The sequence below is a fragment of the Rosa chinensis genome, chromosome 4 (assembly GCF_002994745.2).
Source record: "Rosa chinensis cultivar Old Blush chromosome 4, RchiOBHm-V2, whole genome shotgun sequence".
In the NCBI taxonomy this organism is placed as follows: Eukaryota; Viridiplantae; Streptophyta; class Magnoliopsida; order Rosales; family Rosaceae; genus Rosa; species Rosa chinensis.
The window spans coordinates 10829239-10971905 of NC_037091.1; the positions used below are offsets into that span (position 1 = coordinate 10829239).

At 39.9% G+C, this 142667-nt stretch overlaps 12 protein-coding genes and 1 pseudogene across 22 annotated transcripts; 7 read left to right on the forward strand and 6 right to left on the reverse strand.

Annotated features, from left to right (window-relative positions):
- Positions 1-30591: 30591 nt before the first annotated feature.
- Positions 30592-35780, forward strand: LOC112196571. 7 transcript variants are annotated; one of them, XM_024336942.2, is made up of 10 exons: positions 30612-30871; positions 31104-31151; positions 31277-31324; positions 31498-31545; positions 31781-31825; positions 32721-32753; positions 33091-33138; positions 34499-34540; positions 34979-35011; positions 35538-35780. In XM_024336942.2, exons 1-10 carry the CDS (start codon positions 30778-30780, stop codon positions 35588-35590), a joined length of 492 nt encoding a protein of 163 aa, XP_024192710.1. In that variant the 5' UTR covers positions 30612-30777; the 3' UTR covers positions 35591-35780. The 7 variants fall into 7 exon arrangements, with proteins under 7 accessions (XP_040373512.1, XP_040373510.1, XP_040373511.1 ...); XM_040517575.1 differs by lacking the exon at positions 33091-33138 and having other exon boundaries at positions 30605-30871; XM_040517574.1 differs by lacking the exon at positions 31277-31324 and having other exon boundaries at positions 30605-30871.
- Positions 35781-37921: 2141 nt separating this feature from the next.
- LOC112196574 (peroxygenase 2-like) lies at positions 37922-38338 on the forward strand. Its single transcript, XM_024336946.2, has 2 exons — positions 37922-38041; positions 38149-38338. The coding sequence occupies exons 1-2, from the start codon at positions 37941-37943 to the stop codon at positions 38300-38302; spliced, it is 255 nt and encodes an 84-aa protein (XP_024192714.1). The 5' UTR covers positions 37922-37940; the 3' UTR covers positions 38303-38338.
- Positions 38339-38384: 46 nt separating this feature from the next.
- LOC112196570 lies at positions 38385-41224 on the reverse strand (annotated as a pseudogene).
- Positions 41225-50226: 9002 nt separating this feature from the next.
- Positions 50227-55412, forward strand: LOC112196572. Of its 5 annotated transcripts, XM_024336944.2 has the most exons (10): positions 50236-50461; positions 50694-50741; positions 50867-50914; positions 51088-51135; positions 51371-51415; positions 52311-52343; positions 52681-52728; positions 54099-54140; positions 54581-54613; positions 55119-55412. In XM_024336944.2, the coding sequence occupies exons 1-10, from the start codon at positions 50368-50370 to the stop codon at positions 55169-55171; spliced, it is 492 nt and encodes a 163-aa protein (XP_024192712.1). In that variant the 5' UTR covers positions 50236-50367; the 3' UTR covers positions 55172-55412. The 5 variants fall into 5 exon arrangements, with proteins under 5 accessions (XP_040375011.1, XP_040375010.1, XP_040375009.1 ...); XM_040519075.1 differs by lacking the exon at positions 50867-50914 and having other exon boundaries at positions 50229-50461; XM_040519074.1 differs by lacking the exon at positions 52681-52728.
- A 17226-nt stretch (positions 55413-72638) lies between these two features.
- Positions 72639-80232, forward strand: LOC112196573. Its single transcript, XM_024336945.2, has 11 exons — positions 72639-72870; positions 73121-73168; positions 73294-73341; positions 73485-73532; positions 73989-74033; positions 74945-74977; positions 75315-75362; positions 76740-76781; positions 77222-77254; positions 77774-77913; positions 80080-80232. Exons 1-10 carry the CDS (start codon positions 72777-72779, stop codon positions 77824-77826), a joined length of 492 nt encoding a protein of 163 aa, XP_024192713.1. The 5' UTR covers positions 72639-72776; the 3' UTR covers positions 77827-77913; positions 80080-80232.
- Positions 80233-86154: 5922 nt separating this feature from the next.
- Positions 86155-87119, forward strand: LOC112198792 (L10-interacting MYB domain-containing protein-like). The gene is made up of 2 exons (XM_024339898.2): positions 86155-86454; positions 86550-87119. The coding sequence occupies exons 1-2, from the start codon at positions 86155-86157 to the stop codon at positions 87117-87119; spliced, it is 870 nt and encodes a 289-aa protein (XP_024195666.1).
- A 237-nt stretch (positions 87120-87356) lies between these two features.
- Positions 87357-88120, forward strand: LOC121052777. Its single transcript, XM_040518644.1, has 2 exons — positions 87357-87857; positions 87938-88120. The coding sequence occupies exons 1-2, from the start codon at positions 87357-87359 to the stop codon at positions 88118-88120; spliced, it is 684 nt and encodes a 227-aa protein (XP_040374578.1).
- Positions 88121-90218: 2098 nt separating this feature from the next.
- Positions 90219-93742, reverse strand: LOC112198793 (zinc finger BED domain-containing protein RICESLEEPER 2-like). Its single transcript, XM_024339899.2, has 5 exons — positions 93272-93742; positions 90836-93093; positions 90658-90734; positions 90462-90498; positions 90219-90313 (listed from the first exon to the last, which is right to left on the reverse strand). Exons 2-5 carry the CDS (start codon positions 93090-93092, stop codon positions 90219-90221), a joined length of 2466 nt encoding a protein of 821 aa, XP_024195667.1. The 5' UTR covers position 93093; positions 93272-93742.
- Positions 93743-99308: 5566 nt separating this feature from the next.
- On the forward strand, positions 99309-99712 carry LOC112200523 (peroxygenase 2-like). The gene is made up of 2 exons (XM_024341560.2): positions 99309-99430; positions 99538-99712. Exons 1-2 carry the CDS (start codon positions 99330-99332, stop codon positions 99689-99691), a joined length of 255 nt encoding a protein of 84 aa, XP_024197328.1. The 5' UTR covers positions 99309-99329; the 3' UTR covers positions 99692-99712.
- A 155-nt stretch (positions 99713-99867) lies between these two features.
- LOC112200522 (acid phosphatase 1) lies at positions 99868-101123 on the reverse strand. Its single transcript, XM_024341559.2, has 3 exons — positions 100603-101123; positions 100211-100420; positions 99868-100137 (listed from the first exon to the last, which is right to left on the reverse strand). Exons 1-3 carry the CDS (start codon positions 100983-100985, stop codon positions 99960-99962), a joined length of 771 nt encoding a protein of 256 aa, XP_024197327.1. The 5' UTR covers positions 100986-101123; the 3' UTR covers positions 99868-99959.
- Positions 101124-101444: 321 nt separating this feature from the next.
- LOC112198310 (pentatricopeptide repeat-containing protein At4g02750) lies at positions 101445-106213 on the reverse strand. Its single transcript, XM_024339406.2, has 4 exons — positions 102979-106213; positions 102314-102592; positions 101949-101990; positions 101445-101821 (listed from the first exon to the last, which is right to left on the reverse strand). Exon 1 carries the CDS (start codon positions 105240-105242, stop codon positions 103020-103022), a length of 2223 nt encoding a protein of 740 aa, XP_024195174.1. The 5' UTR covers positions 105243-106213; the 3' UTR covers positions 101445-101821; positions 101949-101990; positions 102314-102592; positions 102979-103019.
- Positions 106214-106363: 150 nt separating this feature from the next.
- On the reverse strand, positions 106364-108855 carry LOC112198311 (60S ribosomal protein L23). The gene is made up of 4 exons (XM_024339410.2): positions 108703-108855; positions 108336-108620; positions 106758-106799; positions 106364-106631 (listed from the first exon to the last, which is right to left on the reverse strand). The coding sequence occupies exons 1-4, from the start codon at positions 108713-108715 to the stop codon at positions 106549-106551; spliced, it is 423 nt and encodes a 140-aa protein (XP_024195178.1). The 5' UTR covers positions 108716-108855; the 3' UTR covers positions 106364-106548.
- Positions 108856-130893: 22038 nt separating this feature from the next.
- LOC112198794 (probable inactive histone-lysine N-methyltransferase SUVR1) lies at positions 130894-136947 on the reverse strand. Its single transcript, XM_024339900.2, has 10 exons — positions 136773-136947; positions 135540-135799; positions 135253-135297; positions 134819-135064; positions 134386-134646; positions 132496-134211; positions 132133-132395; positions 131440-131506; positions 131266-131316; positions 130894-131175 (listed from the first exon to the last, which is right to left on the reverse strand). Exons 2-10 carry the CDS (start codon positions 135717-135719, stop codon positions 131071-131073), a joined length of 2934 nt encoding a protein of 977 aa, XP_024195668.2. The 5' UTR covers positions 135720-135799; positions 136773-136947; the 3' UTR covers positions 130894-131070.
- Positions 136948-142667: the final 5720 nt, after the last annotated feature.

Below are 142667 nucleotides of genomic sequence, written 5' to 3' on the forward strand. Positions count from 1 at the left end.
AAGAAACAAATGGTTCAGCAATACACAAGATTTCCGGTTTGTGAACCCGGAGAAACTCTTTCAAAGCATTTTGAGTGGGGTCATTTGAAATACCCCTTAAGTTCCAGTATAGAATCTTCATTGAGAAACTTCTTTATTGCGTGGATGAGATAGGCGTGGCGGTTCTCAGTTTGAGCTGCTTTCCTAGTAGATTTGCGGCGTCCCTTTGACACCACCAGCGTAAACTCTGCTTCCTCTGCCTTTTCAGATTCATCATACCAATTAGAATGAGAAATATGTTCACCCCTATCCTCACATGCAGAAGCTGAACTATCTGAGTCAGTGGAAAAAACAACACCTGCATTTACAGTCAGAGGTTGACGTTGAACAAAAGCATGTTGGGAATCTCTGTCCTTTTCAACAACCACTATGGCGCCAGGACCATAACCCTCCCCAACCATAGAAACCTCCTGAGCGTCACCAATGGGAGCCTCACAATCAGTAGCATCAGTAGTCCTCTAAGCCTCACTAATAGGAACATCACCATTAATAGTGTCGCTAATGATTCCTTGAACATGAAAATTTTCGCTATCAAACAGCGTCTCAAGTCTAGAAATCGGTGATTTACGAACATAAGAAGGACCTGCGCCATTGTCCTGAAGAGTACTTGGAGCACTATCAACAACCTTCTGCTCGGGTTGCTTCTGCACTTGAAAAAGCATCGTGGGAGGTAATAATATGTACTACAGAAAACTCAGGTGGAGGTTACACCATAGATTTTTAGAAACAAAAAAAGATTTTTCATGTTCAACTTGCATGGAACTTCTCTATTAATACAAAAAAAAAAAAAAAAAACCAGATATTATAAGGGGTTTACGTTGTAGTAATTATGTAAAGGTTCGCTAAACCTAGTTCAATGAACATATAGCATGAGTCCATATATCCCCATTTCTGAGCTTTAATCTCTTGTTACCAGGGAGACCAAAGGGAAACTCTGGTGTTGGGTGTGGGGATATATTCTCTCCACCAGTACTGGAGCTACAAGTGCCCACACTTTCAACTTTCTTTTTTATCAGATCTACGAGGTATACTTTCCCCAGTTTGGTGATCATGCCCGCTGTTTTTGTATGCATTTCCTCTGTTTATCTTATTGATCTTCTGTTTAACTCCTCTAGCTCAGCAAGAGCATTCAACAATTTCTAGAGCATGACACTGAAATCAAATTAGTGACCGAAACTGCATAAAGGTGAACCTTTATTATAAATTAAAGACGTGATGAAATGTTCCCTTTTTCACTTCCTTCTGAGAGGATCTTTCTCTTTGATCAGCCTTTATAGAGTCTTGATGATCCAGTATTGTCTCGGAGACCAAACTTAAGCAGATGAATACTACACAATTTCAGGTTATTTTAGAACATATGTTACAGATCCAAACATGTGCACACACCCACACAACACCACACTGTTATATATTATCCCTAATTCAACTTAGCTGACTCTATAGTTCAATTTTTTTGCCTGTTTGTTACCTTCCAAACCTTAGGAGTGTAATGTACAGGTTAAAAATTTCTTTCTCTTCCTGATATATGTCAGCCTACAATGTATGTAAAAAAATCATTAGGAGCTGAAAGAACATTTTGAAACATAAACAGTAGAAAATAAGGATTTGATGTGTATGGAATGATTCGATATATTATTCATCTCCGAGTAAGAGGTATATATAGAGATACAAGTATAATCCTAATAGGAAAGAATCTCCTACAACTATACAGAGTACGTAATCTACACATACAAGGAAAGAAAATATTTACAGAATATTCTACACTCCCCCTCAAGTTGGCGCATAGATGTCAATCATGCCTAACTTGTCAATTGAGTTGTCAAACACTTTCCTTGACACTCCTTTCGTAAGAACATCTGCTAATTGATCTTCTATATACACAAAAGGGAAACGAATGATCTTCCTGTCCAGGTTTTCCTTAATGAAGTGCCGATCTACCTCCACATGCTTAGTCCGGTCATGCTGCACTGGATTATGGGCAATTTAAATAGCAGACGCGCTATCACAGTGCAAGTCCATAGGATTCTTGAGTTTAAGACCCAAATCTTTCAATACGTTACGAATCCATAGCATCTCACAAACGCCATGTGCCATACCTCGAAACTCAGCTTCTGCACTCGACCTAGCAACAACCTTCTGTTTCTTACTGCGCCAAATCACAAGGTTTCCTCCAACAAATGTAAAATACCCAGATGTGGACCGTCAGTCAGTCTTATCACCAGCCCAATCTGCATCTGTGTATCCCACAACTTCCAATTCCCCCTTTTTTTCAAATAACAAACCTCTTCCAGGTGTCATCTTAAGATATTTCAAAATACGATACACTGCATCCATATGCTCTTCACTGGGACAATGCATAAATTGACTAACCACACTCACAGCATAAGCAATATCAGACCTAGTATGAGAAAGGTAAATAAGCCTCCCTACTAGACGTTGGTACCTTCCTTTATCTGTTGGAACCTGATCCGGATAGATGGCAAGGTTGTGGTTCATCTCAATTGGTGTCTCAATAGGTCTGCAGTTAAGCATCCCAATCTCAGCTAACAAATCAAGTATATACTTACGTTGGGATAAAGAAATTCCCTTCTTTGATCTTGCAACTTCAATTCCAAGAAAGTACTTTAATTGCCCAAGGTCCTTCATCTCAAATTCCTTAGAAAGATACTTCTGTAGAGCTTCCATCTCTTTTAGGTCATCCCCTGTGACAATCATATCATCAACATACACTATCAGAGCGGTAATCATCCCCTGACTATGCTTGATGAACAGGGTGTGATCCGAGTTGCTCTGTCTATACCCGAACATCCTCATAGACTTGGAGAATCTTCCAAACCAAGCTCCAGGAGACTGCTTCAAACCATACAAAGACTTCTTCAACTTACAAACCTTGCCAGTATTGCAAGGCATATTTTTAACTCCTGGAGGCATGTCCATATATACTTCTTCCTCTAAGTGTCCATTGAGAAAAGCATTCTTCACATCAAACTGATGTAGAGGCCAATCTTTAGTTGCTGCAAGTGAAATCAGAATTTGAACAGTGTTGATCTTTGCTACAGGGGCAAACGTCTCCTCATAATCAATTCCATAGCGCTGGGTGTATCCTTTGGCAACTAATCTGGCTTTGTACCTGTCAATGCTCCCATATGTTTTAAGTTTTACTGTAAACACCCACAGACATCCAACAATCTTCTTTCCAGCAGGCATAATCACAATATCCCAAGTCGAGTTTTTTTTTAAGGCCTCCAGTTCTTCATTCATCGCTTGAGTCCACTTAGGATCCGCCAAAGCATCCTATACACTACTAGGAATAGATACAGTGGATAATTGATCAACAACAAGTGCATGTGACCCAGACAACCTATGGTTAGACACATAATTAGCTATAGGATACTTAGCTTTGGCTGTGATGTCTGGCTCATATTGTTTCTTAGGAATACCCTTAGTAACTCTCTGTGATTTCCTAGAATCAATATTATCTACCCCAGATGATTTATTCGTAATTAAAGGTACCTGGGGAGGAACATTCTCTGCGGGTTCTTCAGTTGATGATGTAGAGAAGGGAAAAAACTCTGTCGAATGGGAACTCTGAATTATATTTTCTTCACTGGTGATATGCTGGTCAATGGGTACTTCGTCGGCTTCCTTGGGTCGCGTGACAATTTCCTGGCATGTAGTGGCATCTGTTGGCCGGTCATTATGTCGGCTGGAAGGAACAATTGGGCCAACCCCACATCTGTCCTCATAGCAGGTTGAGGACCCCACGGGGCAGTCCTTGCAGTAGGCCACGGGGCCGACACCTCTGTCCTTGCAACAGTTTGGGGACCCGTACACTCCATCTTTTATGTTTCCTATTACCCCAACGTCAACATCAGTCTCTACAGGTCCACCATATACTCCATCTTGTCCGTTCCCAACGTCAACATCAGTCCCTATGGGTCCACCGCCAACTGCTCCATCTTGTCCGTTCCCAATGTCAGTAATGCCAACATCAACGTTAGTTTCGTTCCCAATGTCAGTAATGCCCGTTTCATTCCCAACTCCAAATTTTGATTCCAGAGCTTCTAATTCTTCAAATTCTTCAAATGTAAATAAATCAGGAGGATTTCCTTCACAACCTCTCTCCCCCTGAAGAGAATACTTTGAATCTCCCCCTGAATAATAGGGCTCGGATTCACGAAACGCAACATCAAGAGAGACATGGATAGTGCCAGTAAGAGGATCATAACATCGATAACCCTTCTGAAATTCAGCATAACCAACAAACATACACTTACGGGCACGGGGATCCAGCTTGCTGTGTTGAGGCTTGGAAATATGAACATAGGCTACACATCCAAACACGCGAGGCTCCAGGTTAGGAAATGACGGAAGTGAAAGAAGTTTCTGAAGTTGTTGCTGAGGGTTTTGAAATTCAATTACCCGAGAAGGAGTACCATTAATGAGGTAGGCAGCGGACTTCACAGCCTCTCCCCAATATTCACGAGGTACATGCATGCCAAACAAAGAGGCGCAGACAACTTCAAGTAACTGTCGGTTCTTTCTCTCTGCCAATCCATTCTGTTGAGGAGTATACAAATTTGAAGTTTGATGTCGAATGCCATGGGATTGCATAAACTCTTGCATAGGACCATTAATATACTCTCCGCCATTGTCAGATTGGAATACTCGAATAGCCTGTTGGTACTGTGTAGATACCATCTTGTGAAAGTCTTTGAACATGGAGCACACATCACTCTTGTTCCTTAATAAAGACACCAAAGTCATACGAGTACAATCATCAATAAACGTTACATAATATCGAGCTCCAGAAAGAGAAGGGATCTTGGCAGGACCCCAAACATCAGAATGAATTTTCATAAACGGAATAGGACTTTTATTAAAACTGGGTGAATATGAAATCCGATGACTCTTAGCCAATTCACATACATCACAACGAAAATCTGAATCACTAACAACCGAAAACAAATGAGGTTGCAATTTCTTAAGATAACTAAAAGACAGATGACCTAAACGACGATGCCACAACCATACTATTTCCTTAGCATTCTCCACTCCATTGACCTGATTCACTTGTCCTAACAACTATTGTTCTCCACTTTCTGTCATATCCAAATAGTAGAGTTTCCCCCTTCTAACACCATAACCAAGAATCCGCCGAGTCAGAATGTCTTGAAACACACATAAAGAGGGATAGAAGGTCACAATACATGCTAGTGCTAGAATAATTTGGCCAACAGATAGGAGATTATATGCCAATGAAGGAACAACTAACACAGAATCAAGAGTTAATGTGTCAGAAAGGACAACAGATCCTTCTCCGGTAACCGGAGTTGGAGTACCATCAGCAGTAGAAATAATATTTTGAGAGGAGGGTTTCAACTTTTTCAAGAGGCTAGGATCATTAGTCATATGGTCAGATGCACCTGTATCAATTATCCAAGAACTATTCATAGGTACCTTACCCTTCATACCTGATTGTGCTACATTGGTGGAGGCATTAGATGCTTGCTCTTCCTCTGTAGTAGCCACAGCAGCTCTTCCAAGGTTCTTCCGTGGTTTCTTGGTGAAATCCCACCAATCAGGGCAACCAATTACTTCATAACACCGTTGCTTGCTATGACCCAACTCTCCACAGACTGGACACTTTGTATTTGCATATGAATTTGGTTTACCTGGGAGGTGGCGTTGTGGAGTTGAGAGGCCAAAGGAAGGGCCCTGTTTGCGTTGAACAACCATGACAGAGGGCTCAGAGCCGTGTCCCATTGCTTGCCTCTCAGAGTGCACCTTTCGAACATAAGCATAGCTTTGCTCCAAGTCGAACTTCGGGTCTTTGCGCAGAATCTCACCACGGACTAGATCATACTCGGAATCTAGTCCACTAAGAAACATGTGAACTCGCATCCGTGCCATGGCAGTAGTTTCTTGAATAACTGTAGCCACTGTGTTATTTTGAGAGGCCATACGCTGATCAATTTCTTGAAACATTCCCACCAATTCATTGTAGTAGGTAGGAAGAGTCCGACCATTCTGTTTTGCTCCAAAACACTTCTTGTTTAATTTAAAAATCCTGGTTTCATCAGAATCATCATAGAAGGTTTTCTCAACAGCTTTCCAAACATCTTTGGCTATTGGGAGTCGGATATACCGATTCATGAGTGATGGCTCCATGGAGTCAATAAGCCAACTCTTTACTTTTTCATTGGCTGTGGCCCAAACTTCAAATTCAGCAGAGTTCTCATCTGGTGCAACTCTGGCGCCAGTGACGTAGCCAACTTTTCCTCGTGCTCCAATCCTCATCTTCATCAGAGGTGCCCATATGGTATAGTTGGATTCATTCAAAGCAACTCCAGTAGGAAACGCCGAATTATCTTGAGTGGTGGTATGATAATGATTGATGATTGGAGGCATGTTATGGAGTGTGAGAGTAGCAGCGTCATCTTCCATTAAGCAGAAGTAAAAAACTATACATGACCAGAAGAAAGTATGCTGCAGCAAGCAACCAAAGTCAAAAAGTGCGGCTAGGTCTTTTAGCAAGGCTTGTCAGCTGGTACTAATTAAGTTAAATAAAGGGTGATGTGGGCCAATTTGATGTGGTGGTCAGATGATGCTACAAAAAAAGTGTGTTTGCAGTTTCGAATTTCAAGGTATGGGATGTGGGTGTGATGTGAGTATGGTGATGCGGGCCAATTTGATATGGTGGTCAGATGATGCTACAAAAAAAAAAGTGTTTGCAGTTTCGAATTTCAAGGTATGGGATTCGGATTTCAGCGAAATACAGTGCAAGTTCAAGGGTTTGAACCTGCTCTGATACCAAGTAGAAAATAAGGATTTGATGTGTTTGGAATGATTCGATATATTATTCATCTCTGAGTAAGAGGTATATATAGAGATACAAGTATAATCCTAATAGGAGAGAATCTCCTACAACTATACAGAGTACGTAATCTACACATACAAGGAAAGAAAATATTTATAGAATATTCTACATAAACCAGGGGAAACGAGATTTATGTTTGAATAACTTTTAGGACATGAATAAGGGCATGAGATTGTTTAAGATAAATAAAACATCAATATGACATTTTATACGAAAAAGCACGAGCTGTAATATTTAGCGAAGAAAAGCCTTTCTGATATACACATAAACTACACCAGGCAAGAGTACTTCTGCGATTAGGATATGGAAATGAATGCAGAAGGTAGGATGCATTCGCACTTGTATAGCAGAGCACTAGACAATTGACTTGTAAATTATCTAAAACCCACGTACCTACAGTGCTGGTACATTTCATGATTTTAGTCTTAGATGGAACTGTCCAGTGTTAATTTCCTAAATTCAGGTTTAGCTCTATACATTTTAGAATATTGATCTTCGTCAACAAGTTTGGTCATTAACAAGTCTGAACCAGTTTCAATATCTGTGAATCGATTCTGATCATCAGTCGGTTCCGTGAGCACAAAGATTCAAGGTCAACGGTGTCCCAAGTAATCAAAAGATTCAGAAATCATGCATTGGCTTTAAGCCTTTATCGTTGAAAGCAGATCCAGTGGAAGTGATCACGTGTGTTTCATTTTCCACTATTCTAAGTGAATCTCATGGTCACAACTTTTGGGTCCGATAAGGCATCAATATCAATTTACCATCTTCCAAATTTCAATGAACTAAAATATGGAATGATCAAGGCTTGAGGGCAGCCGCACCAGCCCCTTTCAAAAAAAAAAATATGGAATTGTTTGAGCCCAAAAGTATTTTTGGCAAGATCCTTTAATGGATTTAGCATAGCGAGCCGATACCTGCAGCCCAAAAATAAGCCTGCTTGGGTTTGGGTTACAGCTTCGCTCATTCCGTAATCCATAAGGAAAACGAAACCTTATTGGAGTCAAGTAGCAGAGATTGAATATGAAACTTCAATCAATAATCCTTCTATGGCAAGGAACAGTCGAAACCCTAGTTATAAATACTAGGTTTCAAAGACAGAAGAAGGACACCTCTCTCGAATCAATCAATCCCAGCGATTACAAAGCCTCCTCGGAGCAAACCTTCAACCTCATTGAAACCCGGTGACCGCGCGCCAGTCCTAGTCTCCTCGCGAGCCGACTGTCAGCATCACCAGATCAACCCGGCGACCGTGCTTCCAGTCTTAGTCTGCTCGTGAGCCGACTGCCAGTACTACTGCCACTGATACAACCAGCGAAGCTAAAGTCACGCTTTAGCAAAACCCGTGCTTTCTCCAAACTTCCCAGTGATTGCTCTGCTCAGCCTTCAATGTTGAGTATCGATTCGGTGATGCGAAGAGATCACAACCAAAGTCCTTATCCGTAAGGCAAGAAGTCCTTTCTCGGAAGGCTAGAGAAGAACCTTATGGCAAGGTTGGTGCTCTCCTCGTCCATAACGCTTGAAGAAGAAGTCAGGTCAAGGGACTACCCTGACGACTGCACCCCACGGTGCTGGCACGCCTACGCACACACGCTCAAAAGAGACAGTTTGCAAGCCAACTGGTTTTGGAGCCTAACATTTTGGCACGCCCAGTGGGACCTGTAATAGTGTCTCTTCGTGAACGTAGCCATTGGGAAGTCGAGCGAAAACCCTTACTAAAAGGTTTACGCTAACTGCTTAAGACACAAGACCTCCAGTTACAGATCGCACCCTCGTGCGGATTGTCGTGGTCTTTCTGAAGAACAGGTGACTCAACGATTTTCCAAGGTTCTAAAAAACGCTAGGTGCTAGTCGGGCGGTGTTCCAGGGACTAGCGCTTAGGGGCCTAGGCGGGGACTAGGCGGTTTTTTTTTTCTAATTTTTAAATTATTTTAATGACATATAATAATATAAATGACAATATTTAAAGTCTAAAAATTAATTATAAATATAAAATAGTCAAAATATAGAATAAATTAGGGTTTATGACCACCTAGGCTTCGCCTAGAACCGCCTAGCCCGCCTAGTCCCCGCCTAGCACCACCTAATCCCAGCCTAGCACCACCTAGCACCACCGCCTAGCCCGCCTAGTAGCCCAACGCCTAGGCCAAAATCGGAGCAGTTCCTTGCCGCCTAGCGCCTAGTCGCCGCCTAGGCCGTTTTTTAGAACATTGCGATTTTCTCATCCTGCCCGCTCATCCGACATGTCAACCGAACAGGGAGAAAATCACCCGACCGCTGTTGAGGGTTAGAGTGTCACTACTAATCAGGCCAGCGAGCCTGTTATCACTACCGCTGTATCCAATACAGCGGGGAGTTGAGGAAGAGAGACTTTCATCGCGAAGCCTATTCCAGAAGGAGCGACCTCAGAGGTGAGGTTCGCGATCATCATGGAGAACATTGAAAATCATCGCAAGAAGATAGCCGCTGATTTTGAAAGGGAAACCGCGAAGACGGACCGGCTCATGCGCGAGTTAGACCAACGCATCACCCGACATGCAGAAGATACCCAGCAACAGATCGCACAATCAGAAAGTGCAGTAAGGGCTCATGTCATGGGTGTCGCTAGTGAGCAGAATTAGTGCAAAAAAGAGATCATGGAGGCCATCGTGAACCAGACCAAGCAGACTGCGTCAGATATGGCAGGTCTTCACAAGGATGGCGCTAGCCCCACAACCGAGGTGGCCATGCAGAGAGCCGAGTTGAACCAGGCAAGAGAAGTGCTGAACAAGGCTTTAGGGGACCCTAATGCTCTCCTCGGTTCGCTTGGCCAGCCATCTGGCTCTAGCAAGTACGTGCCGCCTAATCAGCGAGAGAAGGCTAGCAGCAGCACCGCTACACCGGCAGCAACCGTTGGCGCTAAGCCCCAGAAAGGCAAAGAGCAGGCTTTGGTTATCGGTGCCAGCAAAGAAAATGCCACCCCGTCAGGCGGACAGACCACCAAGCTGAAGGAATGGATGGATTTCAAAACTTTTTAATTAGTGCGGAATTAGTTTAACCATTAAACTACTAACTAAACATAAAATTCATTCCTTTAACCCATGATCTTGGCTTATTGTGATATGTATATAAACATAGCATGCATAGTAAGGAAGAACAAAGAAGTAGTTTATGTTCTACTCACCCTTGGAGCGTGATCTCAATCCGATCCAAGTGAACCACCAAAGTTCCTCTCCTTGATCTCTCCTTGTGTGTGTTTCCTCCACCTTGAAGCACCTTGAATTAAGAACTCCTTCTTGTGCTTGTAATCTTCTCCTTGATGTAATAAGTAAAGCCACAAAAAGATATGGCCTCTAAGGATCTTCACCAAGTGAATCAAGAGATGAAGAAAGATGAAAGAAAAGAAGAAATTATGCAAGTGTTCTTCTTTCCTTTAATTTGGTAATGGACCAAGGGAGAACTCTTTCTCTCTCTCTCTCAAATCTGAAAATAATAGTGTGGAGACACACTTATTATTATGTCCATGCTTTTACTTTTATATAATAGGAAATAACTCCAATTACTAAAAGAAAAATATTGGCTTTCATAAAGCCAATATGTTGGCTGGTCCATACATGTTATTGGGCACTAAAAATGTGTCTTGGGCTTTCATTTAAATCTCATTTAGTGAAGCCCAAGTCCACACCAAAAACCCGACAATCGTTTAGGCCCAATAGGTTCGGTTTTACCCGAAAATCCTAATTATGTCCAAATAATAAATCTAATTAATTATTTGGTCATAACCAACTCTTGTTTAATCTTCTTCATATACAATCTCAATGATCCACTTATATGGTGTGCGATCTCTTAGGTTCTAATTAACAAGGTAGTGAAGTTTATAGAAACCATTCTATTTTGTTTACGAATCAAAAACTCCATTTTTGATTCTCCCTTGTTATTAGGATTATAAATGTTTATTAATCCTCGGGGACTTCACAAGTCATGAGTGACGTCTTGCAACATATCATGACTACCCTAGTTAATGTAGAATGACAAAGAACCTATTCAATTGGAATTACAATACAATACGGTCCTTCTCTAACACTATGTTCTAAATCACATCATCGGGGTATGGAATTGATATGTCAATCCCCTAATGTGATTTTCATTCTTATGTGATTCTTAGAATGTGATTAGAAACTCCTTTTTAATCTCATTCAATGCTTTGGCCAAAGACTCATTGAATCACATCTTTGAACATACACCTTATTTACTTAAGGATAGAGATTCCTTATTGTACACTCACATGTCTCCATGACCGAATTGATTATACCAATGAATGCATCTATTATATCCATTAAGGGACACAATATTATTGCATCATTAAGAAATAATCAATTCACTCATAAGACAACTATGGTGTCTCAGGTCAAAGGACTAATTTGTATTATTGCAATTTAGAGTTCAAGTTTGACATGTAAGTAAGACTCCATACAAGAACTCTAATGATCGCGTTCAGTGTACTCTTTAAATTAAGAGCACCCACATACTTGTATTAGTGTCTCCACACAAATGACAAGAGACATATCATCCTCCATATTGAGCATACATAGTATGTGCTAGTCTTTCCGGATTATCAATGTCCAAGTGATAATCCTATGACTAGGAACCTTTTAGGATAAGAGTGTGAAAGAGTAAAGGTCTCACACATCTAACTCTTTAGATTACTTTCTCTTTAACTCATATTCCTTGGACCTTGTTCAATCAAATATCAAATATAAGCAATGAACAATAAACTTGCCCTTTTGATTAATAATAATTACAATAATAATTACATAAAAATGATTGTTTTAGGACACAATTCCTTCACAGGCAGAAGCATCAGACATCGAGGGTTGGTGGAACCGCATCTGGTTCTACCACCTTTGTTCAATATGATAGCGATGGGGCCGAAAACGTATATCAGGAACTGCCAGGAAGCTATTATGGTATTGACCAGGCAGGTAACCCGATTAAGATAACAGCCTTGACAAAAGAGATGCCCATACCAGCATTAACTCTTCAGCAACCAGCTACAACCCACGTTGTACATGTAGGAGAAGGGGTAGGAACTCTGAACCAAGCGGTACCCTTACAGGCTGCTCGCCATACTGTGGCAACACCTCCTCCTCCGCCTCCGGGTCCGGAGTATGTAAGACGTGAAGAGGTTGAGGAGATGATCAGGCTGGCTAACCCCAGAACCCAAGTGGATGGGGTCTACGAGGGACCTTTCCCGCCGCATGTAATGCTCGCACCCTTTCCCAAGGGTTATAAAAATATCATATTTTCTACTTTTTCAGGGGAAGACACAGAGAATGCGGCTACCTATCTGGCCAGGTTTAGGGTACAATGTGGCCAGTACCAGAATGATGACATTCTCAAATGCAGGATCTTTGGCACTTCTCTTTCAGGAGCTGCCTTTAGGTGGTTTTTGAAGCTTAGACCGGGGACCGTAACAGATTGGCCCACGATGGAAACGCTATTCCGAGAAACCTCTGGGGCCATTGAACCTGAGGTTGACTTGGCTTCTCTCACCCAGATGGCCCAACAGCCTATAGAGTCTGCTGTGGCCTATCTTCAGCGCTTCCAAATTCAGAAAGCCAAGCTGAACGTCATACTGCCCGAGAAGGACTTAGTCAAACTGGCGGTCAAAGGTTTGGAACCTCGTCAGCGGAAGAAGCAGCGTGGCAGTATGATCCAATCAATGGGAGACCTCATCACAGAGGTGGGCAGCTTTGAACATCTCCTCAGGGAAACAGATGCAAGGAAGAATGCATCCAAAGGGACATATGTGCCAGGAAAACATCGCACTGTAGCGGCCCTGAGCTACCAGCCGGCCACCTATGACCCTTACTACCATCACCACAGTGATGAAGTGGTTCAGGGTGATGATGAGGAAGAGGAGAATGATATCGCTGCTTACGAGTTGACCGGGAGGAAGAATCCAGCCCTGAAGCAACTGAAGATCTCTAAGGAACCTGTCAAGCTCAAATCGATGGCCTTCACCAAACCTGAGTTCGCGACATATACTTATGATGCCAATAAGGCACACGAGATTCTAGATGAGATGATTGCCGCGAAGATGGTGAAGACCGACTTCGGACCTTTTCCTCTGCCAGACTAGTTGAAAGGGAAGAAGTACTGCAGATTCCACAACCTGTGGAACCACAATACCGCGGACTGTGTGAAGCTCAAAGACCAGATTCAGGTATGGCTTAATAATGGCAGTTTGCAGGTGGAAGCCCCAGTAATGGCGGCAGTGCTCGTAGACTTGAACCCTTTTCCCGACACTGGGATCAACATGGTCGATGTGACTGGGCTAAGCAGAATCAGAGGAAACTGACCTTGGATTTGAGGACCAAGGGGAAAGAAGGAAAATCTGTCGAGGATGAAACCCCTGCAAAGCAGAAGGCTACAACGAATGGAAAAGCCTCACCCGTGATCCTATGCTCGCGATGTAAAGAAGAGTGTGGCATCCAAGTGTCACATGAAGAGGTCGAGCAGACATTTCATTTTGGCTCTCTCCCGCCCATTAAGTGGGCCTCACCATCGCGGAACTATCAGCCTTCTAGCCCAAGAGGAAAAGAGCAAATGGAGTCACCACCATCCCCAAAGGACTCCAACTTATTCAGGAAACTGAAAGCAGCCGCGGTCGATCAGAAACAAGCGGAGAAGGCCACGAATGAACGAAAAGATATTCTAACCAAGCCCTACATCCCACCTGCTCCAGCTGCCACCATCAAGGAAGGAAAGTGGTACACTAGGGAAAAAGGGAAGGCAGTGGAAATAAGCTCTTCCAGGAAAAGAAAACTGCAACGCAGGTTCGGGGAAGCCAAGCGCGCTCTAGAGGCTCTAGATCAGGGCCTGATCAAGCCTTCGCAATTGGTCAAATCACCGGAGCAGTATCAGAAGGAAATGGAGGCACTCGCTACCAAGCCATTAATGGCTCCCCGCAGCCTTCAGAAACAAGCAACAGGGGCAGATAAGCCCAGTGTTTTTTGTAGGATCACTGAAGAAAGGATACCTCCGCCAGCTCGGAACGAGAGTTCACCGACAAGGCGACCTTATGTCAGGCGCAGGTTATTTCGCGAAGAACCAGAAGCTAAACCTTCCATTTTTGAGAGATTAGGGGCAAGGAAAAGACTACCGACACTTTACAGTGGAGGCCAAAAAGGGTCCAGAGTGTAGTGGTCGCCTCCCCCAAGGTAAGCGCAGAAAGGGAACCGAAGCCAGACTCGCCCAAGCAGACACCTGTGGTACAGGAACGCGAGCAGTATGAGGTCAAAGGCCTTACAGAGGAGTCGTTGGTAGATCGGTTGGCTAAGCAGTTCAACACTGACACCCCTGCCAAAGAGCCGAAGCTTAATCTAGATGACGACATGGAGGAGACTGACATGGCTGATACATCTTGCAACATGGTTTAAGTACTTCCCGCGCGGTATGCACTGCCGGTCGCCGCCCAGGAATGCGTCAAAACTGAGGAAACCAGTGCGCAGCCATTGCAGATCACATCAGCGGTCACGACACCTGTAGAAGAAGCGGTCTTGCTCGAGACGGAGGATGATCATAGCAAAGAATTCTTCATGAGCTTCACCAAACCAACACATGCGATGGTCCAACACATGAGACCTCTATATATAACTACAGAAGTTGGTAGCATCAAGGTTAGCAAGATCATAGTAGATACCAGCGCTGCCGTTAATGTCGTCACGACCATAACTATGCACCTGCTCAGAATCAAGAAGGAAAAGATCCAGTCTACGTCCCTCACGCTAAAATACTTCGCGGGGACTATAACAAAGACCCTGGGACTTCTTTTCTTACTCATCAAGGTTGGCCCGGCTGAGGGAGTTTACGCTTTCTTTGTGACAGATTGCTATGCGGCCTATAGTGCTATTCTGGGCCGAGACTGGATCCATGGGAGCTATTGTGTTCCGTCAACTCTTCATCAGGAGCTCGTTATGTGGAACAGGAAAACAGATAAAGCGGAGGTGATCAAAGCGGATCCTCGTCCATTCCCCATTTCCGCGAACTATGTAGATGCCATGTACTATTTGGAGCCTATCACTCCATTACAGGTCGGTGGCATCGACGACAAAGGCCGCCCTACAGGGGTGACGGCCTCTAAATTGGCACAGTGGGGGCTCACGCTGGCGAAAGAAGGCTTGGAAAGGCCTGGCCACGCTGTGCCCAAACCCTTAAGAGATTAATGGATTACAACCTTCCAGAGGAAGGGATAGAGGCCTTCCACTCGCTGTATGAAAGATTATCGTCGTACTTAGTGGGAAAAGAGGCCTATGATCGGATCGCGACTTTAGAGGCCGTGAATGAGACACTCTATGACCAGGAACAAGATGATGAAGTCGATATTCAGCTCGCCCTAGCAGCGTTGGACGATACACCTCCTAAAGTCAGAGATCCTACCGAGAAGGTCAATCTTGGAACAGCAGATGAGCCTATTGAAGTGGTCATCAGCTCATACTTAGAGCCTAGCGAGAAACAGAGGCTCATTGCTCTATTACATGAATTCAAAGATTGCTTTGCGGAGAAGTATGAGGACATGCCTGGCCTGTCACCAGACTTGGTTTGCCATCAACTGCCAACACTCCCGGACAAGAGGCCTGTGAAACAAGAGCCGCAAAGGATGAACTCAGAAACCCAAGTCCTCGTCAAGGAGGAAGTCGAAAAAATGCATAAGTCAGGCATTATCAGGGTAGCCAAATACAATCAGTGGCTGTCTAATATAGTACCTGTTCGCAAGAAGAATGGCAAAATGAGGGTCTACGTAGATTACAGAGACCTGAACGTCGCTACACCTAAAGACGTCTACCCCATGCCGGTCGCGGATATGTTAGTAGATGCCGTAGCAGGACATGAATTATTATCCTTCATGGACGGCACCGCAGGGTATCACCAGATTCCAGTCGCAGAAGAAGACAGACATAAAACCGCATTCCGTTGTCCCGGCTTCACGGGTGTTTTTGAATATGTGGTTATGCCTTTTGGACTGAAAAATGCTGAAGCAACGTATCAGAGAGCCATGAACCTGATCTTCCACGACATATTGGTGAAGATTTTAGAGGTCTACATCGATGATGTGGTGGTGAAGTCTCAGAAGAAGGGTGACCACATCGCTCAAACCGACCTGGTTAAATACATGTTGTCAAGCCCAATTCTGCGAGGCCGGATTGGCAAGTGGTTATTGGCCCTATCTGAATTCTCGCTGCAATATGTTCCCCAGAAAACAGTGAAAGGACAGGCCATCGCAGACTTTCTGGCACATCATCCTGTCTTGGATATCCCGATGGTGCGAGAGTTAGAGATAGCGACCGTCACTACCACCCGACCAGATCTGGCGCGCATTCCAGAGTACGCCATATGGTATCAAGCCACAGTCTCCTTGCAGCCCTGGGTATTGTTTTTTGATGGTTCACGAATTGAAACATTAGCAGGAGCAGGAATTGTTCTGGAGAACCCAGCGGGCGATCGTTTCTCTTACTCTTTCCAACTGGAGTTTAAGTGTACAAATAACCAAGCTGAGTACGAGGCCCTTATTATTGGCCTAGAAGTCTTACTGGAACTGGGGATAAGAGATGTTCAGGTCCGCGGCGACTCCTTACTTGTGATAAATCAGCTTCAAGAGAAATACAGATGTGCAAGCTGTTTGCTCGTCCCCTATTTGAATCGCGCCATTGAGTTACTGGATCAGTTTGATGACGTGGGGTTGAAGTACATCCCTCGCGAGCGCAACTTCGCAGCCAACGAACTCGCTCAACTGGCTACAGGCATTACATTGAAGTACCGGGTTCGCGAGCGCATTCTGAAAGTCGAGCGCCGTACGTTGCCTTCATGGCTCGCACTGCCTGACCCTCCTGATGATCCAGTCGTCGCTGTCCTTGGGCCTTTTGACGTCGATTGGCGCATTCCATTGATCAATTACCTCAAGCAACCAGACCAGACAGCTGACAGGAGGACTCGTTTTCTTGCCTTAAATTACTTCCTCAGGGACGACGAGCTGCGTCGGCGTGGGGAAGATGGCATAGATTTTCGCTGTGTGTATGGCCACGAAGCAAAACAACTAATGCGCGAAGCACATACAAGGGTTTGCGGAGCCCATCAAGCGGGACCCAAGATGCGATGGCTCATCAGCAGACATGGGTATTATTGGCCTAGCATCTGACAGGATGCCAAGACTGTCAGGCACACGGTCCGGTCCAACACATTCCCAATATTCCCATGCAACCTATCATTAAACCTTGGCCTGCTCGAGGCTGGGCATTGGACTTGATTGGGATGATTCACCCCCATTCTTCTCTCCAACATAAGTTCATCATTGTGGCTACTGACTTCTTTACCAAGTGGGTTGAAGCTAAACCTTTGAAGGAGGCATCTGGTACCACCATCCGCCAATTCATCTTTCGTAACATTATCTGCAGGTTTGGTATCCCTGAGGTACTCGTTTCAGACCAGGGGGCAGCATTCATGGGAGGCCCTGTCGAGCAACTCGTCAACGATTTCAGCATCCAGTTCATCCACAGCACTCCATATTATGCTCAGTCCAATGGTCTGGCGGAAGCTAGCGACAAGATTATTATTACCCTGTTAAAGAAGATGCTGGTAGAAAACCCTCGACAGTGGCACGACACTTTGTATGAGACACTCTGGGCTTACCGCACCTCCAAGAGGAATCCCACTGCTACCACACCCTATGCACTAATGTTTGGTCATGACGCAGTTTTACCTTTGGAAATCAACGTTCATTCCATACGTGTGCAAGATCAGCACCACTTGATCGGTGAAGATTATGTCCAGGCGATGTGGCAAGAACACGAAGACTTAAGCGAGCAGCGCTTAGCGGCTTTGGATAATTTAGTAATGGAAAAACAGTGTATCGCCCGCGCCTATGATAAGCGGACATGTGGTCGCAGTTACAAAGAGGAAGACCTTGTTTGGAAAGCTATTTTGCCCTTTGGTGAGAAATTGACTGGTAGCGGTAAGTGGACTCCGCGATGGGAAGGCCCTTTTGTTGTTCACCGCATTTTGGAACGTGGTGCTTTCCACCTCAAGGATTTGGATGGGGAACTTCATCGCAACCCCATAAACGGGCGATTCCTGAAGAAATATTATCTTAGTGTTTGGGAGTTCGAAGATCCACCGGGCCAACCTTCGTCCTAGACTGGGGGGCAACCATAGTATTCGTCAGCTCGCATCATCTCTGTATTTAGGCCTTCAGTTGTGGCCTTAGTCTCATGTGTTTGCTCCGCCTACGAACACTAGGGGGGCAACACTCTATACACTCTGTAACATGAGGCCTTCTTCTCTTGAGGCCTTAGTTCTGATTAATTTCCAGGCCTTACTTTTCATGATGAGGCCTTCTTCTCTTGAGGCCTTACTTTTGATATACACTCTGTAACATGAGGCCTTCTTCTCTTGAGGCATTAGTTCTGATTAATTTCCAGGCCTTCTTTTGAGGCCTTATTTTTGAAGAATTTCCAACTTTTGTTGTATTTTTTCCTTGACAATGCATGTTAAGAAAATTTAAATACATGGTGGCCTGTACATGAGGCCTTATTTTATAACAATATTTCTTACTTGTGCTAAAAAAAACAATCATTCATAGAGTGGCTTTGCGGCCAAAAGCAGTACAAATTGAAACAATTACATTTACAATTACAAGGCCAAAAGTGGGTTGAAGGATTGCAGATCTGCTATGAGTTTCTTGATCTGGTTGCGGCAAGGAAGATGTGGGCAGTACCGCTGGCACTCTTCCTCTCTTCACCCACATCCTCCTTCGATCTGAGTCGCAGCTGCTCTCATTTGTACCGGAGGAAGAGGGAAGGAAATAATCCATCCCAACCCTTCTAGTTGATTATCCTCCGGGATGGAGATGGTCTTTAGAGATAGCGCCGCTCACAACCACATCTACCTCCAGGGGAAAAATAGAAGCCTCGTAGTCAGATCCTGGAGGTAGGCCGCGGAAGAAGAACAGGAGGCCTCAAAGTGGCCTTCCGCCCTTCTCCCTCCTGCTCCACGCAAGCAGTCTGAGAAGAGGGACCCCTCAGAATCCTGTTCTGCCACGTTAGGAGCGCGACGTGTTCTTCAGTCTAACTGAAACCGGTGAATCTCATCCGGATTTCCAGAGACCAAAGACATGCCGCTGGACCTGAGATTAGGCCATAAGATCTTGAGATTAAGCCATAAGACCTAGGGATTTTGAGGCTGAGGGTGAGATCATGAGGAGAAGATTTCAGAAACTGAAGAAAGAGAAGTAAGGATCGTGAAACTATCTCTGGAAAAGCCATGTTTGCTTGTGTTTATCACTTCTCTAAAGTACAGGTATTTATAGGGCCAGTCACAGTGGCCTCAGCAGTGTGATGGACAGTTGAAATATTTTCGACGCCATCAATGAGAGTATCAATGGAATTGAATGCAAAGATCTCAGAAACGAAGGCACTTGAAAACGCGTGGGAAGCGGGGCAGTTTTCAAGGAGATAACTACTCTGTTTCGAGATTATCTATTCAAACCAACTTCAATAGCAATAAAGGTGAACATTGAATTGATTCAAAAGTTGAGCATATAATTGGGCCAAGCAAAGTGGGCTAAATATATTAGATAAATAATAATATTGTTCATACAAACTGGGCCTAATGATAATAGAGGCCTAGAGTTTTCGGCCCGCATGGGTCAGACACAGTAGATGTTCGTCCAAGCGAAAACTGGCGTCTGCAGCAGCTCGCTCTGCTTGTCGGGTCGCTTCGCGAGCTTGGGTGAGACTCTGAGATAATGCTTCAAAGGCCGCAAGGGGTTGCTCCAGTAAGGGTTCCTCATGTTCAAGGCGCGCCGTCACAGCGATCAACTGGGCTGGAAGATCTTGAATTTGGGACCGAAGGTGATTTTGAGTGATTCGCAAGTCCCTAACAAGGATAACCCTGTCCCCCAAGAAGTCGCAAGAGGTGTCAGCTTGTTGAGTGAGACCCCGATAGTGGGCCTGGGCTTGCCTGACTTGCGCAGTCGCGGCTGCTCTTTCATTAATTCGTGGGGGAAGATTCTGTAGCAGCTCGTCTATCTCAGTAAACTCGTTTTCAGTACGGGTCGCTCGCGATAGAGAACCCTTAAGTATTCCAGAGCTCTGGTGGATGCGCCAGGTAGTAAGATGTCGGGGCTCAGAAGACGTTGGAGTCCCTCCCTGGCCTCATCTATAACTCCGGGAGGGGCTACCTCAAGTACTCGAGCAAGCCTTTCCAGTCTGGAAGGAGGCTCAGGCGATGGTACTTCAGCAGCAGCAACATGAGCTTCATGAGGCTCTATAACAGGGGCCGTTTCCAGTTCCGGTTCAGCATTCAACTCTTCTTCCGCTTCAGGAGCATGGGGGGCAGGCTCCTGGATCACCATGCCTTCGCCAGCTGGGCCGGCAGGATCAGTGCCAAGTACTTCGGCAGCAGCGGCCGCTTCCTCAGTAGGACCAGGATTTTGTGGTTAAGGGAGATCATTAGGGTGCACAAAGAATAAAATAAGGATCAAGGCATTATGCTTGTCAAGAGAATGTACCTCTATAGCCGGAGACTCGGGAAGAATGGCCGCTTCACCGGAAATTGGGCCAGGTGCTATCTGTGCTATGGGATGTGCAGCGATTGGTTCCTCAGGCGATGCGTCCAAAGGAGTTGTTCTTTCTTCCGTTTCAGACGAGCTGTCATCTATAACCTGTACCTGGATTAAGGCCAATTGTACGTCGCTCGCGATGCTAGCGGGAGGTGGAGGATTACCGGAACCCATGGGCGCTTGGGCTTGCGAGGCAGATGTGCCTTCACCAGAGGCCGAAGAGCCTTCTCCAGCTTGGCTGATGGACCGACGACGAACCTGCAAGCGAGGACAGTTATAGGAATGCGCGAAATGGGAAGTAAATTCTAATGAGGGTTTCCTGTTCTGTACCAGTCGATCAGTGATTGGTTCATCCTCTGCCCAGGGGTCAGTACGAGGGTCCGAGCGATTGCGCTTGCTAGCCAAGGCAGCGGCAACCTACCAAAATTAAAGGATTAGACTTAGCGTGGGGAGAAAGTGTGGTCCTAAGGGTGAAGGATTCTTACCGTTTGCGAATTATCGTCATCAGAAGAGGAATCTTCAACCTCAGGTTCCGCGATTACTGTCTTCTGCTTTCCAGACTGGCCGGTGGCTGGAGAAGCATTAACTACACGGCTGCCAGAAGGTGGCACATTTCCCTGGTACAACAGAATTTGAGTTAAAAGGAAGAATGAAAGAAGGAATAAAACGTAAACTAAGGTACTTACATCTTGAGGGGGCTCGCGGATTACGATACCAGTCCGGGCCTGCCGCGGGGCTCGCGCCTGTTGTGGAACTGGCTCAGGAGGAGGTGGAGGTTATGCAGTGTTTTCAGGGAAGCGATCAAGTATCTCGATATCAGCAGTGTAGGGACATCTCAATTCCCCAAAAATGGTCGCGAAGAGTTCATCATCGCGCTGGCTCCAACAGTTAACAGAAACTTCTGCCCACCATGCCTCATATTCTTCCTCAGTCCCATCCACAGCATCAATATCTTTAGCCCAATCGGGAAGATCAACCAATGTGAGCATGCTTTGTGCAGGCGCAGGCCCAGAAGGGGGGCCAAATCTACGCCAGGAGGTGTTGTAGTTCCAGGCATCGTACAGTGGGAATGGCACTAGTTGGGCGAGGCCGAACTGGCGATCAAAATGGTTGGGGGTGTAAAGCTCGTAACTAAGTTCCTCGGCAGCGAGTCTGATATCTGAGCAAGAGATCGCGCGGCGAAAGGCCAAGCGCGCGCGATCGCTGTAGCGAGAAGTGCCAGGAAGGAATCCGTTTTCAAGTGGAGGTGGGAATCTTCTACCCAATATTGTGTCGCAGTATGGCATCTCATCCAGGAGATACAGATAGGTAAGGCATTCAGAGTAGGGAGGAGAAGAGTACCTTGCCTCGCGGCTGAACCATTGACCCAAGAGTTCGTCGGCCGGTGGAAGCAACGGAATGTCATCGCGACGGAAGAATGGGAAATAGGTTTGGATCCAGAAGTCCAAGATCCAAAAGGGGCCAGATATGCTAGTCTCAAAGGGATGCATAGTGGCCTGGTACAAAGTGCGATAAAGGGCTCCCAACACCGGTTGCCCGAGTCCGACATTACGGCCGTTGTAGAGGGCCGTTGCCAGCAAAGTCCAAGTACCAGTGGGCTTGCAAGAGGAAGTGCAGAAGATGAATTTACAGAGCCAATACTCCAAGAAAGCGATCCCGCCGGTCGCATTGTGCTCCCGACTATAATATGACAACCACCGTGGGTAGGAGCCACTGTGAGCGCTGCGACCATGCTGGGCCATGGTCGAGGTGAAGGTGACAGAGTCAAATTGACCGTGTAAATAAGGCTCGCCATCGATGGGTAGGCCGGTGATGGCGAGAACATCCAGCAGGGTGATACTCATTTGACTGAATCGAAAGTCAAAAGTGTTTGTGGCGGTATTCCAGAAACAAAGAAAGGCAGCGAGCGGCGAACAATTGCCGCCGCGCGGAAGATTAAAATAGAGATCGATAGTCTGTGTGATACCTGCTGCGTTCCAGCGAGCTAGATCCCGTGTGCGCGTTTCGCAATACCAAGAGAGCTTCACCGCACTGATGGAGGATGGCCAGTGCCCTATCTTTGCTCGATGGTTCTGGGTACCCCAACTTGTGAAATCTCCAGGATTCCTTCGGAGGACCGGGATGGGTTGACGAACAGGCAGGCCAGAGAAGGCGATTGCGTCTGCTGGAATAGAATCCCGCGGCGCAGGGCCCAGTCCGACATGATGATTTGGGAGCCAGAGGAGTAAGGGTCTTTGAATATTAGTGTGGAGATGAATGCAGGCACCGATGTTGGTTCCCCAGGCATGGGCGGCTTTTTCATTCAGTTCCTCTTCTTGGTCGATGATTATCTTCTTTGGAGGAGCCATTTCTGGGTTTCGGCGAAGGAGGTTTTGGCAGTAAGAGGGTTTCTGGGTTTTAGGAACTTAATAGAGTTTCTGATGTGACAGGTATGAAGTGGCTGCGAGTTTAAATAAGAAATTTTGTGAGGGAAACGATACGACAGAAAGGCGTTTTCGCAAGCGAAAGGACGCAACCTGCTTTCGGGGCCTGTGGGGCAATGTTTGAGCCCAAAAGTATTTTTGGCAAGATCCTTTAATGGATTTAGCATAGCGGGCCGATACCTGCGGCCCAAAAATAACCCTGCTTGGGTTTGGGTTACAACTTCACCCATTCCGTAATCCATAACGAAAACGAAACCTTATTGGAGTCAAGTAGCAGAGATTGAATAGGAAACTTCAATCAATAATCTTTCTATGGCAAGGAACAATTGAAACCCTAGTTATAAATACTAGGTTTCAAGGATAGAAGAGGGACACCTCTCTCGAATCAATCAATCCCAGCGATTACAAAGCCTCCTCGGAGCAAACCTTCAACCTCGTTGAAACCCGGTGACCGCGCGTCAGTCCTAGTCTCCTCGCGAGCCGACTGTCAGCATCACCAGATCAACCCGGCGACCGTGCTTCCAGTCCTAGTCTCCTCGCGAGCCGACTGCCAGTACTACTGCCACCGATACAACCAGCGAAGCTAAAGTCACACTTTAGCAAAACCCGTGCTTTCTCCAAACTTCCCAGTGATTGCTCTGCTCAGCCTTCAACGTTGAGTATCGATTCGGTGACGCGAAGAGATCACAACCAAAGTCCTTATCCGTAAGACAAGAAGTCCTTTCTCGGAAGGCTAGAGAAGAACCTTGTGGCGAGATTGGTGCTCTCCTCGTCCACAACGCTTGAAGAAGAAGTCAGGTCAAGGGACTACTCCGACGACTGCACCCCACAGTGCTGGCACGCCTGCGCACACATGCTCAAAAGAGATAGTTTGCAAGCCAACTGGTTTTGGAGCCAAACAGGAATGATCAAAGATAAACACACAAATGGACAATCAAAGCCCGTGGCCACTTCCAAAGCAAGTTGATTAGCAAACATATATGGAACCAAACTAGACACCCACTCCAAGTTTAATGGGAATTTCAGTAATAAAGTTGCTAATAAATTGGGGGAGAGGGAGTATAGTTTACCTGTCTGAGAAATACATCAGCCATCCGAAAGTAAAAAAGCAGTGGAAAACGGTTATCGACTTCGAGTTTCTGAATAATGTTGATTCTTGGGAGGAAGACGAGCCCATCCTTCTATTCTTTTTTCTTTCCACACAAGAAACAATCTTCTAGTACACTAATGGAGTGAAGATATAGGACAAGGGGGGTAAATACATTGGAAATTCATACTATTATGCCCAAGTCAAAGTCACCTATAATTTGATATATCAAATTCAGTAAACTATTAGATTATGAAAAACAAAAATATTAGGGTACTCTAGTTTAACGACGAATTCTATATGCGCACTCCTCCATGTGACTCCCTCTTAGTGAAATCGGAAACAAAGAAGAACAATGCAATTCAGGGTACTCATACTATGTATTCTTAATTAGTGAAATTGGAAACAAAGAAACATCAATGCAATTCAGTGTGTACTCATAGTATTAATTTTCAGTTTAGATGATACCAGTTTAATCTCCAAACGAAACCGATTTCATTTTCTGGGTCACTAGTACTGAGCAACATGGCCTATATTCAATTCAAGGTGATTGTCAAGTCGTAACCCGAAATGACGGATGTTGTGTTTATAGTAGGATAATGCAGCGAGCAACAATGCATTAGTCCCGTACACAAATCTCAACCATGCAAGAGCATATATGGTTGCAACAATCGAAAGCTGTATAGATGGAAAGTAGATATCATAACTCGTTCACAAGTAGATATTAACATAAGACTTCTGTGATAGTCCCCAAGATTGTTGGGAAATGCAATCGTTTTTACATACAGAACTTACAAACCATGAAAAATTAAAATGAAGAGAAACTGCTGCCTCACTGATACTTGAAAAACCATGGTGAAAGGCTTAAACTAATGTGGTCGAAATTATTTCAGAGGCAACTCTTGAGCCCACCGTCTTTGTTGCTGAAATGGATTTTGGATTAGTATCTTTTCAGCGTTTTTCATAATGATTGGGGCGGGCATAAGTTAGCCCATCCATCTAGATAATAATTAGGCAGTCCATCTAGATATATGTTTACGCTTTCTTTTGGATCATGATTTTGTTTTTATGTATAATTTTTCAATGTTTCTCGAAATAATTTGAAGTATTTTTGAGCAAATTCTTTATATTATTTATCAGGCATATGGCTAGTGGAGTAGTGGGACAGTTGATTGTCTAGCTTATGGTGGTAACACTCACACTATCTTTATAACATCAAAAACATTTCGTTAAGGTAACTTTAGTGACAACGATTTCGGGGCCGTCGACCCTAATCGAAGACCAAAGCCCAATTCACGTTGTCCAATGGTACTCCTATGGCCATATCTGAGACCTTATACTCTTTAGGTCTAGTCGAACCTTGTTAAGTTTTAATGACGTTTGAGCAAACCAATATCATGTTGAAACCGCCCAAGAAAAGGGTGTGGGTTTCCAATACATGGCCTCCATGAATAAGGCCAAAAGTGCATACTGGAGAAATTGAGACGTCCGCAAGTGGTCCTGACAAACTAAAATGTTATTATCATTCTCCAAAATCTATTTTTATTCATGATAATCTTTGAAAAAACTATTGGCATCTTTCGAAAAGCTAGTGTTGACGAACTATAAAGCTAATTACTTATAAGTATATTTTTAAGACTTATATTATTAATTAAGCCACTATATATTTTTATTTCTAAGTGTCGTAGAATGACAATAATTTTTCTAAAAAATGACGGTAGGTTTTGATTTGTAAATAGTAGTTTTTAGGCTATTCAAGTAGCTTTTTTATTTATTGGCAGTAGCTTTTCTTGTGATTGGTAGTAGTTTTTCAATTAATAACAATAGCTGTTTTGACAGTGACATTTTCTTGAATAATGGAAATTTAAAATGCAGTAGCTTCTTTGTAAATATTGATATTTCTTATATTTTGATGGTTTTATCAGGGAAAAAAAAGTAGTTCATTTAAGACCCATTTTAGATAAAATTGTTTCTCATAAGCCTCCCTTTTTTTTTTTTTGAATAAAGTCAAATTGACTTGTCATAGATACTAGTGTAGGTATTGGGTTAATTTTGTCATTTTCATTAGAATCTAATTTGGATTGACAATTATCCTGATTGAAAAAGATGTCAAAACACAAAAAAAACCACCATGTTCTTTTTTGTGCGTCCACACGTTGGCTTTTAACTCCTCATTTTCACCCTATCTCATGCCTTTGAAGATTATGGGTGTTTTTCGAAGCTTTCGTATTTTCTGATTTAGCTCATTCCCTAGAGCCCCGAAACTCCATGTGCTAACTGGGTTTTTGTTGAGCTTGGTTTTGGAGCTTCTGGGTGTTTTTCGAAGCTTCGGAATGGTTGGCTTGGTGGGTATGTGGGCAAGTACATGTATTTCGTTTGTTAGTGATCCGAAGGAGATTTGGGATATGGCAGTCGTGATCCGGTGAAGGGAGATGGCTGGCAGAGAATGAAGGGAAAGAAAAAAAAAAAAAAAAAAACGCATGATATGACAGACTAAAATTACTCATTTACCCTTCAATATATATCAGTTGGCTAACGCCGTTATGAAGTTAACGACTCCAAGTACCTATGTTAGGTCAGGGGCGAAACCTCAAGTACCAATGTGATATTATTTAAACTTAAAATATCGAACTTACTAATGGACCAGAAGTCGGACACCATTTGCATTTTTTTTCCCAAAAACAAAAAAGAGTAGACTACCTTAAAAAAATAATAAAATCAGGAAAGATCCATTTTAGTGTCCTGACCATTTTTTTCAATTGTATGATTTTTTTTTTTTTTTGAATCAAACCCAAACCCAGAGGGCGGGTGACAATATATTCATCTAAAGCCAGAATAGGCCGTTACATACCTTTCTGCTGCCATCTACAAACAGACAAGAAGGTAGTGGTAGTACCCACAGTGGTACATAGAATTAGACCTACCCATTAGACATTCATGAACGTAGATATAGCGGATATCCTCCTTTGGTACTACTCCAGAGGCGCTAGAGAAAACATAGAGTGCGCACAAACGCTTAACTTCCTAAAACAAGGAATTATTGTAATTAGACTAACTAAAAACATAGAGATGGACCTAGGACAAAAACCCTAGCCCAAAATACTGCAGTCCAAGTAGCCCAAGAAGAAGGCCCACCCAAGGCCCAACAGGCTGGGCTTGGCGCGACTCCAGCCATCTCCTCCAGACCACCAAACTTCCAGCGCAGCTCCTCCTTGGTGCCTTCTCCATCATGTCCCCGCTGCCCCCGAGTCCGCCACAGTCTGCCACGACCGACCCAACGAACACCCCCCCCCCCCCCCCCCCCGCAACACGAAAACCCGATGAGACTAGGCCGCCACAAGCTTCATCCCACGAACCAGTCTCGATTTCATCATCCCCGATCGACGCCGCCGCCGAATTAGAAGCACGTCGTCGATCCAAGCCTCTACTGACACAAGATCTGCCACCTCCCAGAGATTACCTACCGGAAACACAAAAACGAACCTGCACCTGCCAAAAACTTGAGCAACCCAATCCAAGGCCTACATGAACAGCCCATTCATTCCCCGTCCGGCAGCAAAACCACATGACATCGGCGAGGCCAAGGCCAGTCGAGTTGCCAGGGTCGCCAGCGGACGAGAGGTTAGCATTGGGGCGCGACCGAGTTAGGGTTTTCTCTCAAAGGGAGAGAGAAGGCTTAAGCAAAATTATGTGTTTTTCAATTGTATGATTGAAATGCGCTAGAACGGATCAAATCCAGCAATCCAGCATTACAAATTCTCAAAAAAAAAAAAAGAATCCAGCGTTACAAGACCGTAAAATGGGTCGGCTTAAACATAACCAATGCAATGACTAGGCCCATAAAGGGCAACTTTAAATAAACACTAAAGTTAGGCCCGAAATTGGAAAACCGAACTCACGGCTAGGAATGGGCAAACGGGGGGCGGGGTATCTGAGGGTTTTCCCCGCATTTGTCATGCGGGGGTGGGGGCGGGGTTCCCCATCACAGGTGCAGGGGCGGGGGCGGCGAGGGGGGGGGGACTTATTTCCCCAGTGGGGGTGCAGGGTTTCCCATTACCCATACGGGTTCCCCATTTTATTTTATTTTTTCAACCAGGACATTTTTATAATTTTTCTTATCCTCCATGAGGATCTGACAGTTGGATCTTCGTATAATTGTGAAAAGACCATTAAAAAGGAGATCTGTGAGGATTCGACTGTTGGATCATCGTATAATTTTGTGAGGATGATTCTAAAGGTGATTTGGGAAGATCCAACCGTTGGATCTTCACATAATTTTGAGAGGATGATCCTAAAGGCGATCCGTGAGGATCTGACCGTTGGATCATCGTATAAACTGGTAAAGATGATCCTCTAAGTGATTCGTGAGGATCTGACCGTTGGATCTTAGTATAAATTTGAGATGATGAACCTAAGGGCGATCCGTGAGGATCCGACCGTTGGATCATCGTATAAATCGGTAAAGATGATCCTCTAGGTCATATGTGAGAATCCGACCGTTGGATCGTCGTATAATTGTGATTTGTGAATTATTTTTTGTTAAAAAAGGAAAGGAAAAAAAATCTAAAAAGATAGAAAATAAAAAATAAAAAATAGAAAACCAAAAAAGTTCATATAGAGAAAATGGCAAATGCAGGGGCATGGGCGGGGCGGGGAATCCCTCATTTGAAAATATCCCCAGATGGGGAACGGGACTTGAGGCTAGGGATGGCATTAAAACCCACGGGTACGGGTACCCGCAGGTAATTATCCCTTTTGGGTATTTGTTAATAGGTAATACCCATAGTTTATGGGTATGGGTATGAGTATGGGTAATTACAAAATACCCGTATAAAAATGGGTGGAGTATGGGTATACCCGTGGGTACCCAAATTTTACCCAAATACCCATATAAAATTGTAGACCACACCCAAATTTTTTTTTTTTTAATTGAGAACTATTATTTTTCAACCAACATATGGGACATTTTTATAATTTTCTTATTCTAAAAAAAAAAAAAACAGAACCTATACGGGGGTGTTGCGATGACTTTGTGTGGTCTCGGATGAGGATCTGACCGTTGGATCATCGTATAATTGTGAAAAGTTGGTTCAAAAGGCGATCTATCAGGATCTGATCGTTGGATCATCGTATAATTTTGAGAGGATGATCCTAAGGGCAATCTGTGAGGATCTGACCGTTGGATCATGGTATAATTGTGAAAAAATGATTCCAAAAGGCGATCTGTGAAAATCCAACCGTTGGATCATCGTATAATTGTGAAAAGACGATTCCAAAAGGCGATCCGTGAGAATCCGACTGTTGGATCATCGTATAATTATGAAAAGACAATTTCAAAAGGCGATCCGTGAGAATCCGACCGTTGGATCATCATATAATTGTGAAAAGACGATTCCAAAAGGCGATCCGTGAGAACCCGACTGTTGGATCATCGTATAATTGTGAAAAGACGATTCCAAAAGGCGATCCGTGAGAATCCGACAGTTGGATCATCACATAATTGTGAAAAGACGATTTCAAAAGGCGATCCGTGAGAATCCAACCGTTGGATCATCATATAATTGTGAAAAGACGATTCTAAAAGGCGATCCGTGAGAATCCGACCGTTGGATCATTGTATAATTGTGAAAAGACGATTCTAAAAGGCGATCTGTGAGAATCCGACCGTTGGATCACCATATAATTGCGAAAAGACGATTCAAAAGGCCATCCATGAGGGTGGTTCATTTACGATCCAAATTTTATTATTTTACATTTAATCGTGACATTCTAGCTATTCCTGTATCTACTGTTGCCTCAGAGTCGGCATTTAGTACTGGTGGACGGATTATGAGCCCGCATAGGAACCGACTTCAGTCAAACATAGTGGAGGCTTTAATGTGTGCTCGTGATTGGATGTGGAGTGAGATACGAGATGCTCCTAGCACATTAGAGGATGATGTTGATGAGGAGTCTTGCCATGATATTGATGATGATCTTACTTTACTTCAGAGGATGCAGGGCGACATTGATACACCCAGAGGAAGAGCACACTCTTCACCTTTATTTTAGTATATAGGATTTAGATATTAGAATTCTCATTTTGTATTTTTTTTCTTCTAATCATTGAAGTTATATTTAGAAGATACTAATTCATTTTCATTATCTGAGTCGGTGTTGAAAAATAAATTTTATTTTATTTACTAACTTAACACTAAAGTAGAAATATTCAGATAAAAAAAAAAACAATAATGCAGTGGTAGATGTTTGTAGTAAGTATAAAGAGGAAAAAATATAAATAAATAAAAAAAATTGCCCATATTGAAAACGAGTGAATGTTTGTAGTGGTAGAAAATTAGAAATATTAAGATTAAAGAAAAACAATAAAGTAGTAATAAGTATTGGTAAAATAGTAGCAAATATTTATAAAAAAAAAAAAAAAAAACTGCCCATATTAAAAATAGGTAAATGAGTGGGTATGGGTTTTACCTATTTAGAAATAGGTGGGTAAATACCCACACCTGCTAATTATTTGATGGATATTACCCACGAATTATTATCGGGCGGAGAAATACGTAGTGGGTGATACCCAATGGGTACAAATGTCATCCCTACTTGAAGCGGGGCGGTGGCGGGAATCCCCCTGTTTGCTCATTCATACTCACGGCTAAAGAAAAGATATATAAAAGCATAGGGTTGGCCCCCCAAAACGAAACCAGTCTCGTCGACAAACCCTAAACCCCAAATTCGAAGAAAAGAAAATTCCGCAGGCATGTCTTCCAGAGCCAGGGGTCGAAGGAATCGTGGAATCAAAGTGCTGCAGGCCGAAAAGCCTCTGTTAGTCCAGAAAAAGAATAAGTCTGGGGGTATGCTTTTCCTTGTTCATTGAAAATAGATTGTTCAATTTCGTCTTAGTTACATTCGATCTGAGAACAGCTTCCTAGTTTCTGCGAGGAACATGATCAGAAATTTTCGTTGGGTTGTTTTTGAATAGAAATTCAAGTGTTGTTTATATCTGAGGTGTAATTGTATGCGGATAGCTAAAATCTGTTCCATCTTTGCAATTTAATTTTGTTTTACTTCTTTATTGTGAAACAGGCACCAAGCCAAACCAACCAAAGATAATCCCTTCTCCGCTCAAAAAGGGTATGTGTTATTTAGAGTTTGCGGCTTAAGTAATCTTTCGTTTACTGTACTCATTGTCTGTTTATCAGTGCTTTTTTACTTTATTTTACTTCTTTGTTGTTATTGACAATTGAACTTTGAAACAGGCACCAAGTTGAAAGGACCGAAGATTTCCACTTCTCCTCTCCACAAGGGTATATGTTATTTGTTAGAGTTTGTGACTTAAATAATTTTTGGTTCACTGCACTGGTTTTTTCGGGTTCAGCATCATCGTCCGTTCATATGTTTTTGATTTTATTTTTCTTTATTGTTATTATTATTATAATTTTTTTTATATGTATTATTTGACCATTTCACTTCAAAACAGGCACCAAGTCAGAGGAATCCAAGTTATCCGCTGCACCTTCCCCCTCGGGTACGTTTTGTTTGTTTAGAGTTTGCTCTTATTTTGCTTGGGTACTTGCTGAAGGAAAAAAGTTTTGGCAATAGCAATAATTAATCGATATAGTGTATATTTGGAGTCCACGTAGTGATAAATGTTATTATCACAAGTGCCATGGAGGCACATATAACAAATTCAACACCAGATTGTACTTCTATTTGCTTTCTCTTACATTTTAGTCTTTATCTGACTATGTTAGCATGAACAGGTGACAACATTTGCCATGTCTACAAATATTGGCCCAGAATTCGTGGTAAGATTTTGATTTTTGTTTGTTTGTCAGGATTATTACGTGGGAGTTCCCTTTGGGGCTCAGTGTTATGATTTTCTTTTCTTTAACCAGCCAAGTCATTTTAGTTTTTATGATACTTCTTTAGCTAAATCATTCTGGTTTATCTGGTCAATGCATGATGCCTACATTGATAAACCTGCAGTTAATGTCATGTTCTAAAATCATTTGTCTACTATATGTAGACATTTGCTATTCATATAGTTGGCTCCCTTGGGACGTTAAAGGCTCAAGTTTCAGTTGTGGGTCCAATCTTTCACCATTTGAATGGGGATGAAGTAAGCTAAAAATTGCTAAACACTTAAAAAATCAGTGGGAATTGCAGTTAGTTACCCGATAGTCCTACACCTTTATTATTTCCATCTTAATCAAACTGCCGCCTTGCTTTGCAATTTCTTGCAATCACTGGTATAGAAAACCCATCTCATGTGCAGATGTGGGTTCTAGGCTCAACATAATATAATATAAATAAAACAAACGTTTAGGTAACTCTTTCCCCCAACCCTTCTCCCTTTTATTTTCGTACCTCTCCAACTGTAGAGGTTTTCATTCACCCATTGCATCTGCAGCTTCTCCTTGCCTTTCCGGCTCTTTGATCAATTTGTGATTGAAGACGTTATCTGGTGTCATATTGGTTTGTTCATCATGCATACTCGAGTATATTTTAGGATAATTTTTTTATCCATCTGAGTCGTTAAACTGATTGTTGATTTGATGACACTAATGATGTATTTTTCATTATACTATGTTATGTTTGCTGTACTGGTTTTAAGGTTGGTTATTAATTTTTAGTAAGTTTTTTTTTTTTTTGGTTCTTTTGATTAATTATTTTTCATTTACAAATGCTGCTGTGAAACAGACGGCAAGCCAGTAGAACCAGAGATTTACACAGGTATGTTTGTGTTTTTAGACTTCGGGAATAAACTAATCTTGGAATTGCATAGTCAATTGTGTTTTTTAAGGGAAAACTCATGTTTAATTTGAGAGAACCGAAATACCATGCCGAACAATTTTTGGAGATAACTTCTCTGGCCAAGTCTTGTATATAGTCCACTGATAAAGTATACTATTCTTTGATGGGATTATAGATCATTTTGCATTTCAGCTCATGTTTCACCAGCCAGACGTTTATTTTTTCTCATATTGTACTTTCAGTGCCATGTGATCACAGTTCTGCTTGTTGTTTTGGTTTTGACATTGTTACTTATTCATTTTCTCTTTTGTTTTAGTGTCAGTGCCTGCTGAATTGGACATGGTCAAGCTGGTCATAGCTCCATGTAAGCTTTTAGATTTTGTTCCATGGTTTGTGAGAAATATCATTTGGGAATTTCCTTGCGCTCTCGTGTTGAGGGGAATAATTGTTTCTGTGCTTTCACGTTTTTTATTTTTTAAATTTGGTCTTCTCAAGATACACTTCTCCTTAACCAGCCTATTCATTTTGGTTTTTGTATCAGGTATGTCTGTGGTAGAATAATTATTGTAGTTATATATTTCTTTTCCCGCCGATTTGTTTGTATCTATCTGGTCCATGCATAGACGACTCTTGATATAGTGTATCTGTCGTTGGGTTCATTGATCTTATTTCATTTGAAGTGCTTTATTTATTGTAATTTTATTCAGAGATTCATTCTTTTTTTTTCTTTTGAAACAACATCGATACGTCTGGTACTATCTAGTATAGTCCATATGTTCTTGGTTTTGACATCATAAGAATTTGATATTTATACCTATGAATGGGGTGGCAATGCAGAATAGCAAGTTTATTAGTGGTTGTATGTCCCGCAAGCCTCGTATGGCATGCACATACAGCTACGCACAAATCTATACCTGTTTGGAATTCTCTAACATTTTCTAAAAATTTACACCGTACCATTTTAGCTTGATTGACTTGGGACATGAAGGAATACGTGACGTTTTGTCCAATTTTTCACCCTTACATTGTGCATGTGTGAACAGAGTTAAAGAAGATTAGAAAGGTCAAGATACACTTAAAATATTCGGGGATGGGCAGTATGTCACCTAAAATTCTTGCACTTCCATTTCCATTTCTTTGCAATTTGTAGCAGTCTCCATTGTGTGCTGATGTTGCCAATGTGAACCCCCTTTATTTTAATGCTTTCCAATTGCTATGGCCCACTCTGCTGCCCTGGGAACACTCACCCTTCTCTCTGTTTCTTTATGTTTCCAAGCTTAATCGTTTTGATTCAGCCTCTGCATTTGCAAGTTCTTTGAGTTTGTTGGTCTGTTTGTTATGCTTCTGACTTTTGTTTTTGGTTGTGGTTTTGTGAGTTTGTTGGGCTTCTATTTCTGAAGAATCCTGATTTTCAGTTTTGTTTTGTTTTCTCTTTTTTTTTACAGTTCACAATATTTTTTTTTCCTTTTACTAAAGATAATGTCTCCTTGGGCGACATTTAATAATATGAACTTGCTAGTTTTTGGTTTTGGTCTGTGCATATGATCCTTAGCTGATATACTTGACAAAGGAATACATTATTTAGTGTACTGTAGTTGTTTTTGCAGCTCCTCCTCTTTCATCATACATCTATTTTTCTTTTGTTATGGCATATTCGGTCACTACTGGTTTTTGTGTTTTGACATCATTACTTACTCGTGTTCTTCTTTTGTTACCACAAACAGTTCCTCGTGTTAAGCGTCCCGACTCCGATTTTGTTGATGATGGTAAGATTTTGATTTTTGTTCGAGTGTGTTTTAAGAATATTGAGTTATCTTTTAAGGTGGTGGTGGTTATTTTTTTCTGTGGGGTTGTTGGGTAGATAATCCTAGTTTGAAGTTAAACTTTACCAGTCGAGTCATTTTGGTTTTTAGGTCATATATAGCTGACGTAGAATAGTGTAGTTTATTAAGATAACCTCTCCAGTCAAAACTTTGGTTTGTCTCATCTATGCATCACATAGTCGACAAGCAATGTAGAGTAACTATCTGTTGAAGGAAACATAGATCTTATTGCATTGGCAGGATTGTTTTGACGCAATATTTGATGCATCTACCATCCAATGTCATGTAGGTGCAGTCCTGATGTCTAGGGGTTTGATATCATTTATACATATTTGTGTGTATTAAATATGTAATTGGTATTTTACTATGTGTGTGAAACAGGTAGCGATGTGGAACCCCTACTGTCACTCCCAGGTATGCTTCTGTTTTTTTATTTTCGGTTACTTGGAATTTGCTTGGGTGTTTCTGTTAGAAGGAAAATAAGTTTTTTAGTAGATTACTACACAATCCACCTTATATCTTTGGTGGTATTTCTGCACACCCATGTCTCATTTTTGACAACCTGCAAAACACCTTTACCGTTTGCTTGATTGACTTATGTCAGTCTTACAAGAATTTCCAAATGTGCACCATGTAAATTTAATTAGGGGAGTGAAATTCCATTGGAATTTTACAATCCACTGTTTCATTTTTTGGGTTTTCCAAATGTGTACTATGTAAATTTAGTTAGGGAAGTGAAATTCACATTCCACACTCCATGTTTCTTTTTTCAGTAACTTACTTTTTGTCTTTATGCAAGAATTAACCAAAAAAAGGAAAAGAGTGGATTACAAATTAGAGGGAATTTCATTCTCCTTTAAATGGAATAATAAAGAGTGTCATTTCAATATGGCTAATTGCAATTTATTCCTCGACTGACTTACGCGTGACCATCCTACAGAATTCGAAGATTTTCCTACTTCTTCGCCGGATATATTCTATGGTCCTCCGTGAGCGGTGTGCGGTGATGGTAACCTAGAGTTTGCTATGGCCGTATTTATTCAACTTATCTGTGAGACTAATTTAGTACTGAAGACTATTTTAGTAACTAAAATGTTTGTGAGAAAATTCTGCTAATGGACATATGTAAATGTTGACATGTAATGTAACATGTCGTCTGGAACATCAGTATCCTTGTTTTGGAGTTCGGGATGATTGAGTTATTATTATTATTATTTCTACATGTTTCATATTATTTTACCAATCGGGGGTGGCTTTAGATGTTTCAAACACATGATCTAATGTTCCATTTCCCATTAGTTAATAGTGATGATGATCGCGAGGATCTAATTAGCATATTATGAGATAATATGCTTTAACGGCTTGTCTAGCCAAATTCAAAATTGCAAGTTGTTTCTCTTGTATTTGAATTAGGCCTGAGACGGTTTAGGTTTAAAAAAAAAAGAAAAAAAAAAGTAATCGCAACTGAACTGCAGGAGTTGTTTTCGGGTCGGGTTTGTTAAAATTTAAGGTCGGAACCGATGACAAATCAAACCGTTTTCATTCGGGTCGATTTTGAAACTGCAAAAACAGCCAATTGTCAAAGTGCAAAACTGAAACATATTTCTTCCAAATTGGGCAACTGAAACTCACTGTTTTTGACCATCACAGGGTACAAAAGTGTATAAAACTGAAATTCACCCTTCTCTAGCTCATGAATGCCATCAATTGATCAAAGAATGAGATTAAGCTAAAGCATTGTGCTTATTTGCTACCCTTCTCTAGCAGCATATCTGCCATATCAAGCAATTAGAGACTTACAATATTACACAATTAAGCAGCATATCAAGCAATAATCAAACTGGAAGAACAACAAACTGTCAAACTATGAAACTGAAATAAAATGAGTAGTAGAGTACAGCAGCATTATTAAAGGCTGAAACATAAATGAAATAAAGACAACAAGCATTCAAGTGATTCAACAAGTTCAACAAACAATCAAACAATCAAGTTCTGAAATAACAATGACAAAAAATGCAGCAAACAATCAAACTATCAAACATCTTCTAGACTTCCACAATTCCACTTCCAAGTTACATTCTTGATTCTTCCATAGTTCCAACTTCCAAACACAACCTGCTGCAACCCAAAACAAATAATAAAATTAAAAAACCAGTAAGTTCACCAACTCACCAAGTCCAGAACTGATCAAACTCATCAAAGAATGCAAAGTGAGAAAAAACAACTCAGCAAGTGAGCAAACCTGAGCTTATTTTTTTTTTTTTCACACCCGTAGTCTTTGACACTGATTTAGAAGATTTTGATGCATCACTACTCTTTGAAGGTGTGGAAGACTTTGTAGCCTTTCGGCTTTGTTGAGTGGCATGAGTTTCTTCAACTTCTACCGCTGCACCTATATTGGCCTTCTCCAATCTCTTTTCTCTCTTCTTCTGCTTGTTCTACATAAGTGCAAACAAACAAAGAATAGTTCACATTATTAAAGGTTTGAAGTTGCAAAAAGAAGCTAATCAAGTTATGCAATAACAGTTCACAATATTAAGTAAAAAATGCAAGTTACAATGTTACATACCTTTTTCAACATCCTCGAACCACCCCATTTCCTCAATGGTTGGAATATATTCTAACCCCATTATTGCATCAGATTTGAACCAATTTTGGAGGCAGATTGGGGCTTCAACAGTTCTAGGAGTTAATGAACTCCGATGAGGATCAATTAACCTCTTCCCTGTGTTGAAACTACTCTCACTAGCTACTATTGAAACTTGGATTGCTAAAGCATCCCTTGCCACAGCTTGCAAGTTAGGATACTTTGAACCATTAAGTCTCCACCAATCCAAAATCTTCCAATTTTCATTGTCTTGAGGCTTCCCTAAGGGATCAAGCAAGTATCTATCAACCTCTCCTCCAACCACCACTGCTTGTTCCGCAAGTCTAGCATAGTCTTCTTCCCGGTTAACCCTCCTGTGGGCACACTTGGTGTTGGTCTGCTGCTAGGGCCTTTTCCCACATTTCTTTTCCTCTTTGATGCAGTCTGATCACTATTAGAAGTTGCATACAGATCACATAACTCCAGCACAAGCTGTTTCACTTCATCTGATCTCCTCTTGATCTCTTCCTATGTTGCCAGACCATTGATTGATGAATACATTTGGTTGTTGTTTAATTTTCATATATTGGCACCAGACCCTAACATGCCATATATTTGGGGAGACGATATTGCTTCATAAATTTCAATGGGAATAATAGAACAATCTATACCATTGATGTGTCTCCAACAACAACGATATTGTTATGACACCAACAGAATTTACTTTCCAGGTTTTCGCCAGCCAACATTAAGCTCATGTTTAGCAAGTATGCTCGTACGGTTCCTGACAAGTTCACTCTTGGAGAGCTTTGGGACATGACTGAGGGTAACAGAGTTTCATATGACTTCTTTGGATGGTAGTTATTTTAGGCTTTTTATTTATATTTTTATTTATTATACATTTGTCCGTACCATTTAAGTTTTGGTTCTTCACCGTTACTATGTGTGAGTTTAAATTTCGCAGGATTGCAAGTAAGCTGGAATGGGGACTTCTGTATGTTCTTGCAAGGGATGAGGAGGGATTTCTATCTAAAGAAGCTGTGAGACGCTGCTTTGATGGAGGCTTATTCGGGTACTGTGCCAAGATGAATGCAAGTGCTGAAGCTAAGATGGGCTGAAGAATACTTTGTACTACTTGAATTTATGTATATATTTTTCTGCTTTGAGATGTTAGATCTGTAATAAATCGAGGGATGATCCTTCAGCACAGAAGGGCTGATGGCTGATAACCATCAGTTTCATGTTTCATAGAAATAGAAGACTCTACTCTATGAATTTGCATGTATATTCGAACAATGGCAGTAGGATAAATGAAAATTTACATTTCACTTCAACGAAATTGAATCGGATGAACATCAAAACAGAGGAAGATATAATCAATCCTGGAAGATTCTTCAAGAAACATAGTACAATGGGTTTGGAAGTTTAAACGTCCTTTTGGCTCTTGGAAGTCCCTCAATGCTATTGATCTCCCAATATGCCCCAAACTCTGTATCCACCAACCATCAATTGTTTCCTCACATCAGCTTTGAAATCTTGCACCCCCTTCACTTCATCCTCAGGACCCCTGTACCCAAAAGCAAATCAAGCACAAGATTTGACCTCTCTATATATTATGTGATTGAGTGAGAGAAGAACTGACCTTAAAATGAGACTTGTCCATCCATGAGAGCCAACATGGAGAAGGTTGTATATTGTGGCTGATCTAAGATGCTCCCTCCTTGAAGAAACCAGAATGATCAGCAGCCCTCTGGCTTTGATCTCATTGAACAGTTTGAGTGAGTGATCCAGAGCAGGTGCCTTGCCATGGCTCATCCACTCCTCCAAAGCACTCAGGTTCAACTTCTCACCCCTAGTACCCAATAAAAAGAAAAATGTTTACTAAATCAGCAGCCTTAAGCCCGAAACATACTCTTATCAAACAATCTGATATTTGATGTGTATCAATAATTCAATTCAGCAACAATAATGTAATTATAGGTTTACAAGAATCTAAATCATCTGATCTGACTGTTTTGGATGAAACAAACTTACCCGAAATGATGTCCCTTGTAGTAAGGCACAATAGAGAGCAGTGTATCATCAATGTCAAAAATCCACGCACCTCTACCATCATTCTTCAAAGTACTGCTAGTTCTTAGATACACAATGGACTCCTCAATAGCCCTGTCTGAGTCCACTTTGCACTGAGTCGAAGTAACATATTTTCCAGGGCACCACTTGGAACTCTCTAATGTTGTGCAGCTCAACATTCATCCTCCAGCCCTCACAGTAATTCTTCAAGCTGATCTTCATCCCATTCCTGGTTCTCTGATTCAAAATGTTCCACTCCGACTCTGCTACTGTTAGAGTAACAAAGAAACTCAAACAACAGAAGAAGAGGCATAGATTTCCGCCCATTTTGGCAATAATAATGGACTGATGCCCAAAGATACAAACAGAGGAAGATAGAGTGGGTTTATGTAGCTCTTTGCATACGGAAACTGAACCAAGAAAGTGAGGTCACATGGGTGGTGGAACAAGTTCTAACAATCACATGATGGTCAGGTTGGCAAACGCCTTCATTCCCTTTTTATTTTTGCTCATCTAATGTTATTATTTTCTTTCATCGATAGTCTGTCATACCATTCATTACAACTAGTTTTTAATCATTAGTAGAAAAGACAAGAATAGTTAATCCTCATTATCAATAATCATTCATTACAACAGGTTAGGGAGTTTTGATTAATTATGGAGAAAACACCATGCACTTAAACACTACTAAGTATAAATGCCAATTCATATGAAACAACCATGCCAGAAAATTAAAAAAGAAATCTCAAACCATGGATTATTCAGAGCAAAACATCTTTTCAAATTTTCACAGATATAAGACCCCTTAAACAAAACTGTCAAATTTGGGGGATTCCTATTATCAAACAAAAGAAGGACAACACCAAGATCTGTCTTCTGCAGAGAGATGGAAGATGGTATCCCTTAAACGATAGCATTAGCAGCAGTAGCAATCCTAGGCCACAGATCAGCACACTCCTTCCCAATAGGACCGGTAATTGCAGATCCTAAACAAACAAACAAACAGCAACAAGCAACCAATAAGATAACGTGATTAATCTAGTCAAGTAAAAACTCGAGATTTTTATACATAATGTGGAACGGAAGATAGGATATGCAAGTTAAATTATGACCTGTACCTTTCATTTCTGCCTTCGGATTAACAATAACATCAGCATTATCTGCAAATGAACAGTAGCAAAATTAGTGATGAACAATCAAGTGTAATGAAAGATTATCCATACATTACTGTAAACATCTATGTCACAGACTGAGCAAATCAACCCAACAAGAGGAGTTAACTTGTACAGAAACTTTATACATACAAATATAATCAAGTAATTGCAAACCTAACAAGAGGAGCAAACCAAAGCACTAAAAAAGGACAATATAATCAAGAATTTGCAACCTAACTGAATAAAAGATACTGACCTTCGAAGTACATGAAGACACCGTCCTTTCAGTGCCATGGCTTGCACTGCCTCAAGATGACAGCTGGCAGGACCTTCTTCATCAGATCAGGCTTACCCTTCTTCACAGTGGCCATGACCATGTCACCAACGCAAGCAACTGATTCAGACGACCCTTGATTCCCTTGACTTGGATGATGTACAGGTTCTTAGCTCCTGTATTGTCAGCACAGTTCAGGGTCGCTCACTTGGTTCGCCGCCGGGATCGTGCTCTTGCTTTGCCGCCGGAGTCCTTGCTTCTCAGCCGGGTCGCACCCTTGCTTCGCCACTGGGTCACGCCCTTGCTTCACCTCAGGGTCGCGCACTTGGTTCGTCTCCTGGATCGTGCGCTTGCTTCACCGCCGGAGTCACGAGCTTGCTTCGCCGCCGGGTTTGAGCGCTTGCTTCACCTCTGAGGTGGCGCTCGTGCCCTTGCTTCGTCGCCTAGCTTCACCAGAGCCCTAAATGTTAATTTAGTTTAGACGGTTTAGATTTTGGGATCGCTTTGATTTTGGGAGAAATGGTTTATATTAGTCAGTGACATGTTTCGTAAATTTCTTAATATTTGAGTGTTCTTTCTTTATGATGGGCTAATGGTTATTGACCGCACGGGCTACATGTTTTGAAGTCTGCTATTGGTAAATATATGTAGTTATTTGTAGTTATTGGTAAAAAAAACTCTAATAACAATAGCTGTTTTGACAGTGACATTTTCTTGAATAATGGAAATTTAAAATGCAGTAGCTTCTTTGTAAATATTGTTAAAGTAAAATGACAATTGGAATTGGTCTACTCATTTCATTTCATAGTCTCTTTATATAGGGATAGAATTACAACGGAAATATAAATTACATTAAATACATTGAATGCTAATTGATCTTTAATTGTGCTGATTGATGGTAATCGTTGATTCCTTGATTCCCTGTCTGTCAGTTGCTTTGACGAAGACACATAATCTGTTTTTCCTTTAACACTCCCACTTGTGCCAAGTCAAAGACGAAATGATGCATGAGTTGTTGCCTCACTAAAACCTTGCCAAGTAACAATAAAACCCAGTGGGACAAAAATAAACATTGGTCGAGGGAAAAGAGCACAACGCACCTTTTACATTTGTTGGATGACATGTGTGTGTTAGACTCCCCTTGACGTCTACACCTCCCCCTGATACTTACATTAATAAGGGGAGCTTGGAAAGTCTTCGCATTCCTATGCTTTTCACATGTTTCTCAAATATGGCATTTGGCAATGATTTGGTGAACAAGTCTGCCACATTCTCCTCACACCTTACTTGATTCACTTGAATCTTGAGGAGGGCCTGTTGTTGCTGATTGTAGAACAACTTTGGTGATATGTGTTTTGTGTTATCACCCTTAATATAACCTAGCTTCATCTGTTCGATGCAAGCTTCATTGTGTTCATAAATGTAAATAGGCTCTTCAGTGGTAGAACTCAAACCACTAGTCCCTCGAATATGTTTAATGATAGCTCTTAACCATATACACTCACGAACCGCCTCATGTAGAGCAATGATCTCTGAGTGGTTCGAGGAGGTAGCCACAAGGGTTTCTTGGTTGATCTCCAAGATATCGCCGTGTTCCCAATGGTAAATACATAACCAGTTTGGAAAAGACCTTTATGTGGGTCAGAGAGGTACCCAGTATCAGCAAAACCAACCAAAACGTCATTTGGCGTTTCGATGTAGGGAGTGGTGCTTTCGCCATCAACATTTCCTTTAGGGATTGCAGTTCCATCTGTGGTCCCTCTTGTCTCTCTGTAGGGAAAGAACAGTCCCAAGTTAATGGTTCCTTTTAAGTATCGGAAATTATTCTTGATACCATTCTAGTGACGTTGTGTTGGCGCTGAGCTAAATCTAGCTAACAAGTTCACTGAGAATGCAATGTCTTGTCGAGTACATTGGGCTAAGTACAATAATGCGCCTATTGCACTTAGATAGGGAATTTCAGCTCCCAACATCTCTTTGTCATCTTCCTTTGGACGAAATGGATCTTTCTTTGCATCCAACCTTCGATCAATCATGGGAGTGCTAGCAGGATGCGCTTTGTCCATGTTAAATTGCTTGACTTTTGGACATACGCAGACTGGTGGATTAGTATTCCACAAACTCGGTGTTCTAGTTCAAGGCCTAGATAGAATTGAGTTTTCCCAAGATCCTTCATCTCAAATTCGGATTTCAAGTAGCTCGTGGTTTCTCTTATTTCATCAAGAGTACCTATTATGTTCATATCATCGACATATATAGCTACAATTGCAAATCCGAGACTTGTTTTCTTTATGAATACGCAGGGGCATACTTCATCGTTCTTATATCCTTTTCCAATCAAGTAGTCACTTAGACGGGTATACCACATCCGCCCGGATTGTTTCAATCCGTAAAGTGAGCGTTTCAACCTAATTGCAAACGCGGTTTAGAGTCACTTGACCTGGGTAATGTAAGGCCATCAGGCACTTTCATATATATCTCTGAAGCTAGATCCCATAGAGATATGCAGTAACCACATCCATGAGCTGCATTTCCAGTCCTTCGGAAACTACTAAGCTAACTAAGTAGCGGATAATTATAACGTCCATTACAGGAGAGTATGTCTCCTTGTAGTCAATTCCAGGGCGTTGTGAGAAACCTTGCGCCACAAGGCGAGCCTTGTGTCTCAGAATTTCATTCTTCTCATTACGCTTTCTGACAAAGACCCATTTATGTCCTACAGGCTTTACTCTTAATGGGGTTAGCACTACCGGACCAAATACCTGTCTTTTTGTCAGAGAATCTAATTCTGCCTAGATTGTTTCATTCCATTTAGGCCAATCTGCTCTTTGTTGACATTTTGCAACAGAGCGTGCTTCGATATCATCATGCTCTATGATTCCTTGAGCAACAGTATATATCATCAATGTGTATGGAAGATCTTTCTATCAACTCATACGCACTCTCATAATCCTCTGAGATTTCTTTGTTCTCTGGAATCATTTTTAACATCGGAGCGTCCTCCAGTATTGATTCATGGACATAACTATAATCAGAGACAATCTCATGAGAGGGATTCTATATATTGATGATTGGTTTGTGCCTTACTCACCCTCTTCTTCCTTGGGTGAGTGCCAATCGAACAAAGTGGCCTCCCCCTCTTCCTTGGGGAGCCACGGCCTCAACCACACCTCCACTAAGTGCGGTTGCAGTGCCTCTATCTGCGGCACCGTGCCCCTTGTTGGGGACTTCTAACCTTGCAGGCATATTTGCAGCTGGTATATGTGATCTCGTCACTTTTGCGATATCAGTAAACGCATCAGGCATCGAATCTGCTACGTTCTGAAGATCGATTATTCTTTTCACTTCACTTTCACTTTGTGAAGTGCGAGGATCAAAATGAAACAGAGTGGGGACAAACCACGACAATTCCTATCGTTCCCTTGGAAAATCCTTTTTCCTATCTCCCCCTAACGACGGGAAGACTGTCTCATCAAAGTGATAGTCCGCAAATCTAGCGGTAAAGAGATCGTCTGTCAAGGGTTCCAAATAGCGGATAGTTGTTGGGGATTATCCAACATAAATACTTAATCGTCTCTGAGGACCTATTTTGGTGCGCTGTGGGGGCGCAATAGACACATATACTGCTCAACCAAATATGCGTAAGTGTGAAATGTCAGGCTCATATCCAGTTACCAACTGGTACGCAGAAAATGGTTGGCTAGCTGTGGGTCTGAAATGAATAAGTAAAGCTGCGTGCAATATTGCATAACCCCATGTAGATATAGGCAGGTTGGTGCGCATAACCAATGCCCTAGCCACCATTTGTAGCCTTTCGATGGTGGCTTCTGCGAGACCATTTTGTGCATGCACATGGGGTACAAGATGCTCTACATCGATCCCGATAGACATGCAATAATCATCAAATTCTTTTGATGTAAACTCTAGCGTTATCAAGCCTTATAGACTTGATAAGGTGATCAGGGTGGTGAGCCCTTAAACGTATAATCTGTGCTAGGAGTTTTGCAGCATTTCTTGTGGACAATAAAGCGACATGTGACCAGTTTGTCGAAACATCCACCAGAACCATAAGGTACTTGAATGGTCTGCATTCTGGATGGATAGGTCCACAGACATCTCTTTGTATCCTTTGTAAGAATGGAATGTTTTGTTTTGTATCTTTAGCATAGGAAGGTCTCGATCCTGTTTTTGCTAAAGAGCAGGCTTTGCAAAACGAGTGATGTGTCTTTGAAATAGTCAATGAGGCATAATGGGAGGGAGGTAGTGCTTCTGGTACTTCAGAAGGTTATGGCTGCATTTGAGCAGTACTAGGACCGACAACTAGCAATGTGGCGGACTTTTCTCCCATTTTATTTTTCACTCGAAAGAAGGGATGTCCATATGAGTTCTTTAAAATATGGATGATCATGTTATGACCGGGATGCCTTAGGCTGTCATGTCAAAGCCTGTATGAGTCAGTGTCCCACATTTCATTGTTGGTGACAGTATAAGATTCAATGATCTGAATCATAGTGAGGTACATTCCACTAGATTGACTAATAAGTTTCTCTAAAATGCGTTTCCTTCCACATTCATTAGAGTTAATATCAATGTATTCAGTTCCATTCTCACAGTGTGTTTCTACTGGATAACCGTTGGCACAAATAGCTTTGAAACTTAACAAGGTTCAATTAGCTCTTGGTGCATATAGAGCGTCTGTGACTTAAAATGTTGTGCCATTAGGCAGCAAAAATTTGGCAGTTCCTCGCCCTTTTATTACTTGTGATAATTCAATCATCGTAGTCACAGAGGAATTATAGGCTATTAATTCAATGAATAATTGCCTATTTCTTAATATTGTGTGGGTAGTCCCACTATGAACTAAGCACTCAAGTTCTCCTCCATTCATTCCTACAAATAAATGGGAGGTATTTAGAAAATATAACTCATATTCTTCAGAGTATTTCTATTTGCGTAGAATGTTATTCTTTTCATTCTAATAATTTTTCTCTAGATGTATTGCTTTGCATCTTTATAGTGCTATGTCAAACCATGTAAATATGTGTAGTAAATAAATTTGAATAAATTCAGTACTTCAGAATAAAATTTGAAATTTATTAATAAGCCAACAATAATCAAATCAAGGTCTTTGTTCAGAAATCTAATTCATCAAACCATTTTTTAAGACCAAATAATAGTCTAATTAAAAATGAGGCATTATGTCTGCACATCTGTCTTTGGAAAATAAATAGATAAAGCAGATCGGTCAAAATCTAGTCCATCCATTGACCGACCAAGTTCCTTTTTTCCATTGAAGTCTGCAATTGTAAGGTTGACGTCTAGGTCATGACCTCCTTCTTCCATATAGTGAGCCTCTTATTCTTTATACTCTCTATACCTCTTGTAATTGGCTACTACTCTGTTGTTTGCTTGGCAGTTCTTGTACCAATGCCCAATGAATCCACACCTATAGCATGGTTCATTGTCAACTCTTTCCTTTTGCATCTTGTTTCCACGATCCCCATGTCCCTTTCCACGTGGTGCTTTGTTGCCTCGCATTGGAGTTCTTTCCACCTTTCATTTTTCCATAATTAGCCTCGGGAATTTTCTTTGTCCCAGTGGGCCTGGCATTGTTGTTCAAGAGAACCTCATTATGTCTTTCAGCCACTTGCAGTAGGCTTATTAACTTATTAAAGGTTATGATTCTTTTGTTGTCATACTCCAACTTATACTGGTTCGCTAGTATAAATGCTGAAGTAGGAAAGGTGGTAAGAGTCTTGTAGATCACATCATCCTCTGTGATTTCCCTTCCACAGAAATTGAGACGTGCCTTTAAGCGCAACATGTCCTTGTTGAAGTCATTGATCTTTTTATAATCAACCAAGAGGATTCCATTCCACTGAATAGCCAGTTCTGGGAGTAAAGTATCGTGAATGTTTCCAAAACGTCCCTTAAGAGCATCCCACAGTTCTTTGGGTGTCTTCAACTGAAGGTACTCCCAGCATAGGCTTGGATCAATATGTCGCCTCAGAAACATTAAGACATTTGCTTTCACCTTATTAGATAGTTCATCATCTTCGGGGTCGGTAATGGTGGTAGTGTAGTCTTATGCCACAAAGGCAATTTCCATATCGGAAACCCAATGATGGTACTCAAGTCCTTCTGAGTCCAAGATGTCAAACTCAGGTTGAGTTGGATCAGCCATCTACATAAACAAGAGAGAAGATATAAATTACGCAGTCATAAAGACATCCACGTAAATTATTTTCCAAAAATGTGAATTAGATTTCAAGACCAAGATTCGTAATGGTCACATTTTTTTCTTTCGATGCTATGTGAAAATGCTTTATCATAGTAAGTGTGTGGATAATGCGCATGAATTTTCATTATCATGGCAAAACGGAATTGATATGTTGCATTCTAAAAATAACCATAGCATATATAAAAATAAAGTAAATGGCATGTTCAAATTTCACAAATATACAACAAAATATATGTTACACATAATAAGAGCAATATTATATCATGCGTAAATAAATAAACATAAATAAAATTCGCAGAACATGCTTGAAATTTTACAAAAATATAAAAAGTACAATATATAATCATTCTTAAAGATAATTATATAAAACATAAATAACAAGACATGCTTAAAAAAAATCAATATTATCTAACTAAACATGCTCAAAAGTTCATGATAATAACATAAACAATAAAATATAAAGCATGCTCAAATAAATAATTAAATATACCATAATCTGAAATTAAATAAATAAAAGAGAACATACTTGATTTCGAGAAAATAAAACAACCCTAGCGCACGCGCGTGTTGATGCAGGCGTGCATAGCGATGTATTTGGATTTGAAAAAAAAAAAAAAAAAAAAAACTGGGCTGCTTCCTCTTGCAGGGCCACAATTAGGGCTGTCAATTCCGACACGACCCGATAACACGACTCGAAACCCGCACGAAATAAAGCGGGTTGAACCCGCACGATTAAAAAGCGGGTCAGCCATGGGTCAACCCGCCATGACCCATTTAATAAATGGGTCGGCCACGGGTCAACCCGCCAACACGAAGTGAACCCGTATAACCCGATTATGCTATACTTCATCCTGAAATTTTAGACGTTGGGAGTATTTGATCATAGGATTAGACAATTTGAAATATTTTGCTTTATAATTATTGGATTTAATTATTTATGAATAATATATAATTATTTACATTCTTCGTCTTATGGAGTTTTTAGTGAATTTAATCAATTTATGCATTTTTTTAGTTAAATGGGTCGCATTGTTGACCATTAAATGAGTCATTTTATCAAAAACGACACAACTTATTTATTAAATGGGTTAAGCGGGTTGGAAACGGGTAACCCGTTTAATAAATAGGTTGGGTTTGGGTTTAAATTTTTGACACGATTATTAAATGGGTTGGGTTTGGGTTTGTATCTTGCGACACGACAAATACCTTGACCCGACACGAACCCAACCCGACACGACCCATTGACAGCCCTAGCCACAATGCCTTGTTGTGTTTTTTTTCCTTTGCTTTTATCTCTTTTTTTTTTTTTTTTCCCTCTCTGGGCCGCAGGCCTGCCTTTTTTTTCTTTTGTTTCTACTGGGTTGCGTCACCACTCAAGGCCCATTTGTTTTTTTGTTTTTTTTTTAAATTGGGCCGGAGTTCTTTTTTTATGGGCCGGGTCACTTTTTTTTTCCTCTTGCTAGGCCGGGTCAACCCGCCCTTTTTTTTTTTCCTTCCTCTTCCTCTTTTTGTTTTTTTTTTTTTTCTCTTCTTCCTCTCTTTTTCTCTCTTCCTCCTCTTCTTTCCTCTTCTTTGCGCTGGGCAAGAGGCCGGTGGAGGTGCCGTGTACTCCTGGGACCCGAACGTGCAAGCGGAAGCTTTGAGGATCTGGAGGCTTGCGGAGGTAGCAGCAGCGGTGGTGAGGGGCAGAGGCTGGAGATTTCCGGAATTCGATTTGGAGTAGGTCGGGTCTGGGCACGGTCGTGATCTGAACGACGGAAGAAGAAGGTGATCTTGTCGTTCTTGGACGGTCGTTGATGCAGGGAAGATAACGAACTGGAGGCTGCAGCGTGTGCTGCTGGGTTGATGCGCGCAGGCGGGGGGCTGGGGCTGGCAGCGTCCTGGCCTGCGTAGGCGCGGGGGTCTTGGACGGGGAAGAAGAATTTTTTTGTTGTTGTTGTTGGTGGCGGCAGAAAAAGAAGAAAATGTTGTTTTTTTTTTTTCTTCTAGGGTTATGATTTTTTCGACGGGAAGAAGTAGTTTCTTTGAAAAATTAGGTTTTTTTTTTTTTTTTGGGCTATTGACTCTGAGCTTGCTGATAACGTGTTAAAGTAAAATGACAATTGGAATTGGTCTACTCATTTCATTTCATAGTCCCTTTATATAGGGATAGAATTACAACGGAAATATGAATTACATTAAATACATTGAATGCTAATTGATCTTTAATTGTGCTGATTGATGGTTGATTCCTTGATTCCCTCTCCGTCAGTTGCTTTAACGAAGGCACATAATCTGTTTTTCGTTTAACAAATATTGATATTTATTATATTTTGATGGTTTTATCAGGGAAAAAAAAGTAGTTCATTTAAGACCCATTTTAGATAAAATTGTTTCTCATAAGCCTCCCTTTTTTTTTTGTGTGAGTAAAATCAAATTGACTTGTCATAGATACTAGTGTAGGTATTGGGCTAATTTTGTCATTTTGATTAGAATCTAATTTGGATTGATGATTATCCTGATTGAAAAAGCTGTCAAAACACAAAAAAACCACCATGTTCTTTTTTGTGCGTCCATACGTTGGCTTTTAACTCCTCATTTTCACCCTGTCTCATGCCATTGAAGATTATGGACGTATTTTCTTATTTAGCTCATTCCCTGGAGCCCCGAAACTCCATGTGCTAACTAGGGTTTTTGTTGAGCTTGGTTTTGGAGCTTCTGGGTGTTTTTCGAAGCTTCGAAATGGTTGGCTTGGTGGGTATGTGGGCAAGTACATGTATTTCATTTGTTAGTGATCTGAAGGAGATTTGGGATATGGCAGTCGTGATCCGGTGAAGGGAGATGGTTGGCAGAGAGTGAAGGGAAAAAAAAAAGCATGATATGACAGACTAAAATTACTCATTTACCCTTCAATATATATCAGTTGGCTAACGCCGTTATGAAGTTAACGACTCCAAGTACCTATGTTAGGTCAGGGGCGAAACCTCAAGTACCAATGTGATATTATTTAAACTTAAAATATCGAACTTACTAATGGACCAGAAGTCGGACACCATTTGCATTTTTTTTTGCCAAAAAAAAAAAAAGTAGACAAAATCAGTAAAATGGATCTTTCGTGTCTTGACCATTTTTTTCAATTGTATGATTGAAATGCGCTAGAACGGATCAAATTCAGCAATCCAGCATTACAAATTCTCAACAAAAAAAAAAAAAAAAAGGAATCCAGCGTTACAAGACCGTAAAATGGGTCAGCTTAAACATAACCAATGCAACAACTAGGCCCATAAAGGGGCCCGAAATTGGAAAACTGAATTCCCGGGGGCGGGAATCCCCCGTTTGCTCATTCATACTCACGGCTAAAGAAAAGATATATAAAAGCAAAGGGTTGGCCCCCCAAAACGAAACCAGTCTCGTCGACAAACCCTAAACCCCAAATTTCGAAGAAAAGAAAATTCCGCAGGCATGTCTTCCAGAGCCAGGGGTCGAAGGAATCGTGGAATCAAAGTGCTGCAGGCCGAAAAGCCTCTGTTAGTCCAGAAAAAGAATAAGTCTGGGGGTATGCTTTTCCTTGTTCATTGAAAATAGATTGTTCAATTTCGTCTTAGTTACATTCGATCTGAGAACAGCTTCCTAGTTTCTGCGAGGAACATGATCAGAAATTTTCGTTGGGTTGTTTTTGAATAGAAATTCAAGTGTTGTTTATATCTGAGGTGTAATTGTATGCGGATAGCTAAAATCTGTTCCATCTTTGCAATTTAATTTTGTTTTACTTCTTTATTGTGAAACAGGCACCAAGCCAAACCAACCAAAGATAATCCCTTCTCCGCTCAAAAAGGGTATGTGTTATTTAGAGTTTGCGGCTTAAGTAATCTTTCGTTTACTGTACTCATTGTCTGTTTATCAGTGCTTTTTTACTTTATTTTACTTCTTTGTTGTTATTGACAATTGAACTTTGAAACAGGCACCAAGTTGAAAGGACCGAAGATTTCCACTTCTCCTCTCCACAAGGGTATATGTTATTTGTTAGAGTTTGTGACTTAAATAATTTTTGGTTCACTGCACTGGTTTTTTCGGGTTCAGCATCATCGTCCGTTCATATGTTTTTGATTTTATTTTTCTTTATTGTTATTATTATTATAATTTTTTTTATATGTATTATTTGACCATTTCACTTCAAAACAGGCACCAAGTCAGAGGAATCCAAGTTATCCGCTGCACCTTCCCCCTCGGGTACGTTTTATTTGTTTAGAGTTTGCTCTTATTTTGCTTGGGTACTTGCTGAAGGAAAAAAGTTTTGGCAATAGCAATAATTAATCGATATAGTGTATATTTGGAGTCCACGTAGTGATAAATGTTATTATCACAAGTGCCATGGAGGCACATATAACAAATTCAACACCAGATTGTACTTCTATTTGCTTTCTCTTACATTTTAGTCTTTATCTGACTATGTTAGCATGAACAGGTGACAACATTTGCCATGTCTACAAATATTGGCCCAGAATTCGTGGTAAGATTTTGATTTTTGTTTGTTTGTCAGGATTATTACGTGGGAGTTCCCTTTGGGGCTCAGTGTTATGATTTTCTTTTCTTTAACCAGCCAAGTCATTTTAGTTTTTATGATACTTCTTTAGCTAAATCATTCTGGTTTATCTGGTCAATGCATGATGCCTACATTGATAAACCTGCAGTTAATGTCATGTTCTAAAATCATTTGTCTACTATATGTAGACATTTGCTATTCATATAGTTGGCTCCCTTGGGACGTTAAAGGCTCAAGTTTCAGTTGTGGGTCCAATCTTTCACCATTTGAATGGGGATGAAGTAAGCTAAAAATTGCTAAACACTTAAAAAATCAGTGGGAATTGCAGTTAGTTACCCGATAGTCCTACACCTTTATTATTTCCATCTTAATCAAACTGCCGCCTTGCTTTGCAATTTCTTGCAATCACTGGTATAGAAAACCCATCTCATGTGCAGATGTGGGTTCTAGGCTCAACATAATATAATATAAATAAAACAAACGTTTAGGTAACTCTTTCCCCCAACCCTTCTCCCTTTTATTTTCGTACCTCTCCAACTGTAGAGGTTTTCATTCACCCATTGCATCTGCAGCTTCTCCTTGCCTTTCCGGCTCTTTGACCAATTTGTGATTGAAGACGTTATCTGGTGTCATATTGGTTTGTTCATCATGCATACTCGAGTATATTTTAGGATAATTTTTTTATCCATCTGAGTCGTTAAACTGATTGTTGATTTGATGACACTAATGATGTATTTTTCATTATACTATGTTATGTTTGCTGTACTGGTTTTAAGGTTGGTTATTAATTTTTAGTAAGTTTTTTTTTTTTTTGGTTCTTTTGATTAATTATTTTTCATTTACAAATGCTGCTGTGAAACAGACGGCAAGCCAGTAGAACCAGAGATTTACACAGGTATGTTTGTGTTTTTAGACTTCGCGAATAAACTAATCTTGGAATTGCATAATCAATTGTGTTATTTAAGGGAAAACTCATGTTTAATTTGAGAGAACCGAAATACCAGACCGAACCATTTTTGGAGATAACTTCTCTGGCCAAGTCTTGTATATAGTCCACTGATAAAGTATACTATTCTTTGATGGGATTATAGATCATTTTGCATTTCAGCTCATGTTTCACCAGCCAGACGTTTATTTTTTCTCATATTGTACTTTCAGTGCCATGTGATCACAGTTCTGCTTGTTGTTTTGGTTTTGACATTGTTACTTATTCATTTTCTCTTTTGTTTTAGTGTCAGTGCCTTCTGAATGCGACATGGTCGAGATGGTCATAGCTCCATGTAAGCTTTTAGATTTTGTTCCATGGTTTGTGAGAAATATCATTTGGGAATTTCCTTGTGCTCTCGTGTTGAGGGGAATAATTGTTTCTGTGCTTTCGCGTTTTTTATTTTTTATTTTATTTTTTAAATTTGGTTTTCTCAAGATACACTTCTCCTTAACCAGCCTATTCATTTTGGTTTTTGTATCATGTATGTCTGTAGTAGAATAATTATTGTAGTTATATATTTCTTTTCCCGCCAATTTGTTTGTGTCTATCTGGTCCATGCATAGACGATTCTTGATATAGTGTATCTGTCGTTGGGTTCATTGATCTCATTTCATTTGAAGTGCTTTATTTATTGTAATTTTATTCAGAGATTCATTCTTGTTTTTCTTTTGAAACAACATCGATACGTCTTGTACTATCTAGTATAGTCCATATGTTCTTGGTTTTGACATCATAAGAATTTGATATTTATACCTATGAATGGGGTGGCAATGCAGAATAGCAAGTTTATTAGTGGTTGTATGTCCCGCAAGCCTCGTATGGCATGCACATACAGCTACGCACAAATCTATACCTGTTTGGAATTCTCTAACATTTTCTAAAAATTTACACCGTACCATTTTAGCTTGATTGACTTGGGACATGAAGGAATACGTGACGTTTTGTCCAATTTTTCACCCTTACATTGTGCATGTGTGAACAGAGTTAAAGAAGATTAGAAAGGTCAAGATACACTTAAAATATTCGGGGGATGGGCAGTATGTCACCTAAAATTCTTGCACTTCCATTTCCATTTCTTTGCAATTTGTAGCAGTCTCCATTGTGTGCTGATGTTGCCAATGTGAACCCCCTTTATTTTAATGCAATGGCCCACTCTGCTGCCCTGGGAACACTCACCCTTCTCTCTGTTTCTTTATGTTTCCAAGCCTAATCGTTTTGATTCAGCCTCTGCATTTGCAAGTTCTTTGAGTTTGTTGGTCTATTTGTTATGCTTTTGTTTTTGGTTGTGGTTTTGTGAGTTTGTTGGGCTTCTGTTTCTGAAGAATCCTGATTTTCAGTTTTTTTGTTTTGTTTTGTTTTGTTTTCTCTTTTTTGTGTTTTTTTAAATATTTTTTTTTCCTTTTACTAAAGATAATGTCTCTTTGGGCGACATTTAATAATATGATCGAACTTGCTAGTTTTTGGTTTTGGTCTGTGCATATGATCCTTAGCTGATATACTTGACAAAGGAATACATTATTTAGTGTACTGTAGTTGTTTTTGCAGCTCCTCCTCTTTCATCATACATCTATTTTTCTTTCGTTATGGCATATTCGGTCACTACTGGTTTTTGTGTTTTGACATCATTACTTACTCGTGTTCTTCTTTTGTTACCACAAACAGTTCCTCGTGTTATGCGTCCCGACTCCGATTTTGGTTATGATGGTAAGGTTTTGATTTTTGTTCGAGTGTGTTTTAAGAATGTTTGGAGTTATCTTTTAAGGTGGTGGTGGTTATTTTTTTCTGTGGGGTTGTTGGGCAGATAATCCTAGTTTGAAGTTAAACTTTACCAGTCGGGTCATTTTGGTGTTTAGGTCATATATAGCTGACGTAGAATAGTGTAGTTTATTAAGATAACCTCTCCAGTCAAAACTTTGGTTTGTCTCATCTATGCATCACATAGTCGACAAGCAATGTAGAGTAACTATCTGTTGAAGGAAACATAGATCTTATTGCATTGGCAGGATTGTTTTGACGCAATATTTGATGCATCTACCATCCAATGTCATGTAGGTGCAGTCCTGATGTCTAGGGGTTTGATATCATTTATACATATTTTTGTGTATTAAATATGTAATTGGTATTTTACTATATGTGTGAAACAGGTAGCGATGTAGAACCCCTGCTGTCACTCCCAGGTATGCTTCTGTTTTTTTTATTTTCGGTTACTTGGAATTTGCTTGGGTGTTTCTGTTAGAAGGAAAATAAGTTTTTTAGTAGATTACTACACAATCCACCTCATATCTTTGGTGGTATTTCTGCACACCCATGTCTCATTTTTGACAACCTTCAAAACACCTTTACCGTTTGCTTGATTGACTTATGTCAGTCTTACAAGAATTTCCAAATGTGCACCATGTAAATTTAATTAGGGGAGTGAAATTCCATTTTACAATCCACTGTTTCATTGTTTTGGCTTTCCAAATGTGTACTATGTAAATTTAGTTAGGGAAGTGAAATTCACATTCCACACTCCATGTTTTCTTTTTTCAGTAACTTACTTTTTGTCCTTATGTAAGAATTAACCAAAAAAAGGAAAAGAGTGGATTACAAATTAGAGGGAATTTCATTCTCCTTTAAGTCATTTCAATATGGCTAATTGCAATTTATTCCTCGACTGACTTACGCTTGACCATCTTACAGGAGTCGGAGATTTCGGTCCTCCTTCGCCGGATATAATCTATGATCCTTGGTGAGCGGTGTGCGGTGATGGTAACCTAGAGTTTGCTATGGCCGTATTTTATTCAAGTTATCTGTGAGACTAATTTAGTACTGAAGACTATTTTAGTAACTAAAGTGTTTGTGAGAAAATTCTCCTAATGGACATATGTAAATGTTGACATGTAATGTAACATGTCATCTGGAACATCAGTATCCTTGTTTTGGAGTTCGGGATGATTGAGTTATTATTATTATTATTTATCTGTTAGTCCATAATTGAAGCATGAGTCTACATGTTTCAAACACACGATCTAATGTTCCATTTCCCATTAGTTAATAGTGATGATGATCACAGGGATCTAATTAGCTGGTTAGTTATATATGAGATAATATGCTTTAACGGCTTGTCTAGCCAAATTCAAAATTGTAAGTTGTTTCTCTTGTATTTGAAATAGCCTGGGACGGTTTGGGAAAACAGGAACCGAAACAGAACCGCAGGAGTTGTTTTCAGTTCGGGTTTGTCAAAATTTAAGGTTGAAACTGACAACAATCCTTGGGACAGAAAGAATTCCCTCTATGCCCACTTTAGTCTTACTGAAGACTATTTTAGTAACTAAAATGTTTGTGAGAAAATTCTTCTAATGGACTTATGTAAATGTAGACATGTAATGTAACATGTCATCTGGAACATCAGTATCCTTGTTTTGGAGTTCGGGATGATTGAGTTATTATTATTATTATTATTATTTATCTGTTAGTCCTATTGTAGTATAAATGTCTATATCATGTAATAGGTACTTGAGTGTATAAATGTAGGTATGAAGACTTGTGTGGCATAAAGTATATGGGAAAGCAACAAGCATGACAGCTCTCATAATTGCAGCAACCATGTGGAGTTGCAGCTATGATCATTGAAGCCACTATAATGGACTTCATATCATAGCATTCACACTAGCTTTGTATTCCTATATAAACCCTCCATTGTGAGATGAATAAACACACTTGAATCTCCATTCTCTCTGCAACATTACTCTCTCCCTCTCTCTGTTAATTTATGTTCATTCTACAACACGTTATCAGCACGAGCTCCTAGCTCTTGCTAGCCATACCGTGCGCTGCCCCTGCGCTCGTTCCTGTGCAGATCAGTCTGCTTGCACTCCTCGAAACATCTTGTTCAGGACTTCTAATCAAAATCCTTTCTTCATCAAAGTTGTTCATCTCTGTCTCTTCTATCTGACCTCCAAATTTCAGCCCTGTTGGAGTCCAGTTCAGACCTGTACACTATTCAAAGTGGGAGCTGTTCAGCACTCTAGTTCCTGTGCATATCAGCCTGCTTGCAAGCCGAAAAACTTCTCTTTCCGGACCTCTAATCAAAATTCTTTCTTTATCAAAGTTGTTCATCTCTGTCTCTTCTATCTGACCTCCAAATTTCAGCCCTGTCGGAGTCGTTTTGAGACCTGTACACCATTTGAAGTGGGATCTGTTCAGAAGAGAATTTGCTCCGAATTTCAACAAGTAAGTTTTTGTTGTAGAATGAACATAAATTAACAGAGAGAGGGAGAGAGTAATGTTGCAGAGAGAATGGAGATTCAAGTGTGTTTATTCATCTCACAATGGAGGGTTTATATAGGAATACAAAGATAGTGTGAATGCTATGATATGAAGTCCATTATAGTGGCTTCAATGATCATAGCTGCAACTCCACATGGTTGCAGCAATTATGAGAGCTGCCATGCTTGTAGTGGCTTCAATGATCATAGCTGCAACTCCACATAGTTGCTGCAATTATGAGAGCTGTCATGCTTGTTGCTTTCCCATATACTTTATGCCACACAAGTCTTCATACCTACATTTATACACTCAAGTACCTATCTATACACTCAAGTATCTATTACATGATATAGACATTTATACTACAACACTCCCCCTTAGATATTTCATGTCAATAGTATTGTCTAGGCAGTGCGCTTCTAAGTTCCCACAGGGGTTTTATTACTTGGCAAGGTTTTTAACGAGGCAACTTAGAAGCGCACCGCCTAGACAATACTATTGACATGAAATATCCAAGGGGGAGTGTTGTAGTATAAATGTCTATATCATGTAATAGGTACTTCAGTGTATAGATAGGTACTTGAGTGTATAAATGTAGGTATGAAGACTTGTGTGGCATAAAGTATATGGGAAAGCAACAAGCATGACAGCTCTCATAATTGCAGCAACCATGTGGAGTTGCAGCTATGATCATTGAAGCCACTACAAGCATGGCAGCTCTCATAATTGCACCAACCATGTGGAGTTGCAGCTATGATCATTGAAGCCACTATAATGGACTTCATATCATAGCATTCACACTAGCTTTGTATTCCTATATAAACCATCCATTGTGAGATGAATAAACACATTTGAATCTTCATTCTCTCTGCAACATTACTCTCTCCCTCTCTCTGTTAATTTATGTTCATTCTACAACAAAAACTTACTTGTTGAAATTTGGAGCAAATTTGCTTCTAAACAGATCCCACTTCAAATGGTGTACAGGTCTCAAAACAACTCCGAAAGGCCTGAAATTTGGAGGTCAGATAGAAGAGACAGATATGAACAACTTTGATGAAGAAAGAATTTTTATTAGAGGTCCCGAAAGAGATGTTTCTCGGCTTGCAACCAGGCTGATATGCACAGGAACGAGAGTGCTGAACAGCTCCCAGTTCGAATAGTATACAGGTCTCAAAAGGACTCCAACAGGGCTGAAATTTGGAGGTCAGATATAAGAGACAGAGATGAACAATTTTGATGAAGAAAGGATTTTGATTAGGAGTCATGAACAAGATGTTTCGGGGCGTGCAAGCAGACTGATCTGCACAGGAACGAGCGCAGGGGCAGCGCACGGTATGGCTAGCAAGAGCTAGGAGCTCGTGCTGATAACGTGTTGTAGAATGAACATAAATTAACAGAGAGAGGGAGAGAGTAATGTTGCAGAGAGAATGGAGATTCAAATGTGTTTATTCATCTCACAATGGAGGGTTTATATAGGAATACAAAGCTAGTGTGAATGCTATGATATGAAGTCCATTATAGTGGCTTCAATGATCATAGTTGCAACTCCACATGGTTGCTGCAATTATGAGAGCTGCCATGCTTGTAGTGGCTTCAATGATCATAGTTGCAACTCCACATGGTTGCTGCAATTATGAGAGCTGCCATGCTTGTAGTGGATTCAATGATCATAGTTGCAACTCCACATGGTTGCTGCAATTATGAGAGCTGTCATGCTTGTTGCTTTCCCATATACTTTATGCCACACAAGTCTTCATACCTACATTTATACACTCAAGTACCTATCTATACACTCAAGTACCTATTACATGATATAGACATTTATACTACAATAGTTTTAAAGATTAAAGTTTCCGTTTTTGAGTTTTTATTCCTTTCTCTTCTTTTTCTCGGGGACTTGCAATCAAAAAGCGGAATTATAGGAATTCACGCTAAACGAACTAAGAGCGTTCGTAATCAATGAACTAAGAGTGTTCATAATATTCGGACTAAGAGCGTCCACAAGCATCAATTTATGACCATATTAAACATCATTGTTTCGGTCTAATCTAAATATTCTTGGAAATTGATTTCTTGGTAGCATAGCTCGAAAATCTTATTATTTTAGTTTTCGTGGAAGTTTAAACTCCGAAACTAATATATCTTCTCTTCTTATCTTCAGGATGTCGAATGAACCAAGACTCGACTTTCCCATGCTTGACTCAATAGGCTCGGAATATCATAGCTAGATAACTGACGTTGAGAACTATCTCACTTCAAAAGGGATATTACCCATAATCCAAGCACCTAACCAGGGTCTTGTGTTCCAACGAACACCTACAAAGCATGCTCAAGCACTTATCTTGATGCGACGCCATATGGATAAATCACTCAGATTGGAGTACATGTCGATCAAGGATGCAAGAGACCTTTGGGTAGCGCTAGAAGAGCGCTTTGGCAATATCCAAGATTCCCTCCTCCCTGACTTGAAGGTTCAATGGAGCAATATACGCTTCGCCGACTTTAAGTCTGTTGCTGAATATAATTCAGAAGCTCTTCGCCTCAAATCCATGTTGAGGTTTTGTCAACAACCTCTCACAGAACAAGAGCTAATTGAGAAGACTCTCTCCACCTTCCCTGTCACAGCACTTTTGCTATCAAAGCAATATCGTACTGAAGTCAATGTTGGACGAATTACGAGGTTTAATCAGCTTATCAATGTTATGTCTGTAGCTGAAAAACATGACAACATCCTCGTGAAGAATTCAAGGCCCATTGGAACTAAGAGCGTTCATGAGACGAATTATAATGCACCTAAAAGAGGGCGCAAGGAGCGATACCCTAATAATAGGGGACATGAGGGACGTATGGGTCCATATAACCGCCCCAATAAGGAAGGAAACCGCAACTTTAAAGAGTGCACACATGATGGAAACGCCACACGTGGGAGAGGTGGATATGGCAACACCAGCCGTCGAGGTAGCACCATGGGCCGTGGAGGTAGCACCATGAACCGTGGTAGTACCTCCAACCCTCCTAGGGAATAACCACAACGTGCACGAAGTGCACCTCAAATAAAGGGAGGTAACCACAATGACATGTGTCATCGATGTGGATCGATTGAGCATTGGTTCAAGCAATGCAATGCAAGTGCCCAACTAGCTGCACCCTACAAGGAGTATAGGGACTTGAGGGAGCAAGAAATCTACCTTGCCGAAGAAGAAGATGGTGAAGATGTCAATCTCACCATTGAGGACTTCAAAGCTGAAAATGAAGTGCACAAGGATGCCGCAGACTTTGATTAGAATAGTCCTTTTTATTTTCCAAGAACGGCAATGTGCCTTAGTCAATAAATGATAATTGTATTAACTCTTTCTCATGTGGCGCATCCAAATGAAGTATGATGTCTAGGAAAGTAATTGAGATAGTGGTACTTAAGAGAGCCTCGCTCCACCAACATCTCTCTCTACTTCCCTGGTCATATTTTATTGGAGTTACCAAATGGATTGAGTGACTATAACTTGTCTAAGTTTGATTTTATTTTGGAATAGACTTTGGAAACTTTGATGTAATCATTGGCTATTTTCCTTATTAATAAAGTGTCACATTATTATTCAATGTCATGGACATGTGTTAAATTCCGAACTTTATTATCTTTCAGTATGTTTCCCGGAGAGTTGGAATGCCTTCTTGATAGTGGCACCACACATACTATATTGCGACATAGGCAACTATTTTTATGGATGATTCCTAGTCGATCTTCAGTGACTACGATGGCAGGACCATCAAAATTAATTCATGGTCGAGGACCAGCTCAATTTATGTTGCCAAATGGCACAAATATTAATGTCACCGAAGCTCTATATGCTCCAAGGGCTGGAAGAACCTTATTGAGTTTTAAAGATATAAGAGCCAATGGTTTTCATGTGGAAACACATTGTGTGAATGGACAAGAGTTCCTTTGCATCACCTTTAATGACTACGGAAATAAACGAGTATTAGAGAAACTTATGTGTCGCTCTAGTGGATTGTATGCAACCACTATTAGAGTCATTGAATCCAACCATGTCATGAAAGATAATTTATGGGATTCTGACACATATAGGCTTTGGCACGACCGTTTGGGACATCCAGGTCGTGATATGATGATCCGTATATTAAAGACTTCACACAGACATCCATTCTTCAAAACGAAAAGAAGTACGAACCAAAGATTGGTCCAAGGAGTTGCTTCTAACACCTATCATTCATTTTGCAAAGCTTGCTCTTTAGGAAAAGTAGGATCAAGACCATCCTATGCAAAGGACACTAAAGAAAATGTACCATTCTTGCAAAGAATCCAAGGTGATATTTGTGGACCTATCCAACCAACTTGCGGACCATTTAGATATTTTATGGTGTTGGTTGATGCATCGACACGTTGGTCACATGTCATGCTCTTGTCCACAAGAAATGCTGCATTTGCTAAACTCCTAGCACAAATCATTAAGTTAAGGGCTCACCACCCTGATCATCCTATTAAGTCAATTCGTCTTGACAATGCTGGAGAGTTTACATCAAAATTTTTTGATGATTATTGCATGTCCATTGGGATTGAGGTTGAACACCCTGTCCCTCATATTCACACCCAAAATGGTCTTGCAGAAGCTGCCATTAAAAGACATCAAATGGTTGCTAGAGCATTGGTTATGCACACCAATCTCCCTATTTCTGCTTGGGGCTATGCAGTATTGCATGCAGCTGTGCTTATTCATCTGAGGCCCACTGCCACTCAACCTTTTTCTGCGTCCCAGATGGTGACTGGGTATGAGCCTGATGTCTCACACTTACGCATATTTGGATGTGCAGTACTCTATGTGCCAATTGCGCCGCCACAGCACACCAAAATGGGTCCTCAAAGATGATTAGGCATTTATGTTGGATATGACTCTCCAACCATTATCCGCTACTTAGAACCTTTGACAGGCGATCTATTTACTACTAGATTTGTGGATTGTCACTTTGATGAGACAATCTTCCCGTCGTTAGGGGAGATAAGAACACTAATGTTCAACAGGAACAACAGGAATTGTCGTGGTCTGTCCCCACTTTGTCTCATCTTGATTCCTAAACTGCACAGTCCGAAATTGAAGTGCGGAGAATTCTTGATCTTCAGAATGTAGCAGATTCGATGCCTGATGCGTTTTCTGATATCGCTAAAGTGACAAGATCACATATACCTGCTGCAAACGTGCCTGCAAGGATTGATGTCCCTAAAAATCATGGACATGGCGCCACCCCTAGGGGTATTGGGCACGGCGCCGCCACCACTAATGGTGATGGCAATGTGGCTCAGGCCGGGCTCCCTGCAAGGAAACGAGTGAGGCCCAAAGGTTCGATGGATTCTCGCCCAAGAAAGAAAGCAAGTTTGGCACAAAGAGATCCATTAATCATCGATATAAATAAACCGTCTCATGAAGATATTCCAGATTATGGTTATGTCCAAGAGACATCATTGGGAGACGCTCCAATGTCAAAACCAATTCCAGAGAATAGAGAGATCTCCATGAATTACACTAGTGTACATGAGACGTTAAATAGAGATTCTATTATCCTTGATGATGTGTTTACATACTCTATTGCTCAAAGAATTATAGAACACGATGATATCGAACCTTGCTCCGTTGAAGAATGTCAACGAAGAGCAGATTAGCCTAAATGGAAAGATGCGATCCAGGCTGAATTGGATTCACTAACAAAGAGACAAGTATTTGGGTCTATAACGCTGACACCCCCAAATATAAAGCATGTTGGCCATAAATGGGTTTTTGTTAGAAAGCATAATGAGAAAAATAAGGTTGTTAGATATAAAGCTCGCCTTATGGCGCAAGGTTTCTCACAACGCCCTGGAATCGACTACGAGGAGACATATTCTCCCATAATGGACGTTATAACGTTCCGCTACCTTATCAGTTTGGTAGTTTCCGAAAAACTTGACATGCAGCTTATGGATGTGGTTACAGTATATCTCTATGGGGATCTAGATTCAGAGATATATATGAAGGTTCCAGATGGACTTCAATTACCCAAATCAAGTGGCTCTAAACCACGGAGCGCGTTTTCAATAAGATTAAGACGCTCACTATATGGATTGAAACAATCCGGACGGATGTGGTATAACCATCTAAGTGACTACTTGATTGGGAAGGAATATGTTAACAATGAAATATGCCCATGCGTGTTCATTAAAAGGACAAGTTCTGGATTTGCAATTGTAGCAGTTTATGACGATGACATGAACCTAATTGGAACTCTAGATGAGTTAAAGGAAACTGCTAAATACTTGAAATCCGAATTTGAGATGAAAGATCTTGGGAAAACACGGTTTTGTCTCGGAATAGAACTCGAGCACCGTAGTGATGGGATTATGATCCACCAGTCAGCGTGTACTCAAAAATTACTAAGGCGCTTTAATGAAGATAAAGCAAAGCCTGTAAGTACTCCCATGATCGGCCATAGTCTTGAGCCCGGGGAAGATCCGTTTCGTCCAAAGGATGAGGACGAAGATTTATTAGAGACTGAAATGCCCTATCTAAGTGCAATAGGCTCATTATTGTACTTAGCTCAATGCACAAGACCGGATATCTCATTCGCAGTGAACTTGTTAGCTCGACATAGTTCAGCGCCAACACGCCGTCATTGGGTTGGTGTAAAGACAATCTTTCGATACTTGAGAGGTACGATTGATATGGGATTGTTTTATCCCTACAGAGGGAAAAGAAAAGACGGAAGTATGGAATCAGACCCCACAAGGCAAAACGCCACCTTCCGTAATGTAGACGTCGGCGGCGCCGTCCATGGTGACCGACGTTCTCCTCCTCCCCTCCATCAAAATAACGGTGATGCTTTGATGGGTTTTGCTGATGCAGGATATCTCTCTGATCCTCACAAAGGTTGCCCCCAAACGGGTTATGTTTTTACCACGGAAAGCACCGCGATATCTTGGAGGTCTACAAAACAGACCCTTGTTGCTACTTCCTCAAATCATGCAGAGATTATCACTCTACATGAAGCTGTGCATGAATGCATATGGCTAAGGTCTGTAATTAGACATATTCGAGGAACTTGTGGTTTGAAGTCTACCACAAATGAACCTACATGCATTTATGAGGATAATGCAGCTTGTATTGAGCAAATGAAATTAGGTTTCATCAAAGGCGACAATACCAAGCATATATCGCCTAAATTCTTCTACAGTCAGCAACAACAAGCACTTCTAAATATTGAAGTAAATCAAATCCGATCAGAGGACAATGTAGCGGACTTATTTACTAAGTCGTTACCAAAATCCCCTTTCGAGAAACATGTGAAGAGCATCGGATTGAGAAAGTTATCCGAACTCCCATGATTATATTTTCAGGGGGAGTCGAAATCAGGGGGAGTATCCAGAAACATACTCCACACTCAACGCGGGTTGTGCTCTTTTTCTCCTTCGACCAAGGTTGTTTTTTCCCACAGGGTTTTTATTACTTGGCAAGGTTTTTAACGAGGCAACTTAGAAGCGCACCGCCTAGACAATACTATTGACATGAAATATCCAAGGGGGAGTGTTGTAGTATAAATGTCTATATCATGTAATAGGTACTTCAGTGTATAGATAGGTACTTGAGTGTATAAATGTAGGTATGAAGACTTGTGTGGCATAAAGTATATGGGAAAGCAACAAGCATGACAGCTCTCATAATTGCAGCAACCATGTGGAGTTGCAGCTATGATCATTGAAGCCACTACAAGCATGGCAGCTCTCATAATTGCACCAACCATGTGGAGTTGCAGCTATGATCATTGAAGCCACTATAATGGACTTCATATCATAGCATTCACACTAGCTTTGTATTCCTATATAAACCCTCCATTGTGAGATGAATAAACACACTTGAATCTCCATTCTCTCTGCAACATTACTCTCTCCCTCTCTCTGTTAATTTATGTTCATTCTACAACAAGTCCATAATTGAAGCATGAGTCTACATGTTTCATATTATTTTACCAATCGGGGGTGGCTTTAGATGTTTCAAACACATGATCTAATGTTCCATTTCCCATTAGTTAATAGTGATGATGATTGCGAGGATCTAATTAGCTGGTTAGTTATATATGATATAATATGCTTTAACAGCTTGTCTAGCCAAATTCAAAATAGAAACTTACACTTGTATTTGAATTAGGACTGGGACGGTACGGGTTTAAAAAAAAAAAAAAAAAAAACAGGAATCGAAACTGAACTGCAGGAGTTGTTTTCGGGTCGGGTTTGTCAAAATTTAAGGCTGAAACCGATAACAAACCAAACCGCCTTCATTCGGGTCGGTTTTGAAACTGCAAAAACAGCCAGTTGCCAAAGTGCAAAACTGAAACATATTTCTTCCAAACTGGGCAACTGAAACTCACTGTTTTTGACCATCAAAGAGTACAGAAGTGTATAAAACTGAAATTCACCCTTCTCTAGCTCATGAATGCCATCAATTGATCAAAGAATAAGATTAAGCTAAAGCATTGTGCTTATTTGCTACCCTTCTCTAGCAGCATATCTGCCATATCAAGCAATTACAGACTTACAATATTACACAATTAAGCAGCATATCAAGCAATAATCAAACTGGAAGAACAACAAACTGTCAAACTATGAAACTGAAATAAAATGAGTAGCAGAGTACAGCAGCATTATTAAAGGCTGAAATATAAATGAAATAAAGACAGCAAGCATTCAAGTGATTCAACAAGTTCAACAAACAATCAAACAATCAAGTTCTGAAATAACAATGACAAAAAAAGCAGCAAACAATCAAACTATCAAACATCTTCTAGACTTCCACAATTCCACTTCCAAGTTACATTCTTGATTCTTCCATAGTTCCAACTTCCAAACACAACCTGCTGCAACCCAAAACAAATAATAAAATAAAAAAACCAGTAAGTTCACCAACTCACCAAGTCCAGAACTGATCAAACTCATCAAAGAATGCAAAGTGAGAAACAGCAACTCAGCAAGTGAGCAAACCTGAGCTTATTTTTTTTTTCACACCCCTAGTCTTTGACACTGATTTAGAAGATTTTGATGCATCACTACTCTTTGAAGGTTTGGAAGACTTTGTAGCCTTTCGGCTTTGTTGAGTGGCATGAGTTTCTTCAACTTCTACCGCTGCATCTGCATTGGCCTTCTCCAATCTCTTTCTCTCTTCTTCTGCTTGTTCTACATAAGTGCAAACAAACAAAGAATAGTTCACATAATTAAAGGCTTGAAGTTGCAAAAAGAAGCTAATCAAGTTATACAATAACAGTTCACAATATTAAGTAAAAAATGCAAGTAAGTTACAATGTTACATACCTTTTTCAACATCCTCAAACCACCCCATTTCCTCAATGGTTGGAATATATTCTAACCCCATTATTGCATCAGATTTGAACCAATTTTGGAGGCAGATTGGGGCTTCAACAGTTCTAGGAGTTAATGAACTCCGATGAGGATCAATTACCCTCTTCCCTGTGTTGAAACTACTCTCACTAGCTACTATTGAAACTTGGATTGCTAAAGCATCCCTTGCCACAGCTTGCAAGTTAGGATACTTTGAACCATTAAGTCTCCACCAATCCAAAATCTTCCAATTTTCATTGTCTTGAGGCTTCCCTAAGGGATCAAGCAAGTATCTATCAACCTCTCCTCCAACCACCACTGCCTCACCTTCAAACTGCTTGTTCCGCAAGTCTAGCATAGCAGCCCTCTTCCCGGTTAACCCTCCTGTGGGCACACTTGGTGTTGGTCTGCTGCTAGGGCCTTTTCCCACATTTCTTTTCCTCTTTGATGCAGTTTGATCACTATTAGATGTTGCATACAGATCACATAACTCCAGCACAAGCTGTTTCACTTATCTGATCTCCTCTTAATCTCTTCCTATGTTGCCAGGCCATTGATTGATGAATACATTTGGTTGTTGTTTAATTTTCATATATTGGCACCAGTCCCTAACATGCCATATATTTGGGGAGACGATATTGCTTCATAAATTTCAATGGGAATAATAGAACAATCTATACCATTGATGTGTCTCCAACAACAACGATATTGTTATGACACTAACAGAATTTACTTTCCAGGTTTTCGCCAGCAAACATTGACCTAATGTTTAGCAAGTATGCTCGTACGGTTCCTGACAAGTTCACTCTAGGAGAGCTTTGGGACATGACTGAGGGTAACAGAGTTTCTTATGACTTCTTTCGATGGTAGTCTTTTTATTTAGAGAAAAATTCAGCTACCGTCCCCAAATTATTTTGCCAAGGCCAATTTGATACCCGAACTCTCAAAAGTATCAATGTGATACCCAAAGACCAAAATTGGTATCAACGTGATACTTCCGTCCAAAATTTCTGACAGCGCCGTCTGTTTGCTGACGTGGCAAGCATGTGGGTCCCAAAAAAAGTGAAATGACCAATTTACCCATCTTTTTTTTTTTAGAAAAATTTATCTACCATCCCCAAACTATTTTGCCAAGGCCAATTTGTTACCCGAACTCTCAAAAGTATCAATGTGATACCCAAATACCTAAATTGGTATCAACGTGATACTTTCGTCCAAAATTTTGACGGCACCGTCTGTTTACTAACGTGGCAAGCACGTGGCTCCCAAAAAAAAAGTGAGATGACCAATTTACCCTCTCTTTTTTTGTTAATTCATTTTTTTCCTTTTCTTTTCATTTCTTTTTCTTCCTTCTTCTTCTTCTAGGATTTTCTTCTTCTTCTTCTTAGGGTTTCGCGGCGCCAAGCAGCTTGGGGCTGAAGCTTCCAATCGAACCCGATACTAGTCGAAGAACCTACTGGTGCTGAGATGATCAACGACCCGTCGGCGTAAATTGGGGCCACCGAGTTGTTGAGCGAGACGAGGCTTTCAGCCGGAAGGTATCCTGAGAGAGTGGCCGTCGTGCATGGTAGCAATCTTGGCACCGAATGGGAGGGACTTGAGTGATCAGACAGGGAAAGCCATGGGAGGAGGTGGTTAATCCACAGGAGTGCGAGGGAGATGGATTTGTAGAAGGAATTGGAGATGATCTCGGTGGCGTTAGTGATGGTTTGGGCGGAGGAGAAGGAGAGGAGAGAGAGACAGGAGGAGAGAGGAGAAGAAGAAGAAGAAGAATAGCTAAAATGGCTTCCCTAGAACTGGACAACCTTCCTTTCGGAGACTGTACGTACTCCGCCTCGACGACCACTCTCTCACGGTACCTTTCGGCTAAACGCCTCGTCTCGCTCAACAACTCGGCGGCCCCAATTTACGCCGACGGGTTGTTGATCATCTCAGCACCAGCAGGTTCTTCGACCGGTATCGGGTTCGATTGGGAGCTTCAGCCCCAAGCTGCTTGGTGCCGCGAAACCCTAAGAAGAAGAAGAAGAAAATCCCAGAAGAAGAAGAAGGAAGAAAAAGAAATGAAAAGAAAAGGAAAAAAATGAATTAACAAAAAAAAGAGAGGGTAAATTGGTCATTTCACTTTTTTTGGGGACCCACGTGCTTGCCACGTCAGCAAACATACGGCGCCATCAGAATTTTGGACGTGATACCAATTTAGGTATTTGGGTATCACATTGATACTTTTGAGAGTTCGGGTATCAAATTGGATTTGGCAAAATAGTTTGGGGACGGTAGATGAATTTTTCTATAAAAAAGAAGAAGGGTAAATTGGTCATTTCACTTTTTTGGGGACCCACGTGCTTGCCACGTCAGCAAACAGACAGCGCCATCAGAAATTTTGGACGGAAGTATCACGTTGATACTAATTTAGGTCTTTAGGTATCACATTGATACTTTTGAGAGTTCGGGTATCAAATTGGTCTTGGCAAAATAGTTTGAGGACGGTAGCTGAATTTTTCTCTTTTGACACAAGAAGTGCCACCTCCCAGAGATTACCTACCGGAAACACAAAAACCAACCTGCACCTGCCAAAAACTTGAGCAACCCAATCCAAGGCCTACATGAACAGCCCATTCATTCCCCGTCCGGCAGTAAAACCACATGACATCGGCGAGGCCAAGGCCAGCCGAGTTGCCAGGGTCGCCAGCAGATGAGAGGTTAGCACTGGGGCGCGGCTGAGTTAGGGTTTTCTCTCAAAGGGAGAGAGAAGGCTTAAGCAAAATTATGTGTTTTTCAATTGTATGATTGAAATGCGCTAGAACGGATCAAATCCAGCAATCCAGTATTACAAGTTCTAAAAAAAAAAAAATCCAGCGTTACAAGACCGTAAAATGGGTCAGCTTAAACATAACCAATGCAACGACTAGGCCCATAAAGGGCAACTTTAAATAAACACTAAAGTTGGGCCCGAAATTGGAAAACCGAACTCACGGCTAGGAATGGGCAAACGGGGGCGGGGGCGGGGTACCCGCGGGTTTTCCCCGCATTTGTCAAGTGGGTGTGGGGGCGGGGTTCCCCATCACAGGTGCAGGGGCGGGGGTGGGGACTTGTTTCCCCCGTGGGGTTGCAGGGTTTCCCATTACCCATGCGGGTTACCCATTTTTTTTTTTTTCAACTAGGACATTTTTATAATTTTTCTTATTCCCCATGAGGATCCGACAGTTGGATATTCGTATAATTGTGAAAAGACGATTCAAAAGGAGATCCGTGAGGATTTGACTGTTGGATCGTCGTATAATTTTGTGAGGATGATTCAAAAGGCGATTTGAGAAGATCCAACCGTTGGATCTTCACATAATTTTGAGAGGATGATCCTAAGGGTGATCCGTGAGGATCTGACCGTTGGATCTTCGTGTAATTGTGAAAAGATAATTCAAAAGGCGACCCGTGAGGATCCGACAGTTGGATCGTCATATAATTTTGTGAGGATGATTCTAAGGACGATCCAGGACGATCCAACCGTTGGATCTTCACATAATTTTGAGAGGATGAACCTAAGGGCGATCCGTGAGGATCTGACCGTTGGATCTTAGTATAATTTTGAGATGATGAACCTAAGGGCGATCCGTGAGGATCCGACCGTTGGATCATCGTATAAATCGGTAAAGATGATCCTCTAGGTGATATGTGATAATCTGACCGTTGGATCGTCGTATAATTATGATTTGTGAATTATTTTTTGTCAAAAAAGGAAAGGAAAAAAACCTAAAAAGATAGAAAATAAAAAATAAAAAATTTCAAAATAAAAACCCAAAAAAGTTCATATAGAGAAAATGGCAAATGCGGGGGCGGGGCGGGGAATCCCTCATTTGAAAATATCCCCAGATGGGGACCAGGGGCGTGAGGGAAACTTGAGGCTAGGGATGGCATTAAAACCCACGGGTACGGGTACCCGCGGGTAATTATTTCTTTTTGGTATTTGTTAATAGGTAATACCTAGGGCTGGGCATAAACCGAGCTGGAAGTGCAAAACCGGCCGAACAGCTCAAGAAAACCGGCCCGGGGACTGAACAGGACGGAATACGGTGAAAAAAGTCTGTTTTCTGAACCGGACCAGACTTTTCCGGTTCGGGATCGGGTTCAGTCTTTGAACCGACCAGATTAAAACCGAACCGGCCGTATAATTAAATATTTAATTTGTATTTAAATTTATATATATATATATATAAATTAATACTTTTTTAATGGTTGTGGAGTTTTCATTGGTTGAAATCAGGTTACACATGGAACCTAATGCACCTGATTCCTCTCAATAAAAAAACCCCTAACTCTAAAGTCAAACTTTGAGGCTATCTCTCTCACGTCGCTTTCATCTCTCTCTCTTCTCTCTCACGTCGCTCTCACCTGTCTCATCTCTCTCCTCTCTCATCTCTCTTGTATATCTCTCATCTATCTCAGACTCATACTTGGGACGACGACTTCGACCCTCTCATCTCATATCTCTCAGACTCTCATACTGAGGACGACGACCAATGTTGATCAACGCTGACCAAGGACGACGACCAACGCAGATCAATTCCGCCAACCAACGACTGCTGATCAACCGAAACAGAACCGGGCAGACCTGAAAATTCGGGTCACCCGATTTTTTCAACCTAGCCCATTAAGATTCAGTTTCCGGTCCAAAAATTAAGCCCATTGAAGAATGCAGATCGGATGCGGTTTTGGCCCATAACCGACCCGGGGACCTGCGCCCACCCCTAGTAATACCCATAGTTTATGGGTATGGGTAATTACAAAATATCCGTATAAAAATGGGTGGGGATACCTGTGGGTACCCAAATTTTTCCCAAATACCCATATAAAATTGTAGACCACACCCAATTTTTTTTTTTAATTGAGAACTATTATTTTTCAACCAACATATGGGACATTTTTATAATTTTCTTATTCTAAAAAAAAAAAAACAGAAAACCTATACGGGGATGTTGCGATGACTTTGTGTGGTCTCAGATGAGGATCTGACCGTTGGATCATCGTATAATTGTGAAAAGTTGGTTCAAAAGGCGATCTATCAGGATCTGACTATTGGATCATCGTATAATTTTGAGAGGATGATCCTAAGGGCGATCTGTGAGGATCTGACCGTTGGATCTTCATATAATTTTGGGAGGAGGATCTTAAGGACGATCAGTGAGAATCCGACCGTTGGATCAACGTATAATTGTGAAAAAACGATTCCAAAAGGCGATCCGTGAAGATCTAACCGTTGGATCATCATATAATTGTGAAAAGACGATTCCAAAAGGCTATCCGTGAAAATCCAACCGTTGGATCATCGTATAATTGTGAAAAGACAATTTCAAAAGGCGATCCGTGAGAATCTGACGGTTGGATCATCGTATAATTGTGAAAAGATGATTCCAAAAGGCGATCCGTGAGAACCCGACTGTTGGATCATCATATAATTGCGGAAAGACGATTCCAAAAGGCGATCCGTGAGAATCCGACAGTTGGATCAATCCGACCGTTGGATCATCGTATAATTGCGAAAAGACGATTCCAAAAGGCGATCTGTGAGAATCTGACCGTTGGATCATCGTATAATTGTGAAAAGACGATTCTAAAAGGCGATCCGTGAGAATCCGACCGTTGGATCATCATATGATTGTGAAAAGACGATTCAAAAGGCCATCCATGAGGGTGGTTCATTTATGATCCGAATTTTATTATTTTACATTTAATCGTGACATTCTAGCTATTCATGTATCTACTGTTGCCTCAGAGTCGGCATTTAGTACTGGTGGACGGATTATGAGCCCGCATAGGAACCGACTTCACTCAAACATAGTGGAGGCTTTAATGTGTGCTCGTGATTGGATGTGGAGTGAGATACGAGATGCTCCTAGGACAATAGAGGATGATGTTGATGAGGAGTCTTGCCATGGTATTGATGATGATCTTACTTTACTTCAGAGGATGCAGGGCAACATTGATACACCCAGAGGAAGAGCACACTTTTCACCTTTATTTTAGTATATAGGATTTAGATATTAGAATTCTCATTTTGTATTTTTTTTCTTCTAATCATTGAAGTTATATTTAGAAGATACTTATTCATTTTCATTATCTGAGTCGGTGTTGAAAAATAAATTTAATTTTATTTACTAACTTAACACTAAAGTAGAAATATTCAGATAAAAAAAAAAAAACAATAATGTAGTGGTAGATGTTTGTAGCAAGTATAAAGAAAAAAATTATAAATAAATAAAAAAAATTGCCCATATTGAAAACGAGTGAATGTTTGTAGTGGTAGAAAATTAGAAATATTAAGATTAAAGAAAAACAATAAAGTAGTAATAAGTATTGGTAAAAAAAAAAAAAATAGTAGCAAATATTTAAAAAAAAAAAAAATGCCCATATAAAAAATGGATAAATGGGTGGGTATGGGTTTTACCCATTTAGAAATGGGTGGGTAAATACGCACACCCGCTAATTATTTGATGGATATTACCCGCGAATTATTATTGAGCGGGGAAATACCCAGCCGGTAATACCCAATGGGTACAAATGCCATCCAACTTGAGGCGGGGGCGGGAAATCCCCCGTTTGCTCATTCATACTCACGGCTAAAGAAAAGATATATAAAAGCAAAGGGTTGGCCCCCCAAAACGAAACCAGTCTCGTCGACAAACCCTAAACCCCAAATTCGAAGAAAAGAAAATTCCGCAGGCATGTCTTCCAGAGCCAGGGGTCGAAGGAATCGTGGAATCAAAGTGCTGCAGGCCGAAAAGCCTCTGTTAGTCCAGAAAAAGAATAAGTCTGGGGGTATGCTTTTCCTTGTTCATTGAAAATAGATTGTTCAATTTCGTCTTAGTTACATTCGATCTGAGAACAGCTTCCTAGTTTCTGCAAGGAACATCATCAGAAATTTTCGTTGGGTTGTTTTTGAATAGAAATTCAAGTGTTGTTTATATCTGAGGTGTAATTGTATGCGGATAGCTAAAATCTGTTCCATCTTTGCAATTTAATTTTGTTTTACTTCTTTATTGTGATTGGCAATTCAACTTTGAAACAGGCACCAAGCCAAACCAACCAAAGATAATCCCTTCTCCGCTCAAAAAGGGTATGTGTTATTTAGAGTTTGTGGCTTAAGTAATCTTTCGTTTACTGTACTCATTGTCTGTTTATCAGTGCTTTTTTACTTTATTTTACTTCTTTGTTGTTATTGACAATTGAACTTTGAAACAGGCACCAAGTTGAAAGGACCGAAGATTTCCACATCTCCTCTCCACAAGGGTATATGTTATTTGTCAGGGTTTTCCACTTAAATAATCTTTGGTTTACTGTACTGGTTTGGTTTTGACATCATTGTCTGTTCATCAGAGCTTTTTTATTTGTTTTACTCCTTTATTGTTGTTGACAATTTAATTTTCAAACAGGCACCACGTCGAAAGGACCGAAGATTTCCACTTCTCCTCTCCACAAGGGTATATGTTATTTGTTAGAGTTTGTGACTTAAATAATTTTTGGTTCACTGCACTGGTTTTTTCGGGTTCGGCATCATCTTCCGTTCATATGTTTTTGATTTTATTTTTCTTTATTGTTATTATTATTATAATTTTTTTATATATGTATTATTTGACCATTTCACTTCAAAACAGGCACCAAATCAGAAGAATCCAAGTTATCCGCTGCACCTTCCCCTCGGGTACGTTTTATTTGTTTAGAGTTTGCTCTTATTTTGCTTGGGTACTTGTTGAAGGAAAAAAGTTTTGGCAATAGCAATAATTAATCGATATAGTGTATATTTGGAGTCCACGTAATGATAAATGTTATTATCACAAGTGCCATGGAGGCACATATAACAAATTTAACACCAGATTGTACTTCTATTTGCTTTCTCTTACATTTTAGTCTTTATCTGACTATGTTAGCATGAACAGGTGACAACATTTGCCATGTCTACAAATATTGGCCCAGAATTCGTGGTAAGATTTCGATTTTTGTTTGTTTGTCAGGATTATTACGTGGGAGTTCCCTTTGGGGCTCAGTGTTATGATTTTCTTTCTTTAACCAGCCATGCACCAGCCAAGTCATTTTAGTTTTTATGATACTTCTTTAGCTAAATCATTCTGGTTTATCTGGTCAATGCATGATGCCTACATTGATAAACCTGCAGTTAATGTCATGTTCTAAAATCATTTGTCTACTATATGTAGACATTTGCTATTCATATAGTTGGCTCTCTTGGGACGTTAAAGGCTCAAGTTTCAGTTGTGGGTCCAATCTTTCACCATTTGAATGGGGATGAAGTAAGCTCAAAATTGCTAAACACTTAAAAAATCAGTGGGAATTGCAGTTAGTTACCCGATAGTCCTACACCTTTATTATTTCCATCTTAATCAAACTGCCGCGTTGCTTTGCAATTTCTTGCAATCACTGGTATAGAAAACCCATCTCATGTGCAGATGTGGGTTCTAGGCTCAACATAATATAATATAAATAAAACAAACGTTTAGGTAGCTCTTTCCCCCAACCCTTCTCCCTTTTATTTTCGTACCTCTCCAACTGTAGAGGTTTTCATTCACCCGTTACATCTGCAGCTTCTCCTTGCCTTTCCGACTCTTTGATCAATTTGCGATTGAAGACGTTATCTGGTGTCATATTGGTTTGTTCATGATGCATACTCAAGTATATTTTAGGATAATTTTTTATCCATCTGAGTCGTTAAACTGATTGTTGATTTGATGACACTAATGATGTATTTTTCATTATACTATGTTATGTTTGCTGTACTGGTTTTAAGGTTGGTTATTAATTTTTAGTAAGTTTTTTTTTTTTTTTTTTTTTTGTTCTTTTGATTAATTATTTTTCATTTACAAATGCTGCTGTGAAACAGACGGCAAGGCAGTAGAACCAGAGATTTACACAGGTATGTTTGTGTTTTTAGACTTCGCAAATAAACTAATCTTGGAATTGCATAGTCAATTGTGTTATTTAAGGGAAAACTCATGTTTAATTTGAGAGAACCGAAATACCAGACCGAACAATTTTTGGAGATAACTTCTCTAGCCAAGTCTTGTATATAGTCCACTGATAAAGTATACTATTCTTTGATGGGATTATAGATCATTTTGCATTTCAGCTCATGTTTCACCAGCCAGACGTTTATTTTTTCTCATATTGTACTTTCAGTGCCATGTGATCACAGTTCTGCTTGTAGTTTTGGTTTTGACATTGTTACTTATTCATTTTCTCTTTTGTTTTAGTGTTGGTGCCTTCTGAATGCGACATGGTCGAGATGGTCATAGCTCCATGTAAGCTTTTAGATTTTGTTCCATGTTTTGTGAGAAATATCATTTGGGAATTTCCTTGTGCTCTCGTGTTGAGGGGAATAATTGTTTCTGTGCTTTCGCGTTTTTTATTTTTTATTTTATTTTTTAAATTTGGTTTTCTGAAGATACACTTCTCCTTAACCAGCCTATTCATTTTGGTTTTTGTATCATGTATGTCTGTAGTAGAATAATTATTGTAGTTATATATTTCTTTTCCCGCCAATTTGTTTGTGTCTATCTGGTCCATGCATAGATGACTTGATATAGTGTATCTGTCATTGAGTTCATTGATCTTATTTCATTTGAAGTGCTTTATTTATTGTAATTTTATTCAGAGATTCATTCTTGTTTTTCTTTTGAAACAACATCGATACGTCTGGTACTATCTAGTATTAGTCCATATGGTCTTGGTTTTGACATCATAAGAATTTGATATTTATACCTATGAATGGGGTGGCAATGCAGAATAGCAAGTTTATTAGTGGTTGTATGTCCCGCGAGCCTCGTATGGCATGCACATACAGCTACACACAAATCTATACCTGTTTGGAATTCTCTAACATTTTCTAAAAATTTACACCGTACCCCCACCATTTTAGCTTGATTGACTTGGGACATGAAGGAATACGTGACGTTTTGTCCAATTTTTCACCCTTACATTGTGCATGTGTGAACAGAGTTAAAGAAGATTAGAAAGGTCAAGATATACTTAAAATATTCGGGTGATGGGCAGTATGTCACCTTAAATTCTTGCACTTCCATTTCCATTTCTTTGCAATTTGTAGTAGTCTCCATTGTGTGCTGATGTTGCCAATGTGAACCCCCTTTATTTTAATGCTTTCGAATTGCTATTGCCCACTCTGCTTTCCTGGGAACACTCACCCTTCTCTCTGTTTCTTTATGTTTCCAAGCCTAATCGTTTTGATTCAGCCTCTGCATTTGCAAGTTCTTTGAGTTTGTTGGTCTATTGGTTATGCTTTTGACTATTGTTTTTGGTTGTGGTTTTGTGAGTTTGTTGGGCTTCTATTTCTGAAGAATCCTGATTTTCAGTTTTGTTTTGTTTTGTTTTGTTTTCTCTTTTTTGTGTTTTTTTAAATATTTTTTTTCCTTTTACTAAAGATAATGTCTCCTTGGGCGACATTTAATAATATGAACTTGCTAGTTTTTGGTTTTGGTCTGTGCATATGATCCTTAGCTGATATACTTGACAAAGGAATACATTATTTAGTGTACCGTAGTTGTTTTTGCAGCTCCTCCTCTTTCATCATACATGTATTTTTCTTTTGTTATGGCATATTCGGTCACTACTGGTTTTTGTGTTTTGACATCATTGTGTTCTTCTTTTGTTACCACAAACAGTTCCTGATGTTATTCGTCCCGACTCCGATTTTGGTTATGATGGTAAGATTTTGATTTTTGTTCGAGTGTGTTTTAAGAATATTTGGAGTTATCTTTTAAGGTGGTGGTGGTTATTTTTTTCTGTGGGGTTATTGGGCAGATAATCCTAGTTTGAAGTTAAACCTTACCAGTCGAGTCATTTTGGTTTTTAGGTCATATATAGCTGACGTAAAATAGTGTAGTTTGTTAAGATAACCTCTCCAGTCAAAACTTTGGTTTGTCTCATCTATGCATCACATAGTCGACAAGCAATGTAGAGTAACTATCTGTTGAAGGAAACATAGATCTTATTGCATTGGCAGGATTGTTTTGACGCAATATTTGATGCATCTACCATCCAATGTCATGTAGGTGCAGTCCTGATGTCTAGGGGTTTGATATCATTTATACATATTTGTGTGTATTAAATATGTAATTGGTATTTTACTATATGTGTGAAACAGGTAGCGATGTAGAACCCCTACTGTCACTCCCAGGTATGCTTCTGTTTTTTTATTTTCGGTTACTTGGAATTTGCTTGGGTGTTTCTGTTAGAAGGAAAATAAGTTTTTTTAGTAGATTACTACACAATCCACCTCATATCTTTGGTGGTATTTCTGCACACCCATGTCTCATTTTTGACAACCTTCAAAACACCTTTACCGTTTGCTTGATTGACTTATGTCAGTCTTACAAGAATTTCCAAATGTGCACCATGTAAATTTAATTAGGGGAGTGAAATTCCATTTTACAATCCACTGTTTCATTTTTTGGCTTTCCAAATGTGTACTATGTAAATTTAGTTAGGGAAGTGAAATTCACATTCCACACTCCATGTTTTCTTTTTTCAGTAACTTACTTTTTGTCCTTATGTAAGAATTAACCAATTAAAGGAAGAGTGGATTACAAATTAGAGGGAATTTCATTCTCCTTTAAATGGAATAATAAAGAGTGTCATTTCAATATGGCTAATTGCAATTTATTCCTCGACTGACTTACGCTTGACCATCTTACAGGAGTCGGAGATTTCGGTCCTCCTTCGCCGGATGTAATCTATGATCCTTGGTGAGCGGTGTGCGGTGATGGTAACCTAGAGTTTGCTATGGCCGTATTTTATTCAAGTTATCTGTGAGACTAATTTAGTACTGAAGACTATTTTTTTTTTTTTTAGAATAAGTAACTTTATTCAAATGAAAACGATTACAAAAAATGGGGATGACCGGTGGTGGACAAAGAGTCCCCACTCGCTTCCTTACTACTACCATGAGTTACGGGTCTATCATCAACGACGACATCCATGAGCCAAGAGGGCCCAACCTCTAACCAACTAACATGCCCATTTAATCGGGCTACAGACTTTGCAATCACATGAGCAGCACCATTCGCACTTCTGGGAACATGAAAAATACCTTGAGTACCAACAGAAGCCAATAGTACCCTGACCTTGTCAACCAAAACTCCCTCCGGAGCCAAACAATCATCACTTTCATTTACCAATTGAACGGCCTCTAGGCAATCAGTTTCAACCTTTTCCGGCCTCCATCCATTCTCTACCATTACCTCCAGTCCCATTATTAATGCATGCAACTCAGCTGCACATGGCTGAAGACGCCCATGCAACCGTTCCCCCACAGCAAGCACCAACTCCCCATCACCTCCTCTAATTAACGCACCCACCCCAATTTGTGACTCATTGTCAATAACAGAAGCATCACAATTGAGTTTCAATCCCCCTGGAGATGGTGGAGTCCACCTAGCATTCTCAGGAGCAATAACCCCATTATTCCTCCCACCACTACCCTCTTTCTCTTGCACCGCAAGCAAGCTTGTCCAAATAGAGTAGCATTGGTCATATATGACTGAAGCAGGTCTAGGTTGACCACCATGCACGACCAGATTCCTTTCTTTCCAATTGCTCCATAAAATGATAATTAACAACTTCATCTCATCCATAGTTAAAACTTTTATAGCATGATCAACAAACGAAGAAAAACAATTCAGCGTACCCGGGTCCAATTTCAAATAAAAGCTCGCCCTCTCCAACACCGCAACACAAAGAGAACACGATCGTGTTGCGTGCAAGGGTGTTTCTTCAGATACCTGGCACCTCGGACACATTGAATTATTAGAGATCCGCCGTTGATAAAGAGCCCACATGCACGGCATGAACCCCGTCGAACACCTCCACAGAAAATGGGACATCTTAGGAGGTACTCTAAGCTTCCAAAGAAGGAAGATGACAAAAAAGAAACTGAAATATTCCTTCTCCACCTGTTATCTTCTCCCAAAATTCCTAGGACTTTATTAGTATTGCCTCTCTGTCTTGCAAAGTTATGAAAAATTTAGTATTGCAGTTACCGTGTTGCAACCAATTCACCCTGGATCGCTGGTGCCACATCATCTCTTCCCTCTCCAAAAATTTATCCAACTTTAATTCCACTTCCCGACGTTGCCGCATAATTTCAGCAGAAGGAGAACAACGCTGGAGCTGGTCCAGCTCCTCCCTCATCTCCTTAATAGTCTTTCTAACACTACCAAACTTTTCTCTCTCCCATACTTTCAAATCAGTAGCTACCAAAGCCAAACGTTTACTCACATCCAAGTGCCCCCCCCCCCCCCCCCCCCCTCCTCCAAGTTTGAGTAATAAGCTGCCCACATTCTTCCTCTTTGGACCACATTTCTTCAAAAATAAAACGTCGGGATCTTCGACCAAAACCACCACCCTCACTCATAGGAGCCACATTTTCAATAAGTAGCGGACAATGGTCCGAAGCCATCGTGACAAGATGATGACATGAAAAGCCTCCCCATTTCTGAATTAGCTCCAAGTTCCCAAAACCACGATCAATCCGCTCTTTAACATTAGCTTCACCTGCGACGGTTATCCCAAGTGAACGCATACCCAGTGAAATCAAAGTCATACAACCCACAATCTTCAAGAGCACTTCGGAAATTATCAATCAACCTTGGAGGCCATATAGCATCCCCAGTCTTTTCATGAATAGCAAGAATTTCATTACAGTCCCCACAACACAACCAAGGCCCCTCCCTCTGGCTAGCCAATTGCCTCAATAAATCCCATGATAAATGCCTCCGACTTGCCACCGATTCCCCATAAAATCCCATCACCCTACAAACATAACCATCCTCCCAAGTTACCATCGTATCAATATAGAAGAAGGAAGATGACAAAAAAGAAACTGAAATATTCCTCCTCCACATCAAACACAGACCACCCGAGTAACCCCCCGCCCCCCCAATCCTCATCTCTTGGGACAGAAAGAATTCCCTCTATGCCCACTTTAGTCTTACTGAAGACTATTTTAGTAACTAAAATGTTTGTGAGAAAATTCTTCTAATGGACTTATGTAAATGTAGACATGTAATGTAACATGTCATCTGGAACATCAGTATCCTTGTTTTGGAGTTCGGGATGATTGAGTTATTATTATTATTATTATTTATCTGTTAGTCCTATTGTAGTATAAATGTCTATATCATGTAATAGGTACTTGAGTGTATAAATGTAGGTATGAAGACTTGTGTGGCATAAAGTATATGGGAAAGCAACAAGCATGACAGCTCTCATAATTGCAGCAACCATGTGGAGTTGCAGCTATGATCATTGAAGCCACTACAAGCATGGCAGCTCTCATAATTGCACCAACCATGTGGAGTTGCAGCTATGATCATTGAAGCCACTATAATGGACTTCATATCATAGCATTCACACTAGCTTTGTATTCCTATATAAACCCTCCATTGTGAGATGAATAAACACACTTGAATCTCCATTCTCTCTGCAACATTACTCTCTCCCTCTCTCTGTTAATTTATGTTCATTCTACAACACGTTATCAGCACAAGCAACTAGCTCTTGCTAGCCATACCGTGCGCTGCCCCTGCGCTCGTTCCTGTGCAGATCAGTCTGCTTGCACTCCGCGAAACATCTTCTTCAGGACTTCTAATCAAAATCCTTTCTTCATCAAAATTGTTCATCTCTGTCTCTTCTATCTGACCTCAAAATTTCAGCCCTGTTGGAGTCCTTTTGAGACCTGTATATTATTCTAAGTGGGAGCTGTTCAGCACTCTCGTTCCTGTGCAGATCAGTCTGGTTGCACGCCCCGAAACATCTTGTTCATGACTCCTAATCAAAATACTTTCTTCATCAAAGTTTTTCATCTCTGTCTCTTCTATCTGACCTCCAAATTTCAGCCCTGTCGGAGTCGTTTTGAGACCTGTACACCATTTGAAGTGGGATCTGTTCAGAAGCGAATTTGCTCCGAATTTCAACAAGTAAGTTTTTGTTGTAGAATGAACATAAATTAACAGAGAGAGGGAGAGAGTAATGTTGCAGAGAGAATGGAGATTCAAGTGTGTTTATTCATCTCACAATGGAGGGTTTATATAGGAATACAAAGCTAGTGTGAATGCTATGATATGAAGTCCATTATAGTGGCTTCAATGATCATAGCTGCAACTCCACATGGTTGCAGCAATTATGAGAGCTGCCTTGCTTGTAGTGGCTTCAATGATCATAGCTGCAACTCCACATGGTTGTTGCAATTATGAGAGCTGTCATGCTTGTTGCTTTCCCATATACTTTATGCCACACAAGTCTTCATAGCTATATTTATACACTCAAGTACCTATCTATACACTCAAGTACCTATTACATGATATAGATATTTATACTACAACACTCCCCCTTGGATATTTCATGTCAATTGTATTGTCTAGGCCGTGCGCTTCTAAGTTCCCACAGGGGTTTTATTACTTGGCAAGGTTTTTAACGAGGCAACTTAGAAGCGCACCGCCTAGACAATACTATTAACATGAAATATCCAAGGGGGAGTGTTGTAGTATAAATGTCTATATCATGTAATAGGTACTTGAGTGTATAGATAGGTACTTGAGTGTATAAATGTAGGTATGAAGACTTGTGTGGCATAAAGTATATGGGAAAGCAACAAGCATGACAGCTCTCATAATTGCAGCAACCATGTGGAGTTGCAGCTATGATCATTGAAGCCACTACAAGCATGGCAGCTCTCATAATTGCACCAACCATGTGGAGTTGCAGCTATGATCATTGAAGCCACTATAATGGACTTCATATCATAGCATTCACACTAGCTTTGTATTCCTATATAAACCCTCCATTGTGAGATGAATAAACACATTTGAATCTCCATTCTCTCTGCAACATTACTCTCTCCCTCTCTCTGTTAATTTATGTTCATTCTACAACAAAAACTTACTTGTTGACAACAAAAACTTACTTGTTGAAATTCAGAGCAAATTCGCTTCTAAACAGATCCCACTTCAAATGGTGTACAGGTCTCAAAACAACTCCGACAGGACTGAAATTTGGAGGTCAGATAGAAGAGACAGAGATGAACAACTTTGATGAAGAAAGGATTTTGATTAGGAGTCATGAATAAGATGTTTCGGGGCGTGCAAGCAGACTGATCTGCACAGGAACGAGAGTGCTGAATAGCTCCCACTTCGAATAGTATACAGGTCTCAAAAGGACTCCAACAGGGCTGAAATTTGGAGGTCAGATAGAAGAGACAGAGATGAACAACTTTGATGAAGAAAGGATTTTGATAAAGTGTCACATTATTATTCAATGTCATGGACATGTGTTAAATTCCGAACTTTATTATCTTTCAGTATGTTTCCCGGAGAGTTGGAATGCCTTCTTGATAGTGGCACCACACATACTATATTGCGACATAGGCAACTATTTTTATGGATGACGCCTAGTCGATCTTCAGTGACTACGATGGCAGGACCATCACAATTAATTCATGGTCGAGGACCAACTCAATTTATGTTGCCAAATGGCACAAATATTAATGTCACCGAAGCTAGGCCTGGGCTCGGGTCGGGCCGGGCCCGAAAATTAGTAAAACCGAGACTGAACCCGAAACAATCGGTTCGGGCCGGTTCGGGCTTTTTCAAAACTGAAAACCGATAGAAACCGATCCAAAACGGGTCGGTTCGGTCTTCGGGCTTTTCGGGCCCAAAATCCAGTTTCCTAACTCTGACAAAATATACCGAATTTTTCGATAAGAAGCGAGGTTTAAACCCTCAACCTTCTACACGAAAGCTTTACTCCTAACCACTGAAGCAAGAGAGGCTCTCAACAATCCAAGTGCAAAGTTTATATACTACTACTCTTCTTGTTTTTTTTGGAAGGAGACAAGTCAGACAACTTTTCTTGGTGGTGGGTTTACTTTTCTTTTCTTCTCTCCCTTCCACCCCGTCCTTTCTTTTCTTGTCTTGGTAGCTGCATCAATTTTTATTTTCTTTAATCCTTTGGAAGAGCTTTTCTTTACTTTTCTTTTCTTCTCTCCCTTCCACCCCGGCCTTTCTTTTCTTGTCTTGGTAGCTGCATCAATTTTTATTTTCTTTAATCCTTGGGAAGAGCTTTTCTTTACTTTTCTTTTCTTCTCTCCCTTCCACCCCGTCCTTTCTTTTCTTGTCTTGGTAGCTGCATCAATTTTTATTTTCTTTAACCCTTGGGAAGAGATTTTCTTTACTTTTTTTTCTTCTCTCCCTTCCACCCCGTCCTTTCTTTTCTTGTCTTGGTAGCTGCAACAATTTTTATTTTCTTTAATCCTTGGGAAGTGAGGCAGCAACTGAGCAACGTGGAGAGCAACAACTTTTCTTTTCTTAATCCCAGATATAAGATTATAAACCATCACGTCTCTTTGAAACGAAAAATCTGACCCCTCCTCCTCTTCTCTTCTTCTTCTTCTTGCATATGGGATTTCGATGTGGGCAAAACGGCGAGCCCTCTCCTTTTCAGCTTCAATACTGCTTGTCGTGGCGGTGAGCTAGGGAGTTGCCTTAGGCCAATTTGGAACAAGGTGCTGATTTGCCGTCGACGGGTTGCTGAAGATGCGGGTGCAGTCAACGATCCGAGCTAGCTTCTTTGAGCGGGAGAAGAAGGATTAGGAGGAGGAGGTCGGGTCCAGTCTATGGAGGTTTAGGAGGAGGAGGAGGAGGAGCTGGCTTGGGAGGAGAGTGAGAGAAGCTGAGATGGTTTCGAAAGGCCGAGACAGACAGTGGCAATTGAAACTAAATACGGGTCGGTTCGGGCTTTCGGTCTCTGCATATTTGAGGCCCGAGACCGAACAGAGAAAATATATTCAGGTCGGGCCCTAGACCGAACCGATATTTTCAAAGTCAAAACCGAACCGAATCGGGCTTTTTGACTCAGTTCGGATCGGGTTTTCGGGTCCGGACGCCCACCCCTAACCGAAGCTCTATATGCTCCAAGGGCTGGAAGAACCTTATTGAGTTTTAAAGATATAAGAGCCAATGGTTTTCATGTGGAAACACATTGTGTGAATGGACAAGAGTTCCTTTGCATCACCTTTAATGACTACGGAAATAAACGAGTATTAGAGAAACTTATGTGTCGCTCTAGTGGATTGTATGCAACCACTATTAGAGTCATTGAATCCAACCATGTCATGAAAGATAATTTATGGGATTCTGACACATATAGGCTTTGGCACGACCGTTTGGGACATCCAGGTCGTGATATGATGATCCGTATATTAAAGACTTCACACGGACATCCATTCTTCAAAACGAAAAGAAGTACGAACCAAAGATTGGTCCAAGGAGTTGCTTCTAATACCTATCATTCATTTTGCAAAGCTTGCTCTTTAGGAAAAGTAGGATCAAGACCATCCTATGCAAAGGACACTAAAGAAAATGTACCATTCTTGCAAAGAATCCAAGGTGATATTTGTGGACCTATCCAACCAACTTGCGGACCATTTAGATATTTTATGGTGTTGGTTGATGCATCGACACGTTGGTCACATGTCATGCTCTTGTCCACAAGAAATGCTGCATTTGCTAAACTCCTAGCACAAATCATTAAGTTAAGGGCTCACCACCCTGATCATCCTATTAAGGCTATGTTTGGGGGGGCTTTTTTGCTCCCCTGCTTATAAGCACAAGAGCATCATGCGTTTGGTAATTGAGCTTATTCTCTGGCTTTAAAAAAAGCTGCCCCAGCTTCTGTCTAAAAGCAGAAGCCCACTCCCCCCAGCTTTTAAAAGCCAGAAGCTCGGTCGGGTACTGTAGCGGTAATACTGTTCATTAATGAATTTTTGAAAATCCCGTTTTGTATCCTCCGTTGGCTGAAACAATTACAGCCATCTGCCACCCACCTCGATCAGTCTCTCGATCCCATCTCCCTCTGCTCTCTCTCCCACTCCCATCTCCCTCTGCTCGATCCCATCTCCCTCAAATAACATCACAGAACGCATCCCATCCAATCTCCCTCTGCTCGATCTCCTCTGCTCGATCTCCGCTCGATCTCTGCTCGATCTCCGCTCGATCTCTGCTCGATCTCCGCTCGATCTCCGCTCGATCTCCTCTGCTCGATCTCCCTCTGCTCGATCCCCTCTGCTCGATCTCCCTCTCACAGAACCCATCCAATCACAGAACGCATATCGGCCTCACTTGCATCTGAAATTGAAGCCTCAATCAAGCAATTTTCGAATCAAGCAAGTGAGTCTCTCTCCCTCTGCTTCGCAGAACCCATCCAATCACAGAACACATCTCGGCCTCACTTGCATCTGAAATTGAAGCCTCAATCAAGCAATTTTCGAATCAAGCAAGTCAGTCTCTCTCCCTCTGCTTCGTTCTAATTGTTGTTATAATTGTTAAATTCGTAGTTCTGCTTCGTTCTAATTGTTGTTCTAATTGTTGTTATTTTCGTAGTTCTTGTTATTTTCGTAGTTCTTGTTATAATTGTTGGTTATAACCACTTAACCAGAATAGCAGCCAACCAGAACAAGTCATACTAACATCATCATACTTGAATTTCCACTATATGATTAGTTCAGTCCCTGCCAGATTCTAGAAGGTTACATCAAATATAAACATTTTGGTTTTGTTTTGCTGTGTACATTGGGACTTTAATTACTTTTGAATTTTGTGAGTGTTTTGAGGTGCTAGCTGTATGCAAGTGTTTCTTAATTTTGCTTGAAATCCTTGAATGTCGTTGACTGGCAGAGCTTAAGAATTTAGTTGTGAGTTGTGAATTATGACTATATGAGATAGTTAGCAAAAACCTTAGAAGGAACCAAGAAAAACAGAACAGATGGACGTGGTATTATTACCTTTATTGTTTGTTTCAGCTATACAAATGGTTGGGGCTGTTCAATCTACTTTATTCATTTTCTTATAGCTGCCTTTTTTTCTTTGTATGTTGTTGATGTTTATGTTTATGTTTTCTTATCACTGCTTTAATGCTTTAGTTTCTTGTTATTGCATCTAAAGCTTATCTTCATATCATTGATTATGCATTGGGGTTGGTACTAAAGCTTGGGCTGTAAATTTTTGGCGTTTTTATCTGTGCTAGATGGCTGTTTGGAATGATGGTTTAGTAGATGTCTTTTGTGACTTTTGTATCAAGGAGGTGGATAACAATAATCGTCCACATACTCATTTTAATCCGGAGGGATGGCTGAATATAATCAATAATTTTTCTAAAGAAACGGGCAAAGAATATACTAGAAAACAACTGAAAAATAAATGGGATTCCCTCAAAGATCATTGGAAATTATGGAAAGATTTGAAGGGAAAAGAGACCGGTCTTGGGTGGGATCACAGGCGTCAAACTATAGATGCATCCGATGAGTGGTGGCGCCTCAAGATTGAGGTATGTAAATCAATTTAATTATTTTGGTTAACAATTTTACTTCATTTGAGATACATTGAACATTGTTTGATTTATTTATTTATTTTTTTGTCTAGAAAAACAAGGAATATGGAAAGTTAAAGAAAAAGGGAATTGCACCCGATTTTGAAGACAAGTTGGATAAGATGTTCATGGGTATTTCAGCCACTGGTCAGCATGCATATTCACCATCTTCTGCACTACCTATCCCTAGAAGTCCACAGCAAGGTAACAATGAGGTGAACCTTGAAGGTAGTGGTGACTCTGAGGACAATGATGATTTGGCCCCCACTCTGCCTAAAAGAAAAAGAAATGAGAGAGCTGAGAAAGGTAAAGGAGTAGTACCAAAAAAAGAAAAGGTGGGAGGTGCTGCTCATTTGGCTAAACAAATTAATCGAATGTGTGAGGCAATTGAGAGTAGGAGCACAGGAACTTCCATGATCAATAAAAGTGTAGAAGGTGGAGCCACTACTATTAAGGACGTGATGAAGGATGTCACCTCATTGCCTAGTATCGAGCAGGGTAATAGGTTGTGGTTTTTTGCCACTCGACTGTTTTTAAGTCAAGAGAAGAGAGAGATGTATTTCACTATGGAAGATCCTAACGTGAGGTTGGAGTGGCTGAAATTTGAGATTAACGATAACTAAGCTTATCTTGTCTTTGGTTAAGCTTATGTTATGTTTGAAGTTTGAAGTTTGTTGTTTGTTTCAGCATTGTTTTTAATTATGAGAATTGAATGTGATTACATGTTTTTCATCATGTGGATTATAAAAATGGAATTTGATGAATTTTTTTCATTACTGCTTGTTAATGATTTAGATGTTATTTATCATATTTATATCATATCATATTTACATTTAAATTTGCAGGTTTTGGATTGAAATATGAACAATTCCGAAGTAGATGAAGTGGAGGAGGAGATATTCTTACGAAGTGTGCAATTTAATGCACTGCTCATTCAACATTATTACATGAACTATGTTCATAAAACTCCTTGCATGGTATCTTCTCAAACAGGTAATAAGTGGATAATGGAAGTATTACAAGGGAATGACAGTCGGTGTTACAATGCATTTAGAATGCAAAAGGAAGTATTTTATCGTTTATGTAGTGATTTGGAAGTTCAATTTGGGGTGTTGGGTTCAAACAGAACAAGTCATATTGAAGTTATGGGAATGCTATTGTGGTGCCTAGGACAGGGATGTGGAATTAGGTCAGTAGCAGAACGATTTCAACATTCTAATGAAACCGTTTCTAGATATTTAGGAAAAGCACTAGATCATGTGTGTAGACTAGGTAAACATATAATGAGGCCTTCGGAGAATGAATTTAATGGTGTTGCACCGGAGATCATGAGGGATAATAGATACATGCCTCATTTTAAGGTATTTGTCATGTGTTACTAGTCAATAATTTCACAATTTAGTTACTTCTATTAATTGACAAATAACATCATTATTTACAGGATTGCGTCGGCGCTATCGACGGAGTGCATATTCCCGCTTCTATAGCTCCTGAAAAACAAATACCGTACATTGGTAGAAAAGGAATACCAACACAAAATGTTATGGCGGCATGTAATTTCAATATGCAATTTCAATATGCAATTTATCTATGTATGTGCGGGATGGGAAGGGTCTGCTCATGATACGAGAGTGTTTCTATCGGTACTTCGAGATCCCGAAATGAATTTTCCTAAACCTCCACCAGGTAACTATATTTATTTTTAGATCAAATTTTATGATGCTTTGAATGAAGTTTTGTTAAAATTTGACATTTCTTTATTTTATAGGAAAATATTATGTTGTAGATTCCGGATACCCTCAAATGAATGGATTTTTGGGACCTTACAAAGGTCCAAGACAACATTTTCAACAATACCGTAGGCAAGAACCAAGAAATGAAAAAGAGGTATTTAATCAAGCACACTCTTCTCTTAGAAGCGTTATAGAACGCACATTTGGAGTTTGGAAAAAAAAGTGGAAGATTTTAAGGGACATGATTCATTTGAAAAGCAAGTGAAGATTGTCATTGCTACCATGACACTTCATAATTATATATGGATACATGCACATGGTGATAGACATTTTGTCCGCAGTGAAGAAAGAGAAGGTTATGGGTCAAGTGGTGAGATAGAAATGGATGATGATGTAGAAGAAGAATATCATGGTCACGGTGCACAAGAAATGGAAGCAATAAGAAATAGCATTACTGAAAGTTTGATGAATGCGCGTAATAACGTGAACATTTGATGTGAACTAGAAACTATGATTTATAATAATATAGTCACCATGATTTATAATTATATTGTCCAATATTAATCAAATAGTCACCATGCTTTATAAAAATTCAAAGTTAACAAAAATTAATACGGACATAATAAAGATTAATAATAATAACAAGATCATTTGAACAATATTGTTTTATATACAATTAATTAAGCAAAATAATCTCTCATGTCCAATTCGGTCATTCCACAAATAAAAAGCACAAGCCAGTTTGATTTACCAAACACTTTGCCACTGCTTCTGCCACTGACAGCCCTTATAAAAAGCCAGTTTACCAAACACTCAGCAGCTTTGCTTTTCAGCCACTTATTCTCAGAAATAAGCAGAAGCCAGCTTTTTCTCAAGGAACAGCCATACCAAACATAGCCTAAGTCAATTCGTCTTGACAATGCTGGAGAGTTTACATAAAAAAACTTTTGATGATTATTGCATGTCCATTGGGATTGAGGTTGAACACCCTGTCCCTCATATTCACACCCAAAATGGTCTCGCAGAAGCTGCCATTAAAAGACATCAAATGGTTGCTAGAGCATTGGTTATGCACACCAATCTCCCTATTTCTGCTTGGGGCTATGCAGTATTGCATGCAGCTGTGCTTATTCATCTGAGGCCCACTGCCACTCAACCCTTTTCTGCGTCCCAGATGGTGACTGGGTATGAGACTGATGTCTCACACTTACGCATATTTGGATGTGCAGTCTATCTGCCAATTGCGCCGCCACAGCGCACCAAAATGGGTCCTCAAAGATGATTAGGCATTTATGTTGGATATGACTCTCCAACCATTATCCGCTACTTAGAACCTTTGACAGGCGATCTATTTACTGCTAGATTTGTGGATTGTCACTTTGATGAGACAATCTTCCCGTCGTTAGGGGGAGATAAGAACACTAATGTTCAACAGGATCAACAGGAATTGTCGTGGTCTGTCCCCACTTTGTCTCATCTTGATTCCTAAACTGCACAGTCCGAAATTGAAGTGCGGAGAATTCTTGATCTTCAGAACGTAGCAGATTCGATGCCTGATGCGTTTTCTGATATCGCTAAAGTGACAAGATCACATATACCTGCTGCAAACGTGCCTACAAGGATTGATGTCCCTAAAAATCATGGACATGGCGCCACCCCTAGGGGTATTGGGCACGGCGCCGCCACCACTAATGGTGATGGCAATGTGGCTCAGGCCGGGCTCCCTGCAAGGAAACGAGGGAGGCCCAAAGGTTCGATTAGGGCTGGGCACGGGCCGGGTCTAAAAATAATTTCACTGGGCCCGGGACCGGCCCTTTTTTTCATTGGGGCCGGACCCGGCCCGCTTTGACACAAACAGGGACCGGCCCGGGCCCCGCCCGTTTCATTCTGGACCGGGCTTGCGGGCTTTCGGGCCCAAAAACCTGTATTTTACCATTTCTATATCTACTTTGCTATATATCATTCTGATCAACCTGGTGAAGATTTGAATTAAAACACTATCAAAATCCAAAGTTCAAGCTGCAAATTCGAATATCTAGAATACATAACATCCAAATTCAAGTACTCATCAAGAACAATTAAAGCTACAATTGAAATACAAAGTGTCCAAATTTAAATATGAAGTCCAAATTCAAGTACAAATATGCAATGAAATAGAAATTAGAAAGTCCTAATTCAAATACAGCAACTTAGTAGCCATTCTTCCAGTCTTCAATCCAGCAGTTCACCAACAATGTAGCCATCCATTAATTGGCTTCCACACTTGTCCCTACAACAGGCATCATAAATTGATTTAGATAACAAACCATTCAAGCTGCAACTTTACTCAACTAGCACTACAGACAGCAAGGCAAATGCATCAAGCAAGCAAAGCAGCCAAATGCAACAAGCAAGCAAAAAATAATGCAGCAAGCAATTAATCAAATACCAGCAGCCATCTTCGATTTTTTGGCCCTACAAGCAGCCTTTTTTGCTGATTGTCAGCAGCCTTATCCTTCGCATAGTCTGCCATTTCATTCAAAAACATTAAATTAATACTAAGCTCCATCAAAAAGTGAAAAACAATAGCATATTCGATTTATTAAACATGTAAACATTAAACGCACCATTTTCACACAGCTCATAGAACTCCATCTCCTCAATTGTTAGAAAAAACTCAATACTTTGCACGTTTTCTGATTTGATCCAATTCTGCAAGCATATTAATGCTTCAACAGATTTAGGAGTTGGAGAACTCCTATACGGATCAATTACTCTATTCCCGGTGCTAAAACATGATTCGGAAGCAACGGTTGACACTTGAATAGCAAAAACATCCTTTGCTACTAGCTGGAGATTAGGATACTTGGAGCCATTAAGCTTCCACCATAGTAAGATGCTAAATTCAGCTGCTCTTGGAGGCTTTTCAAAAGGATCCAACAAATACCTATCTACCTCACTCTCCACGACAACTTCACAGCTGTTTTCAAGCTCCCTCTCCCAATCATCAAGCATTTCAGCCATTTTGCCTGTCATATTCTTTGCTGCAGAACTAGTAGTGACACTGCTACTGTTCATAGCCTCTCTTCCTCGATTTTTTTGACCATTTTGAGCAGCAGCCGATGATGCATACAAATCTGTCAAAGACACCAACAACTCCTTCACTTCGGCAGATTTTCTTTTCACACTTTCATTGTCAAATTGCAGGTATTTCACACAATTATGCTCAAGATTCCTAAGTTTGTATCGAGGGTCCAAAACCAAGGCTACAAACAGCAGCTGATTCATATCATCTATGCTATCAATATACTTCCGGAACTTTGTCCCCATCTTCACAGCCATCTCAACCATAAGTTTCTCACCTTCACTTCCATCTTGCATTTCCAGCGTCCTAAATAATGCATTAATCTCTGAATTTACAGCAACAATATCGTGAAATGCGCTATGTGCAGTAGGCTTAGTAGATGCACTAATCCGGAGTGTAACATAATAGAAAACTTTCAGAAACCCCACAAACAACTCAGCCCTCTCCCAATCTTCATCCTTTGGAGGCCCTACCCTCTTCATCGGTTTTCTACGCTTTGCCTCTTCAAGAGCAGCTTCTTCTTGTAATAGTTCCTCATCCTCATCAAAGTAGCTTGTATATTTCACATCTTCTTCTTCTGCCAATCTATCAAATGCCTTCTTTAACTGAATTGCAGTCTCTAACATCAAATATGTAGAGTTCCACCTTGTTGGAACATCAAGAATACACACCTTGGTGCATTCAGGCACTTCTCTTTCAACACACAACTTAAACACATCTAATCTAGAGGAAGAGCTCCTAACATATTTTACCGCATTCCTTATACTAGCTATTGCTCTATCTAGTATAGTCAAACCAGATTTCACAATCAAGTTTAAAATGTGTGCAAGACATCTAACATGCAAATGCTTGCCTCCCAAAACAGGGGGTACAGCCCAATTGGCCATTTTTCTCCTCAAATAATCAATGGCAACCTTATTTGCCGATGCATTATCAACACTCACAGTCAACACTTTATCAATTTTCCATTGAACTAAACACGTTTCAAGCATTTTTCCTATGGCTGTGCCTTGGTGATTGGAAATGACACAAAAGTTCAAAATTCTTTTGTGCATTTTCCACCCACTATCTATGAAATGGGCGGTCAACACCATGTAGTTCACATTTTGTACCGATGTCCATGTATCGGTAGTGAGACAGACCCTATGCTTGCTTAATTCCATTTTCAGCTCCTCTTTTTTTTCATCATACAATTCTAAAAACTTTCTTACAATGGCACGTCTAGATGGGACTGTCCAATGGGGGATAGCTACTTCACAAAAATGCCTAAACCCAGGTTTCTCTATATGACTAAATGGTAGTTCATCAACTACTATCATTTTACATGCAGCTAAAGTACATGCATCTTCAGTCCAAGTTCTAGACACTAGAGTACGGGAAGCCATCCCATCACTAGTTAAAACCTGCTGCCCCTCTATATCAGCCCTACCCGGGTATTTTTTGCATACAATCTCAATGTGCCTTCTTAATGTGCTAGTGCCACTAAAAGAAGAATCTCCAGCAAGGTCAGTTTCACAATACCTGCACTTTGCTCTTACTTCATGTCCGACTTCCTGCTTCTTTCCATCCACAACTTCTATAATTGCCCTATCAAACTTCTCAAAGTGTGCCCAGACATCGGACCTGGCTGTGACCTTCAGTGGCTTCACTGCCTTCTTTTCAGCCCGCTTTCTCTTGCTTTTTGATGGTCTAGGAGGACGAGCAGACGTTGGAGCCGTAGGCGGAGCCTCAGGCGCTCCCGGGTTAGGTTCAGCTGGAGCTTTCGGCGATGGTACGATAGCATTCCCATCGGTGGCCATTCTACAACCAAAACAGGGAGAAGAATTAGAGATTGCCAACAAAAAAAAAAGGAATTTCAGATCAATCATTTTCAGAAATATAACAATATGGTCAAAATCAAATGCAATAACTTTGGATATGTGAACAGAAAGTCAAGAAGTATGATGTTGATCTTGATTCTAGAAAACTAAACTCTTACCCGCTGTTCACCGTAGTTGATTTTGATCACCGATTTTGAACTAATGGTATGATCTTGATCTTGATCTTGATTCTCTTCCTCTCCTTTTTTCGACCTTCTAGACTGTCTATTCACCAAAACCACAAATTAAATGTAGCTGTACCCTCCTAAACAAAACCCTCACTTACACAGATGAATTCACCAAATAACAAAACCTTACCATCCTCCAGTTTATTCAAAATATCCAAAAACAACTATCCTCCTCAAAAACATTTAACAAAAGAAGAAAAAACCCAAAAACAAAAAACACAAAACGATTCAAAACAATCAAGAACGAAACCACAAACCCAATTCTCAGAAATACCTTGCAAACGATTGACTCACAGTCCCCTTGGCACCAAACACAAACCCAGCGAACCGCCTGCAAATCAATAACAAATATAAAACTTCACAAGCGAAAACACAGTAAGAACACAGAGAGATTGAAAGGGGGAGAGAGATACAAAGAGAAAGAGAAAGAAACTGAACAAAGAGAAAGAAACTCACAGCGTGATGTGAAGAGAGAGAGAGCAGTCTCGGCGTGAAGTGATGGAGATCGCGATGCAGGTGAAGTGAGGGAGATGGCGGTGCAGGCGTTGGCGGATATGGCGGCCTCTCTCGGTTCAGATCGGGAAGAACTGTAGAATCACTGTGACAACATTAATCAATAGGAAGCACTAGTTGATGTGGTGGATTGTTGTAAGGAGAAATCACCTGAGCCTGATGGCTTTTGTATGGCTGTTTATCAACGATGATGGGATGTGATGAGGGTTCACTTGATGGAAGTTTTTGATGAACTTTTCAGAAATGGGATTGCAGGCCGAAGAAGGACTGAAGGAGGCGGCTCTTTAGGTTCAGATCGGGTTTGGGAAGAAATGGAGGCTGCGGCCTCTCTTGGTTCAGATCGGGAAGAAGGACTGAAGGAGGCGGCCTCTCTAAGTCTTCAGATCGGGTTTGGGAAGAATGGAGGCTACTGAGAGTCTGAGACTGATTAGTCGTTTAGGTATTTAGTGAGGAATATGATTCAGTGCATTCGATCCTATGTTAAGATTTTGAGCCCTATATTTGGACCAATAATATATGGACATCTGTCTATTTTTAACTAAAACGGGCCTGACGGGTTTTTCAAACTTTGAAAGTGAAGGCCCGGCCCGAACCGTTTTGCTTAAAAAAAAAATAGGGCCCGGCCCGAACGGGTCGGGCTTTGACAGGCCGGTCCGGGTTTGCGGGTTTTCGGGCTTAAACGCCCAGCCCTAGGTTCGATGGATTCTCGCCCAAGAAAGAAAGCAAGTTTGGCACAAAGAGATCCATTAATCATCGATATAAATAAACCGTCTCATGAAGATATTCCGGATTATGGTTATGTCCAAGAGACATCATTGGGGGACGCTCCAATGTCAAAACCAATTCCAGAGAATAGAGAGATCTCTATGAATTACACTAGTGTACATGAGACGTTAAATAGAGATTCTATTATCCTTGATGATGTGTTTACATAATCTATTGCTCAAAGAATTATAGAACACGATGATATCGAACCTCGCTCCGTTGAAGAATGTCAACGAAGAGCAGATTGGCCTAAATGGAAAGATGCGATCCAGGCTGAATTGGATTCACTAACAAAGAGACAAGTATTTGGGTCTATAACGCTGACACTCCCAAATATAAAGCATGTTGGCCATAAATGGGTCTTTGTTAGAAAGCATAATGAGAAAAATAAGGTTGTCAGATATAAAGCTCACCTTATGGTGCAAGGTTTCTCACAACGCCCTGGAATTGACTACGAGGAGACATATTCTCCCATAATGGACGTTATAACGTTCCGCTACCTTATCAGTTTGGTAGTTTCCGAAAAACTTGACATGCAGCTTATGGATGTGGTTACAGCATATCTCTATGGGGATCTAGATTCAGAGATATATATGAAGGTTCCAGATGGACTTCAATTACCCAAATCAAGTGGCTCTAAACCACGGAGCGCGTTTTCAATAAGATTAAGACGCTCACTATATGGATTGAAACAATCCGGACGGATGTGGTATAACCATCTAAGTGACTACTTGATTGGGAAGGAATATGTTAACAATGAAATATGCCCATGCGTGTTCATTAAAAGGACAAGTTCTGGATTTGCAATTGTAGCAGTTTATGACGATGACATGAACCTAATTGGAACTCTAGATGAGTTAAAGGAAACTGTTAAATACTTGAAATCCGAATTTGAGATGAAAGATCTTAGGAAAACACGGTTTTGTCTCGAAATAGAACTCGAGCACCGTAGTGATGGGATTATGATCCACCAGTCAGCGTATACTCAAAAATTACTAAGGCGCTTTAATGAAGATAAAGCAAAGCCTGTAAGTACTCCCATGATCGGCCGTAGTCTTGAGCCTGGGGAAGATCCGTTTCGTCCAAAGGATGAGGACGAAGATTTATTAGAGACTGAAATGCCCTATCTAAGTGCAATAGGCGCATTATTGTACTTAGCACAATGCACAAGACCGGATATCTCATTTGCAGTGAACTTGTTAGCTCGACATAGTTCAGCGCCAACATGCCGTCATTGGGTTGGTGTAAAGACAATCTTTCGATACTTGAGAGGTACGATTGATATGGGATTGTTTTATCCCTACAGAGGGAAAAGAAAAGACGGAAGTATGGAATCAGACCCCACAAGGCAAAACGCGACCTTCCGTAATGTAGACGTCGGCGGCGCCGTCCATGGTGACCGACGTTCTCCTCCTCCCCTCCATCAAAATAACGGTGATGCTTTGATGGGTTTTGCTGATGCAGGATATCTCTCTGATCCTCACAAAGGTCGCTCCCAAACGGGTTATGTTTTTACCATGGAAAGCACCGCGATATCTTGGAGGTCTACAAAACAGACCCTTGTTGCTACTTCCTCAAATCATGCAGAGATTATCACTCTACATGAAGCTGTGCATGAATGCATATGGCTAAGGTCTGTAATTAGACATGTTCGAGGAACTTGTGGTTTGAAGTCTACCACAAATGAACCTACATGCATTTACGAGGATAATGCAGCTTGTATTAAGCAAATGAAATTAGGTTTCATCAAGGGCGACAATACCAAGCATATATCGCCTAAATTCTTCTACAGTCAGCAACAACAAGCACTTCTAAATATTGAAGTAAATCCAATCCGATCAGAGGACAATGTAGCGGACTTATTTACTAAGTCGTTACCAAAATCCCCTTTCGAGAAACATGTGAAGAGCATCGGATTGAGAAAGTTATCCGAACTCCCATGATTATATTTTCAGGGGGAGTCGAAATCAGGGGGAGTATCCAGAAACATACTCCACACTCAACGCGCGTTGTGCTCTTTTTCTCCTTCGACCAAGGTTGTTTTTTCCCACAGGGTTTTTATTACTTGGCAAGGTTTTTAACGAGGCAACTTAGAAGCGCACGGCCTAGACAATACTATTGACATGAAATATCCAAGGGGGAGTGTTGTAGTATAAATGTCTCTATCATGTAATAGGTACTTGAGTGTATAGATAGGTACTTGAGTGTATAAATGTAGGTATGAAGACTTGTGTGGCATAAAGTATATGGGAAAGCAACAAGCATGACAGCTCTCATAATTGCAGCAACCATGTGGAGTTGCAGCTATGATCATTGAAGCCACTACAAGCATGGCAGCTCTCATAATTGCACCAACCATGTGGAGTTGCAGCTATGATCATTGAAGCCACTATAATGGACTTCATATCATAGCATTCACACTAGCTTTGTATTCCTATATAAACCCTCCATTGTGAGATGAATAAACACACTTGAATCTCCATTCTCTCTGCAACATTACTCTCTCCCTCTCTCTGTTAATTTATGTTCATTCTACAACAAGTCCATAATTGAAGCATGAGTCTACATGTTTCATATTATTTTACCAATCGGGGGTGGCTTTAGATGTTTCAAACACATGATCTAATGTTCCATTTCCCATTAGTTAATAGTGATGATGATTACGAGGATCTAATTAGCTGGTTAGTTATATATGAGATAATACGCTTTAACGGCTTGTCTAGCCAAATTCAAAATAGAAACTTACACTTGTATTTGAATTAGGACTGGGACGGTTCGGGTTTTTTTTTAAAAAAAAAAAAAACAGGAATCGAAACTGAACTGCAGGAGTTGTTTTCGGGTCGGGTTTGTCAAAATTTAAGGCTGAAACCGATAACAAACCAAACCGCCTTCATTCGGGTCGGTTTTGAAACTGCAAAAACAGCCAATTGCCAAAGTGCAAAACTGAAACATATTTCTTCCAAACTGGGCAACTGAAACTCACTGTTTTTGACCATCAAAGAGTACAGAAGTGTATAAAACTGAAATTCACCCTTCTCTAGCTCATGAATGCCATCAATTGATCAAAGAATGAGATTAAGCTAAAGCATTGTGCTTATTTGCTACCCTTCTCTAGCAGCATATCTACCATATCAAGCAATTAGAGACTTACAATATTACACAATTAAGCAGCATATCAAGCAATAATCAAACTGGAAGAACAACAAACTGTCAAACTATGAAACTGAAATAAAATGAGTAGCAGAGTACAGCAGCATTATTAAAGGCTGAAATATAAATGAAATAAAGACAGCTAGCATTCAAGTGATTCAACAAGTTCAACAAACAATCAAACAATCAAGTTCTGAAATAACAATGACAAAAAATGCAGCAAACAATCAAACTATCAAACATCTTCTAGACTTCCACAATTCCGCTTCCAAGTTACATTCTTGATTCTTCCATAGTTCCAACTTCCAAACACAACCTGCTGCAACCCAAAAATAATAATAAAATAAAAAAACCAGTAAGTTCACCAACTCACCAAGTCCAGAACTGATCAAACTCATCAAAGAATGCAAAGTGAGAAACAGCAACTCAGCAAGTGAGCAAACCTGAGCTTATTTTTTTTTCACACCCCTAGTCTTTGACACTGATTTAGAAGATTTTGATGCATCACTACTCTTTGAAGGTTTGGAAGACTTTGTAGCCTTTCGGCTTTGTTGAGTGGCATGAGTTTCTTCAACTTCTACCGCTGCACCTGCATTGGCCTTCTCCAATCTCTTTCTCTCTTCTTCTGCTTGTTCTACATAAGTGCAAACAAACAAAGAATAGTTCACATAATTAAAGGCTTGAAGTTGCAAAAAGAAGCTAATCAAGTTATACAATAACAGTTCACAATATTAAGTAAAAAATGCAAGTAAGTTACAATGTTACATACCTTTTTCAACATCCTCGAACCACCCCATTTCCTCAATGGTTGGAATATATTCTAACCCCATTATTGCATCAGATTTGAACCAATTTTGGAGGCAGATTAGGGATTCAACAGTTCTAGGAGTTAATGAACTCCGATGAGGATCAATTACCCTCTTCCCTGTGTTGAAACTACTCTCACTAGCTACTATTGAAACTTGGATTGCTAAAGCGTCCCTTGCCATAGCTTGCAAGTTAGGATACTTTGAACCATTAAGTCTCCACCAATCCAAAATCTTCCAATTTTCATTGTCTTGAGGCTTCCCTAAGGGATCAAGCAAGTATCTATCAACCTCTCCTCCAACCACCACTGCCTCACCTTCAAACTGCTTGTTCCGCAAGTCTAACATAGCAGCCCTCTTCCTGGTTAACCCTCCTGTGGGCACACTGGGTGTTGGTCTGCTGCTAGGGCCTTTTCCACATTTATTTTCCTCTTTGATGCAGTCTGATCACTATTAGAAGTTGCATACAGATCACATAACTCCAGCACAAGCTGTTTCACTTCATCTGATCTCCTCTTAATCTCTTCCTATGTTACCAGACCATTGATTGATGAATACATTTGGTTGTTGTTTAATTTTCATATATTGGCACCAGTCCCTAACATGCCATATATTTGGGGAGACGATATTGCTTCATAAATTTCAATGGGAATAATAGAACAATCTATACCATTGATGTGTCTCCAACAACAACGATATTGTTATGACACTAACAGAATTTACTTTCCAGGTTTTCGCCAGCAAACATTGAGCTCATGTTTAGCAAGTATGCTCGTACGGTTCCTGACAAGTTCACTCTAGGAGAGCTTTGGGACATGACTGAGGGTAACAGAGTTTCATATGACTTCTTTGGATGGTAGTTATTTTAGGCTTTTTATTTATATTTTTATTTATTATACATTTGTCCGTACCATTTAAGTTTTGGTTCTTCACCGTTACTATGTGTGAGTTTAAATTTCGCAGGATTGCAAGTAAGCTGGAATGCGGACTTCTGTATGTTCTTGCAAGGGATGAGGAGGGTTTTCTATCTAAAGAAGCTGTGAGACGCTGCTTTGATGAGGAGGGTTTTCTGTACCGTGCCAAGATGAATGCAAGTGCTGAAGCTAAGATGGGCTGAAGAATACTTTGTACTACTTGAATTTATGTATATATTTTTCTGCTTTGAGATGTTAGAGCTGTAATAAATCGAGGGATGATCCTTCAGCACATAAGGCTGATGACCATCAGTTTCATGTTTCATAGAAATAGAAGACTCTACTTTATGATTTTGCATGTATATTCGAACAATGGCAGTAGGATAAATGAAAATTTACTTTTCACTTCAAGGAAATTAAATCGGATGAACATCAAAACAGAGGAAAATATAATTAATCCTCGAAGATTCTTCAAGAAACATAGTACAATGGGTTCGGGAGTTTGAACGTCCTTTTTGCTCTTGGAAGTCCGTCAATGCTGCTATATTGATCTCCCAATATGCCCCAAACTCTGTATCCACCAACCGTCAATTTTTTCCTCACATCAGCTTTGAAATCTTGCACCCCCTTCACTTCATCCTCAGGACCCCTGTACCCAAAAGCAAATCAAGCACAAGATTTGACCTCTATACATTATGTGAATGAGTGAGAGAAGAAATGACCTTAAAATGAGACTTGTCCACCCATAGAAGCCAACATGGAGAAGGTTGTTTATTGTGGCTGATCTAAGATGCTCCCTCCTTGAAGAAACCAAAATGATATGCAGCCCTCTGGCTTTGATCTCATTGAAGAGTTTGAGCGAGTGTTCCAAAGCAGGTGCCTTGCCATGGCTCATCCACTCCTCCAAAGCAGTCAGGTTCAACTTCTCACCCCTAGTACCCAATAAAAAGAAAAATGTTTACTAAATCAGCAGCCTTAAGCCTGAAACATACTCTTATTAAACAATCTGATATTATATGTGTATCAATAATTCAATTCAGCAACAATAATGTAATTATAGGTTTACAAGAATCTAAATCATCTGTTCTGACTGTTTTGGATGAAACTTACTTACCCGAAATGATGTCCCTTGTAGTAAGGCACAGTAGAGAGCAGTGTATCATCAATGTCAAAAATCCATACATCTCTCCCATCATTCTTCAAAGTACAGCTAGTACTTAGATACACAATGGACTCCTCAATAGCCCTTTCTGAGTCCACCTTGTACTGAGTCGAAGTAACATATTTTCCAACGTATCCTATGCACTCTTCAGGCACCACTTGGAACTCTCTAATGTTGTGCAGCTCTACATTCATCCTCCAGCTCTCACAGTAATTCTTCAAGCTGATCTTCATCCCATTCCTGGTTCTCTGATTCAAAATGTTCCACTTGGACTCTGCTACTGTTAGAGTAACAAAGAAACTCAAAAAACAGAAGTGGCATAGATTTCTGCCCATTTTGGCAATAATAATGGACTAATGTCCAAAGGTACAAATAGACTAATAGAGGGAGATAGAAGGTGGGTTTATGTAGCTCTTGGCACATGGAAATTGAACCAAGAAAGCGAGGTCACATGGGGTTTTGGAACAAGTACTTGACTTGTTCTAACAATCACATGGTCAGGTTGGCAAATGCCTTCATTCCCTTTTTGTTTTTGCTCATCTAATGCTATTATTTTCTTTCATCAATAGTCTGTCATCCCTTTCATTACAACGGGTTTATAATTTTTAGGTAGAAAAGACAAGAATGGTTAATGCTCATTATCAATAATCATTCATTACAGCTGGTTAGGGAGTTTTGATTTATTTTGGCGAAAACACCAAGCACTTGAAGCTGTCAAAGTGACGAGGCACTGTGCTGCAATGCACAGTTGGAGCATTTCACATGCGCCGAAGGGGTATATTTTGAGCCTAGGAAGCCTTTGGGTTCCCCTTGACAAAGTCAACAAAAAAAAAAAAAAAAGCACTTGAAGCACTCCCAAGTTTAATGCCAATTCATATGAACCAACCATGCCAGAAAATTAAAAAAGAACTCTCAATTTGAAGTAGAAAACTAACCATGAAAATATCTAGAGCAAAACAACTTTTCAAGTTTACACAAAATATAAGACCCGTTAAACAAAACTGTCAAATTTGGGGGATGTCTATTATCAAACAAAAAAAAGGACAACCCCAAGATCTGTCTTGTGCAGAGAGATGGAGATGGTAGCACTTAAACGATAGCATTTGCAGCACTGGCAATCCTAGGCCACAGATCAGCACACTCCTCCCAATAAGACCAGTAATTGCAGATCCTAAACAAGCAAACAACAACCAGCAACCAATAAGATAACGTGACAAATCTAGTCAAGTAAAAACTAGATATCTTTAAACAGAATTTGGAAAGAAAGATAGGATATGCAAGTTAAATTTGACCTGTACCTTTCATTTCTCCCTTCGGATTAACAATAACACCAGCATTATCTGCAAATGAACAGTAGAAAAACTAGTGATGAACATTCAAGTGTAATGAAAGATTATCCATACAATAATGTAAGCATCTATGTCAGAGACTGAGCAAATCAACCCAACAAGAGGAGTTAACTTGTACAGACTGAGCAAATCAACCCATACATTACTGTAAGCATCTATGTCACAGACTGAGCAAATCAACCCAACAAGAGGAGTTAACTTGTACAGAAACTTTCTACCTACAAATATAATCAAGTAATTGCAACCTAACAAGAGGAGCAAACCAAAGCACTAAAAAAGGACAATATAATCAAGAATTTGCAACCTATACTGACCTTCGAAGTACATGAAGACACCATCCTTTTGGTGCCATGGCTTGCGCTGCCTCCAAATGACAGCTGGTTTCTTCATCAGATCAGGCTTACCCTTCTTGACAGTGCCTATGACCATGCCCCCAACGCAAGCAGATAGCAACAGATTCGGATGACCCTTGATTCCCTTGACTTAGATGATGTACAGGTTCTTAGCTCCTGTATTGTCAGCACAGTTCACTGTGGCTGCCACTGGCAGACCCAGTGACATCCTGAACTTGTTTCCAGTGGATCCTCCGCGTCCTAAACCATATCAAACCAAAATCAAAATCACATCAAAACACAGTGAACACATTTCATTTATTACATCGCAACTGTTCCAATCAAAGAAACAGATTCAATACAAAAGTGTGGATTACATAGTAACCCATTAACTGAGAAATCAAAGCTTCAAGAACCCATTTCCTTGCATTTTAGAAGCTTATCAGATTAACCAAAGACAGATTCACAACGCAATTTTATTCTAAAATTCCCAGTTTCATAAAATAATATATGCTGGGGTTGCTATCAGATTATGAAAGCAAAAGCTAAATCAACATACCGAACACGCATTTCATCATTGTGTTCATATGATTTCTCAGTAATCAAATGAATACTTTGCACTGGATCATCAAAGATAAAAGCAGTACCATTTATAGACTTATAGTACCCTTAGGTGGTAAACATTTCATCAGTCATAAGATGCCATGAAGGAACTTGTGTTTGTCATCTCTGTGGTTAGAGACTTCAATACACTGCATATCTCTGATGTTCTGGGTTGCACTGGATCATCAAAGAGAAAAGCATGCACCTGATTCCTGACTTCAATCCAACTGCAGCCGGGTTGCTTGTCTGTATCACTTTCCTTCATTAACACCCTGACTCTCTCAACCTCATCCCATCTGCCTGCCTCAGCATGCATGTTCGATAAGAGTACATAATTTGAAGCTTTATCAGGTTCAAGTTCTAAAAGCTTCTCGGTAGCATACTTGCCAAATTGTAAATTTCGGTGTATCCTGGAAGCTCCAAGCAATGCACCCCATATTCTGGCAGTTGCCTTGATCTTCATATCCCTTACCATTTCAAAGGCTTCCTCTAACCTTCCTGCACGGCCAAGCAAGTCAACCATGCAAGCATAGTGTTCGGCTACAGGTTCAATAAGGTGAACTTCAGTCATGCTCTTAAACAGTTTTAATCCCTGATCAACCAGCCCACTGTGACTGCATGCAGACAACACCCCAACAAAGGTCACTTGATCTGGATTCACCCCTTCTGTTAGCATCTCTAGAAAGAGTGCTACTGCCTCTTTACCATATCCATTTAGAGAATACCCAGATATCAAAGAATTCCAAGAAACAATATCGCCATGATTGATATCTTCAAACACAAGATTAGCATTCGCAACCATTCCACATTTAGCATACATAGTAATCAGGGCATTGCTGACAAACAAATCACTTAGATAGCTAGTCTTCACAACCATTTGGTGAAGTTGCCTTCCCAGTCGAAAAGCTGCAAGATTGGCACATGCACTTAGACCACATGAAAAAGTTGACTGATCAAGCCTCTTTCCTTCCTGTCCCATAATCACAATACTCTTCAGTGCATCCAGATATAACCCGTTCTGCACATAACCTGTAATTAGAGAATTCCAAGAAACTATGTTCTTCTCCCCCATCTCCTCAAAGATTTGAAGTGCTTTGTCCATCTCCCCTACTTGAGCATAACCAGTAATCATAGTATTCCAAGAAACTACATCCTTGTTGGTCATGTTTCTGAAAAGAGATAGAGCTTCAACCATTCTGCCACACTGAGCATAGCCTGCAATCATGGTGTTCCAACAAACAACATCACGCGTGGCAATCTGATTGAAGATCTGACTTGCTTCATCCATCCTTCCATTATGAGCATATCCAGATATCATTGCTGTTTGTGCTGCAATGTTCCTGTACGGCATCCGGTTGAGCAACTGCCTTGCTTCGTCAAGCTTGCCAACGCGAACATACCCATTGATCATTGTAGTCCATGACACTGAATCCATCTCCGGCATATCCCTGAATATTTCAGCAGCCTTGTCAATTCGGCGGTCTTGTACATAGGCTGCAAGCATTACATTCCAAGCAACCACATTTCTACTCGGCATCTTCTCAAACAGATCCTCCGCCTGCGCAATCTTCCCATTTTGCGCAAACCCACACAACATTGTCACCCACGAAACAACATTAGGCTCCGGAATCTTCTCAAAAAACTTCCAAGCATTATCCAACTCACCAACCTGAACAAATCCATCCAGCATCAAATTCCACGAAACCACATTCCTCTCCGGCATCTCCTCAAAAAACTTCACCCCAAAACACATCTCCCCATTCTTAGTATACCCCGCTAGCATCGAATTCCAAGAAACTAAATTCTTCACCGGCATTTCATCAAACATTCTCTTCGCATCCTCAAACCTCCTCTTCTTCACATACCCTGCAATCATGGCATTCCAACAAGCCGGGTCCCGCTTATCCGGAAGCAAACTGAACAGCTGTCTGGCTCTCTCAAGCTCGCCGTTGCGTGTGTAGCAAGTAATCATCAAAGTCCAAGAGAAAAGGTCTCTTTGTGGCATGTGAACAAAAAGCCCATAAGCATCCTCCACCATATTACTGTGCAGGTACCCTGCAATCATAGTGTTCCAAGAAACCAAGTTTCTGTGAGACATATTATCGAACAGGTGGCGCGCATGGCCGAGTCTACCATTCTTGGCGCAGGCGGAGATCATGGAGTTGTATGTGACGGTGTTCCTTTGAGTCATTTGCGAGAAAACTTTGACTGCTTCGTCGATTCGGCCTGACTTCCCCAACTGGGTAATCTTGAGATTTTGGATGAATACTTGGCTGCTGCCCTTTTCACCAATTGCTCTGGTCGTCATTGTCTTTTTACTGCATGCACTTGTTGCAACAAGCCACACAGGTGAATCACTTCGCCCAGCACATGTTCAAGCTCAAGTCAGCAATATTGGCATGCCTAACATATAGTGGAAATTCTTATAAAGCAACCCAAGAAGTTGCTCTTGGTTATTACGCATGGGTGTTGGTTGAAGTGGACATTCTTTCTGATTTACCAACATGTTTTTTTTTTATCTTTTTCTATAAAGAAAGAAAATTACAAACAAAACCCCCGAGAACAATCGCCCCCTAAAAAGATCAAACTGGAAGGCATTGCTGGAGGAAAGGAGCAACTGAGAAATCCAAACCGAATGAGAAAGCATAGGAAAGGAAACGCCCTAAAATCCTAGATTAACCAGGTTGTCAGCCAAAAGATTGGCCTCACGCCAAACATGACAGAAGGTGACCGAGGAAAAATGGTGTGTGAGCTCCATAATGTTTTGAAGAGCAAATTTGATTCGCCAAGGGGTAGAGGTTGGAGAGGGTCACTCATTGTTTTGAAGTTCGAATCGACTATGAAAAGTTGCCTTGGAAGTTTACACATTGTGGTTTTTTGGATCTCGACTATGAAAAGTTGCCCCGACTATGAAAAGTTGTGTGACTTTTTGGATCATTCGGTGGACCTCAGTCAATTTCTTCGAAAAAAGAATGAGGTCCTCCTGAGCAGTCACAGGTACAAATCACAACAACAGGAATATAGCAATCCTACTACCAGTGTTCGGAAAATTACACCAAATAGTTCCATTGTTGCCTCTCTAGCACTCCATTGGAAAAAATTGCAACAGGTGAGGTTGTGAATAAATTGCCTACTCATGCTCATTACCAGGCATCTTTAGAACTGATTAGGGACTCTTGATTCATTTTGAAGAAAACACCCAAGAATTAGAAGAACTTCCCCACGTTTAGATATGAACCAACCATGAAAAAAAAATTAAAAAAAATAAATCTTAATTCCAAGTCTACTCCATTCAGATAACTAACCATGCATCTTTAGAACTGATTAGGGACTTTTGATTCATTTTGAAGAAAACACCCAAGAATTAGAAGAACTTCCCCACGTTTAGATATGAACCAACCATGAAAAAAAAATTAAAAAAAATAAATCTTAATTCCAAGTCTACTCCATTCAGATAACTAACCAGAGCAAAACATCTTTTCAAGCTTACACAAAATATAATACCCATGAAACAAAACTCTGTCAAATTTGGGGGATGTCTATTATCAAACAAAAAACGGACAACACCAAAATCTGTCTTGTGCAGAGAGATGGAGACGCCAAGACGGTCTCACTTAAACAATAGCATTAGCAGCACTGGCAATCCTTGGCCATAGATCAGCACACTCCTTCCCAATAGGACCAGTAATTGCAGACCCTAAGAAAACAAAAAGCAACCAATTAGATAGGGTGACTAATCTAGTCTAGTAAAGCCTAAAGATTTTGAAATGGATAAAAGTTCAGAAAGAAAGAAAGATTATGCAAGTTAAATAATGAGCTGTACCTTTCATTTCTCCCTTTGGATTGACAATAACACCAGCATTATCTGCAAATGAAGAACAGAAGCAAAATAAGTAATGAACAATAAGTATAAATGAAAGATTATCCATACAATACAATGCTGCAAGCATCTATGTCAATTTGACAGACTGAGCAAAACAACCCAACGAGAGCTAACTTATACAAATGTATACACCGTTGAGATGCCTAAAGAATATGTTGGGACCAGATGTAACAGATGAGGCATGTAAAGCAAAATCACACCTGTAACGATGGGCACTATCAGTTTTCCAGATTTGTAACCGTATCAACCACCAGATAATGAGGATACTTGACTTAATCTGGTAATCGTCTCGCAATTGAAATAAGCACGACATAAACAAGCATTTTACTGCATAGAAATCTTCCAGACACAATGACAACTGGCATCCTCACTCAACACATGACCATAGGTACAGTTATGGAATGTGCAATGTTTTGGGTACCTAAAGAATATGTTGGGACCAGATGTAACAGATGTGAGCATGTAAAGCAAAATTACACCTGTAACGATGGGCACTATCAATTTTCCAGATTTGTAACCGTATCAACCACAAGAAAATGAGGATACTTGACTTAATCTGGTATCTTATAGCTACTTTACAGTCACTCTAAACAAACAAAAGAAACAAGCATTTGGCCGCATACTAATCAGTCATAACAATAACCATTAAAACAACTATTTCATGCCTAAACAGATATGTCGTGTCCAAATGGAGCAGAGGTGAGCATAAAAGCAGAAGCACTCCTGCAACGATGAACACTATCCTTTTTCCAGACGCGTAACTGCATCAACCACTAGATAAGGAGGATACCTGACTTGTGTCTGGTTACAACAAAATCTTTTCAGCGGTTCAACTTAACACAGCTAGTTGGACAACAAAAACAAAGCACAGACCAGAAACTACATAAAAATTCAAAACATTGTACCTACGGGAAATGTAAAGCCCAAATGGAGCAGATGTGAGCATAAGAGCAAGCACACCTGTAACGATGGGCACTATTATCATTTTTCAAGACTCGTAACCGCATCAACCACAACATAAGGAGGATACCTGACTTATGCCTGGTCATTTCACTCAACCACCGAGACACACCGAACAAAAACCAATAAAGTTTCAATTTTGATCAACCACCACAAAGTGTGTCAAAAGTGAAAGAAGACTCATCTAACCACACGTGTAATGGAAACTAACATGTATCAAATCGCGAAAAGCAAAATTCTATACAGAAGAGAACCCACTCAATTAATATTCTTCGAATATTAATGTAGCTGGTCTCAGGTACATAACTACAATAAAGGAGATATGCACACAATCAACACTGCTGAACCAGCATTGTTTTCTTAGATTATACACAGCTAAAAATCGACAGCTAACAAAGGATTCTAGCTTCAGAATATGCTTATGATCTATACTCTAATCAACCAAATCACATAAAAACACACTCGGCATTTCGGCAAATCAACCAAAGCATTTCGGTAAAAGCTACTACACAGCCAAGTAAAAGCTACTACACAGCCAAGTAAAAGCTACTGACTGACCTTCAAAGTACATGAAGACACCATCCTTTCGGCGCCAGGGCTTGCGCTGCCTGACAATGACAGCCGGGAGGACCTTCTTCCTCAAATCAGGCTTACCCTTCTTGACAGTGGCCATGACCATGTCACCGACGCAAGCAGACGGCAACCGATTCAGACGACCCTTGATTCCCTTCACTGAGATGATGTACAGGTTCTTCGCCCCTGTATTGTCAGCACAGTTCACCGTCGCCGCCACCGGTAGACCCAGTGACATCCTGAACTTGTTCCCAGCCGATCCTCCGCGTCCTACACAAACCCAAACATCAAAATCAAAAATGAAGAGAAGAAGGAGAAGGAGGATAAAGGGAGGAGGAGGAGGGGGACTGACCTCGCTTCGACATTTTGGGGGGGGCTGCTGCTCGAAACGAGAGACTGAGGAGCAATTAGGGTTTTAGAGATACATATATAGACGGCGGCCTAGGGTTTTCAGCGAGGTCGAAGAATGTCAAATTCCAATTCACTCCAGGATTTTTTCTTGAATTTACGGAAGAAGGACTGGGCTTGGTGAGTTTTCGGTGACGCTTCCTTCCAATGTTTTATTGGGGTTTATGAAAACAAACTATCTGAATTGGAATTTGAGGCCCAAATCAAATGCATACTTGGAAGTGTCTCAATGTTATAGTTTTTTTTTTTTTTTGAATCAAACTCAATGTTATAGTTAATCGCAATTTACTTTTCAAAATTATAGGGAAAAAATATATATAATATATATATGTCATTTTTAAACCACCTAATATAGTAAGGTTGGTCCCAACTCTCACCATCTTGTGGCCAGCAGTTTTGTGGGGTCTTCGGGTTTGTGCGCCTAAGACGGGAGATTAGTTTAGCTTTGTTGGGATACTCTCGTGAACCTTGGTCCGAATACTGATTGGGTGAGTCCGTTACTAACTCGCTAACATAATCGAGGTAGCTTGCTACCTCACTCCCTATAAAAAAAAGTGTCATTTTAAAATTTATGTGATTAATTAAGTCACCATATATTTTTATCCCTCATAAAGCCACTAAAAAATAATAAAAGAAATAATAATATTTACAAAAATACCTCCTCATTTTTTTTCATTATTTATGAAAATGCCACTATATCAAAACAGTCATCGTCGTTAATTGAAAAGCTATTAGCAATGAATGAAAAAGTTACTGTCAAATAACCAAAAAGCTATTGTTAATGAACCAAAAAGCCACTCTCATTATTTATGAAAGTTATTGTCATTCGTTAGATAAATCATTTCCATCATTCAAAAAGCTACTGCCCCACAATGAAGAATTGTTGCCGACAAACTGAAATGTTACTATCATTCTCCAAAATACCTAACATCATTCACAATATTTTTCTCCTATATTCAGATTATTTGTGCATTGTCTGCCCATTGGAACACTGGTCATCTAACTATGCATCAATTTCGAAGCAGCAGTGACTGTTTTGGAATTTGTAAGACTGCATAGCTAGATGTAAAACCTTAGCAACTTTGACTATAATAATGATTTATTATGTTTTATTTATAGTTATACGCAGCTGAATCCACAACATTCATCTTAGTTTCAATTAGTAGCATCAAACTTATTCAGGTCTAATTCTAATACCCAATTCTCCTGGTTGAATTGCCTGAAGATTTTCAAGTTTTGTTAAACATTATTTTCTTGGGGTTTTTCAATACCGTTTTCTCATGTGTAGCTTATGTACAAACGCTCCGAGAAGTTCATAAAGATGCTGAGATCAAGCGAATGAGGCCAGCATAAGGATCACATTTTGCTAAATTGAGAGCAAGGCTTCTGTTTTGAGATTGCTTTCATTGATTTATGAAATAAAATAAGCTTTCAATGTAAGAAGATTTCTCTTGTTAGCAGCTAGCTTAGGAAAGGAAAATGCTTGAGACACCAAATATTTATACCAAAATTGAGTACCAAATGATGTGGCATACACCATTTCATCAATATCATTCCATAAATTTCAATGACATGGATTTATTTATTTTCAATTTAAAAATAGAATGTTTTTGAGAAAATATTTTGTATATTATCAAAATCCTAATGTTTTACAAAAATCAAAGCAATTACAAATAAAATTACACTGCTTCTCGTGAAGAGCAACCAATATTATTCATTGGCTTTCATCTTGCTCAAATGGGGAAAAGGATGACAAATAAAACGGACAGGGAGACCATTGATTCTTATCCAATTCTTTATTTAAAGTCTATTATCCATCAGCATTTTCAATTTACGGACAAGCTAGTTGACCTCATCCCTGCTCAGTTCTATTTATCCAATAACGACCGGAATAAGCCATGGTTTCAAGGCCTCAGCAACCTTGCAAAAACTTTAGGTAAGAAAGAAATAAAGAAAGACATTAAGAAAGCTCGCATAGATCAATTCAAAACTCAAACATCAAAGACCCAGTTATAATCTTTCATGTGGGAATTGCTTTTTTTCTAATATATATTTTGATCTAGGTATCAAGGTTGCAGAGAGCCAAATTGGTAGAACAACTGCATCTATTCCCTTTCTAAATTAATTTGGTATTTTGTTTAATTGAGACTTTTAATTAATATAAGTTTTCTTAATTCTTAAAAAAACATGAAATTTATTTATATCCAACAAGGAAATCCATATCAATAGAAATCCCAAATTAAGAAACTGATGATATGACATGTGTCATGTGTTAGCTAAATAGCCACCCTCAAGTATAAGGGCCAATTTATAGTGTAGGGGATTATGAGTAGGGGATATCGTACCCAAGGGATTGGAAAACCCACTCTAGCTAAGGAAAACCTAAAGTATGCTAGATGAATATGCAAATGTACAAGTCATAAACAAGGGCTCACAAGTGAACCAAAGTTCATGATCAATATATGCAAGATGGTGAGTGGTTTGATTTTTTGGCTTTGGAGATGGTGTAAACTCAAATTAACACACAATAAAAACTTGAAATGTAAACTAAGCTATGCTAAACTAGATGTGATAGATTGGATGGAAGTTAGAGATTTAGGTTGTTCACCATAGCCTCCCTTGCATGCATTGATGTTCAAACTATAAGTAAAACAATCCCAAGTATCCAATTACCCTCTTAGAAGGCCTAAACTCCTTTGATTTTATCAATTCCCACTGGATAAGTGCAAAACTAACTACCCAAGAACAAGTTATATTACCGGATAAGTATCAATTCCTTGCTCCTAGATGCATAAAGGTTTGAGTTTAGATAATCAAGCAAGCAAACCAATCCTAGGTCTAGGCGATTTTAACTCACTACCCTCACATACACACCTGGTGTGCTATCATGCTATTAATGTTTAAAGCTAGCTACTCTCTAAACATTGTTTATGTAATGACAAATGCAAAGTATTGAAATACAAGCATCCACTTCTTGAATTAGCATGTGAAGATGATCATGGAAAATGCATCAAATAAGACTTAAACATCAATTCATTACAAGTTTGGTTAGGGCTTTCAACCCTAGCCCCAACAAATTAACTACTCACTCATAATCAAATACATAAGCTTCAACATGTTTATGAATATCAAACTAAAAAGTAGGGATAGAGAAGGGATTAGTGATAATCAAGTTAAGGATGGTGTAAATGAACTCATGAAAGCATTGACATGGTGAAAATGGTAATGGTGATGATGATTCCTCAAGGCTAGACTCCTCTCCTTCTTCTTTAAAGGTTGATGATGGAATATGAGATGTAGAGATGATCGAGTGGTGAAATGGTGGAGTGATGAAGCTTTTTGTCTATGAAATGGAATGGGTTGATGGAAAAGATGATGAAGGTTGTGGTGATGGTAATGGAGGTTATGAATTGATGGTAGTGATGATGGAGGTTTTTTGGAGGAGATGATAGTGGATTGTGTAGAGAATATAGAGAGAAAAAGATATTATGGAGTGGTATGGGTGGTGTCTTAAGAGTGCGATGAAGGGATGCTTATATAGAGAAGAGAAAGAGGAGTAAAATGATGAATGGAAGCAAAAGGAGCAGCTCAAGCATTGAAAGAAGCTTGGAGGTGGAGTATGAGAGTGGTAATATATCCTAAAATTAAGGGAAATGATTATGGAAGAGATGGAGAAAAAGAGGGAAATAATGATGAGCTATCAGAGTGTAGAGTAGAAAAAGATGCCTAACGAGAAGAGAGGAGCAGCTAATCTCTTTATTGTGCATGGGAAAACATGAAAATGAAGAGTGTTGGGGTGGTTTTGGGTCACCAAAGTCAATTTGGCAACCAAAGGAGAGAATATGCATAGGGATGCCTATTATCCAAAAGATAATATGATGGACTAATCTTGTTATAATCTTGTAGGATTCTTCTAGGGATCTCCTTGATAATTTCAGCATCATAAACCTTCCAAAAATGCTCAAGAAATCCGTCCAAAGAAGGTTCTAGGCCAAACTGCCATGTTTTGACTTTGTTTTCTGCTTCTGAAGCTTCCTTCAATTGAATCTCCATCGAGACATCAGAATTAGCCTTGAACTTCTTCATACCAAATGTTCCTTGATAACTGTAGATCATCCTGATAAAATTTTAGAGCTTAATTCGCTGTGGTTTGACCAGAAATGCTACCGGAATCGGTACAGGTCCGGTGTTACCAGTTTTTCATCTTTTAGTCAGAAACTTGTACTGATCTTTTGAAGACCTTACACTCTGAACTAGCTCTTTACTCTTCATAAGAAATGATTCTTAGGATGTCTAGAATGGATCTGAAAATTTTCAACTCATTTAGAGTTTGTTTGATCAGGCTGTCACCCCTTATTTCTTGTCTAGCTCACTTTCTCCTAGCCAGAGTAAGAAAATGTGCTAAAGTTGACTTTTTAGTGCATTTCCATTCTTCTCCATCATTTCCTAACATGATAAGGAAAACATAATAAATAAATAAATATATATATATATAGAGAGAGAGAGATATTCTCAGGTGCGGACGTCCGTGCCTAATCCTTAGGTACGGAGGTCCGCAACCAAGAACCCTTGTGTGTGTGTGTGTATAAACATAAACACAAAGGTTAAGCAAAAATACAAGTTAGAGAAATAATGAAATTGGATTAGTCAACATTAAATTGGACTTTAGAACAAGTAATTTCCATGTTTTAGGGGATAAATATATATATATATATATATATATATATGAATTATGATCCAACAAATACCCCCAAACTTGAACTTTGCTTGTCCTCAAGCAAAGTAACCCAAATCCGACACTACAACAACTATCTAATCCTTCCAACAATTTCCTCAAAGAACACAATATAAATAGGACATGGAAATCAAGTTAAGTCTTAAAGCTTCATGGATCATGGATCAAATGCTTGCGTTTTGAAATGTGTAGCATGTCTTTAATTTGTCATTTCAACGTACTGACATTGAGAATGCATGTCAAATCATGTTAAACATAAACTCACAAGATATTCACTCTATTTTTCACACAAATGTTTAGGGGTTAACTATTCTACACTCAAAACAATCTTATGCAATATCGCCATATGCTTGCTCTTCAATCTTATCTCCACTTATCAACAAAATCACATCTTGGATGAAGGGCTTTTATTGGATGCAATGAGGCTTAGGGTGAGGGGTTAAAGAAATGAAATGGAATGGAATAACAATTTTCAAGCAACTTAATAAGCAACCATCTTTTTGAGATTAAAAACTTAAGAACTAAAGATGCTCAAACTTTTCACTTTCTCAAACCACTCCCCCAAACTTAAACAAAAACTAATTATTGAATTGAAATAACATTATTTTGAGATTTTTTTTTTGTTTTTGTTTTTGTTTTTTCACTAAAAAGAAGTAAAATTGCAAAACGAAGAACACCACTACACTTATTCTTTCTCGAGTATCCCCAAACTTGTTTCTTTTAGCATCATGACATAAACAATCTCGTATTGCTCATTAAGAAAACTTGAAAGGGTAAGGCAAGTGTTTAAGTTAAGGGTAGACATTTATGGTATGAAGAATTGAAAGGCTAACATAAAGGCTCAAATGGCAATCTAAGGATATTCAATCTTTTTGGGACATACTCATTTGGCCATGGTGGATTCCTAATTGCCTAAATCATTTTCAAGATGTAAAATTGAGACAGAGTTTCGAAAGATATGAAGCAAGTTCTAGAGATGCAAAGCAAATAAGATGTTCACTCATGAAGAAATAAGTGCTTAGAACTATGCATGCACTTCAATTAAGCTCAAGTACTCACAACATGACATGTAATAGCTCCCACAAGTCTCACTATGCTTCTCTAACTCAATATATTGATATGACAAATATGGATAAAAATGAAATCAAACACTTGATCCATAATGATTTATTTTGAAAAATAAAGTTCATGAGACCCAACCATGCTTTCTAGCCCATATTTATATTAAGCTCAAGTTCATCATTGGTATTGGAAGGAACCTAAAAAAAATACAAAAAGTACTAGAAACGAAAAGACTAATTTTTTTTTTGAATATTGAACACTAGCACACAATATTAAACACTAACACACATTCCCCCCACACTTGAACTTAACATTGTCCCCAATGTTACAAAGTATTTTCTTGAAAGCAATTTCAATGAAAAAGTCTAAGCATGGAGAAGAAGAGCTAACACACATTTATACACAAAGCATACAAACAAACTAATAACTAATTAAGAAATAATAAATTTAATGCAAAAGAAGGTTTAAATTTGCTCCCCCTGGTATGTGATGACCTGGTTTTCTGTTATTTAAATTTGGTAATTAATAATGGACCAGTTGTACGAATATTTGTTATTGTACTTTATTCGTAGGTTGTATGTGAAGTGGAATAGTTTTTGTACGTATAATTATTCGAATTTCACAGTTTAGGGGGTCGTGTGAAGTTTGACTTTTTATATGTTGAGATTCTCGGAAAACTTCCTTCATGAAAGTTGTAGAGCGCGTCGATACAAGTTCGTGGACATGCGGAACGCGTCAATCGGAGTTCGTATGAGGAAGTTATGGCTAATGGAAGAAGTTTCCATTTTAGTATATATAGGGAAAATCTGAAATTATTTTCATTTTTCCCTTTCCTTTTCCGGAAGCTCTTTCTTCTCTCTCGGTCGACTCCTTCAGAAATGAAACTTTCAGACTGACCCGACCCGGACCCGGTCGATCTGACCCGGCTTTTTCGGCGATCTCCGGCGACCTCTAGCCTTGAAACCTGCACAGAACGACTCGTCTCCTCCTTCTGGTCGTCTCTGTGGCATCCTCTTGTGACAAAAACCACCGTGCACGGCGCAGCAAGGCGGTGCAGCTTGGAGTTTTCGAACCCGACCGGAAAACACAGTTCCGGCGACGTCAAGGCTTCAAGTTTCCTTCTTTGGCTTCGTGGTGGTCGTTTGAGTCGATCTATGGTGTTTGTTTCGATCGATTTACGTGGAAATCGGTTCAACTCAGTTGGGATTACTGTTCAAAGTTTGTGAGGTAGTTTTCGATCCCTTAAGCTTGTTTTCTGACTTCGATCCAGTTATGAAAGTTCACAAGCATGCTTAGATGAAGCTTTTTGATGTTGGGAGTTTTGTGAAATATTGAGTTTTGGCCGGCGGCGGTGCGCCACCACCTGTGGTGGCGTTCCGGCCATGTATGGGACTGTTTGTGGTATTATATATGTTCTAGTCGTTGATACGAGCGTTTCGATATATAATATGCAAATTTTGGAGTTCGTATGAAATTGTTATGATTTTTACAGTTTCATACCGATCGATTTATTTGATCCGTGAGGATTCGAGCGTCCGATCGACTTGTGGTTTGGTCACATCGATTGTGGGCGTATTCCGGAGACTTTGGGAGGTCTCGAATGTGGTTTTGCCCTGGTTGGCGCCACTTTGGGGTTTTAGTTCAAAACAGGGGGTTTCGAACTTAAATCAAATGTGAATCGTCACTAAATTGGAAACGTATGTGAATAGGTGCTTGACGAAGTACAGTGGGCGATTATTTGTGAATTGGAGGCTTTGTGTTTTGTTGAAGACGCAGCAGGAGTTCGAGGTGAGTAATCTCACAAGGTTCTTTATGAACAGAATTACCATTATCATTTTGGCCTTAATTATTTAACTGCAAACTATAGTTGGTACTAGTAGGCATTCCTGAGCGAATGTCTACATATATATATATTTACGTGAAATGTATATATCATTATGGATGATTGTGATGAATAATAATATGCATGATGATGTTCATATTATTGTTGAATGTGGCTTTTCAGGAAACAATATTGTGGAAAAAGATGTTTTCTATTGTTTGAAAAGTATTGAGCTTGATGTTACATTTTTGAGTCAAGCGTGACTCATTTTAAATGTATTGGTCCTTGTACCAAGAGTCACAGATGGTGAGCAGGGGTTAGGAAAGCCGAAGCTAGATGTTGTAACGTTTTTAGGTCGGTTGCGACTTATTTAACGTTTAGCTTTAAGACCAGATAGGGTCTAAGAAGATTTCATATCACAGATGGTGATAGGTTGCAGACGGTGACCTTGACGTTTGATTTCATGACCAGACGGGGTCTGAAGATCATGTGTCACAGATGGTGACAGGGCACAGATGGTGATAGAGCACAGATGGTGACCTAAATGTTGATTTGAGACCAGACGGGGTCTGAAACCACATGTCACAGATGATGACAGGTCATAGATGGTGACCAAGGCAGGAAATAGGTAATCACGTCCGTAGTCGGACGAGTGGTTACGATTTCAATAGGGCGACAGTCTGTCTGCCATTATAGATTATGGGAGTAACGGTCGAGGTTGCTGGAGACTTATAAGTATGTAGTTAAAGGAGAATTCCTTGAGTATTCTTCTTTTATTGTCTAGATGAGACTTGAATTGCTTCTTGATGGTTAAGTTAGCAAATAGAACATTGTCACAGCGGTGATTTATGTTTCCCTTTAGATGGAAAGGTTTTGGAGTGTTAGAAGGAATCATGGTTGCATGGTTTCCTTTAGCTAATGTGTGTGAGTTGTTGATTGATGTTCATGAGTTACTCATACGAGCTTTCATAAGCTTACCGGGTTTTCTTGTGTGGAAACCCGGTGCACCATTCTTTTGGTGTAGGGGTTAATCCTGCAGGTCAGGAAAATCGTGGCTGAAGCTGAGGTAGCTACAGGCAGCTGAACGGTTAGGAAGCAAATTTTGTTGGCTTTGCCATTGTTATGACTTCTGCTATGTAGTAAGCTCTGAGGAGCATTTACGCTTTATTTTGTGATGACAATTTAATTCGTAAATTTATGTAATATATAACTCTATGGAGCGAGTGTATATTAACTCGGATGGTTTCAGGGCATCAGTATTTACTCGTTATAAGGAAAGATGTTCCAGGTATTTGTATTGATGACTGAACATTCACGCATGTATAATTATGAGATTATATATATCGATTTTCATGTGTGTAAAATCAGGGGCGTGACATTGTAGACCACAAGTGCTCCAAAAGTCACAAAACAATCACCCACAACAAGGTATGAAAGCCTTACAATCCAATGCTTTCAAATTTGGTGATGCTATTTCAAAAAGGTGGCTTCAAGGGAACTCATCATCCTTCACTTGCATCATAAGCATGGCTACCTCTAAGTAGGGCTTTGCTTTAAGGACATCTTGCCGGTCCGTTGATTCTCCAAATCAATGAAGAGGAGCATCCATGAAGTACATAACGTCCTCTTCAACTCCCAAGCTAGCTAGCAAGTAAGGCTTCAATCGGTGGCCATTAACCTTGAATGTGCTACCATTACTTGGGTTCTTGATCTCAATGGCACCATGGAGAAAAACTTGCACAGCTTCAAAGGGACCATACCACCTTGATCTAAGCTTTCCCAGAAAGAGTTTGAGCCTTGAGTTATAGAGGAGACCAAGTTGCCCTTCCTCAAATGTCTTCTTTATCAACTTCTTGTCATGATAGGCCTTGGTTCTCTCCTTGTATAGCTTGGCATTCTCATATGCCTCCATTCTAATTTCGTCAAGCTCACATAGATCAAGTTTCCTCTTCTCTCCTGCCTTAGCAAGATCAAAATTGAACTTCTTAATAGCCCAATACGCTTTATGCTACAATTCCACCGGCAAATGACATGCTTTTCCATAAACCAACCGATAAGGTGACATGCCAAGTGGAGTCTTGTAGGCGGTCCGGTATGCCCAAAGTGCATCTCCAAGTTTGGTGCTCCAATCTTTCCTTGTAATCCCCACAACCTTCTCTATAATGCTCTTAATCTCCCAGTTTGAGATTTCAACTTAACCACTTGTTTGTGGATGGTAGGGAGTGCCAACCTTGTGCTTGATGTCATACTTCTTGCATAGAGCTTCAAAGTGCTTATTGTGGAAGTGGGATCCTCCATCACTTATGATGGCTCTTGGAGTGCCATACCTTTGAAAAATATTCTCCTTGAGAAACTTGAGCACAACATTGTGATCATTCTTGGCACTTGCAATTGCTTCTACCCACTTAGAAACATAGTCAACTCCAACAAGGATGTATTGATTGCCATAAGAGATTGGGAATGGTCCCATGAAGGCAATGTTCATCAAACACAAAAGGAGCATCCTTGGCTAGCAAATCACAAAGGGGCTTAGAGATCTTGGAGAAATCCTTCATGTACCTTCTACAGAAACCGGCATGTCCAAGAAAGCTTCTAATTGCTTTGACATTGTGTGGAGGTGGTAACTTGGAAATGAGCTCCACCTTGGCCTTGTCAACTTCCATTCCTCTTGAACTCGCCACATGCCCAAGAACAATTCTCTCATTCACCATGAAGTGGCACTTCTCCCAATTCAAGACTAGGTTGCAATCTTCACATCTTTGAAACATAAGGGCCAAATGGTGTAGGCATTGATAAAATGAATCCCCAAAGACACTAAAGTCATCCATGAACACTTCAATAAATCTCTCCACCATATCACTAAAAATGGAAATCATGCACCTTTGAAAAGTTGCCGGTGCATTGCACAAACCGAATGACATTCTTCTATAGGCAAAGGTGCCATATGGACAAGTGAAGGTGGTCTTGTTTTAGTCTTCCGGAGCAATGGGGATTTGATTGTAGCCACTATACCCATCAAGAAAGCAATAATACTCATGGCCGGCAAGTCTCTCTAGCATTTGATCAATGAATGGTAATGGAAAGTGATCCTTCCTTGTGGCATTGTTGAGCTTGCGGTAGTCTATGTACACTCTCCACCCATTCGCTACTCTTTGAGGGACAAGCTCTCCCTTATCATTAGCCACAACCGTCATGCCACTTTTCTTGGGAACCACTTAAACCGGTGACACCCACTTTGAATCGGAAATGGGGTAGATGACACCAACATCAAGTAGCTTTATTACTTCCTTCCTTACTACTTCTTGCATTGGAGGATTGAGCCTCCTTTGTGGATCCCTCCTAGGCTTCATATCATCTTCAAGGAGGATCTTATGCATGCACATACTTGGACTTATGCCTTTGATATCGGCAATAGTCCAACCAATGGCCTCCTTGTGATCATCTAACACCCTAAGTAGCTTTTGTTCTTGCAAATCATTCAAACATGAAGAGATAATTACGGGCAACTTGTGGTTTTCATCAATAAAAGCATACTTTAAATGAGGAGGGAGTGGTTTCATGTCAAGAGTAGGAGGACATTTAATTGATGGAAGTAAAGGAGTAGAGTTAGTAAGAGGTACCTTAACCTTTGGTTGCAAATGTGGAGTGCAAGGCCTTAAGGCTTCAAGTGTAAGCTCAGCTTCTTTGGTTGCCTCCTCAATGAACTCTTTGCCATTATGATGCAAACATGTCTCCAATGGATGTTGAGATGCATTTTCAATGAAAGTTTTCTCCACCATATTGTCAATACCATCCAAAACATCAATCCGGAAACAATCATAGGCATTTGATGGCTTACTCATTGAATCAAAGATTCTAAAAGCAATGGTAGTATCATGAACGGTCATGGTCATCAAGCCCTCCTTAACATCAATCTTAATATCTGCGGTTGCCATAAATGCTCTCCTAAGGATGATGGGCAACTCTTTTTCATGAAGAGGAGCCTCTTCCATGTCTAGAATGATGAAATCCGCCAGTAGGATCAAGTTTTCTACCTTCACAAGAACATCTTCCACAACCCCTCTTGGCTAAACAACACTCTCCTATCCGCCATTTGCAAAGAGATAGCAATGGGCCGGATTTCACCAATTCAAGAGACTCATAGATGCTATAAGGCATTAAGTTGATACTAGCACCCAAATCCATCAAAGCTTTATCAAAGAAAGTTTTACCTATCTTGCATGGAACGGTGAATGAACCCGGATCTTTCAACTTTGGTGGAAGCTTCCTTTGCAAAACCGCACTAACTTCTTCACTTAGACACACTTTCTCATCCTTCTCAAACTTCCTCTTGTGAGTACATAGCTCTTTGAGAAACTTGGCATATGTAGGAATGGTTTTGATTGCATCCAAAAGAGGGATGTTAATCTCCACCTTCCTAAATAAGTCAAGAAACTCCTTCTTCACCTTCTCATTCTTTTGCTTCAATGCCTATTTTCTTTGAAATTGAGGATAAGGAAGGGAAACTTCTTTCTCTTGAGCTATGTTCATAGGAGGATTGAAAGTGATACCTCTCTTGAATGGTCTTTCGGTTGAAGTAGAGCCTTCTTTGTCATGAGTTTTGGCCTTGGTATTAAGTTTGTTCTTCAAGGCTTCCTCTTGCACATCTTCTTCTTTCAAAGCTACTCTCAAACCCAAAGGTTTGTCAAAGGCATTCATCTTCTCATTTAAACCTTCTTCTTCACCATCATTAAACCCCAAGATGACTTCTCCATGTGACAACTCTCTTGCCTTGCCCTTTTCTCTCTTTTCAAAACCAGCTGGCTCCCTTGGAGTCACAACTTCCTCATTGGTAGGCATGTAAACATTATTTTCAACTTGCCTCCCAATTCTTAAAGTAGTGATAGACTTGGCTTCATGCCTTGGGTTGTTCTCTACTTGATTTGGAAACACACATTGCTTCCTTTGGCTTAACTCTTGGGCTAGTTGCCCTATTTCTATCTCAAGCTTGCTCATGCTTTGGTGAAAGACATTGATCTTCTCATCTTGCTTTGCTTAAGTACCCTTGTTCTCTATAAAGAAACTCATTAACATGTCTTCAACACTAGGCTTCTTCAATGACTCTTGAGGTGGCGCTATAGGTTGTGCTTGAGGTAGAGGTTGATAAGGTGCCCTTTGGTATTGATTGTTGGCTCCTTGATTGTTGTAGTTGGAGGAACTTGCACCTTAATGGCCACCACTAGGCCTTTGAAAACCTTGGCCTTGATCACGATTGCCCAACCCTTGTTTTCAGATTTGATTGTCTCCCCACCCAAAGTTAGGGTGGTTCCTCCATCCGGGATTGTAGATGTTACTATACGGATCATTTCTTGGCCTTGGTTGGAAACCAACTTGGTTGCATTGCTCTATATCAACTTGAAGTGCATCTCCTCTTGGACAAAGCATTGTCTCATGTTGATCACTCTCACAAATTAAACACACATGCTCAACCATCTTGCTTGGCATAGGTTGGAGGTGCTCCCGGTTTCCTTGAGTATTAAGGATCAAGTCTAGCTTCTTATTCATGTTGGCCTCAATCCTCTTCAACTCAATTTGCATTTGAGTGTTAGGTGGATCCATCTCGTACATACCTCATCTTCTTTGTTGATCCTTCAAAATCACATTAGCTTCCTTCACCGGTCTTCTATCACTTTGATTATCATAGAGTTGGGATGACTCAGCTAGTGACTCAAGAACGCTTTCCACTTCAATCTCATTTTTATCCATGAAGCTCCCTTGACAAGCATTGTCAATTCTTATCTTGGTATCTTGACTTGACCCATTATAGAAAGTGCTCAATAGCAACCACTTTTTGACACCATGATTAGAGCAATTTTGCTCCATGTCTTTGAATCTCTCCCAAGACTCATGGAACAACTCCGATGGGAACTCTTGGAAAGTCATGAGTGAGTTCCTTAATGCATTGCTCTTTGATGGTGGAAAGTACTTTTTGAGGAATACGGCTTTCATATCATCCCATGAGTTGATACTTGTTGAAAGTTTACAATCTAAGAAAAATGAATTTCAATCTGTGAATCAGCAGCCCCAAGCTACTTTTTGAGGAATACAGCTTTCATATCATCCCATGAGTTGATACTTGCTGAAAGTTTACAATCTAAGAAAAATGAATTTCAATATGTGAATCAGCAGCCCCATGCTCAAAATGTTCAAGTTCCTGAGAATCCTAAGAATTTAGAGCAACAAGACCAGGTTGCAGTGGACCATATTGATATTCTAGAAAATGCAGATCCACCACAAGTTATTTCTGAGACTGTTAGTGGAACTGTGACTATTGATGTTGAGCATTTCAATGCAACGCCATCACAAAATTTCACCAATATTGTTCACCAGACAAAGGTAAAATTTTGTGATGCAAGTCATGTAGGTATATTTGATAAGTAAGCTAGCATGTACAAATGTTTTGGAAATGTTTTTTTTAGAGTAATCAACCGCCGCAAGCCTCCTCAGGCCTTTGCTCTTAAGATAAGGTTCAAATCCCCAGCAACAAGAATAAATCCCTAAAGAAGACTGCACAAGATTCTACTTCTAGCATTGCTCTAGAATTCAAAGTAAGAAGGCTAATTGGAAGTACTGAGTGAAGATTCAAAAATGCTTTTGGAACATTTACTTTTGCTTTTGGAACCAACTGTTTTTGTGTACCCAACTATTTTTGTGGCATTTACTTTTGCTTAGATGGAACATTCAAAAATTCCTTAGGAATTGCTTCGTGTAAGTATTTTGTTGAAACATATGGTTGATTATGAATTTGAACATGTTTATGAGAATGCATGTATCTTTTTTTTATTAATTATCTGTCTATAGTAGTTTTTCAAGTTGTGGTAATTTATTGTTTGTCTTTTTTTTTTTCACAATTGTTGTGCAACTATTTTGGAGGAAATGACATCTATAAGGTTGGCCATATGAGCCATATGGCCCGAGCCGCACTGATTTTGAACCAAGTCAAGCCAAGTTGCATGCGCAGAATAATTAGCTTACAGAGGTTTCGACTCTGCTGAGCGTATCGAAAGTAACCGTTGGTATACCATACCAACCGTATACATATATGTACTGAACCATTATATAAAAATGCATTAATTTTATAAGAGGTAGGCATTGTACCCTTGACCTTTTACATACGAACTTTGATCTCAACCACCACACCACAAATTCTTCTATATGCAAAATTTATAGTTATACCCTTTCTACACTCTCTTCTAATTCTATAGACCACAAGTTCTCCTTTTATCCAGTTCAAAGGATTTGATGAGATTAACCATATCAAGAGCTTCAGAAACCCAAAGTAACACTAATAGTCTAATACAAAGCCAACTCTTTTCTCCAATAATTACCCACGCTCTCATCATCTATCAAAACCAGAAGTTCTCCTCTTTCATCCTACTCTTCTTCTTCTTTTTCTTTATTCTCCTTCCATTTTTCTTTAGGCTGCATCATCTACATTACCTGATCTGCATGTTCATCAAAGGATCCGCATCTTCATCATTCAACTCCAGAAACTCCAGATTGGGCAATTTTCCTCAAATTTGCATCTTCACGGTTATAACCGAATTTCCAACCAAATTAAGCCGCCATTTGGCATACCGATTTGTTAGCAATTGACGATGGTGGTACGGTTTTGGTTTCTGATTTTAGAAAATTGACCATTATCTATGGGTAGTCGGTTGATGGGTTTTTGACTATGTTTTCGACCGAATCCATCCCTAGAAATTTTGGGGGAAATGGCCACATGATGAGCTACTAGCTAGTTAAGATTGGCGGGAACTAACAATAGGATGCAATTACCCCTCAGATTTTGCCATGTGGCTTGCTACTTAACGTCGTTATAGACTAGGTGTACGATTATTGGTTCAGGCTTGAAACTCCACATACCGAAGTTATAGTTTTGAATAGTCGGGTACTAATGTGTAGGATTGGCCTATGTTCAGGTATTGTTTCTATATTTTTCTCTTTAAATATTATTTATTTAAATTGAAGAGTCGTATGTTTTCAAAAGGTTATGAAGATTTCTATAAATACTTAACTCTTTAAACAATCTTTGTACTACTCTCATTCTCTTACTCTTCATCTTTCTCATTTCCGTTCCTATTTCCTATTCTTTGGGCAATCCATAAACACTTGGTACCTCATCTACCGTTAGTCGTGCAAAGCAGAGTAGACATGTGTGAGACATCAAGGGTTGTATCTTGAAGTACGTTGTAGACGACCGTAATAATAACCTGCATGTAGGAAGGCACCTACGGCTTTAGGACAGTGAATGACGTGCCTTTCTAGTCCTTACAGGCTAACCTCTTTAATTCTCTTCTCCTTTATATTATATATGGTTATATTATGTTATTAGTATATTTAGTTGGTTGATTTAATTTATTGAATATGAATATTTTATACCATATACCCAACAACATAACACACACAATACAAGCCTAAATAATGCATCATCCATATGTATAAAGTTTATACTTTCTCAATTACTCTTTTCTTCTGTGTGTTTTCTGGGAAAGAGGAATCGAGTAACATTACATTCAGGGCACGTTTACTTACTTGGAATGGGAGGGAATGATTATGGGCTAAAAATATTCATGAGTTTACTAACACATAAAGGAATCGGAATTATTCCGGGTAAAAGAATTCATACGTTTACTAACACATGAAGGAATCGGAATAGATGTAGGTCCCACCTCCTTATCAAGAATCGATTCCTGAATACTTAGGAATTTGATTACGAAGGGGGGAGATGGGTTTAGGAATCAATCATCCGGAATCAATATCGATTCCTTTCTTCTTCCATTCCACTTGTCTCCGATTCATGAATATTTTCCATTCTAATTAAGTAAACGTGTAACCATGTTTAATCTTTTCTATTTTCCCAATATATATACTAAGCTATTTATACAATTAGAGTCCTGAATATTAAAAATTTTGTATGTAAAATGTTGAGGATTGCGACCATCTGTGTAATATTTCCAGAGGCGTGGCTGACTGCTGAGGATAAAAGGAATTTAGCGAGTATTGATTCGATATCTTAATCACATTTCACTGTAACTAGTGTATTAGAATTTTCTGCTTGCTTCTACCTTCAAATTTGTTATAACTTGTTCTGACATATTCCTTACTCCACTTTCCAGATTCTACTACTCCACCTGGCTGCAATGGTCTGACATAAGTAGAAGATTGTTCACCAAAGTGTGCATTCATGTGTTGTAAACTTATGGCTTGTCCTCTGCACACCAAGTGTTTAGTAAATGCTTGTGTGGTTGTGCTTGCGGTGATTTTGCTGCATTTCAATTCCTATGCTTGTATTGATATATGTGTGCAAGTCTTGCTTTCTTGCTGTTTAGCAATAAAGGAAGAAAAAAAAAATCTCACAGAAAAAAACAGAGTGATTGTTATTAGAGCTCTTCTCATTTTTTTGCAATCTTTGGTCTTGCTGGTGCACTATTAGAAAAGTAATAAATATTAGTTTATGAGGGTAGCTTGACATTATTGGAAAGTTGACAACAACTCCATTTGAATATGTATTTATTATCAATTGGGCTTGTTACTCTTCAAAGTTATCCATTTGGCTGAGGTACTGTGTAGGCATATTGTGGGTTTGGCTAGTCCTCCTGGAGCTGGAAAGAGTACTCTTGCATCTGAAGTAGTACAGCACGTAAACAAGTTATGGCTTCAGAAAGCTTCATCATTGGATTCCCAAGTTACGCCTCCAGATGTGGCTGTAGTTCTTCCCATGGATGGATACCATCTTTACCGTTCTCAGGTGGATGCAATTGAGGTTAGCCTTCTGATATCATTGAGTTTTGTTTTTTGTCATCCTAGATTTGAGTTGCTCATGGTTTGTGGGTGGCAGTCCTAACAGTTTTTTTTTCTTTCTCAAAGTTATGAAATTATTGAAACATCTAGTAAAACTTAGAATGTACTTGAAGTGATTTCAGATTATTTTCTTTGGGATACCCAAAATATGATTTTGACGTTTTGATTAGCATGTCTTCATAAAAGTCACCAACCTTGAAGTGATCCAAGTCCTATTGTTGTATCAATCATCTTTGATCATGTATCAGCTTTAAACTGAGATGCTCAACTGTTTAATTTACTGTGATATATGCATCTGACGAGTTTCACATGGCATGCTACTTTTTTTCTTGGGTGATGAACTAGCAAGTTAGAAAGTTAAATTTGTTTGAAGCAACACTTATTTTCTTCAGGAAAAGATTAGCAATTTCGCACTGATCTCAGAATATGTGAATATGTTAAGGTGAACATTTATGTTGATGAATATCTTTGGCGTGATTCTAGTCAGCCACGCTTAGTTATGTGATTGCATTTTTGATAAACCAATTAATTAGTAGGTCAGTATCAGTATGTTTAAAAACGATACATTCCTTTAGTCATATGGAGTATGGACCATTTCTTAAAGAAATAGTTATCTGAAAGTTTTAGTAAGCAATGTTTTTAAGAACAACACATTTAGTATGCTTCTTAAAGAATTTTTTTTTTCAATCTTTATTATTTAGGTCAAGCAACAAACTAACATGAATCGACTATTTTTTTTTTTAGCAACCGGCACATAAGTCATAGTAACATATAGTCAATGAAACATTCATGAGTCATATCAAGAGAGTCATATCAAGCTCACTAGAAAATTGTAAGCCAAACGTTTCCTTGTTCTAGAAAACCGGATGCAACCATCTCAAAAAAATCATTATGAAAATTTCACTCTCGAGGTATTACCGGAGGTTTTTGGTAATGACACTAATCGTAATAACATGCCTTAAGCACTGATTATATAGGTTTTTTGCTCTTCTGAAGCATTACCAGTAGAAACACAAGTATTCAAACCCTCAAACAACTTAACAGATTCATTTCTGATGAGAAGTATCTTCTTCTTACCCTTATGCCAGCCATAGAACATCATTTCAACAGGAAACCTTCGACCCGGATGTTGTTCCTTCTATTTTACCCTCATTTTTATAAACCTCTCTTCACCCTTGACATTTAGTCATAAGCTGAAAATTTACCAACCCTTAATGATCTGTTTAGCACAAGATGCCATATTCATGCATAATTTAACACTCCCAGCATAAGTAGCAATGACTATCTCACTAATATTCCTCACTTTTATTTCCCTCCCACCGACAATTGAACCTATTTTAACAGTACAAGCTCGCCCATCACCCGCGAGATGAATGTTGTCAACACCAATCAATGCCACAATAGTGGTACCTCTATGTTCATCAGAGTCCTCATGTGCAAGGTTTCTAGCATCAACATTGTAGGTTAAGAGTGACTTCAAAGTTTCTTCATCACTACCATCCTAACCAAAGTCAGAGTTGTTAATCAGAACGGGAAGAACTTCAGAAAAGAACGAAGAACGTAATTTTTAGAGGGCACCGCAGCTCCATGGGCAGGATAAGTGGCGATCTTTGGTTCTACCGCCTAGACATACTTGTGGAGAGGAGAAGCCGAAATCTTTGGTTCTTTCAAATTGGTGCCCTTGTGGGGAGGAGAAGTGGAAATTTTTTGCTCTTCTAACTTGGTGCCCTTGTGGGAGAGAAGAAGTAAAAATTTGTGGTTCTTTCAACTTGATGCCTTTGTGGGGAGGAGAAGTGGAAATTTTTTATTTTTCTAACTGGGAGACATGTGAACGCCCAGCAGGTGAATCCTTTAACTTCCTCACCTTGCTACCCTTAGGCTTCTCTTTTTTGAACGAGCAGAGAGTTTTCGGCCTGCAGTAATTTGAATTCAAGGAAACGTGAACCCCTAGTTCTGGAAGACATGCCTGCAAAAATGTGGTCTCAGGCCTGACAGCAAAGGCCAAGCGGTCAAATCGACTTGTTTTTCTGTTGCCCTAGTGATTCCACACTATTGTCTGTTTATCTATACTATTTTGTATTGTCTTGATGTTAGTTCAAAGGAATGCAAGTTTTTTTTATGATCTTCTATCTTAGTGTTATGGATATTTGAGTTGTTTATCTGATAAAAAAAGAAGAAGTTATTTTATTTTATAAAACGAAAATGATGACTTGGATATAGGTTTTGTCACAACGACGTAATAGTAATTTCTTCACCATATTCTGCATGAAGTCATAATTATGAAACCCTTTTCACCATATTCTGTATGTAACTAATTTATAGCTATATAAAATATAAATCATATCTAAATTTACTTTTAAGCAAAAATATCTTTAAATGCTGAAAGAAGAGATATGCTCTCACAAGTTTTCATAACTCAGTGGTTCACCCAAAATACTAGGATTGGCAACTAACTATGCGTCCATTTCGAAACAGCAGTGACTGTTTTGGAATTTGTAAGACTGCATGGCTAGATGTAAAACCTTAGCAACTTTGACTATAATGATTTATTCTGTTTTATTTAGAGTTTTCGACTTGTATTAATTCGAGTTCAAAGTGTTTGGCTCCAAAAACCAGTATGGTTGCAAACAGTCTCTTTTGAGTGCGCAGGCGTGCCAGCACCGTGGGGTGCAGTCGTCGGGGAGTCCCTTGACCTGACTTCTTGATCAAACGATGTGGACGAGGAGAGCACCAACCCCGTCACAAGGTTCTTTTCTCTGCCTTTCGGAAAAGGACTTCTTGCCTTATGGATAAGGGCTTGTGGTGTGATCTCTTGCGTCAACGAGTCGATACTTAACATTGTAGGTTAAGCAGAGCAATCACCAAGAAGTAGGAGAAAGCATGGGTTTTGCTAAAGCGTGACTTTAGCTTCGCTGGGTTGCGAGGGCGTTACCCTTACTTCACTGGTTTTCAACTAGGTTAAAGGTAGGTTTGCTCCGGAGAGGCTTTGATAATCTGAGAGATTGATTGATTGAAGAGTTGTTTTTTTTTTTTTTTTATCGTCTTTAGCCTCTATATATAGGCTGCTGCAGATTCACTTTCCTAATAGGAGTGCAATACTATATTTTAGGCCACGGTTATTGGCCTTGAGTCAAATCAAAACTCTTAATAGTTATGATATTATCGTAGGCGATAAGAGATTGCCTCTGTGACGTAGCTAGAATATAGGCAAAATTAATTGCCTCTTGGAGTCCTAGACGTAATCCTCTTGGATGCGCACAGATTGCCTTCACAAGCATTCCGTAGCTTATGGCACACTTAATGCACTGAGATCCCTTGTTTGACATCTATGTGGGGCACCTTGCTTCCTTGCATATATCTGCACCTTGTTCCACGTCCACCTTAATTGCATGGGAGGCCATAATTACTTCCATATATAGAACAGAGGAGGATAATTGAATCCTGCTTACTGAATTGGTCCATGTCCACCATATTAATTGCCATATGAGTGTATAGCTTGCATGGCCCATGTAATCCAAGCCATGAATACAACTTGCAAGTCAACCTCCACCCTTCTTGTGCACAATCTCTAAGCAAACAAACAATCTTTAATGATCAAATATTTGATAATTAATAGTAAATCAAGGAATATCACGGTTCGCTATGAGATTGCTTAATCTCCAAGTAGGCTTTATTTAGCCTTTAAACAATATATTTCGAACTTGTTGGAAAAATATAGGCTTGGGCCACAGATATTGGCCCTGATCTCATCGAGTCACCTTCGTCAGGAAAAATGTTAATTTTGGGTTCAAACACAAGGAAACGTGAACCCCTAGTTCTGGAAGACATGCCTACAAAAGGGCAAAAATCCTCATATGGTACCTGGATTATGGTCTAATGCACATTTTGGTACCTACACTTTCAAAACTACCCTGATGGTACCGGAACTATTGCTCCGTTTCTCCATATGGTACTTCCATCCAATCTGCCGTTAACTTTGCCTACGTGGCTCATTCTTCAAGTTATTTTATGTTATAAAACGAAAATAATGACTTGAATATAGGTTTGTCACAACGACGTAATAGTAATTTCTTCACCATTTTCTGCATGAAGTCATATTATGAAACCCATTCAACAAAATAATAATTTGTTCACCATATTCTCCATGAAGTCATAATTATGAAACCCTCTTCACCATATTCTGTATGTAACTAATTTATGGCCATAGAAAATATAAACCATAGCAAAATTATACATACTAAAATATACTTTTAAGCAAAAAATATCTTTTAACTGCTGAAAGAAGAGATATGCACTCACAAGTTTTCAGAACACAGTGGTTCACCCAAAAGACTAGGACTGGCAAATAAATCCACAATATAGATGTTTATGATGTTCACGCAAAGCTGATTATTGTGATCAAGGGACACTAAAACTTTACCAGAAAGCTGCTTTACTCATATAGATTAATCGTATCAAGTTGAATTTAATTGTGAAAATTTTGTTTTCAGTAACCCATTCATGTTCAACAATTAGAATGGGGGCAGGAGTCACCATGGGGGCAGGAGTGAAACCCTTTGATCCTCTTTTTTATAAAAGAAAAGAAAAAAAAACAACAAAAAACAATCAGAACCAAATGAGAGAAATCTTTTCTTAACCGAAAAAAAAAAAAAAAAACAGAGAGAAATCTTTCAGAAGAAATCCCCACAGAATATACTTCGGACAAAATCTGTCTTCTCTCAAAACACATGCTTAGGGTTAAAGGCATTAAAATTTCAAGTCAAATGCCTAAAGAACCATAATCTCTTTGGCCTATGAAAGCACTAATTAATATAAAACCTAATCAACTAGAAGATGTTCTTAAGAAGACATCATGCTTGAACTTTGAAGTCACTGCCACGACAGAATTGGCTTCCACAAAGACAAGGAAATGGCTTCACAGGATGATCATGGTCATCAAAGTCAATGCCATAGTCCTGCAACAGCAGAAACATTGAAAGTTGGAGAAAAAGATGCCAAATAAACACTGGTATCAAAATTACAATGTTTTGGTAAATCCCTCTTACCCAAGTAAGCTCTTCCATAGCAGCAACATTCCTTGTTGTGAAAAGGGCAACCTGCAAAATGTTATAAGAAACATAGAAGAACTGAGTAACAGCATAACTATTATACTTGTACAAATGTACGAAAAACTGAGAAAAGCAAAAGGATTACAGAAGAGGAGGCTCAGAAAATCATACATGATAATAGTGATGGTCAGGAGTCTCCACTTCAACAGGGATCTGAACCAAGGTAGCATCAGAGCATCTGGGCCAATAAAAAGTATTAGTTGACATTTAGCAGAACTTCTAGGCAAAAAAAAAAAAAAAAAGAGATACTTAAGGAGAAAATACTGAAGACAACAAAATAGACAAGGTTTCTGCTTAAATGCTCTCAAAAAGGGAAGGAAAGAAAAACTCATGACAGACAGAAAATTTCTATTTCTTGTAGTTATTGTTTCTAGCTAAAGGTTGAATTTCCATAACTACAGATTTCACGTAATGAAGAATAATATAATTCTTAAGTTTGCAACTAATCTAAAGACTGATCCTAAATTAACAATATTGGATATTCCGAGTGTCAGATGAATTCATAAGCTGCATATGCCCCCACAAGTATTCACAATTCATTGATTCACTTCAGAAACTAAAAATTAGCAGACAAATCCAAAAAAATCACAGATGCTTGTGATGGACCTACTAGAGGCTAAGACCCTGAGACTCAATTTGAGTGAAAATATAAAAGAATACAGCATAACAATAACCTCAAAGTTTATAGAATAGAATATAAACCTCTTTAATTTAACTTCAACTTGAAAATATCATACTAATAACTAGGAGTTAAGCCTCTGGTGGACAAGGGAGAGAAGAAATATGAGATTATGAATTTTACACCTGTGGTTGATAAACCTTGCAACATTTCCATAAACTGTAGCGTCTAAGCAAAGTGCCTCTTCATCTTTCAAGACACCCTTTGAATGCCAGTTTGCATCTAGTAGCACTGTGTATGAATGCCTCTTACCAGCACTTTGCATATTTCGCTCATATAGTTCTGTGATTGTTAGTATCTCTCCAACATACTCACAAACAAAAGCCCCTCTCGGCAAGTCCTCCAGTGTTCGAAGACCCCACCCTTTCCCTTCGGGTGTCAAAAACACCTGAAACATAAATAACCCCTCCAAAGCTTTTAGCCTTTAAAGAACCTCATGGAGCTATGAAATAATTTCAAACACTGAAATACATATAGAAAACACTAACCTGCAGCTTGACAGAAATGCCTTGTTGAATAATCCGGTTCCCACAGTTCTTGTTGCATCCACATTTAGACCAACATTCCTTTACAAATTTCTGTAATAAATGGCCTTTGCATGGGCAAGAACTCTTTTTCTTCCTAAAACTTTCAAGAGGGCACTTTTTACAATAGAAGTACTGGTGTTGTTTACGTTCCTGGATCACTGACAAACATTCTTCCATAAAAGTATCCTTGACCGATCCATCTGGTGCGTATGCAAACCCACCCGCAGTTTGCATAGCACAGGCACATGGTACCGGTGATGCCAGACAATTCCCGAAACAACGTGAACACCAAGCCTGGTTAGAGGTACAATGAAGTGCAAAATTCACATGGGCATTTTTATAAACTACATTCTGAGGCATGTAAAAGAATGTCGACAGATCTTCAGCATTTCTTCCACCTTCCAAGGGAATTTTCAAATTTTCTTCACCTCTAGTTATGTTATCTACATAAACAAATAACTTTACAACTTCTGAATTCTCAGCAGCCTCCACCTTATGTAACCTAGAGAATTGCAGGCCTGGGAGAACCCTTAATCTTTTTCCACTTTTACCAAAAAAATTCTCAATATCCTTAATTGGAAAACCGATTAAACTGTGAAGACATCCAAATCTACAAGGATCTATGTGTCTGGGTATATGGGGTACAATCTTGATAAGATTCTGAAATACAAATACTTCAGTAGGAAATCCTAGAGCACTGCAATTACTTCCTTGATAATCATCTTTTATGGCAAGAACATCTTGTGACTTCGAGTTTTGTAGCTGGGGCACCTCTCTGAACCTTGCATTTTCATCAGTAATTGAATCAGTTCCTATAGCCAAAGAGCATTCTTGATTGCAATACGATTTAATGCCTCTCTCTTCCACCACTTCCATACATGGAAAATGAATATCAGACTGTGGAAAAGAGTTACAAGTCAGAGAAATATTCACTTCTCCCTTTGAAAGCGATGATGCAACATCAACCTGTGACGAATCTAAAACACAACCTCTGCTGTCCACAATCAATGGTTCTACTTTCAGCAACTCCAACCTGTCTTCATCATCATCCATCTGTGACATATCTGAAACACAAGCTATGTTGTCCACAGTCAATGGTTCCACATCCAGTGCCTCCAATCTTTCTTTATCAACATTACAAACATCACTATCTGAAGAATTCTCTACACATATCACAATGGGACTTTTGGCTGGTGGTGGAATGCCAGAATCCAATTTATTCCCAGAAACCAAAATGCCCTTCGGCTGGTGGTGTGACATATCTGAAACACAAGCTATGTTGTCCACAGTCAATGGTTCCTCATCCAGTGCCTCTAATCTTTCTTCATCAACATTACAAACATCACTATCTGAAGAACTATCTAGACATATCACAATGGGACTTTTGGCTGGTGGTGGAATGCCAGAAACCAATTTGTTCCCAGAAACCAAAACGTTCTTTTTCTGGTGTCTCCCCTGATTTCTTCTAGATATTAGTGGAGTTTCTTCAGATTCTTCAGAATCATAAAACAGACCACCATCATTCTGATGTGCCATTGTTGAGAGACTTGTTTCCATGCAAGATTTGGGGAGAGAGGATGCCTTCTTTTTTCGTTGTCTTGTGTATCTATTGGTTGGAACTTCAACAACTTCAGTTTTACCATTTGATGGACTTTTGATGTTATTATAAATCACTCCCTGGTACAAAAATACATGTAATAGTGAACATTAAATTAAGCATGCAATTGAAATTTAACAAATGTATGATTCTCACATATCTCCTCTACTTGGAAGGTGCGAGCATGCCATGAAACACCATCGTATTGTAAACAGAAATACAAGGAATAGAATCTACAAGCAAACAATCATCACCTTTGAGTCGCAGATCATAGCTTCTCCTTCCTGGTCTCTTAGGCGGGGTCTTTTCAATAATGGTTGAGCTTCTTCAGAATCTGTAAACAGATCATCATCACTCTGATGTGCCTTTCTTGATGGAGGTATTTCCATGCATGATTTGGATAGGGACAATGCCTGTTTTTTCTTTTGTCTTGTGTATAATCTCTTAGTTGGAAGTTCAAAAACTTCAGTATTATTATCTGGTGGAGCTTCTTTGTTCTTTGATTTCAATTCCCGCTATAGAGAAACATGAACTAATAAGACATTTATTATAAGCATTCAAATGAAATTCAACAAACTTACAAGTCCTGCAGATCTCCACTCCTAAGAGCAGGACATAGAACACCATGACCATAATTTGAAATCACAGTAAACAGAAATATAGTAATGTACAGCAAAGGATCATCACCTTTGATTCACGGATGAAAGCTTCTTCTCGGCAGCTAAATAGGCGGGCTCTTCTCAGTAATGGCTGAGATGCACCAGAATCACCATCATTCTGATGTGCTCTTCTTGATGGATTTGAATCCAAGGAAGATTTGGAGAGTGATGATGCATGTTTTTCCTCTTGTCCTGTGAATAATGTCTTGATTGGAAGTTCAGAAACTTCAGTTTTGACATGTGGTGGAACTTTTTTGTGAGAAGTTGTCATTCCCTGGTATGAAATATCATGTAATATTAAAAATTTAAAGTTTACTAGATTGAAAAACAGACTATCATTCCAAAAATCTCTTGTGCCATGGTAGATAAGAGCAGGACATGAACACCAAGACCATAATTTGAAATAGTAGTGAACAGATATACCAGGAATAGCATCTAATAAATAGAGTAAAAGATATTCACCTCTGATTCAAGGATCAAAGTTTCTTTTCCCTTGGGTTCCACTCTCTGTTTAAAAAACGCCATATTAGTCATGCAAAACAGGACAAGGAATGAGGGTACATAATAACCGTCACAACAAGCAAGAAATGAAAAACACGTACAAAACAATAAGACTGACATTCTCATAATTCTCTTCTATGATTATACTAGAATAAACATAGTTAAACAAAATCCTGATGAAATAACATTTCCATAAACCAAACCAAACATATAGAATAACACTATAATGAAAAGGTATAGTGGTATACCTGTTCCTCTGGCATCAAAACATCAAAAAGTACTTTGTAATGCTCATCTTCGATAAGCTCCCAGTTATTTTCATACAATTTCAGAAGTGTCTTAAGTGCTGTCTTTGTTTTGGCAGGTGTAATGCCAAATCTCTTCATTGCACTACAGGCATTTATAGTTTTGCGATCTCTTGGCTTCATCTGATTCAAACTTGTCCTATACTTCAATATAACGATTTGCCTCTTCCCTTCACTGTCTGCAGCAAATCCTCAAAAGGAACCTAATCAAGAATAATGCAAATCAAGTGAGAAATTTAAATTAACATAGGGGTTCAAAATGCCTATGTCATTGTTGGTTAACTGCCAACTAAGGAAGCAGGTAACAATTTACAAACAATAACATGTTCCACAAGCAAAATATATATAGTCCTCCAGCTTTGTAAATTGTTTAGGACATCAATGACATTGACTAACCTAAAAAATAATGATCTTTTGCTTAGGACATCATGTTAGTCCTACATGACATTGACAACAAAATATTACATTCAAATTTGGAAATCCCATACAGAAACTTTTGCTGTATTTTGGCCGCAATTGCTCGAAGACGCAGATAATATTGAACGTTTACAAAACAGGGGAAAATCCCAAAATGGTAAGGAAAATCAACAACTGACCAAGAAAATTAATACGAAACGAGGCCAAAGATTGGACTCATACACATCCCAACAGCCAATGTCTAAAGTACATAATTAAAATCGCAAAGTACCAAACTTTATGAACACCAAGACAAATAGAATACTGAAAGAAGCCTCTTCTTTCACTTTTTGCTGTTAAAACCCTGGATGCATGAGATATGCTAAGAGGATCAGAGATGTGCAGAACCAAAGTTAAACTGAAACTTGAAACCCACCTCCCCAGAAAAAAAAAGAAGAAAAAGAAGCGCAGTTCTAATCATATTCAGCAGAGGAAATAACCAACAAAGAGATCTTGGTCTTTTCATGTCACAAAATTAAAAAGATTGAAACTTGTTTCTTTTGGTTGACAAAACAAGATGAAACCTTTAGAAAAACAGTAACAATTCCCACAAACTCATTCTTTGGAGAGCTAAGCAAAACCAAAAACTACCCATATGACATTTCCCACAAAGAAATAACAAAAGCCAGTTCTTTTGCCCTGTTTTTGTTTGTCTAATCCTTTAAAGACATAGGAACAGAGAAAGTAAGTGAATGAACAGCTACATTAGATAAACAATACCTTGCAGAACACCTTCAAGAACTTCAAGACAGAGAAAGAGGAGGATATAGATATAGAGCTCTCTCTAAAGTATGTTTGTTTATATACTAGTGTAACTAGTCTCTTCTTCTCTTGGCCTTTCGTCTTCTTTGTGCGGAAAAGGGTTGGAGCTGTAAAAAGAGATGATATTTTTATTACATTTCTGAGTTTACTTCATTTATTTTTTTCTTCATTCAATTTTTCTCATTACTAAAGCTGAAAAAGAAAGAAAGACTCTCTGTCTTTCCTGGTCTGGTTATGTGCCAATTGTGGTATGCCCAGGGCCATGGGGTTAGGACCATTACTGGAAATGGGGAGGAGGGTTTGAGTGTGTGAAATTCAAAATTCGATATGAATATGCTTATACGAGGAAAGGTCTTGTTTTTCTTTTGGGTTCTCTTCGTTTTTTGTTAAGCATAGATAAGGAAATAAGAAATCAATTGTTTTAGAGGGAAAAGGACAAATGATTTGACTGATAGCTGACGCAATTGACGTGGTTAGCAAGGCAGTTAAACCTTTTGCCTTCTCAATTTTTCCTTGGGTTTTGAGTCTCGTTCAGTTTATACGATCATCATACAAAGTGATTCAGGCATTGGGGCAAGTTATGACACTAATAGGGAATGAGTGATTAATGTACGAAAAAAAAATATACGTGAAACTACTAACTAAATGCACCAGGTTTCTATATATAAAAGCAAAAATTTTCTCTAAGATTTTGATTTGATTGCGAGATGAAGTCTAATTTGTTTACTGTTTTCCTGAATGAAAGTTAAAATTCTCACCATTCATAAACCTCTTCTTCGCGAAACAAACAAGGTCTAAATAATTTTTTTTAGGGTCAAATATAAGAACGACATGATGATTCCATACTTCTTAATATAAAATAGAAAGTATGAAAGTCAGTCTCACTGCGCTCAAATGAGCTATAGAGTCAAATAGTCATGGACAGATTTTTTTTTTTAGAAGAAGAAAATTCCATTAATAACCAAACAGATTACATAGCATTAGATCCGTAGTTACGAGACCGTCAACATGAGTGACTTCCATGAGCCAAAAAGGCCCAACCCCTAACCAAATTTTACGCTCATACCCGCGAGCTACAATGAGTAACAACCAAACCTGCACCGATACAACCTAGCCACCAACATTAAGATGAATTGTTTTCACCCGTTCGGCCACCGCGACCCAAAACTGCCAGACCACGTGTAAGGGTGATTCACCATCACGTTGATAACCAAAAAACACCGACAAAAGACCAAACCATGACACCAGAACAATGGCATCGACCCTACACTAAAACACCCAAACCCTCGCTCAAAAGAGGAGGGACTTATTAAGCCTAACCACAAACTAAAAAATAAAACCCTAAAAAATAACATAAGCTGCCACAATTGACTTTCAATCTCCACAACATTGACTCTAGCTTCCCAGAAACCACCACCGTAAAGTTGGGATTGAGGTTGTGAATCTTGACCCCCATATTTTGCCATCCAAGCCAAGGATAATTCCACCATGGAGAGAATTGCCAAATCTCAACCCCAGCGCCACCGAACTAGGCTTCACCAGAGTTCAGCGTTAGCCTCCCATCGCACCAATCCAGACCCTGAGATCGTGGAACTTCTCGCATCCTTGCCCAGCACCTCCAGCTCTGATGTCTCCCTCCATTATAAACCCAGATTCCGGCAAAACTCTCCAACCCAACACTGCCCCAACCAAGCCCCGATGCCATTATGCCTTGCAACCATGCCGAGATAACCACACCTCGCTGCCCAAAAATTCCGTTGCCGCCCGCCACCAAGAGGAAGGCGACCTTGTGGTCGGATCCAGGAGTTGAAGCCCAGATTGACCATGCAATCCCTTCCCAGCGCCAAACCACAACGGATCTGCAGTGGAGCACCGATCCGCCATTGCCAACATCAGCGAGAAAGAAACAGTCCCCTGTTGCAGCCCCCAAGCTTGATTACCTCTTGCCTCCGATCGAAACCTCGCCCATCCGGCTGCACCTAACACACATCGATGAGGCTGGAAGCCGTCGTCGACGGGAAGGCGCAGCCGGAAAAGCAACACTGCCTCCTCTGTTTTTTCCAAACCCTAGATCGCTCCTATTTTTGCGGAGCCCCTAACTGGCAAACAAAGCTACTTGTCATGGACACATTTTACTTGTAACTTTGACAACATTCTATACTAGTACGATTTAGTATGGTTAAATATTGTTACTCAGAAAATATATTGTTGCGAAAGAAAATACTAAGTTTTTTTTGTTTTGGCTAAAATATGATTGGAGAGAACAGAGCCTCCCAACCTGATCTATTAAAAGATGCTACAAACAGAAGAAGGGAGGACAACGCCCATGCCCCAAGCAAACAAAAAACAGAAAAACTAAAGAGGTTCTAACCTCTAGTCTAACAGATGAAAAGCGATAAGTTGTAAACCGGAAATTCGGAAGACCAAGTGAGTCTCGTCGACAAAGATCCAGAAGAAAAGGAGGAGCCTCATTCCACCAAATCAAGCCTGACCATGACAAACCAATACTAACAAGCGCATCTGCCATCTGATCCAGAAGAAAATATTAAGTTGTCAAATCATTAAGTTATCTTACGAGATGAATAAAAAAAAATTGGTTAAAAAAAGTTGCTAGCATATCTCTACCTAAATACGCAAAAGCATGCAAATGCAAAGTAGCCAAGAAAATAATTACTTGTAGATGATCGAGTTAACCAAGAGTCTTTTCAAGCTTGATGTCATGATAGGGATTAGGGAGGACGATGATGGTGCACCATAGCTCACCACAGAAGGCCAAGGATTAGGAACAATCCAGAAGAGTAGTAGATCATCAATCGTCTACTTACTGAATTGGTAAGATGGCATTGGCTTGACGACATTATCTTTTAAGTTGTAACTTTTCAAAATTATCTTTTAAGTTGTATATCCAAGATCATGATCCCCATAATTATGTTCATCATCAAGATAGTATTTCAAACGCATGTCAAAGTAATTATCATCTGTGAAGTAAATTGAGTTTTCTTGGCATTCATGAAAGTCGCTGGTAGACACCAACACTGAATGATTATTACCCAAAAACAAAGCTCGATCATGCAAAGATTCCACTTTCTCCCACTCTTTGCTACTGGAACTCAACCTACAGATATGAAAGTGTAAGGTTCTATAGGTACATTTACAGATATGGAAGTGCAGGGTACTACTATAGGGACAAGTAGCTTTGCCTTTCTCCAATATAAATCGCTGAACAAACAAAAGGCAACCTGATGACTCCACCAAATAATTCTGGACAGAAAATTTAGGACAGGAATTTTTTTTTATCTCCGACTGGCCTACAAAAGGCTGAAGATTTAAAGTCTTTGTTGGAAAAGATTTCATCAAGTCCCAAACTCCAACTGAACCGTCGAGTGCCAATGCATATAAATGGTCATTATAATGGAACATAATATCACGGCAGTATTCTTTCGACTCATCTCCTATGTCGGTCCATGTGTTGTCCCCATGCTTCCAAAATGCAAGTATTCCTTTCTTGCTGTGCAAATCACAACAGCAAAGTTCTTGTTGCAGGACGGGTTAGAAGAAGTGACAGCTTTACCAATAATATAATCCTTAAGTACACCTTTGCAAGTGGTTCTATTGGAGAAGCCCCATTTTTTTTATTTTTTTTTAAAATAAACGTTCATTGCATTAGATTACCAGTCAACAAGCCAGAGTCTAACATACAATTAAAAGACAGAAAAATGGCGGGATAACAACCAAGCTCCTATCTAAGCAATGTAAACTCATTACAAGTCAATTTGAGCTCGCTTTGTAAAGCGAACCCATAAACAAAGAACAACTCCGTGTCTTCTAAGGCAAAAAATCATTTACTAGCATTCCCATTAGCCAGGAGCACAATTGCGATACCAACAGAGAATCACTTTCTAGCAAACAAATAGGAGCAATTCCTTATCCATAAGCCGCTTGAAAAACTGCCAATCTTATTCAAGATAATTACCAACTCCCATAGCAGTCTTAATCTGAAAACGATTGGTCCTGGACCATATACTGGCCCAAATGCCCAAGAGTGTCCACCTCTTAGGCCAAGCCCACTCCCATCACTAAGTGATCAATGAGGGTGGCAACTGGCAAGACACCCTCCTTGAAAGCCCATGAAGTAGGCCCAAGTAGTCCGTATGTGAGTCTAGGCCCAAAGGCATAAACCCACACACAAACAACCCTAGCAGGAACATAGGCTGTCTCTTGCCATGCTGTTGCCGCCCGCCGGACTTCCGGCGGGCGTCCCTTCCACAACATCATGCACTGCCTGGTTCCAGATTTACCCAAGATCGCCACCTACAGTCGAGACCTAACTCTCAGCAACACTATGCCAACCGCCAGTCGATTGCACTAGCCGTACGCTGCGCCTCTCCCTTACCAATTAACTGGAAAGAAGAAGAAGAAGGAAAAAGGAAGATGACCCTCTTCCTTCGACTCTAACCACCAAAAATACCCGAAATCAATCACTCCGGGATCCACCCAAATCAACCGAGAGCCAACCCAGATCAGCGAAATCCGTCGCTGCTCAGCCAAATCGATACTGAGCAACAACACCCGCAGCGCTGTGCTCCTCGTTAAAGAGGCCAAGCCATCGTCTTTGCTTGGTCGAACAAGATCCAAGGCTAACCAAGGATGCCTCTGCCGCTTGGTTGTAGATGTTTAATTAAAAGTGTTGTTGATGTCCTGAAAAGCCCCATTGGTATAAAAGTTATAAAAAGAAAAACTGTCTCATGATCGATCATGCTTCATCCACTAGGGTTTGGATTCTTGTCCCTTACGAGTCAAGGTCAATAGAGGTACAATATGTTTTCAAGTCTAACAAACTTGTCACATTAAACGTGACAAATTTCGATAAACACAAGATGATAACAAGATTTGAACCTAGTGAGACATATGTGCAATATGAAATTTACCAACATAAACAAAATAACACACAAATATGGCACTATTTTTTTTTTTTTTTTGAAGTTGAATTCATTAGATCAACAACTAATAGGTTAGAGTTTACCATAACTTACATAAGCAAAACTTGGCAAGAAAATCCGAACTCAACTATCTAAGCTAGAGCAGATCATTAAAATCTCTTGGATGCTCACATTTAAGCGAGCCTATACAAGAATTCTACGAAAAAAAATCATTCAACTAGTCCCCACTTGCCAATCATGCAATTGTGGTACAAGCAAGACACTAGAAATGTCATAGAAGACTCATAGAAGTTAATCCAACCTTACACAAGCTCAATACCCTAATAAAATATTAGGGCCCAAATTACCTTGACCTAAGCCCAAGCCTATAGGCTCGAGCCCAAATCAATTCTTGCTTAGCTAGTTCCCCTACCTCATCAGCCCAAGATTGAGCCAAGGCCCAAAGACCTAGGCCCAACCCCAAGCAAGGAGGGCAACAGTCCTAGCCCGCGTTGGCCCAATTGCTTCTGTCGCCATCCATCGATTCTGCCCCTCCGGTGGCCGACCTGTCCACTGTAACATCAAATCCGACAGAGATCGCCGAACCTGATAGAAAGTTAGTCCACCTGAAACCAGCGAAATAAGCCTCGGCCAAGTCGATAGAACCTCTTCACCAGAGTTGGCTCGACCTGCCTCAATCTTGTTACCCCCGCTGAACTTTAGCACACTCCGGCAAGCTAAGGTGTGCCAGATCCCAATCCGGAAAACACAAACCCAACGCCGCGACCCGTTTGCACTCTGTGCCTAGCTCTCCAAGTGACCGAGCAAAAGCCTTACTGCACTCAGGACCTTGCCAGCGCCGACCACTGACGCACACCCACAGGCTAGCGACAAGGCGACACTACTGCTAGAGCCATCGGAAGTCACCGCCGCT

Excerpts from the sequence above, each read along its gene's own strand:
- LOC112196571 (XM_024336942.2), top strand. The coding sequence starts at position 30,778 with ATGTCTTCCAGAGCCAGGGGTCGAAGGAATCGTGGAATCAAAGTGCTG. Across the intron at positions 31,826-32,720 it reads ATATTGGCCCAGAATTCGTG|ACGGCAAGCCAGTAGAACCA; the intron begins GTAAGATTTTGA and ends GCTGTGAAACAG. Across the intron at positions 34,541-34,978 it reads CTCCGATTTTGTTGATGATG|GTAGCGATGTGGAACCCCTA; the intron begins GTAAGATTTTGA and ends TGTGTGAAACAG.
- LOC112196574 (XM_024336946.2), top strand. The coding sequence starts at position 37,941 with ATGTTTAGCAAGTATGCTCGTACGGTTCCTGACAAGTTCACTCTTGGA. Across the intron at positions 38,042-38,148 it reads TCATATGACTTCTTTGGATG|GATTGCAAGTAAGCTGGAAT; the intron begins GTAGTTATTTTA and ends TAAATTTCGCAG.
- LOC112196572 (XM_024336944.2), top strand. The coding sequence starts at position 50,368 with ATGTCTTCCAGAGCCAGGGGTCGAAGGAATCGTGGAATCAAAGTGCTG. Across the intron at positions 50,915-51,087 it reads CACTTCTCCTCTCCACAAGG|GCACCAAGTCAGAGGAATCC; the intron begins GTATATGTTATT and ends ACTTCAAAACAG. Across the intron at positions 54,141-54,580 it reads CTCCGATTTTGGTTATGATG|GTAGCGATGTAGAACCCCTG; the intron begins GTAAGGTTTTGA and ends TGTGTGAAACAG.
- LOC112196573 (XM_024336945.2), top strand. The coding sequence starts at position 72,777 with ATGTCTTCCAGAGCCAGGGGTCGAAGGAATCGTGGAATCAAAGTGCTG. Across the intron at positions 74,978-75,314 it reads AGAACCAGAGATTTACACAG|TGTTGGTGCCTTCTGAATGC; the intron begins GTATGTTTGTGT and ends CTTTTGTTTTAG. Across the intron at positions 75,363-76,739 it reads CGAGATGGTCATAGCTCCAT|TTCCTGATGTTATTCGTCCC; the intron begins GTAAGCTTTTAG and ends TACCACAAACAG.
- LOC112198792 (XM_024339898.2), top strand. The coding sequence starts at position 86,155 with ATGGCTGTTTGGAATGATGGTTTAGTAGATGTCTTTTGTGACTTTTGT. Across the intron at positions 86,455-86,549 it reads GGTGGCGCCTCAAGATTGAG|AAAAACAAGGAATATGGAAA; the intron begins GTATGTAAATCA and ends TTTTTTGTCTAG.
- LOC121052777 (XM_040518644.1), top strand. The coding sequence starts at position 87,357 with ATGAACAATTCCGAAGTAGATGAAGTGGAGGAGGAGATATTCTTACGA. Across the intron at positions 87,858-87,937 it reads GATACATGCCTCATTTTAAG|GATTGCGTCGGCGCTATCGA; the intron begins GTATTTGTCATG and ends CATTATTTACAG.
- LOC112198793 (XM_024339899.2), bottom strand. The coding sequence starts at position 93,092 with ATGGCCACCGATGGGAATGCTATCGTACCATCGCCGAAAGCTCCAGCT. Across the intron at positions 90,499-90,657 it reads AAAATCGAAGATGGCTGCTG|GGACAAGTGTGGAAGCCAAT; the intron begins GTATTTGATTAA and ends TGCCTGTTGTAG. Across the intron at positions 90,314-90,461 it reads AATTAATGGATGGCTACATT|CTTTAATTGTTCTTGATGAG; the intron begins GTTGGTGAACTG and ends TTTCAATTGTAG.
- LOC112200523 (XM_024341560.2), top strand. The coding sequence starts at position 99,330 with ATGTTTAGCAAGTATGCTCGTACGGTTCCTGACAAGTTCACTCTAGGA. Across the intron at positions 99,431-99,537 it reads TCATATGACTTCTTTGGATG|GATTGCAAGTAAGCTGGAAT; the intron begins GTAGTTATTTTA and ends TAAATTTCGCAG.
- LOC112200522 (XM_024341559.2), bottom strand. The coding sequence starts at position 100,985 with ATGGGCAGAAATCTATGCCACTTCTGTTTTTTGAGTTTCTTTGTTACT. Across the intron at positions 100,421-100,602 it reads TACAAGGGACATCATTTCGG|GGGTGAGAAGTTGAACCTGA; the intron begins GTAAGTAAGTTT and ends ATTGGGTACTAG. Across the intron at positions 100,138-100,210 it reads TGGACAAGTCTCATTTTAAG|GGGTCCTGAGGATGAAGTGA; the intron begins GTCATTTCTTCT and ends TTTTGGGTACAG.
- LOC112198310 (XM_024339406.2), bottom strand. The coding sequence starts at position 105,242 with ATGACGACCAGAGCAATTGGTGAAAAGGGCAGCAGCCAAGTATTCATC.
- LOC112198311 (XM_024339410.2), bottom strand. Across the intron at positions 106,800-108,335 it reads TGTCTTCATGTACTTTGAAG|ATAATGCTGGTGTTATTGTC; the intron begins GTCAGTCAGTAG and ends CTTCATTTGCAG. Across the intron at positions 106,632-106,757 it reads TCCAAAGGGAGAAATGAAAG|GGTCTGCAATTACTGGTCCT; the intron begins GTACAGCTCATT and ends TTGTTTTCTTAG.
- LOC112198794 (XM_024339900.2), bottom strand. The coding sequence starts at position 135,719 with ATGAAGCCAAGAGATCGCAAAACTATAAATGCCTGTAGTGCAATGAAG. Across the intron at positions 134,212-134,385 it reads CTATGATCTGCGACTCAAAG|GGAGTGATTTATAATAACAT; the intron begins GTGATGATTGTT and ends TTTTTGTACCAG. Across the intron at positions 132,396-132,495 it reads GCATTTCTGTCAAGCTGCAG|GTGTTTTTGACACCCGAAGG; the intron begins GTTAGTGTTTTC and ends TTTATGTTTCAG.